Raw genomic sequence first — 144179 nt, 5'->3', positions numbered from 1 at the left:
TTGGGATCACTCTGCCAAAGAAAAAATGACATTTTGTTTAAACAACAGAAATAGTCCTCATACGGGCCTCTGTTTTACTTTAAAGTTGTTTTCCAAGGAACTCTTAAGAACCTTTTCTAAGTGTGACATTTCAAAGCCTGAGGTTTTGTGCCCATCTGCAATTTATCTCTTAGCATTTATTAAAAGGAAAGATGCTTTTGTGAAATTTCATTCGACTGTTAGCACAGTACATGTCTTTTAAAGTTTACAAATTCCAATATATACATCTGTATCCCCAGCTCCTTAGCAAGGAATATAAAATACTAGCTTAAAATACTAGCTCATTTACTAATATTTATTGAGTTATAGAATGGCAATGCTGTGCTAAACCTGGGCAGAACAAAGTTCCTGTGCTTGGAGATTGTAGATCCCAAGCAGTGAGATAAAAATAAAATAAAACAAGCTGATAATGATACAGTATAAAAATCTACTGTTCAGACTTCTATATCTGAACTGCTTGAGACCAAACCCAAACAGTAAGTCCCTGTATAATATGTGGAGTTGCTTTAGAGGAGATATGGGGGGTAGAAGCTGGAGAAATCAGGTAAAGCAAGAATGTATGCTGCTGTGCAAAGAGCCAAGTGTCATGGATGAGTTGGGGCTTGAGATCATAGTGTGAAGTGGTCAGATAGGAGTTCAGATGCTCCTTAATTCCCCAATCAAATCATAAAGAAGGAAGCTCATGCATTCCTTCAGAGTGGGGGGATGGAAGGAAAGATTTTGGGAGATGAGAGGTCAGTGTAAACACTACTGGAGGAATGCACTGCAAGCTATGAGTCAGTGTGGTCAGCATGGCACCCAGAACAGATCATCATCATCCTCTGGGGGCATGGCACTGTCTTTGTTTAGATCCTTGAGCAATCCACACAGAAGGCTGGAAGGGGACAGGCTAAAAGCTGATGGGTTAGACAGGAATCCAGGGTGCTGAGAAAGACCCTGCCAAAGTGATAAACTATTGGTGTGTAGCTTCCATGGTAACATCAATACCCATTGTCTGAGAGTCTTTCCTCTCCTGCTGCTGCTCAAGTAGGACTACTACCTACCTCTGCCTGGGCCACTGTACTAGACCCCTATTTGGCAACCCTTTCAAGGCCTGCCCTCCTCTTGCCTAACTGTTCTTTATACTAATGATCAATCTTTTCAAAACCCCACTTGCAGCTTGTCTGATCCTGCAAACTTGACGTTCCTGCTTCAAGTTCATACTTTACTAATCATTTTTCAAGTATTTCCATAAACTGTTATGAATCTTATTTCACAGGTTTTTTTTTCCTCCAGATATTTAGCCCTTGCCTCACCTAAGTCAGAATTTTTATTTTTGCTTCTGTGCTTTTGCTCAGCTATTTCCTTGGCCCCACTCCCCTTGGTTTATATTCTATTGACCCTTCAAGGTCCAGTCTAAATCCTAATTTTAACTTAAAACTGTAGGCTACATACTTCAGTTCATGAATGTTTGTTTTCTTTTCTGTTTGCCAGGGATGAGTCTATGAACTAGGATGCTGGAAAGAAATTACCTCATTTCACTTTCTGGTGAGTCCAATAGTTTCATGTATTTCCATTCTGCTTTCTGTACCATATAGTAAACAGTTTGACAATGGAAGTCATTCTGAAAATCCTATGGTACCTCAGGCAATGTTGGGCTTCAAGCAGTTAATACATAACATGTGCTTTTTAACTGAGGAAGCCGTGTTGAAAAGTGTCATAAGGATACAGAGTATAGAGAAGTGATCAAGAGTTGAAGGGTACTAGTCAGACTTTCCAAAGAAGACAATATAATTGTGCAAGGGCTTTATTTCTTTTCAAAGACTTAGAATGGGAGGGATAGAAGGGAAAAAATTCCAAATATTATATGGTCCCTTGTATTGTTTGGTATAAGCATCTAGGGAAAAATAGAACCTGGAATATTTGATGAACCCTCCAACTATGATATATTAACCTGGAATGTGCTTTATTCTTATTTTTTTATTCCTCAGAATCCCTGTGGTTTTTAACAGTTGAAATTATCCAAGGAGAATGTGTGGTCCTTTTGACCAGGGACTAGTTTCCATAAATAAAATAGCCTACTAATTATCATCTCTAATGTCTCCAGTCCATTTCTGCCACCCATAGCAATGAAGGACTCCATTAAAAAACATTACTATTTTATTAAAAATGTTAGATTGATTTAATATTCCTTTTAATTTCCCAGTAGGTTTTGAAGAGATTATGGAACCATCTGCATATGCCCAGAAGCAGTGATAATAATAGCAGGAGAACCTGCTTCAGCATTAGTGGCCCTTTCTTTTTTAAAAGTGACCTAAATGGGGTCACTGCCTTTACTGATCAGTTAAAGTTCTTTATCTTCTTTCAAACTGGTAACAAGGGAGATGATACTTTTCAATACTCATCTAGGGCATGGTAAAAATGAATGTTTGCTGAAGTAAACAATTCATGCAGACTACTTATTGGGCTTATTCAGTAATCAGAGTCCATGAAAAAGTTGAGCCCGTTCATTCTTAACTTGTTTTCATGTGCTGTATATCCTTTAGTAGTTTGGTGAAGCTTATGAACCATGTCTGTGCCAGTGATAAAGCAACAGCTTCTTAGCTGCAAGCTCACTCTTCTAAATTCCACTTTGTGATACTGTGGAAAAGACTTTGCCAACCACATTTCAGAATGGCCACCTGGCTCCCTGCAAGGCTATGCCAATGGGGGCACTAGAGATAGAGGACAAGACTGGGGGACAGAGAAGGGAGGATTTTCTTCTTCCTGTTGGTTTTGTATGGGGCTTCCTGTTTGTTTCCTGCCTGCTTCCTATTACTGTGCAATACTTATTCCCTTAGAATCAGCTGTATACTTGCACAACAACAGCTGGATTCATTCTGTAGCTTTTCAACATTTGTAGAGTTGGGTTATAGCACCACCTCAGAGACCTCAGCCCCAGCTACCGCTCCCTTCCCAGGAGTCTGCATTTCAGCTCCACGAGGTCTTTCCTCTAAGTTTAAAAAGTTCGAACCTCTTCCCTTTGTTTTCCCAGGTCAAGGAGTGTGGGTGCCTCCTGCAATTGATACCTCCATGATATTTTAGTGCAGTGGTAGGCAAATACACATACATTATCTACTGCTGTCTCGGTTCTCTCTCTCTCTCTCTCTCTCTCTCTCTCCCTCCCTCCCTCCCTCTCTCCCTCTCTCCCTCTCTCCCTCTCTCCCTCTCTCCCTCTCTCCCTCTCTCCCCCTCTCCCCCTCTCCCCCTCTCCCCCTCTCCCCCTCTCCCCCTCTCCCCCTCTCCCCCTCTCCCCCTCTCCCCCTCTCCACCTCTCCCCCTCTCCCTCCCTCCCCCTCTCCCTCCCTCCCTCTCTCCCTCTCTCCCTCTCTCCCTCCCTCCCTCTCTCCCTCTCTCTCTCCCTCTCTCCCTCTCTCCCTCTCTCTCTCTTTCTCTCTTTTCCATGCCCAGAGCAGAGCCCAATGAGGGGCTCAAGGTGGGGCTGGATCTCATGACAGTGACATCATGACCTGAGCTGAAATCAGGAGGCTGACCCTTAACCAACTGAGCCACCCAAGGGCCCCATTGCTTTAGTTCTACAACAGAAGAGATGAATTCTTGTGATGGAGACTACCTGGCTGTATTAAAATGCTGATTATGTGGTCCTTTATACAAAAAATTCTGTGAACTCTGCCTCAATGTTCTATTCTTGCCTTTTTAGTTAATAAATTTACACTGAATTTAAAAACTTCATATTAAATTTTCTCTGTTCAGGGCCGCCTGGGTGGCTCAGTCGGTTAAGCATCCGACTTCAGCTCAGGTCACGATCTAGCGGTCCGTGGGTTCGAGCCCCGCGTTGGGCTCTGGGCTGATGGCTCAGAGCCTGGAGCCTGCTTCCGGTTCTGTGTCTCCCTCTCTCTCTCTGCCCCTCCCCCGTTCATGCTCTGTCTCTCTCTGTCTCAAAAATAAATAAAGGTTAAAAAAAAATTTTTTTTTAAATTTCTCTGTTCAATAACACAAATAGGGGCACCTGGGTGGCTAAGTTGATTAAGTGTCCCAGTGTTGATTTAGGCTCAGGTCATGATCTCATGGTCATGTGATCTAGCCCCTGCTTGACATTCTCTCTCTCACTGTATCTTCCCCTTCCCCACACATGCATGCATTCTTTCTCTCTCTGTCTCTGTCTCTCTCTCTCTCTCTCTCTCAAAATCAATAAGCTTTTTTTAAAAACCCCAAGAAACAAATAACACAAAGGGTTCTGTTTTCTGCTTGGACCTTGAATGATTAAAAAAAAAAAAAAACTGGTTCCACAAGTGGTCTAAGGAAATGGACACTCCAAAATGAGGATTTGGGGATTGCTTTGGTCATATTCTTGTGCTTGAGCACAATGACGAAGTTAGATGCTAGTAGTCCACAGCATGCAGTAGCATCTTGTTTAATCAAATAATCATCTGTGATTGATTGTGATAAAGGATCTACTAAAGAAAGTGCCTAAGAAGCTGCTGAACTTGACCATTAGGACAGCAATGATGATAATAAGGACTTTGGTGTGGAATGGATTTTGGATGGCTCATACAGAAAGAAAATGACAAATCCAGACACCCAAAGACTTCTGCAGCTCTAAAAGAATATTTTATTTTTTGTAGCCACAGAGCTAACATTGCTGAACATCATATACAAAATTTCAACTGGGCAGGGTGTACAATTAAAACAAAAGTTAAATGCATAATATTTTCAAGTCTCTCATGTATGAGCATGGAGTCTGACTTGGGAAGAAATGTACCCCTATTAGTCTGGTGAAATCTATGAACCCCTCTTGGACTACTGCTTTTGGATGCACAAAATAAAATATAGAGAACCAAAAGGAAGCTAATATTGAAATACAGTAATCAAAATGTTATACATGTTTTTAAACAATGAATGCTTTAAAGAAAAAATCTAGCAGTAGGTCTTATAAATGCCATAATTTTGAACACTTTCTTGAGATATCTGCATCAACTGTAATGTAATATGAAATATCTGTTTTTTCTGTTGTTGACAAAGTAATTGATAACGGTAACACTACTGTGATTTTTTGCCCATATATATTATTGAAGGAAGTGCTAAGTTTCAGTTAGAGGTTAATAAAAATAAAGATGTGTATTTTCTTCTCTAAGTTCAATAATCTTCTGAATGACATCCATGTATCCCAAACTAAGAATCTCTGTTTTAGTCGTATACATATTCTTGAGAAGTTAACTGAATAAGTCAAAATTAATTAGATGAGGGCCAAATCTATAAGGCTCATTTAATCATCTTTTAACTCTTTCTATTTACAACTCCTCCTTGTATCATTCTCCATTTTTTACCCCAGGAATCTCTTCTCTAGGAGATGCGATGAGGTACATCTTCTGTGTGCACCTATACAGTATCCTGGACTTTTACTATAAAAAATATACTACTTATGTAATTTCCTGTACTGTACTTTCCCCATTAAAGAACTATGATACTACACTGCCTACTTATCTTTATGTATTTTCCCCACTAGATTATAAACTTTCTGTTATTAGAGACCATGTTGGACTTGTTGTATCTCTAACATAGGGCCTCCCACCCAGTAGATGCTCAGTATATATTTGTGAATAAACAAGTGAATGAATTGATGAATTCCAAGGTAGAAGTGGTTTTTGCTCTTATTGGTGGCCAAAGTTCTCACCTAGATATATTTGTTAAATGTCTATTTATTTTGAGAGAGAGAGAGAGAGAGAGAGAGAGAGAGAGAGAGAGAATGAGAGCACGAGAGTGAGCAGGGGCGAAGCAGAGAGAAAGAGAATCCCAAGCAGGCTCCATGCTGTCAGTGCAGAGCCCTATGCGGGGCTTGATCTCAGGAACCATGAGATCATGACCTGAGCCAAAATCAAGAGTTGGATGCTTAATGAACTGAGTGACCTAGGCACCACTCTCAGCTAGATATTTTATATAAATGCTGCCACAAGTGGAGATAGAAGAGAGAATGTGAGTGACATATCAGTTCAAATCTGCCCACCACTAGAAAAGGAACTCCGTGTTCAGACCCTCCCGACAGTGGTATAGTAGACATGTCATTTACTGGGGTGGACACTGTTGATTGCTTAAGCAGCAGCCACTGTTCCATTTTCTCCTTTGCAAATAGAATTATGATTTGTTTTTACAGTATCGTATGATATGTATGTCAGGGGAGACTGGGTCTCTGTTAGTGATGGGGGTGGGAGAGGAGTCTTGTTTAAGCTAATCCTGTCATGTGACTCCCTTTGACAACATTGGCATGTGATGCAATTATGGGCAATGAAATGAGATGGCAAACTGGTGAGGGGTGTCTAGGAAAAGTCAAAAAGAGATGCATGGGAGGCAACGCCCCTGTTCCTCTCCCTTGGAAGTTATTATACGAGTAAGTGATGCCTAGAGCTCATCCAACCCAAGTGTGACAATGAGGGGAGCAGCTGGCACACTGAAAGTGACAGTGTGGAAAAATGGAAAGAAAGTTCATCATTGTTGATCTCATCGTGATGCCGTATGAATCAAATGTTGTACTTGTTATACAACAGATGTCTTTATTGTTTGAGCCATTTTTTGATTGGCTTTTTTTTTTTTTTACTTGTATCCCAAGGTGTCATAACTATATCACCTTCTTAAGGGAAGCACAGCTTTACTAATGCTCACGGATGAATGTGAAAAGAATTTCTTTTTGCCTGAGATTTTGATACTTGACTGTAGCAGAAGTATGTCATAGGATGCAGGAATTTTTTTAGAGATCCAAAGCTCTAGCAGACTAATTTAGAGAGTGGGTACGATGCCAGCCATTTCTGAAGCTCATCAAATGAGAACATTTAAAGCTGGGTGATAAGCCTTTATAGGTAAACTAATGCCAAAACCTTTTTCAAACCAAGTATTCTATGGCAAGGCGTTCTGCAGCATGTTATGTGTTACCATGTTATGAAACTGGCTTTGACATTTGGATGTCTACCACTTGGTGAGTGGTTAGTTATAAAATGCTATTGGTTCAACAGATTATACTTCTGGAATAAAGCCTGGACTTCTGGGATCTTTTTAGTGGCTGGTTTATTTGTATTTCCAAGGCCATTTTTCCAATAAGCCAACACAATCAAATTACATGCAGCTTTGAAGACATTCTACCTTACAGTTTGACATTTTAATTAGGACTTTAAAGAGATAATAATCACTGCCCACAACTTCCCTAATGTTACCTAGAAATGGGTCAGTTAATTAGGATCCCAGAAAAACCACTGCATACATTTCTTTTTAATTGTTTTTCCAAACTTCCATCACCACATCTCTTGGCTTCAACTCAGACCAAATCAAACAAACAGCAGGGAAGGGTTCAATCTCTTCAGCCTTCTGAAAAATCTAAGGGTGCAAATAAGGAAGTCAGTCTCTGTCCATCATCTAAAATTGTATGCTTCACTCTGCATAAGATATTTTTCTTTCATTTCAAGATTGCTTTTGAAAGGAAAACCATGCCAGTTCATTTTATTAGATCATTCTCTATGAAAGCCATTAGGATCCTGTTCACCTGGTCCCTTTGATTCTTGTATCTATACTTCATTATTCTTTATCTCTCTAGGGTAAGTTTATTAATGGGTGGTCCCACTAAGGAATTTTTTAATGCTCTCTGGCTGCATTAAATTCCTTCTAAGTGGATTTTACAAGGTGGAAAGAAAAATGAGTCCATCTATTATTGAGAAACAAAGGGGCCTAGGGTGTGATAGCAATTCAAGAAATGAATTCTGCTCTCTTGGGCAGATTATGTGTAACAGGATGCTCACTGCCTCACCAAGACTTGCCGCTCCCTATCCCTTGGGTCAATATACAAGAATGGAAATGTGGTAAATGTCTGAGTTGTTTTCTAATGCTCTGATGTGTTTTGACACATTCAAGAGGGAGAGGTGGTTGCTGCTTCCCAGAAGAGATTTAAGGAGTGTAACAATATGCCACTCTGTCATTCTGCCAGGCAAGTACCTTTAGCCTCACTTTTGAACCTGACTGCATGTGCTTCAGTCTCCAATTGGATGATCAGTTGCAACATTTATTTCAGTTCCTCAGATCTTGCAGTTATAAAGTTCTTTTAGTTAAATACTTGGGCTGTTGGTGGTTAATTTGAAAGATACCTTCAAATTGCAACTGCATTGATGATTTAACATCCTGCTTAGTGTATTCACTTCACTCTTGTTCATTGTCATAGACAGGTGTCTCGTGAATCACGTGAAGCTCAAGCTTTAAGACCCCTGCATGATCCCCTTCCAAGTCTCTAGCAAAGAACTCTAACAACGAAATCATGTTTGTGTAAAATTTGAAAACAGAAGATTATATAATAACAATCAGTTGTAACCACTGTGTACTTTCACAATGAATTTTGTATTCTTTTTCTTAAAGAAGGGCCCCCAAATGTCATAAAGTTTAGGCTGTGTTAGGCCTCGATCTGTCTCCTTTGTTATATACTTTTTCGAAGATTGTAGGTCCTTGATTAGAAAAGTGTGATGTGTCCAGATAGCTACGTGGTTGCTTTCAAAGTAGCTATCTATGCAAAGGAATGTCTTTGAAGCAGACAAAATTAGTTTGGTATATTTTATTGTTCCTGTCTCCGTGTTTCTTTGAGATTTCTCCAAATTTGAGATCTTTATCTGATCTTGGGAGTTTAAATCAGTTAAGATATGTGTGGCACTTAGTACAGGAGATATGCATGGTAAGTCCTTGGTGAATACTAGCTATAATAATTATTACTGTATTTATTTCCTCCAAATTTTGCATCCTTGTGTATCTTTTTCTACCACTCTTCACTAGAGAGACCATTTCTATTATCACCCTGAGAAACACCCCATTGCCCAGATGAATCATTTGGTTTTCTTCCCTGCTTTTGAAAACATTTCTCTCACTATTTTCAGCCATATATAAGAATAATATAATAAAATTCTTGATGATGGGCCAAGAAAACTGATGGCTTAATACAGTGTCCCAAGGTGACATAGTGGAAGAGTGTAGGGACCAAATGCTTGCTCCACTATTTGTTAGGTGACCATCCTAACTTTACTTACTTCTGGGAGAAAAAAGATATTACTTATTTTAGAGCGCCGTTTTGGGGAATAAGTGCGTAAAGCACTTATCACAGTGTCTGGAATAGACTAAGCACTAATGAATAGGAATAATTAATGTAACCAGACCACTCTTTAGAACACAGTGTCTGAACCCAAAAGAAGGCAACTTTAATGGAGCCATTCAGATAATTTTTTGTCAGTTAGGGAGATATTCAGAAGCATGGTGATTTATCTAGGGTTTCTCAAATATGGTTCAGTTAAAATTCCTATATCTATGAACAGCTCTATGTTTCCTAAGATATAGGATGAAGAACAATGGGAAGATAATATTCTGGCATGCTTAAGAATGCTGATAAGTTATCTCATAGGCTTACTTTACATGGCTTCACAGCCCTTAAAGTCTCAAACTAACTAGTGGACTTTGAAGTCTACTAGAATTTAATAAAAATGTTATCAGAATAAAATTTGAATTTATTTGCCTAGTTGATATAACTTTATACTGGATTTATGTACAGATTCAAGTAATAATTGGTAATGGTTAAGAATTAGAAATAGCATACTAGGAAATATAGTCCTCAAATCTCATTTGAATCTCATCCCAAGTGTCTTCACAATCAGGGATTGGAAAGATTGATTTCTACCTTGCTTGGAAATTTTAGGAAAAAACATATCTATAGTATTTCTTTAATTTGTTTGGATAAACTATTGTTTTGTTTTGTACTTAATGTATAGATCATCTCTTAAGTTCTTTGTCTAATAGGGCCAAAATTGATAAAATATTTTCCTGAATTTGAAAATGTCTGTAGTCTCAACAGTGCTAGACCAAGTTGAGCAATTCTATACAGACACACAAAAAATTGATGATGTACTGTATAAGAGCATATGTAGCCTTTCAAAAAATATCTACCAAATATGAAATAAATAAAAATTTTAGACTATGATGTTCTTAAGGGCAGTGTCTAGCAGAAGCCTGGAACATAGATGTTCACTATATATTTGTTAAATGAGTAAAGGAATATATTGACCTGAATTTAATTAAGTTGCATAGTTTGGACTTGGTAGGGAAAGCCCATGAAATATACTGAAAAAATTTGAATCTTTGAGGCTCTTAGAAGGATAGTCAGAGACTTTGAGGGCTTAAAAAGGAATTTAGTGACCATACAGGCCAACCGACTCATTTTATACCAGGGAGACCAAATGACTTTATATAAACTAGAGATGGAACCAGGAGATAGTATGGAGTTTAATTAAGTGGGGTAATTTGGACTTGGTAGGGAAAGTAAATGAAATATACTGAAAAAATTTGAATCTTTGAGCCTCTTAGAAGATAGTCAAAAACTTTGAGGGCTTAAAAAGGAGTTTAGTGACTATACAGGCCAACTGCCTCATTTTATACCAGGGAGACTGAATAACTTATATAAACTAGAGATAGAACCAGGAGATACTATGGAGGGCAAATGAGTTGTACATGAAAACATTCTTGTACACTGTGTTTCCAAGTAAATCAGTAAATCATCAGATTTTGTGGAATGATATTAAGAAAACCAGTGCTCTGCCAATGGCAAGGTTTGGTTTCTTCTGTTATTTATGTTTACTTATAGTTATCAATTTCTTTCAGACTAACTCCCAAGGACAGTCTAGATAATTTTGTTATAAGGGAAAACTATAGCATTGCATAGAAAAAAAAAAAAAAGATGATCATGGCTGAGGAGTTTGGAAATGTCTGTCTTTCAAAGGTTTCTATTGTAGTGAGGTTTGACATATATCATGTACACGGTATAAGTGAAAATTTAGGGGAATGTGAAGAATAGAAAGTAAGATTTATACAATAGACGAAACCTGAGGCACAGCAATCCACATGGCTCCAATCAGTGTTAACCCCTATTTAGATGGTCATGAAAAGAAGGGAAACAAGAGAGTACTGTGCTTCTGAGGTTAAAAATACTCCACTCCAGGAATCTGGGTTCCTAAACCTGTTGGGGGGGGGGGGAGAGCGCGAGAGCTAGTGCATGTGTGGGAGGGAGGGCAAGTTTTGATACATTGGATACCTGAGTCCTTTAAGGTATTTGGCTTCCTTAACCTCATACAAAGCTGCTTGCCTAGGGAGAATAAGGAACAGATCACAGTAAAGCTGGCTATGTATCAGCTCAAATAACCGGTCAGCCTTTTAAGTCCCAAAGGAAATTTAGCCTCAGCCAAACTTTTGAATTCCTTTGAGCAACCCTCTAGGCTGGTGCTTCTAAGAGTAGTTCTTCCCATTAGTAGCCATCATGAGGTCTGAACTAGTTTCCTTTCCAACTCAGTTTTGAAGACTGTTGAACAAACCAGACTTGAGTTTGGGTTGATGATCTGTAGGATTGATAAGACTCCTCAGACTAAAATTGCATTGTCTTAAAGCAAAAGACAAACAATTAAGGCTATTCTTAGTGGCTAGTAAAAGACAGTAGGCAAAGTTATAAGATTCAGGTGTGTCAAAAGCATTACATTAGTCTTGCCAGCATGAGACCAGTAAGTACTAAAGAAGAGTTATAGCTACAGGTGGAAAATATTAAATCACTATTTTTGTACTTCCTAGTGCCCTCAAAAGTTTTGGCAGAGATATGCCTATAGGCTGCTGCTCTGGCTATGCAAAAAAAAGAGAAGAATTTAGTAGAGAAAATTGAATTCAGGATCTGTACTCATAGAGTTGGATATGAATGAGCAAATGCTAGTTTTTCAGTGAAGTAATTTCTATAAACCAAAATTAAATTGATTTGATGGCTCTGAAGCTAACACTTTTGGGTATCCTTTTTAAAGGAGCTTCTGAAATGTCAATTTGTGGTAGAGACACAAAGCTCACAATCCTATTTGAAAAAAGTTGGGCATAGCAAAAAATTTATTTTAGATAAAGTAAATGTATTTTATTATTAAATAAAATTTTATTTTATTAAATAAAATTTTAAATAAAAATAAAATTGTATTATTAAATAAAAATTTATTTTATTAGAATATTCCTAGTGTTTTCAAAATTAGTCTTGCATCACCTGTTATTATAGGGGAACACTGAATAGAATGTTTCTCAGACATGGCTGGTGTGTCCAGCTTTGAGTACTAGTTAGGACTTCTGCCAAAATACACATTTACTTTGCTAGCTTGGGGGAATGAAACTAGCAACTGGATGCTGCCTTTAAGCACATGAGTATCTTTTTGGTATATGCTAAATGAAAGAGTTTAAAAGAAAAGGAAACTTCCATTCACACAAAACTCTGGTTAATATCTCAGAGCTGAGTTCCCTGCAACATTTGAAAGGGTGAGGAGAGTAAAGAAATATCTCTGGCATTTACCTTTAGGTTGAACAAACTACATTAATTCTACACTTTTATTGTAGCACATTTTTCCTTTCCTGGATTTTTGATCCTTTCTACATTACTTTTGACAAGTGACCACTGCTAAGAATTTCCCTAGGTATATATAATAATTAAGACTCTACCGTGTAGAATAAAAAATAGTCTGTGTTTCTTATCTGTATGTCATTTGCTTGTACCAACCTAGCCATTTTATGTTTACGATAGATTGTATTTTTCCAACCTCAAAGAATGTTTTTTACTAATTCCTTTCAAATTCTTCTCACTCAGTGAACGATTCAGAAGGAAAAGCTCAGATTCAGGTGAAGGCAGTCATACCAGATACTTGCCAGACCACAAAAACTTCAGCTGCCTGGGCTTAAGGCTGATTTCAGTCACTTAAGAATCTGGGGATGAAAATACTGTTTGTAGGGAACTTGTAGGAATTCTGTGAATGTCACAGATCAGGTCTGTCACCCATTCAGTTGAAGAAGCATTTAACAGTCTTCTTTAATGACTTTCTTCATCTCTTTATCATTGTTTTGATTCTTAGACCCTCTAATAATTTCCAGACTCCAGAATTAGAGTTTCTTCCCCTGAAGACCTTGAAGTTCAGCCCTGATAATCCTCCTTTGGGGAAGGTGGTTTGCTCTGTCTTGCTTTTCTCATCCCTGTGCTTTGGTCTTCATGCCCTAACTCAGTGGTTCTCAAATGTGAACATGCATCTGGATCCCTGGGAGGCTTGCTGAACTGTGGATTGCTGAGCAAATGCCCCCACCCCAGAGTTTCTGACTCTGGAGAATTTGACTTTCTAAATAGTTCCCAGATGTGACATGCTGCTGGTCCCAGGACCATACTTAGAGAACCATTGCTCTAATTAGGCACCAATTCCCATTCTGAGAACATTCCACTTTTCTTTCCACTTTCCATCCATTTCTATCTTTTTCCTCTTTTGAGCCAATTTTTCTGCACTTGTTTTCAAATATGTTGCTAAATGTGCCAGACATGCTGAAGTCTTACTGTCTAATACAGTAGCATTCAAATTACATAGTTTTCATCTCACATTGTTCACCTGGGCATTCTAGTGTTGCAACTAGTTACCTAAGGATGATTTGACATCTCCAACTATCACAGCCCAGCTTCTGAATTATGTAACTCAAGCAGATAAGGACAAATCAAGGGTCATAGAGGAGTTTTGTGCTGGCAAGCAAGCTTATTTCTGTTGCATGATGGACTTCTTTGTCCCAGTGATATTATTTGCTCATCAACCCAGGCTCCAGCTAGTTATTTTGGAAAACAGACAGATTTATGTTTTCATACAGTGATGCATTTATCATTTTCAAAGTATTTTCAAATCAGTTATGCATACATTGTTTGGGAGATCTCAAAGTTGATTATCCAAGTTGGTTACCACCAACAGTCAAGAGGTGTAAATATAACACTTGATAAGTGTAATATAAATGCCAAGGAAGCAGCCTGTCTTGTCAAATTCCACCAAGGGCAAGCAATGCAGCAGTTGCAGACCTGTCCATAGTGGCCTGATGGATGGCTGTGCATGTTGGTACTTCAAGGATCCTGGCTCTATCCCCACCCATGGGACAACCTTACATGTGATGAGAGTTATAATTAAAATGGGACTTGACAAAATAATTGGGAGAGGCAGCTGCTTTTGCAATGTTCAGGACTAGTTCAATGGATTTTATTCCCCCTTTTCAGTAGCATTCAGCAGCTTCTTTGGTGACCAGCTACGTCGTTTGGCAGCGGGCTAAAGGGCTCACAATTGCATGGAGCAAGAAGCATGCTGAACCATGATGTTCCAGTTTAAAAGGACAGAGCTACAAACAAAGGTAGGCTTTTATTTGGGTAATATCCTTTCAATTGCACAAAATCTCATGCCCGACCACATGCCATTCACCACTGCCATGCTTATAGCTCTGTGCATATGTCTTCACTCTCTTATTCTGGAATCCTGGGTGGTGATAGTGGTGGTGGGGGGTATGTAATCAATGTCAGCATCTTGTCTTGAGTTTTCCTATTTTTCTCCAGTTCTCATTTGCCTCTTTGATTCTTTTCTTTACCAATTTCAACACCTATTCCCTCCTTCTTTTGGGGCCTATGTTTCTTATTAAGATGATTATTTTTGGCAGGTGGTTTGGGCCCCTGAATGTAATATTCAGTATTCTCTTTTGATGGGAGAAAACTCATAGTATTGCAGCCTTCACATAGAATACAGATTAAGTCTTGCTCTGCCTGTCCACAGGTCCACAGGCAAAGTGCCTGTCTACAGAATGTGGTGATGCTTCCCCTTCATTGTACTTGTCACAGTTAATAGTTCTCACATATTTGAATGACTATTCGATCAATATCTATCTTCCTCACTGAACATGGGCCACTGGGAAGACAATAGCTACCTATTTTACTGTTGAGACCATTTGGTTTCAAGTGCCCCTCAGTGTGCCTGGCAGAGCAGTCGCACAATAATATTTGTTGTTGGGAAGAAAAAAATATAGATCTCAAGTGTACCAGTCCTTAGCTGATGTTAAGTACACGCTGGGAATGCTACTCTGCTTTGGAAAGGATTATGCAGAAAGATCTAAGTTTCATTAATGAGTTCGTTTTTTAGTTTGTTTCAGTTTATTTTGAGACATTCAGATGACGGTGTTTGTTGGGTGGAAATAGAGCATGTATCATGCAATATGGAAAAATATTAACTATAGTGAATTATACCTTCTAGTCTAGCAACCTGTTGCTGGAATATATAGATTGTTAGAGTTTTATATTAAGTTTCTCACAATTTTGGAAATATGGCATGTAGCCATTTTTCTAGCATTATCCTAACAATTATCACAGACTGGGTGTGATAAATCTATTGTCTCACAGTTCTGGAGCCTTGAAGTCCAAGATCAAGGTGTTGGCAGGGTTGGTTACTTCAGAGGACTATAAAGGGAATTTATTCCATGACTCTCTCCTCACTTCTGGTGGACCTTGGCAATCTTTGGCATCCCTTGGCTTGTATAAGCATCTCCCTGAGCTCCACTTTCATGTTCAAATGGTATTATCTCTGTGAAGCTGTGTCTTCTTATAAGGACACCAGTCACTGGATTGGGGCCCACCCTACTCCAGGATGACCTCATCTGAACTAATAACATCTGTAACAACCCTATTTCCAAATAAGGGTACTCTCTGGGGTATTTGGGAGTTAAGATTTCAACATATGATTTTTGGATGGACAGAATTCAACCATAACATGATCTAGTAAGAGGTAGCTATTAAAAAGAAGATGCAGCTGCTCAGCCAGAATCTTTGTACCCAGAACCTCCTCCCCACGTTCCCTGCCACCACCTTTCAGTGGCAGGGTTTCAACCTTTTCTGATGCAGGGTCAGGACAATCTTGGCTTGGCAATTAACTTTGATTTAATGAGTTGAACCTGTTTTGGAGAGCCAGCCAGCAGGTAAGGTGCCAGCTGGCACCTGTCTCTGTACCATGTCCAGTGGCAGTTAGGGACACTGCATGAGACAGTATGAGAAGATTCCTTATGTCTGCAGAAGGTGCAAAAACTTATTTCTCCTCACTGGCATTTGAAGAGCAGTGCCCTCGGCTCCCCCTGCTATGTGCAGAAGGCTAGAGAAGCTTCTAGAACAGTATCTGGTGTTGGCTACTCAGAACCCTGACATCAGTTGATGAACACCATTGATCTGTTCTGACATAAGAGTTCCTATCAAAGGAAAACTAGGGTGATGAAATACATTGGAACCATCTGACACAAATATTTTATTTCACCATAGTAAAAGGGGAAGGTAATGTTTGACTTCTGGCTGAATGTCCATGAGAAAGACCAATATGTAATCTTGTCTTTGGCTTGTCATCAAGAGAACATGTTACATCACTTGCTTGTAGCTTCCAGGTCCTTAAAAAAGTAATTGGTTGAGATATAAAGGCTTTCCAAATTGTAAAATTCAGAGTCCATTGTCTCTGTTAATGCTGCCTGTGCTCTCAGGTGCAGTCATTGCTTTCGTTTTGGGATCAATGATAGAGAAAGAGGGAAAGAGGAGGAGAAGGAGAGAGAGATGGAAAGAGAGGTAGAGAGAAATAGAGTGTGAAGTTACAGCAATGGGCCCGCACCACGGCAAATGATTTGTCCACAGTGAGTTAGTGTAAGAGGTGGAACTTGAATGTAGATCTCTTCCTGAATGGGGCAGAAAGCTCTTCTATAAAAAATATCATTGGGTAAAGAAGGTGAGGAAAGAAGGTCAGGGATAACACTAAATAGAAAACAAAACTGCAAATGGCAAGGAAAAGTGACAAACCTGAGAAAGAACTATACAATGTGGCCCTGCTTCAGCTCCTAACTACCTATGTCATCCCAGATGAGGCACCCCAAAACTACAGGCCTTATCTTTTCTCACCTGGAAGAGAGGGCACTGGGATAGCTTATTTCTAAGGAAGTTTTAGAGTAAAACTTCCACAATATTGTTGTTTCAAGTCCATCTAGAATCTGGATTCCCTATATCTTTAGTTAGCTAGATCTGTCTCCATAGTCTTAAAGTTTTTTTGTTTTTTTGTTTTTTTTTATGTTTAGTTATTTATTTTGACAGTGAGAGAGAGAGTCCTTGCACACAAGCTGGGAAGGAGTGGGGAGAGAGGGAGAGAAAGAATCCCAAGCAGGCTCTGCACTTGATCTCATGAACCATGAGATCAGGACCTGAGTTGAAACCAAGAGTAAGACACTTAACCAACTGAGCTACCCAGTGCCCCATATAGTCTTAACGTTTTATTTATTTCGTTTAAAGTTCCCTCTAATTGATTCTTGTCCTTTTATATATGATATTTTTTTCCTTTACATCCATGATTTTAGGGTAGCTGTGCTACAAACTATACTGTAAAACTATTTTATAAGAAGCATGTGGCCAAAATTAATTATTTTGCCATTTTTGAAGTTAAATACCTTAAAAAGATAAGCCTTAATGGCAAAAAGTGAAATCAAATCCCCTCTCCTAAACGGTAACTGCAACAAAGAAATTTGTGTGTCATAAAGTAGGGTCTTTATGGTACATACACGATCCTACCTCCAGTTCTTCAAACTATAATTCTGAGTATGATTGCACACCAATAAGCGAGCATATAAGGGAAGAGGAAGATGGGCTTCAAGACATACTCTGAATTTAAATCCACTGTACAGATTTGATGATATTTGGAAGTACAGTAAGAACATCCCCAGTAAGTGTCTCGCTGAGTGAAGGCCATTTTGAACTTGTAGTCAAGGTGGCAGCAATTTAGCTCAAGCGAGAACTTACATCCACACAGATGTCCCTCACAGAAGCTCTAGTAGGTGGCACCATAAATGCTTTTATGTTGGCACAACTTTGGGATGCTGTGTTGATAGATTATATTGGGAAGGTGGGAGGCCATGTTAGGTAGTGGTCAAGAACACAGGCTTCCCAAAGCCCAGTGGTTGTTTTAAAATACTATTTTCATTTCTCACAACTGTATGATCCTGGGTAGCCATTTTATCTTTAAAAGCCTCAGTTTCCTTACCTGTAACTAGGTGATGGGTGTTAGTACGTATTTAATTTTCTTTTGTGTGTGAGGATTAATCAAGATGATAAGTGTAAGGTGGTTGGTAGAGTGGCACATAGTAAGTGCTTAATACATAGTAAGTAATAATTATTATACATGTTATGATATCCTCTTTCTTGGAGAAACTGACTCCAGTACAATAATGGATTCATAACTTAAGGACTTTTCATCAATGTGGATCACTTTGTATTATTAATCTGTGACTGGTCACAAATTTCCAAGTGTACCAGAACATAACATCACCCTATAGACCCAGAGCTGAAGAGAAAGAAAATACCCCTGAGGTAATGCCTGGGTGTGGTAGAGCTGCTGTCTGAGGAGCACCCAGTCCGTTACAAGTCTGAACAATGTGATCCTCGCTCTAGGCACAAACACTAGGCAAGGAAATGTCTGTTTTATAAGAAGACAATCCAGACTTGTTTTTCAGGGCCTTCATAATCCCAAACTTCAGCAGCAGCAGCAGCAGCAAGAATTATTGAAGATGGGGCCCAGATATTGTAAGAAAATAAAAAGGAAAAGGAAAGGGTAGTTTGCAACCTCAGGGTAAGTCAATAGAAACCAGATAGGAAAAGAATACAAAAAAGACATGAAAACCAATGTGAATGAATATAAATGTGTATCCCTAGGTATATGGAAGTACAGAAATGACCTTAAAAGGCTACCTCATTTGAGTAAATGTCTGCCCCCTCCTTAACCACCTCAAATAATAGGACCCTCCATGTCTTCTAAGCATCCCACCCACTTTCTCCAGGGACTGGCTGGATAAAACTTTGTAGAGGCAATAGTGAGTGGAAAAACCCAACTCTTTATTCAAACCTTGTTTTCAATCCATTGCTTAACATTCCTGAGTTTTGGATGTAAAATAAGGACAATGTATAAATGGGCATCATATTAGTACCTACTTCATGAGGTTGTTGTAGGGATTCAATGAGATAAAACATATAGAACTCATAAAGCATAGTGCCTGGCACATAATTAACACTAACACAATCAACCAAGTGTTCAGTTAATTGTATTATGATTGAGCAGGACTGTCTATGATTGAGCAGGACTGTTCCAACATTATAATCTTGAACAATTGACTTTATTTCTCTGTACTTCTGTTTCCTACTCTATAAATGGGGATTCTAGGAGCATCTATCCCATGAAATTTTTGAGAGAATTAGAGGAGTTGATACAGGTAAGGCTCTTAGAATAGTTCCTGGCACATAGTAGGGGTTTATTTGATGTTAGCAGAGAAAGAGAGAGTGTGCACATGCGCATGACCAGGGAAGGGGCAGGGGGTGGGGGACAGAGGATCTGAAGCAGGCTTTGTGCTGACAGCAGAGAGACCCATGTGGGGCTGGAACTCAAAAACTGTGAGATCATAACCTGAGACTAAGTCTGATACTTCACTGACTGAGCCACCCAGGTGCCCCTGATGTTAGCCATTATTGATGAAACAGTTCTTCTGACCAGTTGCTGCTTCTTTTTCCACTCTTTTTGCTTAATGAGCATTCCTCTCAAGCAGAATGCCTGTTCCCTTCCCAGCTCACTGTCTTCACGAGAACTCTTCTAGGGTAGGATCTAATTGAAGCCAACGCAGTAGGTTTAAACTTCCAGGGGCCACTGGGACTCTCACGTTGCTCATGTGCCTCCTAGGAGCAACAGTGGATGAAAATAAATTCATTTCCAGGGACAGCTGAGGGAACAAGCCCGAGGGAGAGGTAGTTTCATTGTGGCATAGAAAGAACATGGAGTACTCTGAGAGGGGGAGGCCCAGGATGGTTGCAAGACAATGTAGTTTGTTTGGGAGGCTAGCCATGTGGCAGATGTGTGAACGGCTCTGAACCTGGAGATCTTGCTCTGCCAGGTGCTGCTCCCCTTTCACAAGCATGAAATCCAGTTAGGTAATGCCTGGTACATACCCTACTGAATCCACAGTTTGTACTTCACAAGTTTTTGGCGAAAAGCATTGTTCATTGGTTACGCCCAACCTATTCTATATTTGTTTGGAGGGTACAGGACTAATGAGATAATCATACCCTGGGGCTGAACTGGTTGAAATCTGTAAATCTCCCAAAAGTGTGATTACCTATTCATAATCCTACTTTCCAATATTCTGGAAGTCTCATTAGTACATATTTTTTTATTTATATGATGGAAAAAAATTGCTTTTTGTTTGCCATTGAAAGAACAGTTGTTATGAGAGACTTAGGTGTTTTGTTTGAGCTATTTGTTTTTATCTCTGTGATCAGATCAAAGAATGTGCTTCCAAATGTAGGAGACTCTTAGCAGTGAGTTCTGTTCAGCCTCTTGCTTTTATAGCAAGGACCCTCTGTGAAGGTCTACAGGCACTGTGAGACTGGAACATTGCAGAGTGAAGACTTGGCTGAAATTGATTGTTATCTAAGAATGGTTCCTAGAAAGACATGGGCCTATGCACCAACATAGGAACAGGAACCCTGCAGAGAACAAAATTAATTCTAGTGCAGGCTCTAAGGAAAACCCCATGGCCCTCTGCCTGAAACATCTGTCTAGACTGGACAATAACAACATAAGATTTAGAGGTTCATACACTAAGAATTGCAGGTGATTGGAGATTAGAGGAATGTTGTTTTTTGTTTTTTTTTTTTGTTTTTTTTTGTTTGAATTTCCTCAATCTTGTGATTTTTCTAGGCAGAGATGACATGAACATTAATGGAATTTTCATGCCATTCCCATTTTATTTAATTGGTCATGTGCCTCACAACGCATGGTAAAACTTCATAGTATATAAAGTGGTTTTGTAAATTTCTTTGATGTTTCCAAATTACTACTTCTTTGATTGCTGCCCAACACCAAATAAAATTGCTTGAAATTGTGGTCCCAAACTACCATGTAGCATGGGGCATGGCAATGGTGTGGGTCTGTTCATGTGACCCCACACTCCTTCCTGAGCATCTTCCATTTATGATACTGTAGTCAAAAGAGTCTTATTAGAGAAGCAGAAGATCAGGATTCTCCTTCTGTGACTGCCACCAACCTGTACACTATGATAAGTGGGCCACTTCTCTAAACCTTAGAACAGAGGGGTAATAGAGCACATGACCTCTGGATCTCTGGATTATACTTTAGCTGTCTGTAAATTGCAGCAAACCATGGCCTCAGTCTTGAAAGGACTCATAAGGCCATAGCCTGTTTGGCTAAGTAGTCAAGGGGTTTGAGAAGAAGACAGTGGGGGAGGGGGACATTTTAATGGGGTAAAAGAGGAAGGAAGCTGGGGTATGGAGGCACGGTTTGTCCTTTGCTTTCTGAATGTCCTAACCTCCCCCTTCTAAGTAGCAGGGCTAAGGCTGGAGAAATTGGCTTGGTCTCTCCTATGTCTCCCCATCTCAACTCCTCCACAAAAGAGGGTGCAAACCCTCCATAATTACCTATTTGATTCTCTCTTAAAATGCATTGCTTGGGGCGCCTGGGTGGCTCAGTCAGTTGAGTGTCCAACTTTGGCTCAGGTCATGATCTTGCGGTTGTGATTTCAAACTGTTGGCTGTGCTGACAGCTCAGAGCCTAGAGCTTGCTTCAGCCTCTGTGTCTCCCCCTCTCTCTGTCCCTCCCCTGCTCATGCTCTGTCTCTCTCTGTCTGTCTCTCTCTCTCTCTTAAAAATAAACATTAAAAAAATCATTTTAAAAAGGCATTGTTCTAAGGGCTTTATATGCTAAAGGACCAAATACATTTAGACTGAGTCTGAGTCTGCATTTTTTATTCATGTCCTATCTAATATGGTAGGCATGTAGATAAAAAAGTATAGTTTCCCAAACTTCCAAACTCTTTATGTTTTTAAAACCTTGGAGTATTGCAAGCTAAATATCTGGATAATAACTTAAAATTTCACTTTTGACCACTTGGGTTTATAGATACAACCTTTTTAGATCCAGCCTTTATGCGGTGACACAAGACAATAACAAGTCTTAGGTGACTTAAAAATTTTGTCTCCCATAACACTTTATCTTCAAGTATCTTAATGAGATTTAGACTTTGTACCTTAATGTAATATAACTGCTGAATGAAGTGTGCTGATCTCCATCAGATGCAGGCAGAAGGCATCTTTATCTTCCACTCCCTAATCCTCCTTCATTTCTTTAAACTCATTGTCCCTCTAGGCAGCCTTCTTAGGTAACAGACCTTAACTGCTCTAGAACAGCTGTTTCCCACGTGCTGTGGACCACATGCGGTACTTGGAAAATATTTATGCATCCTTGTCCCTGCTATTAGGGGAAGCACAATTTGCCCTCAATACAGAGAACAAATCACATACTATAGGTAGCTTCTGGCAGCTTCTTGTCTGGAGATATTTTTCAAGAATATGTCTTCCTTTAGACCCTGTACCCCCAAAACTCTAAAGGGAAACAGACCAATCTCCCCAGGTGCTTCTCTTAACATGTCTTTCATTTGGCCTCAAGTAAGGAGGAAGTACTCCCCAACTTCTTCATTAGTAGAGTGGGGGCACGTGGAGGGGCAAATGCACAATATTCCAACAAATCCCTCCAAAAAAAAGTTTCTTTTCTTGCCTCTTTAACCATACTCCTTTTATCCCTTTAAGAAGGGTGCTGAGCTAAAATTGGAAGATTAGTTTTTGTCCATCCACTTTGCAAGTGCTGTATAGGCCTGACACCTCAGGTTGTGCATATATATTATATATGATAATGCATTCTATGTAATATATGTATTAATGTAATAATATAGATACTATATACAATGTATTATATATACTGGTTTAATTCATTAATAGGAGTAATTCAATTATAATTCTATTAATATATTATAATTATTACATAGGTCTACAGCCTCCTTAAAGGTAAAAGCTTTTATTTATAGGAGTATATTTATACTCCTTATAATACCTAGCTCCATGCCCCATATGTATATGATGAGTGAATTAGTGAATCACTGATTGTCTACTCTCCTGAAGAATGACCAGTTTCTGTTAAGCTATGCACACTTTCAAGTTACCCTCCTGCATTCTGCTTCTCATGTAAGTACTGTTATTAAACTTCTAAATACTTAACAGAAGGCTGTTTTTTGGCAGTGAATGAACTCTTTTTGTCTTCTGTCCCGTGAATATCCTAACTACTTTGTCACTTTGATCTAGAGGGCATTTCATCCTCAGAAATGCAAAGGAGTTGGCGACTGCACAAAATGTGTCCTATTTCCTATTGCCGTAAAATCCACTGCTCTTGAGCCTTTGCCCGCCCCCTTTCATGACAATGTGTAAGCCACTAAATTGCAGTTACTGGCTGTGGCCATGGCCATCAAAAAATCGTGCATGCCATGTAGATTTGAGACTTGCTCCACTAAAGAGTCCACAATGGCTTTACTGTAACTGGGTTAACTAGAACTTGGCAAAGAGCTCTCCAAGGAGGGTGATACCGAGCCCCCTCCCCCTTTCCAGGATGCTGGCCTGATCTTCTTGTATTTGTGCAACTGGCCCATCCAGAGACTCACGAAAGCTGGGAGCAGGGCCCCGGTGAGGGTAAATCTCTCTGGGTCAGGTTGCCCTTTTGCAGCTCTCTTTCACACAGCTTCTCTTCCTGCAGTGTGAAGTAGGTTAGAGGGTAGCTTGTTTTCTTTTGCTATTTGAAATACAGCATTTAGGGTCATGCTCTGAATAATTTGTGCTTGTTAGAAATGACTGTCGTCCTCTTGAAGCAATAACAAAGGACTACATTTAAATTAAATTCAGCCAAGCAAGAGCCTCTCCACAAAATCAATGGAGCCAGGCCTTTTTCAAAGAGTTATTTTAATTTTTTTTATCTGTAATATTCTAGGGCATAAATCAGCAAAGATATCCTAGAATCTAGAAAGAGTTCATAAGTCTTTAAAAGTATTTGGTAATATTTGGGATGGGATTGAAAAAGTAAGATAAAGTATTAGATACAATCATCTTTAATACCACTTATTTTTATATTTGGCAAACTTTATTCTTCAACTTCCTAGTATAAAATTTTAAGTATGGATTTTTTGAAAGAGGCCTTCATTTATTTATTAAATCTGTAAAATCTTAAGAAATCAAAGCCATGTCAGATGTAGTTTTAAAAAGTCAATTTACATATGTGTATTCCTACCTAGACACACTGCTGTGGTCTTCTTACCAAACACGGCATCAGTAATGACCAGCAATATGGTGGCCTCATGTGCTGGAGAAGACTTGCTATGTCAATACACAGAAACATACCTATTTTTTAAAGGCTTTATTAGTTTGTTTGTTTGTTTGTTTTTTAGAGCAGTTTTAGGCTCACAGAAAAACTGGGAGGAAAGTACAAAGATTTCCCATATATTCCCACTGTCACACATGCATAGCTCCTTCATTGTCAACATCCCCTCCTACCAGAGAAACACTAGATATCTAGGCTTAAAATTCTCTTTCCACAGTATCTGTATTAAACCATACTTGAGTACTCAAAGAGTCCACTTTGGACCTGAATGCATCACAGCTGGCACACTTTACAGTTCTTTAAGACCAAAACCTCTCCATTCTTCTCTCATATTGAGCATATAAATATTTGGAGCTGCCAACTTTATCTTTTAAAGTCAAGAAAGAAAGTTCCATCAATTATTTTAATAATTTGCCTCGCGGTTGCTCTTCTCCAATTAGGGACTAATCCTGTCTAATAAACCTAATGAGCAGGTTAATTATTAATACACGCTGAAAAATTAAACTCCTCATATACATTCACCTTGTCTGTATGATAGGTAGTAACATTGTTATATAGAAACATGTGCTTCTCTGCTATAGTTTCTGCTTTTAAAACAAAGAGAAGATTTTTAATTTTAGTCCATATGACTATTCTGAACAAAATTATTTTACCAGGTTTTTGCCTTGGCAAGAGCAGAGTTGCTTTTTTTCTTTGTTTTTTTTGTTTTGTTTTGTTTTGTTTTGTTTTGATGCTTGCTATTTATTGCAGAACTCTTTCTCTGTGGCTTTTTGCATTAGTGCCACATAAACCCAGTACACATCTACTCTTTAGATATTCACTTTATGGGGCCACAAAGGCAATGGATCTTATTTTCTATCAGCCTAACCCTTTTCCCCTTCTTCCCTTCTACCTCATTATGCCCTCTCCTAGCCCATGTGTCCTTTGACTACTTTGACCTTAAGAAGACTTGCACAAAGTCAAGGGTGATATCTCTAATAACTTACACATTGCCTTTTCAGGCTCTGAAGCATGTGTGAGGAAAGACCCCTTTTCCTGACTAAAAATGATATCCGCTATTATTGTTTCTTCTCAGTTCAAACATCAAATTCTTCCTGAATCCCTTCTCCCTGCCAAGGCCAGTTAAATACTCTCAATACCAGCTCCACCAAAGGGGCTTCCTTCTCCCTTTGGTAAAGTGTCTATTCTTAATACTTTTCAGACTTTAGTATCATTAGACTCAGCAAGATTAACTTCCTGAAGCCCATTTTCTAAAAATATAGCTATCATGAATCCCTCCTCAGAAATTCTGATTGACTCAGTTGATTTCAGATGGTACTTGAAAACCATTTCATAAACATGATTCTGAAGTGGTCACATTTTGACAAACACTGTCTCAATTAACTTTGTGGTTTCAGTCTGCTTTCTCTCTGTCAATGCTTTATTTGTTACCTTGGTATGACTTAAGGAACACTTCCTGTTGCTGCTTCAGCAAATCTATGAAGGGGGAGGGGAACGTGCATATGGGAAAGTAACTGAAAAACAAATGCTTTTATTATCTGATAAACATTTGGATGACAGAGAAGTTTCCCATCTTACCATCTTTCAGAAGATGACTAAATCATTCCTTTTTACTAAAAAGACACACTGGTGATAAGACAAAGCTGATTAGCTCATTCTAGAGCCATGATTAGACACCTGTCCCCATTCCCATCCCCTTCCCCATTCTTTTAATAATCTATCTAGAGTGACTCTAGCATCATCAGGAAGTTATGATCTGTGGACCCATGTGCATGTCATTTGCTGCCAAAATACCTCAGTCTTGACCTCAAAGAACCCTGATTTTGATTGATGAGGCTACTGCTATTGAATTATTACTCTGACATTTGTTAGAAAACTGAATTTAGGAACAACTTCTCTTTGAGTACTATGAAGTTTATTGAATAAAATGCTATTTTTCCATGTTTGGATATTCAAATTTAATCCAATGGAGTAATTCAAATATTGCCATTAGTTCTGTGTCATGACAGTAGAAAGTTCTAATAACCATCTACTTAGATAATGCTGAACTTACAGGGCAAAATGTTATAAACTTTGGAAAAGGATCAGTAACTGAGATTATCTAGGGAATTCTTGAGTTTGGAATGGTAATCCCATCAGATTTTCTGCCTGTGAATGTAGCTATAGATCGTATTTGAGAAGGAAGTTTTGGGCTCAGGAGACAGCCTGACAGCCAGACCAGGACGGTTAAGCACCAGGTAAATGGACTCAACTCTAAAGTCCCAACCTCTTGACCTGCCCACTCAGGTCGATGGATGGAGAATTAGGGAGATAGTATTTTAAAAACTATTCTAAACAGTTGGAAAAGATGTCCAGACAAGCAGGGAACATGCTATTTATAGAACTAAATAATTCAGCTGCTGGTCAGTGTCAAAGTGGTCCAGTGAGGTGTGATCTTGGCAACAGGTATGGGGCACCAGCTGAATAATAAGGATTTAGTTAGCATGACTGCAGCCTTGAATGAGCGAGAAAAATTAAGGAAGGATGCCATATTTAAAAGCATTGCCTGCAGGATCTGAGAATCATATCTTTCTTTCTTTGGCCTCCTAATGATCTCTAGACAAATAGCAGATTAGTGTCTCCACTGACTCAATAAATTTTAGACTCTTTTTCCAAGCAAGGTAATGGTAAGATTCATAAATTCTACAAAAGTGAGGTTAAACATTTTCTGTTATATATATACCACTTTGCACTTAAGAATGGAATGGGCATTAAATCAGTATGACTTTGAACTTATTCTAAATTTCTTTATACTATTAAGATTTAATATCACATACATATTTTGTGAGTGATTCTTTGAACTTTCATATTATCCCCTCCATCATGTTTTTGGAATATCAAGTCACAAAGACAAACTAGTCTGGCAGGATGTAAAATATGAGCCTCTATTAGGGTATAAGATAAAAGCTTGTGAACCAAATATTGGATATAAGGTCACAATAGAGCTAACTGGAAGGCTAAATTAGTGCTGAGTTAAATGAGTTGTTGAAGTAAGATTCCTTATATTTCCCTAAAGATTCAGGAAGTTCCATGTGTGCAGGTGCCTTTTAAATTTTTTGTTTTGTTGTTGTTGTTCACTGCTATATCCATATAACACAAATGATGTCTAGTGCTTTGTAGGTACCCAATAAAAATTTGCTAAATGATTAATTGAAAGCGATCCAGGGGTGCCTGGGTGAATCAGTTGGTTAAATGTCCAATTTGATCTTGGCTTCAGTCATGATTTCATGATTTGGGAGATCGAACTCCAAGTCGGCTATATACTGATGGCATGGAACCTGCTTGGGGCTCTCTCTTCTCTCTCTCTCTCTCTGTCTCCCCCCTCCTGCTCCCTCCCCCAATTGCATGCAAACACACATGCATCTCTCTGTGCACATGCAAGTTCTCTCTCTCTCCCCCACCACCCCCCCCCCAAATAAATAAATAAACTTAAGAAAGAAGGAAAGTGATCCAAAACCTAGTAAAGGAGAATAGTCTGGAAGTGGTGCATGGGGATAGGAAAACAGAGGAAGTTGAGGAAAGCAGCTCATTAAAATTTTCAATAATCCAGAATTCTCAACTATAATTCATGTGTTACAATGAATCCATTTTGCAGGATTATGCTGAGGAATCACTTTTTCAAAAATAAGCACTTTGTAAATTCAAAATCCCTTTGTAAAGATTTATACAACCTGATATCCAAAAAAGGTGATAAAGGGGATAATTTGAAAGTTCAGAGTACCATCCAAAAATATATAACTAATACTAATGTTAAACATATAAACTTAAGACAAGTTCAAAGTTGTAATGGTTTAATGCCTATTCCATTCTTGAATACAAGTGATACTTTATATATATATATATATATATATATATATATATATATATATATATATATACACATATATATATTTATACACACACATATATATACACATAATAATACATATATATTAATATATATATATAATATGTTATTTTTACAGAATTTATAGATCTTACCATTACCTTGCTTGGATAAACGGTCCAAAATTTATTGAGTCAGTGGAGACACCAATTTGCTATTTGTCTAGAGATCATTTAGAAACCAAAGAAAAGTTCAATTTCTTTTTTCTATCTTTGATTTGGAAATTATAATTGTTTTCCTCAAAATATTTATGAAATCAATTGTATGTTTTCTAATGAAAAGAGTTCTAGTACATTGAATCTTATAAATGAATGATGTCTCTTGCTAGACTTTATACTTTGTACGTTACTAGAATTCTATTAATTTTCAATTAAAGACACAGACTTAAAACTTACTATACAATGCATTTGAACCCATGAATAATTTCAATAATAAAAATAAATAAGAAACCTCAAAAAAGGTTATAACAGTTTTCCTTCTCACTTTCCTCTTGTCTCACAGTTATTTTGATTTAGTCTGAGGTCATGAGTGTTTCATGAAAAATTTATTGAGAATAAAGCTGGAGCTTCCCTTAGTGTCCTATAGTGCAATACTCTCTCATTCATTGGAAGCTTGGTCTCAACAGGATTCTACCTGAGACTATTTAGTTCTTACCACCATGTTATTCTTTGTGTTTGTCAAACAAGTAGACTGAATCATAAACCTGAGCTTTTATGGAGAATTCCTCAGAATTGTAATCAGATTCAGTGTTTCCTAAGAATCAGACCAGGGACCATTCCAAATCCATGGCCAGATGAAAAATGTAAGGACAAGTCAATGAGATTTTATGAAGCTATTTTTCCCCCAAATTAAGAAATCCCCTTTATATAAAGGTGGTATTGTTCCTATTATTTTTATAGCGATCTTTCATTATAGTTATAATAATAGATCATTTTATAATTATTATAGTTTTTAAAAATGTTTTTACATGGCTACCTAAAATATTGGCAATCCTGATTATGTTATTTCTTTAATTAATATATAACATATATGCATACATATATACATATATATATATATTTTTTTAAGTAGTTATAACAAATCCAGGTGTATTCTGCAATTAGCAATTCATGGTCAATCCTACTTTGACTATATCACTGCTCATCTCCTCTTTTCTTCTTTCTTTGTGTCTGGGTATCTTTCTCATTTTTTAGCAAATCCATCTTATATTTTCATCCATAAATATTTCAGCATTTAATTGCACAAAATAAGGATGAATTCCTTAAATGTATCTTGAAAATTGAAGCAAGTTCCAGGGAAGATATTTAATTCCCTCCAATACTGGTGAGAACTGGATCCCAGAAAAGGAAAATGCCTCACACTAGTAGCTGGTAGAACTGATATTTCAGGTTTGGAATTTTGATTCTAAGACCAATAATTATTCATAATAATACATAAAGAAAAATATATTGTAGAGGACCCCTACTTACTATCATATAGAAAAATAAATTCAAAATGGATCAGAGATCTAAATGTTAGTGCTTGAACCATGGAAGTCTTAGAAAATATAGATGTTTGCCTATTGGGGTAGGCAGTAATTTCTTAGAGATGACACCAAAAGTGCCAACAATCAAAGAATAAATAAATGAAATAAACTTCATCAAAATTAACTTTTGTACATCAAAGGACACTATCAAGTAAGTGAAAAGTTGGCCCACAGAATGGGAGAAAGTATTTGCAAATCATATATCTGATAAGGGTCTATTATCCTAGGCAATAAACAGTTATTATAACTCAGCAATAAAAAGAAAAATAACTTGATTTAAATGGGGAAAGGATTTGAAAAGACATTTCTCCAAAGAAGATCTAAGAATGTCCAATAAACACAAAGATGTTCAACATTATTAGCCATCAAGAGATGCAAATCAAAGCCACATTGTGAAATCAAATCAAAGCCATCATTAGGGTGGTTATAATAAAAAAGACAATAACAAGTATTGGTTAGAATTGTAAAAAAAAAAAAAAAATGGAATTCGCATGCATGGCTGATGTGAATGAAAGGCACAGCCAAGCCATTTTGAAAAACAGTGGCATTTCCTCATAAGGTTAAATATAGAGTTATCATATAAAACAGCATTTCCACTCCTTGGTGTGTACCTTAGAGAAAGGAAAGCATATGTTCACACACACACACACACACACACACACACACACACACAAAACTTGTACAAGAATATTCATAGAAGGGCTACTCATTCTAAACAAAACATGAAAAGCAAAATGCTCATCAGCTGATGAGTGAATAAACAAAATGTGAACTATCAGTACAATGAAATATTATAAAGCCATACAAAGGAATGAAGTGCTGATACATACTATACTACAACATGGATGAATCTTAAAAACATGATGCTAAGTGAGAGACGATGGACATAAAAGGACAAATATTGTAGAATTTCGGTCATATGAAATGCCCAGAAATAGGCAAATCCATACATACACAAAATAGATTAGTGGTTGCCAGAGGCTATGGGGAGGGAGGAATGGGAATGACTGGTTTCCCAAAAGAGAATGGGGTTTCTTTTTGAGGTAATAAATGAATGTTCTGGAATTGGATGGTAGTGATAGTTGCACAACTTTGTGAATATACTAAAAACCAATGTACAGTACACGTTAAAAGAGTCAACTTTATGGTATGTGAATCATGTTTCAAATAGGTGGAGGTGAGCATGCTTCTATCCCCCAGGGTTATTGCTATCTTCATTTGAGTAATCTTTATCTTTTTACTGCCCTTTACTAAAGGAAGATTCTGTAGTGGCAAACTAAAGTTGTACATGAACAACATGTGAAAGAGCAAGAATTATTTTTGCATTTTAATTTTTATTTTAGTTTTTATTTATTTGGAGAGGGAAAGAGCATGCATGTGAGTGGGGGAGGGGCGGGGGGGTGGCAGGGAATCCCAAGCAGGCTCTGCACTGTCAGCATGGAGCCCCATGAGGGACTTGAACTCACAAACCATGAGATCATGACCTGAGCCACAATCAAGAGTCAGACACTTGACTGAGCCACTCAGGTGCCCTGCATTTTAATTTTTTAAACAATCTTTTCAGTTTAGAGTGATTTTAGATTTGCAGAAAAGTTGCAAAGATGATAGAGAAATCCTGTATGTCCTTCACCCGGTTTCCCCTAAGGTCAACATCTTATACAAGTGTAGGACCAAGACCAAAAAGGAAGACAGTTACATTGCTACATTACCATTATATAAACTCCAGCTTTATTCAGATTTTACCAGTTTTTCCACTAATGTCCTTTTTCTGTGCCAGAATCCCATCCAGGACACCAATTTGTATTTAGTTGTCACATCTTTTTAGCCTCCTCTGATCTGTGATTATCTCATTCTTTGTCTTGTTTTATTTTTTGACCTTGACAGTGTTGAGGGGAATTGTTGAGGTATTGTATAAAATGTTCCTCAGTTTTGGTTTGTCTGATGTTTTTCTCATGATTATATTGGATCCCATGGGTTCTGGGGACAAATGTTGCAAATATGCCCCTCATTACATCATATGAGGGAGTACATGGTATTAACATGACTTAGCACTAGAGATACTAAGCTTAATTACCTCCTTAAATTAGTGTTTACCAAGTTTCTCCACTATGAGTTTATGACTTTTCCTTTCCATACTGTGTTCTTTGGAAGTGAGTCATAAATCCAGCTCACATGAAGAACAGGGTGTGGGGAGATTAAGCCCTATCTTCTGGAAAAGTGTTTTAGTCTGTTCAGGCAGCTATAACAAAATACCATAGACCAGGTGGCTTATAAACAACAGAAATTTATTTCTCACAGTTCTCGAGGCTTGGAAGTCCAAGATCAAGATGCTGGCAGATTAGATGTCTAGTGAGACTTCCCTTCCTATTTCATACACAGCTGCTTTCATATTGTATCCTCAGAAGGTGGAGAAAAGAGAGTTCTCTCAATCTCTTTTATAAGGACACTCTCCCATTCATGAAGGCTCTACTTGATCACCCCCTAATGACTTGACCCCATCTCCTAATACCATCACACTGGGAGCTAAGATTTCAAGATATGATTTTTGGAGGGGTCACGAACATTCAGTCCATAGCATGGGGGAGTGTCTACATAAATTACTTGTAACATTTCTGTATGAAAGATTTGTCTCTTCTCTTCCATATATTTATTCAATCATTTATATCAGTATGGACTAGCATATATTTATTTTATATTGTGTTATAATTCAGCTCCATGTTATTTATTTTGTTCATATTGTCCCAGCTTTGGCCATTGGAACTCTTTCAGGTAGGTCTTTTTTTTTTCTTTGACTTGCTCCATCCTTTTTAAAAATTAAAAAAATATATATATTTTTTTCATTGAGCACCTTCTTACTTTCTGGCACTACCAGATACTCTGGGCCCATCTTGTATATCCCCTTGAACCAGTCCCAGTTTATTGGAGAATAGTAGTAGAAACCAAGATATAGGTGCTGGGTATAGAAACAGTAATGTTCATATGTCAGCTTAAGGGAAAGGAAGGGAGCAGCTGTCAAATGGAAAAGAGAAAGAGCTAAGAATGCAGGTAGTAGGTTAGATGATAGCTGAGGATTGAATGATGTGTTGAAGCTGGAGATAAATCATGGCATCCACTGGCTCACCCACATGAAACACCAGGCATTAATAGGCATGGTGACCTACTCAGGCATTTAAATTTGATGATGAGGGGCACCTGGGTGGCTCAGTTGGTTAAGCCTCTGACTCTTGATTTCGGCTCAGGTCATCATCTCGTGGTTTGTGGGTTCAAGCCCCATGTCAGGCTCTGCTCTGACAGCATGGAGTCTGCTTGGGCTTGTCTCTCTCCCTCTATCTCTGCCCCTCCCCTGCTTATGCTCGCTCAGTCGCTCTTGCTCTCTCTCTCTCTAAAATAAATAAGCTTAAAAAATAACATTGATGATGAGACCATGAGGTAAATATATAAAAAGCCACCTTCGAAATTGAGTAGGATATGCAATTCTAGAAGAAAAATTCATAGCTGACCTCTTAGACCCAATTTCATTTGTATTCTCAAAACTGAGTACTGCTTGATATTGCTCTCTTTGCACAGTGCTTTCTCTCTTTTTATGAGGTAGACTCAAATAGCCACTTAAAATATAAATGGTATAATAATGATAATGATAACTAGAGAGTGCAGTTGTTTGGGATTCTGAAGCTCCTGTTTGTGTTTTATTATTATGACTTCTTATTTTGTCCCAGGCAGAGAAAAACTGGATACCAGACACGCAAATAGCTGTGGTGGAGAGATTGGAAGGGAAAAACGGTGTAAAAGTCATGGTACAGCAGGCAGGGAAAGCATTGCAATTCTGTTCTCTCTAAACCTGAAGTGCAGAGGCTGGCTATGTGGGAGATTGTAAAAGGAAATCTGCTTAATAGGAGAGCAACGAGGTGGACAATCTTTGCTATACTTATATTAACATATGTGCACCTCACAAAATACATTTTGAAAATGCTGGCAGACACATTTTTTTTTTTAAGAATAGAAACTGGAGAGTGCAGTTTTTTTTAGCAGCTGAAGATTTTGAATTGTACTATAGATTAGCTAGAAGTTACAATAAGCCCTTCCTGAGTCAGCTAAATAGTGAAATGAAGTTTCCTAAAGTTGGTTTAGCACTGGTGGGTAACATAATAACTCAGGAATCACTGATTCAGTCCATTTAGGGGACAGAACAAATGTTTTGATTTCCCCTTCTTATTTGCCCAGGGCACCCTAGGGGGCTGTTATAATTAACAATACATTGTTGTACTTGTAGAGTCCTTTTTATCTCAGAAGCCTATGATCCTGGAGGAAAAAGATCTTACAGCTTGCCTTAAACAAAAGTAAATGGTATGTTTCATTTGATCTGCAAAACTGTATTTTCCTACTTACCTGTCTCTGGAGGCAGCATGGCTAAGTCACACTAGTCTAGGGCTGGGGATTTGTCCTGCCTCTACTATTTACTTGCTATGGGCTAAATTGTGCTCCCTTCACAAACTGATACATTGATGTCCTAGCCCCTACTGCTTCTGAATGCAACTGTGTTGGGAGATAGGATCTTTAAAGAATTAGTTGAATTAAAATGAAGTCATTAGGATGGTCCCTAATCCAATATGACTGCTGTCCTTCTAAGAAGTGGAAATTTGGACACAGTCACGTACAGAGGAAAGATAGGAAATACACAAGGTTAAGCAGAGGGAGGCCTGAGACAGATCTTTTGCTTATGTCCTCAGAAGGAACCAACCCTGCTACACCTTAATTTCAAATTTCCCTTCAGAAGTATGAGAAGACAAATTCTGTTTAAGCCGGTCTTTGATACTTTGTTAGAGTATCCTTAAAAAGCCAATGTTGTGCTCTATGGAAATATCACAGAAATCTTTTTGGGGAAAGAGAAAACTAATATTTCTTGACAGTCACTGTATAAACAAATAGGAATAAACTAAGATCTCCCTTAAGCATCAGAACTACCCTTCAGATGAACATTAACCTCACGGTACTGGTGAAGAAATGGGCCCTGGGAGACACTGGGTAATTTATGGAAAGTCGAAGAGCTGGTGGTGGAATGTATTTAAACCACTATCTCTTCTACTCCCAGCCCTTGCCATTTTTACTTTGTGTCATTGGAGGTAAACTACAACATATAACCCAAGCCCAACCCTTGGTGTACTTCTACAATGATTTCAATAAAAGATATACTTGCTTATTTAGGAGTAAGCCCAAGGAAGCTTTAATCTGGAAATAATCCAAACCTCTTGATAAAAGGAGCCCCCAGAATGACAAACAACCCTCTTAATAATCCGTGAGTTACTTTGGTCTCCCACTAGATGGTGCTAGAGCCTATTTCTAGGTCATGAGGCAGTATGGTCTGGGGATCTTCATCTAGTACAACTTTTGGTGCTTCGGCCATAACCTATTTTGTTTTAACATTTCTCTCCTATTGTTGTTCATGTTTTTCTACTTATAATTGATAAGGGAGTCCTTAAAAGTGCCAAAATGAGAGAGTCTTCCACCATATTGGCATAGCAGGAAATACACACGTGATCTTGACGAGTGATACCTTATCTAATAAGCACAGAAGACTTTATTTATGGAGAGGTCTTCAAGACACGAAACTGTGGTTGAATGCATAGAAAACAAAAGATTTAAAATTCTTCTATCTTTAGTTCTTCTAGTGATGGATTCACTGTGGGGAGAGGCACATAACTGCTCACTGCCCTAGTTTTTCCATTTATAAAATAGAAATAAAATATGGGACACTTACTTCAAAGGGCACTCAGGAGATGAATGAGGTAGTGTCTCTTAAAATACTCTGTGGTTGTTAGAGAAATAGTTATATCCTCTTTGCAAACAGTGCAAGAATGATGAAGCCTACATACAACCTGACTTTGACCCATCAATGCTTATTTGAATTTTTTAACCCCACTTGGTCACAGGTTATCCTCAAGTACTTTCACTGCTCTTTTCCTCAGTAAGATAAAAGGGCATCCACATGATGGAAACTACCATTTGGTGAATGAATTAATAGGTGCCTTTCAGTTTCTCAGTGGAGGAATTTGTTCTGCCCTCCAGAAGTCATTTCATCTCTATTTTTCTCTAAGCTCAAATGCTTTGCTAAGGGTAACACTAGGGATAAATTTATGGATAGTCTCTTTATTCTTAGTCAGCAGGAGAGGTTTCTACTGTACTTTGCTTTCTTTTCTTTCTTTTTTTTTTAATGTTTATTTATTTTGAGAAAGAGAAAGGGTGTGTGTGTGCACACACATGCAAGAGAGGGGGAGAGAGAGAGAGAGAGAGAGAGGGAGGGAGGGAGGGAGATAGAGAATCTCAAGCAGTCTCCACACTCAGCATGGAGCCCAACAAAGGGCTCAATCTCATGAACTGTGAGATCATGACCTGAGCCAAAATCAAGAGTCAGATGCTTAACCAACTGAGTCACCCAAGCGCCCCTATTGTACTTTGTTTTCAACCTGTTTTCTAGATGTGTTTAGAAAGGCACATTGGAAGGTACATTTAGAAAGAATGATCATGGATATTTAAGACCAAATCATATTTTTTAGGTTTGAAGAATGCTATAGGTTGAATTGTGTCTCACAAAAATTCATATGTTGAAACCATAACACCCATGGTGGCTGTGTTTGAAGATAGGGTTGAAAGGAGGTAATGAAAGTTAAATAAGGTGATAAGGTGGGGCCCTGATAGGTTAGGATTAGTGTCCTTAAAGGAAGAGTTATCAAAGAATTTCTGTTCTTTCTTCATGCTCACGTCCAACCCCCCTAGTCATGTTAGCACACAATGAGATGGTGGCTACTTATAAGCCAAGAAGGAAGCTCTCACCAAAACACAGCTGTGTTGGCACCCTGACTTACAACCCTCAGAACTGTGAGAAGATAAATGTCTATTGTTTTAGCTATCCAGTGTGGGGTATTTTATTATGGCAGCCCAAGATGACTAAGACAAAATACTTGCCTCTTCCCTCTAACAAAGAGGTTAGCGCACTGTGACTGTAAAGGGCCATACAGTAAATATTTTAGGTTTCACAGGTCATAGAGTCTTTTGCAACTATTCAGCTCTGCCATTGTGGCACAGAAGCAGCTATAAGCAGTATGTAAAAGAGCAAATGAGGCTGTGGTCTCATAAAATTCTATTTATAAAAACAGACAATGGGCCATATTTGGTCACAAGCTGTAGTTTGCTGGCCTTTAGGAAAACACCAAAATAACAAAGTAGATATATTCAGTTTTTTTCTCAAAGGCATATTTTCATCGTTACTAAACAAACACAAAATAATGACAATTAATCATCTCTTCCACTTTTTAAAAGTTCCAATATATGATTCTCACTAGTAATAATAGAGTTACTTTTAGACCAGAGGCACATGGGCTAACGCGTACTTCTATGGCTAAACCATAGAAATTCTGAATCTCCTAATTTTTTATTTCTCCTGATCCAATGAAAATAATCTCCTTAATGTCTTAAGGAGACATTTCATACCACCTTTTCCTGTAGGAAACATTCAAGTGGGAGATCATTTATGGCTATAAATGTAAGTAGCCTTTCTTAGTTATACATGCCATGCTTGTTACTGAGCCCTGTTGTGTTTTTTATGTGCTGGTTCTGATGGTCACCTTTCCCCCCTCTTCTTTCCAGTGCTGTCCAGCACTTAGCTACATTTCTCCTTTTCCTATTCAAGGGCTATAATTGTTTGAAAATGCCTCACTGGCCTCCATGACTTTACTATGACTGCCAAACTTTTCTGCTTGATGGTTTAGCTACAACCACAACCACCATTCCCAGGATGTTATTTTGTCCCAGGAACTAGGGCAACTATTTTCTAAATATAAACTCATTTAATTGTTATATTTGTAAGATAGGTATTATTATGTCCATTTCATAGATGAGGACAATGAGGTACAGAGTAGTTAAGCAAAGAGCCCATAATTGAGTAATTGGTAAGTTAGCAGAAGAACTTGGTTTGAAACTCAAAAGTGTCAGAATCCAGAATATGAATTTTTATTCACTATTGCCTGGTGGCTCTCTGATGCATACACTTTGAAAATGTTCTTTCTCTTTTCTTATACCCTCATAATACCAAAAAATATGATCTCCATATAATTAACAACCCTTCAAAAAAGCTGTGAGTACTAGAGATTGAATATATTATACATCACCTTAACAAGGACAGTCTGAGTATTTTATTTTTTGTGAATTTTACAATTTAATTTCTTGTAAAGATGGATTTTTTAGATCCATGCATGTACCATTTTAGTGCATTATTCTCCACTGAGTTAAATATGGGTTAGTCAACTCCATGTCAATATGCTTTTTTGTCTGTCTACATGTATTAAGACTATCAACTCATAGAAAACAGGGATGATTTAGCTTTTTTTATCTGTAAGGGAACATGCTACCTTCTGGAAAAGTGGAGACTGTGGGCTTATGTGTTAGGCAGAAGTTGTATGAGCCTTTTATTTGCTTCACATGTTATGTAACCTCTTGAAGCTTTAATATTTTTATCCATTAAGTAAATTAATAATGCATCCCTTCCAGGGTGATCAAGGTTAGAACTAACATTTGTAAAGTATATAGTCTGGTACCTGGCACATAACAGGTTCTTAATAAATATTAAGCTTTTGATGAATTGATCAAATGACAAGTTTTTTCAGAAATGATATAGGTTGATCAACTGAAAATATTATTGTATTTCATGAGGCATGAGTTAGCACAATATCTATTTTTGAGATTGAATGTTGTTGTGTGTTTAGGAAAAATGCGATTTTCTCATTTGGAATAAAAATGACATTTTGGAAGTCCTTGATATGACAGTGAGCTCCTTCAGTGCAGTTTGCTGTTAAAGGGAAGGAGTGAGACACATGGCTTAGATTTACCTTTGAAATACATGATTTAACTTTTAAATGAAGGGGAAAAACGCTTGGGGCCAAATGTGTTTTTGGGTTTTTTTACAGACTACACACCATGAACTTCTACCATTCTTTCTCATATGCACTAAGTATATACTTAGGTTAACAGATCAGGGCAGGATTGCATAAATGAACTGAGCCTTTATTTCGTTGCATTTATTATTTAAGCCATCATGTTGGGTCAGCCTCTGTGAGTGCCAGGAGTTGCTGACCTCCAGGCAGTCCTCTGAGATAAGATGAAGAGGATACAGCTCTGACTTTCTTACCGAAATTGCCCCTTATGTATCAACCAACCAGCAGGGATTAAATGCGATTATTGCTCCTTATCTGCTTTGTGGATTATTAGAGGAAAAACAAACAAAAAAAAGGAGACAGTTTCCTTTCTTTTTTTTTTTTTTTTTTAAGTTTATTTATTTATTCTGAGAGGGACAGCATGAGTGTGCAAACTGGGGAGGGGTAGAGAGAGAGGGGGAGAGAGGATCCCAAGCAGGCTCTACACTGTCAATGCAGAGCCTGATCTGGGGCTCAGTCACATGAACCATGAGATCATGACGTGAATAGAAATCCACAGTCGGATGCTTAACCAGTTGAGCCACCCAAGTGTCCCTTGGCAGTTTCCTTTCTTCTGTCTCATTTCTGTTGACTTTATATGCCATGAATTAGTGTCTGTCTTAGTTAGAATACTAAGACCTTTTGATCCTTATTCGAACTACACATGATTAAGGAAGCAAATCAAGAAAAAAAAATCATAGACTTCATTGTTAAGACAAATATATATGATTCAGGGTTTTTCAGATATTTGGGCAACTCTTATACCAGCAGAGCATATAAATATTTCTCAATGTGAACCTCAAGTGGTGGTGACTGGAGAACAGAGTTATGATCTGTCTGCTACACAATGCAAGGTATGAGTTTTGGGGAAGAGAGTCAATCAGGCTCTCTGGCCCCTCGGGTAGGGTTCAGATTTAGCAAAAAACAAATAAACAAAAATATAGGATGCCCAGTTAAAACTGAATATCAGATAAACATGAATGACTTTTTAGCATAAGTATGTTACAAATATTGAATGGGACATATCTACACTAAGTGAAAATATTGTTTATTAGAAATTCACATTTATTGTTTTTAATTCTAGTAGTTTTAATATAAGAAATTCACATTTAACTGGGCATCCTGAATTTTATCTTGCAACCCTACCATGGGAGTTTGACAAAGACAGATGTCAAGGCAGAGCCATGGGTCCAAGTCAGGCAAATTGAGAGGAAAGCAGAAATACACACAATGAATTGGGGCAAGGGGATCTTGAAAATCGGGAGAAACCTGTTTCAGTATAGGGAAAGCCGTTAGATCTCCTGGTTGTAACAGGAGCTAGGAATTTTGGCTTTCTAGAATGTGTCCTCCTCAGATCTTAATGACATTACTGAATTTACCACCTCACCACATGAAGCACACCCTGGCAGATCCTTAGGATTGAAAAGCCTGCTCTGTGGTACGGTGGAGAGAGCCCTGGGTTGTAAAATGCTATACTTGTGATGGAACCTTTTTTCTGCCACTTACTGGTAGCACAGCTAGTCAAGTAAGCTAATCTCTGTAAACTCCTGGATCCTTGTATCTGAAACAGAGAGGTTTGAAGTGAATCACTCATTCTTAAGTTTGTTATTGGCTGAGTATCTAAAATTAATCAAAATCCCTCTTTTTGTGTCTTCCATCTTTCCCTCTCTACTTTTTTTTAAAATTTTTACTTATTTTTGAGACTGAGAGAGAACATGAATGGGGGGAGGGTCAGAGAGAGAGGGAGACACAGAATCAGAAGCAGGCTCCAGGCTCTGAGCTGTCAGCACAGAACCCGACTCGGGGCTTGAACTCACGGACCGCTTGAACTCACTGACCGCGAGATCACGACCTGAGCCAAAGTCGGACGCTTAACCAACTGAGCCACCAAGGCACCCCATCTATTTCTTTCTCATTAGTGCCCAAACCTCTTTTAGTCTATTGGGTTACCCAAATAAGTGTCTTCACCAAATAAGTGTCTTCAATTTCACATCCTCTGTTCCTCCCACTGGTGACATATCTCTTTCCTTCTTTTCAGCCAAACATCTTGAAAGAATAATCCCCGCTTGTTGTATCTTTGTTCTCTTTGTTCTCTCTACTTCCCAGTCTGCTGTGGTCTGGTTAAGGTTTTGAACAACCTCATAACTATGAAATCAAATGGATGCTTTTCAGGATTTTTCATCCATGACTTTTCTGTAGCATTTCTCATGGCTAGTATACCGGGCCTCACCCATGCACTCCATACGCTCATTTCCTCTGGCTTCTGAGACTGCCTGCCAGCGTTTGCAGACTCCTCCTCCTTTGCATGTTCCTTGTATGTGGACACTTAGGAAGATTTTCTCCTCTCTACTCAGTCTGCAAATTGTCCTTTTACTGGTTTAGGCATTGCCATGGCTTCAATTTGCATCCATATGTTGATGAACTACCATTGAAAATCTCCAGCTAGACTTCTCTTCTGAGCTCCATACTGATATTTCCAACTATAGGATACCTAGAGTTGATATCCTGTGGCCACCTCACTTTTAGTATGGCCTAAGCATCTGCTGCTCCTATACAAGCAGAGTATAAAGAGAACACCATTTATTTTTTTCTGACAACCGAGAAGATGGTAAAGGAAGCAAGATTTAACTTCTGTTTAAACTCCTATTACTCAGATAAATGTTTTCTGAGTGCTGACAGTAGCGTTTTGTAATTATAATGACTTGTTTTTTGATAGGTAAATGTGCTGATTATGGCTGAAGTTTTGTCTGGCCATGTGCCTTTACAAGAGGTATTCCCATAGACTCTACCTGTTTATTGATTGTCCCAGAGACATATCCTGTTGATAATATTCTGTTTGCTTTTTTTGGTTGTACAGAATTTTGTACATATCTATTTTATCATGCACAAAGTCATTGCTGTGGTTACTGTGTTATTAATGCCAAGCATAGTTTGGGTTCACGAGGCAGAGTGTCCCAAGAGGCATTTGGTGATGGTACATTCTTCCCTCATACACCTTCTGCCAACTAAACAAGGGACATTTATTAGAGAGCTCAGCTAAAACTACGTGCACTGGAGTAATTATGCACATTTTGGGCACACATCAATTTACCAAGGGTTGTGCTTCTAAAGAATTATTCTGGACACATTTTATAAAGAAAAGCACATTTTATAGTGATTTACATTATAATTTCAGGGATGTGTGCCCTCATTAAAAATGTTGGCACTAAGGCAAATTAAAATCATTTTTTAGTGTAAAAACTCTGCAATAACATATTTATTTTGAAAGAATGGTTTCTGAAAAATTATCCACAAGATATCAGAAATAAGTGAAATGGCCTTGTTGTATCTTCTAAATTTCACAAAATTTTAAGATGAGAAGTTAACCTTGAAATACACAACAAAATGATATTCATTTTAGTTTCCATGGTATCATTTGTATTTTTTTTTTTTTTTTTGAGAAAGGAAGAGGTTTTCTTGGGGTGGGATGAAGGTGATAGCAAGGGATTGTCTTAGTCTGCTCAGACTGTAATAACAAAATATCATAGACTGGGTGGCTTATTTCTCACAGTTCTCGTCTAAAAGTCTGAAATCAGGATATCAGTGTAGTCAGATTCTGGTGAGGGTCTTCTTCCAAGTTTGTAGATGTCTGCCTCTTGCTGTATCCTCATGGCAGACAGAGCAAGAGGAAGCTCTCTGGTCTTATAAGGGTACTAACCCCATCAGGAGAACCCCACTCTCATGACTTCATCTAAAGCTAATTACCTCCCCAAAGCTCCATTTCCTAATACCATCACGTTGGGGGTTAGAACCTCAACATATGAATTTTAGAGGGACACAATTCAGTCTGTAAGAGAGATAGTCTCTCTGCCAGGAAAATACTCTGCATATTTATAAGTTGGTAGCAATTTTTTTCTGTTTTGAGGTAAAGAGTACATAGCTAAATACATCTTAGAATAAACATTATTTAAACTGATTACCAAGTCTTAATAGATTATTACTCTCTTTGTCTCAAGAAATCTATGATATAGAATAAGTTGGTGCCAATAAGTTTTATTGTGTTCTTTAGACTATTGTACACCTGGAAGAAAAAAGTTTATAACCCCTGATAAAGTCTACCTTATCTAGCATTTTGAGTTGACCTTATGTCATTTCTCTGTATATACTTACTTGGGCACAGAATAAAATTTAGAAAGGGTCAGATAAAGAATTCAGTAGATTTAAGTGGATCATGTCTAGCTTTTCATTCTTTTAAAATATTGCTGGTGTTAGTATTTTCTGTAGAGTTTGACCATTTCAATAGAGTTTTTGAGGAAATTAAGGCATTGAGGATAAAGAACTAGTTTTGAGGAAGACAGGATTACTTTAATTTTTAGTGAAAGCTTACATCCACACAGAGACAAGACATGTACATGAATATTTGTAGCAACAGTATTCATCATAGTCCCAAACTGGAAATAATCCAAACGACCATCAGTGGGTGAATGGACAAACATACAATAGAATACCACTCAGCAATAGAAAATTGTCCACAAGATGTCAGAAATAAGTGAAATGGCCTTGTTGGATCTTCTAAATGTAATTATAAGCTAAAATGTAATTGAACCTCAAAAACATTTGGCTTAGTGAAAAAATACCAATGCATAAGACTATGTATTACATAATTTCATGTATATAAAATACTGAGAAAAGACAAATTTATAGAGACACTAAGTAGTTCAGTGGTTGCTGGGGGTTGGGATGGAATAAAGATCAACTGCAAGTAAGGGACACAAGGGGACTTTTGGAAGTAATGGAAATGTTCTAAAACTGTATTGTGGTGATGGGTGAACAAGTCTATGGATATTCTAAAAAGCATGGAATTAAATACTTACAAGGGGTAAATTCATGCTATATCAATTATACTTCAAGAAAGCTGTTAAAAAATAACTTCTAATAAAGCTTCCTAATCTTCCTTCAGGTAAAACTGTTGAAAACTCATATCCTAGGGAATTGCCTTTGCTCTGGTCCAGCCTAGATTTCTCTTCTTTTAGATTACACTGATCTTAACACCATGATCTTTTCACAAATCCTTTGGAGTCTGTTCAGAAGCATTACTAGCCAAGTGGACACTTATTTTCCTTGGAAAGAGGTGAGGAGGGAGATGGGGCTACTCTGACCACAGAATTATCTATGACTTTCAGGCACAAGCCGCTTAGTAGAATGACAGGAATTGTAAACACATTAATTGGGAGGCACTGGGTGAGGGCCTCTGTCTTTTCTGGCACTGTCAGCCAAAGTGGTGTGGCCTTGGCAAATAAATCTAATAGCTGCGCTTGATTCCCATTATGAGCCACAGGGGTGCAGTTCCTGACATCTCGAAATTCTTGAATAATGTCCGTCAGCACTTTGCTATCAATGTGCTGCACATTGAGCATGTGCTCGCTTGAGGAACACTCTGCTCATCTCTACATCAGAATCTTTGGAGAAAATGCAGAGCACTGTTGAAAAGCAGATAATAAACAGTAATGGAGCAAGAACGGGGCCATGTTAGTGCTGTTAGTCACAGTAAATGCATCTGGTATTTTCCCCGTCATCTCTCACCATTACTCCTTTGTGCAGAGAGCAAATGATGTTTATAAACTTGTCTGGATAGCCAGTCTTTCACAAGGTTTTCTACATACTAATTCAGTTAATAGAATCAGATGCCCAAGTTTCGTTCGCAGAACATAAAATCAAAATGCAATTCTTGCCACTTGTTCTGCTGTCACGTAAAAGATGGGAAATGATGTTTAATTTTCTACAATGACACAAAAGCCCAGCTGATTGGATCATCGTGAATGGTACCCATGGAGGCACTGAGTTATTCCTTGGTTTGAGACCTTATATAAACAGAAGGAACATTGTCATGCAGGAGATCTCATTAAAACATTGCTATAAGGGGATGCAACTGTGCTCTTCATAAAAAGCTAGATATCTTACATGATATTTCACATGTGCATGCTTTTACGGGACATGATTAGACTGTGGAACATCTAAATCTGTAAAAGTCCAAGTCATTCTATAATGTAAACCTTTAGACAAATAGAGTCACAACATTAAGAGTTGTAAAAGTAAAAAATGAAGGTCCAAACCTTAAGGAAATTGAATTTGATATGAGAGATAAAATGTATTTATTCTTTAAAGCTAAATCATCCAAACATGAGGAGTGACAAGATAAACCAAATATAGTCCGTGCTTTCTGAGAGAGTTGAATGTTGGTTGGAAGAGAAGGAAATATTTCAGGAGGAGATGGTACTTACAGGTCTATCTTCTATTGGGTAAAATCTAGCCACTAGGGAAGAAAGTGGGTATGGGAGTTGAGGGAAGCATTCCAGGATTTATTGAATATGGAGGTGAAAATGCTAAAGTATGGTTTGTGAACAGTGAGGAGAATGGTCTGGCTCTAGCAGAAAATATATATTGGGGAGTTATGGGAGACAAAGCTGGAAAGTGTCTTATACTTTGTGGATTGTCTTGAATGTTAGAATTACAGGTTTAGATAGTATTATGTAGATAGTGGTAAACCAAAGGTAGTTTTGAACGAAGAAGTCACATTATGCAGATGATATTCTAAAGATAATGTGCCACCTTTTTAGAGAAGGAATTGGAATAGAAAGACCCTGAATTCTGAGGGGTTCATTAGAACATGATAGGAAAGAACAGATGTGAAATAAAAGTAGATAGTTGTGGAGTGGAAGCAAAAATATGTCCTCTCTTCTCCTTCCTTCCAATATTCAAGTTAACCCCACGATTACACATCTGGATTAAAAAGAAAATGATTGTAGCCTTGACAAAAAATATTAATCAAGAAAGATAGCTAGTGGAAAGGAAAATGATGAATCTTAAGCAATGTGTGTTGAATGCAACATTTGAGCACACATCTAAGGAGATCACTGGCAGGCAGTTCCAAAGTCAGCTACATTGACTGCTTTGTGTTCTATCATACTGTTGTACTCCAGGTTCCTGTGACAGGATTTGTATGGAGTAAGTGCCCTGTGCATATTAGGTGAATGACTTGAAAGAAGTAAATATTATGATGATGGTGATTTGGTTAAATGTCAAGAACACAGATTTGGAAGTCCTCTGCACAGAGATCATAGTTCAGATTGTGAGAAATGATCAGGTTGAATGCATGTCAGGAAGGAAGGAAGGAAGGAAGGAAGGAAGGAAGGAAGGAAGGAAGGAAGGAAGGAAGGAAGGAAGGAAGGAAGGAAGGAAGATAAAGGCAGGAAGGGTAGGAGGGAGGACAGCGAGAGAAGAAAGAAAATGATCAGAACCCAAGTCTTGGGAAGGTCTTCTAGTGAGGAAGTATAACAAGACAAGGAATCCACCAAAGAAACTGTGTAGATCAGAAAGACAGTAGCTTTAATGTAAAAAATTTTTACAGTTTAAAATTGGGAGGCACCTGGGTGGCTCAGTTGGTTAAACTTGATTGCAGCTCAGGTCATGATCTCATGGTCATGGGATTGAGCCCTGCACTAGGCTCTGTGCTGACAGTGAGATCCTTCTTGAGATTCTCTCTCCCTCTCTCTCTGATTCTCCCTCACTTGAGCTCGCTCTCTCTCTCTTTCTCAAAATAAACAAACACTTAAAATTGGTAGATAAAAACAGTACTTCAGTGGTAGTTTTAGAAAAAAAAACTACCCTTTATCCTACATTCATTTTTTAAAAAGTTGATTATGTGAGGGGGACCTGGGTGGCTCAGTCAGTTGAGCATCTGACTCTTAGTTTTGGCTCAGGTCATGTTCCCAGGGTCATGGGATTGAGCCCCGCATAGGGGCTCAGCATAGAGCCTGCTTGGGATTCTCTTTCTCCCTCTATTCCTCCCCTGCTCGCATGCGTTCTCCCCGCACCTGCCACCAAAAATGCATTATGTGAGAAGTGAATATGCTTGGTTACTATAAAATGTTCTCTGGTAAGTTATGTGGGAAATAGGCATAATAGTGTGCCTTCTGTTGTATGGTTATTTTTCTTGTTTGCTGAAGGTGAAGAAAACAGGTGTCACATGTGTATGTTGATGAATATCGATTCGTGACAAGCAAAACCTGTTTATTTCCTCTGGCGTGATATTTTACTCCATTTATGATTATATAAAAATTAACTTTGGAAGCTGAATTAAGCATATTTTAAAACTTCTCCATCAAGTGAGTTGTGGATAGTCCCATCCTAGAAAATATTTGTGAGTTTCCAAAAGGGGTTTTTAGCCACATCATCAAGAAAATACCATCCACATTTTTCTTTTTGTAGGAGTAGATGAGACTCATTTTTTTTCCTCCTTAAAATCATTTTCAAGACATGATCCTTGAAATCTTCACCAACTTGAGACAATACTTAGATTTTTTAGCATTAATATACTATATCCATAACTGGTTTGGGCTATAAATGTGTAAAATTTATTATAATGAGAAAGGTTGGAAATTTTCTCTTGAAATTTCACATTCAGTATACTCAATGCTTAAAGTATATCTGCCAAACAGCCAAGATCCACTGACAGTTATAATTTTTTCAAGTTTGACACAGTTGGTCTTTTCTCTGGTGTTCCAAAAATAGGTCACTTGGTCTTTCAGCTCATAAATTTAGCCAAGAATATTTTCTTTTGAGAATCAAAGGACCTCAACATGGAACACAAGTATTTTTTGATCCATATAACATATATTCACAAAGCAAAGGAAAAAAACTGGTGTTTCATGTAATGTTATTCTCATATTGATCATCTTAGTAGTGAGATGAGTTCTTCTATAAAAGAACTTGGCAGCATTTGGAAATTCATTGCTTGTGGACAAATGGCACAAGACACCTAAACTGATGATTTTTCTTCCTATTCAATTTTTTTTTTTTTTTTGGTAGCAATCTAGATTACCAAGCCCAATGTTTCTAGAATAGGAAGAGCATATACCACAATCTTTCTCCTCCCTAATTCTGCTCCTTTGTTTAGAAAAACTTTCATGAAGATAATACATCTTTGTGATGGTTGCCAAGGTTTGAAAAAAGAACAGTTTTATTCCACAGAATCTTTAAACATTCAGAATGAATACTTAAATAGACTCTCCCAGTGATAGAATCATCCCAAGTGAACCAAAGAAAATAAAAGGTAAGGATTGATTTTTTTTTTCATCAAACTTGCATTATGGTATTTTCTGCTGAGTTATCTGTCTGAAGATTGACTACAGAAATTACACAAAGAAACACCATAATGTTCTTTAATCAAGAACTTTACTTCTACCATAAAGAAACACCATAGTATCTTGGAAACATTTGGAATACAAGGTTTAATACAAGTCACCAAAGAAGTCAAGGTTTTCTTTTTGCAGTTGAAGGGATTATTTCACATAAAATTTTCATAGTCTTTGAGGATTCTTGGTTATAGGTTTTAGTAACTGCCAACTTCAAGTGTGTGCCAAATAATAGTTTGGATTTTTTTTTTTTTTTTTTTAGGACTAGAAGGAATTTTACTTAAATTTTTTTTATTCAAGTACCATTCAAGAATGTCATTTGGTACCATTACTCTGTATATTTAGATCTAGACCATACTGAGAATTTTGGACATCATCTTTTTACATTTGTGAGTCTTGGTATCAGTCTTATAATATTTTGGAGTTTTATTTTTGCTAACATTGACAGTTACCCTACTCACAACAAAAACACTTACCCCCCATCACTCAAAGAACTTAGAAAAACAGGAGATGCTGATCAGAGCCTGGTATTACTTTTATAGAGGTCTAAAATCTAAGTTGTGTGAAGGAAGAGCCTTTCTTATTCATCACTCAATCCCTTCACCTAGAAGAGCTGATGAGTCATTGCTCAGAAAATATCTGTTGAGTAAACTTCTTAAATGAATATTTGTTTAATATCATTAGGGATATCAAGGGTGGGCAATGGATGGTGGGGCTGGCTGCTTATATATATATATATATATATATATATATATATATATATATATAGGCTCCAATAAGTAGTATTTTTGGTAATTTTCCATGTATAGCTATTCATTTAGACCCATTTAAAGGTTCCTGGGGCCAGTTTCAAATGATCTTATTTTTAACGTTTATTTATTTTTGGGACAGAGAGAGACAGAGCATGAACGGGGAAGGGGCAGAGAGAGAGGGAGACACAGAATCAGAAACAGGCTCCAGGCTCTGAGCCATCAGCCCAGAGCCCGACGCGGGGCTCGAACTCACAGACCGCGAGATCGTGACCTGGCTGAAGTCGGACGCTTAACCGACTGCGCCACCCAGGCGCCCCTCAAATGATCTTATTTTTAAATCTGTGTTCTAACTTCCTTAGAATGAACCATAGCTCATGGAAAAGGAAATGGAAGATGCATCATCATAAATAGCTTTCATGACACCCACCACCCCCTTTTTGATATTATAGTAATATATTATGTTAATTTTTAAAACATAAAACATTACATTTCAATAAGCATTTGGTTTATCAATATAAAATACATCACACACATAAATTATATTAAACATAATTTAGAAATAATTATTAAATGTTGCATTAAATGTAGTGCTTATTATGAATGTGTTCTCATACTGTTTCTTGTACAACCCCCAAACTTAGGAGTATTTTTGTTTGGAAACTAATTTAAGTGTTTCATATTATGAAAGCTATGTATTTTTTCAAATTTCCCAAGTTCTATTATTAAATTATATTTCTTTGAAGAGTACATTCCCTGATTTATCTACCAGATTTACACATGAACTTCTACGGGAACATCTTGCTATCTGCTTCCTCTCCCCCAGAATGCTTTTAAATGTAAGCAAAGTGAGAAGAGAGTTTGGACTTGGTGTTTACCAGTATGCCAAATGCGATTGAGGTCAAGCAGAATGATGAGTACAAGTGAAGTCTTTGAGATTTGGCAAGAAGGTGATTATTAGATGTTCATGGGAAGAGCAGTTTTATAGCTAAACAATGATGGAAACCAAATTGGAAAGCAATGGTAAGATACATTTAAACCCATCAGACAGTATAAAATGTAAAATCTGACAACACAGATTGCTGCAAGGCTGTGGGGAAGCCTCAAACCTTAACAGTGAAAGAACACATTGAAACAACTATTTTGGAGATGCAATTGGTGAAAACACACACTTCCTGAGGCCCAGATATTGCACATCTGGCTAATTACTTTAAAGAAACTTTTACCCATGCCCAGAAAAAGACATGAACTAAAGTGTCCATTTTGACATTATATTTGGTAGTGAACAATTAGAAGCCATGTAAATGTCCATCATAAGGGAAAGATAAATGACTTGTGTCTTATTTATATGATGAATATTACTCATCAGGTTAAAATGAATAAATTGAAGTCATGTATCAATATTGATAAATCTCAAATATATACAGTATAAAATATATTTAATGAACAAATTTCAGAATGGAACATATAGTATGATATGTACTTAAACACTCAAAGGAACACTATTTTAAAAACTACATAGACCCATAAATATGTAGCAAAAGAATAAAATACTAAATGAGAAGGATTCAGAATGGTTACTTAGTGGGAGAAGGAGTTGACAGAGGTGTTAGGTGGGAATGGGGCCAACCAGAGCTACAAGGATACTGCAAATGCACTTGATATGCTTTATTTATTTTTATTTTTTTAAGTTCAAATTAAATAAGACAAAACTCTAACATGGGTTCATTTAAGTGGTAGATGACTTCTTATTTTACTCTAGATATGTTTGAAATATTTTATTAAAACATGAAAGTAAAGATTGGTTTTCAATTTGGGGAGGCATAATTGTATTTTAAGATAGAGGATGCTAAGAAAGAAGGAGAATTTTAAGACTCTGAAGAGACTGGGGATAAAGCATGGACCTCTTAAAAATGAAATGCACAGGGTCTCAGGATTAGAGAGGAGTGGACTCTGAGATCCATGCCACATCTTTCTCTTCGCACATCAAAGAAGACTTGAAGGAGAGAATAAATCAGAGCTAAATTAAAGAAAGGACAAAAGCTGTGGCATTTATTCTGTGTAACCAAGAAGAAAGATATTTTCCTGTTGAGAATGGAGGGGCTTAAAACACTAAGATTTATTTTCTTTTTCAAACACTTGAATCATGTTCTCTTGGTAGTGGAGCCTAACTAGGTCCCCAAAACTTAAATTCAATTATATTGTGAGGGAAAATGATAATTTGGGAAAAGCAATTGCCAGATCTACTGAACTGTAAGAGATAACTTGCATTGGTATATTAAGGGGAAGCAGACATAAAGGGAATTTTGTGAAGCTTTGGATAAGTCAGAGAGTTGGTAAAAGGTGGTTGATTTACTGACTGAATTGAACTGGGTTAGAAAACTCTGTAGCAGTAACCTTATTTTGTATTAATATGAAGACTATGCAGGCATATGCATTGGACAACTCACATACTAACAGTGCTGTACCAACAATGGGTAGTGTTGCTTTGAACTATGAATCACACTGTGTGCATAATAGCAACAGCTACATTAAAACTCTCACTAGGGCTGTCCCCAAGATCTGCAATTAGAATCAACCTTAACTTGATTCTTTGGTTTCATTCATTTAATACTATCACTGATGTCAGAGGACTAAGGACAGGGCAGATGTTGACTATAGGTCATTTGTAATTGTGCTATTGCACGTGATAAATCATCAAATAATTCTGAGATAATTGCTTGGCCAAATAAATAACACCAAATAATTCTGAGATAGTTTCTGTCTTCTGGAAAACAAATCTCAGGGTTTTATGACATTATACAGAATTTCAGTGTCAAAAAATTGCAATTGATAGGTAGTCAAATTAGTTGGGGCTTTCAGATTTTCTGCATTATATTTTCTTTATGACTAGAAACTCTAAAAGCACCAACTAAATAGAATTACAGTAAATTAGAAAAGGTGAGCGTCTATTAATATTTCACAAAATACAGTAGTGAGTGGGCATCTGGTAACCATTGTGTATAACTTTAACCAAATTTTATTATGTTTTTATCAGGTGTTAAATCTAAGAGTATAATCATGTGATGGATTCTGAAAACACATAAAATAGTATAAATATGGAAAGGGTAACTATGGGCCTACTGGCAATTCCAGTCCACCACCTGTTTTTGTATGGATGTGTGCTAAGGATAGTTTTTACATTTTTAAGTGGTTGAAGGAGATCTAAATAAGAATAGTATTTTATTACATAAGAAAATTGTAATAAATTCAAATTTTTGTTCATAAATAAAGTTTGATTGGAACATAGCCACACTCATTCATTTCTGTATCATCTGTGGCTGCTTTCACACTACAGGCAGAGTTGAGTACTTGTGACAAAGACCACATGGTCCACAAATTCTAAAATATTTACTCTATGGGCCTTTACAGAAGAAGTTTGCTGACCCCTGGTCTAAATATGTTATTTTGTAATTATGTAGTACTTTTCCTTCCTGAGATTGGCATAAACAACTCTTTGGGTCACTTGACAGTTTTGGGGTTTGGCCGGTCATCAACCATCACATTAATCGTCCTCCGAAGGCCACAAGACAGAGAATAGACAATTATATAACAGTCATCCATGTAGGAAATAATGGCAATAATCATGTAGAATTTCCTGAGCACTGCAAGAGGAGCTATTGAAAGCATACTTCCGTTAGAGGCCTTTCAGCTCTTGCTGGAAAAAAAAAGATCTTATTTAACCAACTTGTTGAGAATGCTTTACAAGTAATATTGGTAGTCATAGACAAAGAAAATAGAGTTGTTATTTCTTAGAACCCTGAACAGAAGTTGCTAGATGAATATCTGCTTCCTTATTCCTTATTTGGAAAGGCCAGCTTGTATAGCCGAACTTTGTCCTGCGTATTCAGCTCTTGTTTTTTAGTGTTTAATAGCTCAATTAAAAAAAAAAAAAAAAAAAAAAAAAGGAATTCTTCCATGAAACTAGCTGTCTGTGCACAGAACTTGCTCATTTTTTGGTGCTTGTTGTTTTAATTGCCTGGCCCCTTTGGCTCTCTAATGCCCTTTTACTGTAAATTCTACACCAACTTGGTCTTTGTGTTTTTGTTTCAATGTGCTGGGCATTGAACGTGGAAGTACAATGTCCCCACATACTATAAAGGAGCCATAGAACCTTAAGAACACAGGAAAAAATTCTCTTTGGTATTTGACCATGTCAGAGTAGTTTCTCTGCCTTGCTGAGGAAAAATCCAGAAATGATGTTTTCCTAATAAAACTTCTTTTCAATTACTGAATTTTATTGGAAATGTCTAACATTGCTATTGGCTTACCTGTCTCTTTCAAACAGATGTGATTTTGTGTTTTCATAGTTGTTGGATTCAGAAATACCTACATGAGGTAAAGACTTTTTTTTTCTTTTTCCTTTTCTTTCTTTCTTTCTTTCTTTCTTTCTTTCTTTCTTTCTTTCTTTCTTTCTTTCTTTCTTTCTTTCTTTCTTTCTTTCTTTCTTTCTTTCTTTCTTTCTTTCTTTCTTTCTTTCTTTCTTTCTTTCTTTCTTTCTTTCTTTCTTTCTTTCTTTCTTTCTTTCTTTCTTTCTTTCTTAATGTCATGGCTGTGGAGCTTTTTCTTCCTTTGATGGCATTGAAGGCTGTTTAAGCAGCCAGGCAACTAGTGAAGCTCATAAAGGCTGAAAAGGCAGAATGGAAATGGCAATTTCTCTATTGCTTCTGGAGAACTTTGAGAGAAGTTTGATACCACCATGCTTGTCTTTGACACACTTTCATTCAATTTTCAATACAGAATTTTATATTCCTCTAAAAAACTTTTTTTTGCAGTTTCCTTCTCTTCTTCCCTTCTTTCTTTTCCCTCCCCTATCCTTTCTCTCTTTCCTTTATCTTCTTTTCTTTCCTCATCCTTTTTTTTCCCCTCTATTCTTTTCCTCATGTGCGGAAAGGAGTTTCCTTTCTATTTTTTTATTGGATTATCATTTCTTAGATAATACGGATCATGATTTCAGTTTAATTGTCCAATTTAATTATGTGTGTCAGATGTACTATCACCACTCCATGCAAACAGGGGAACAGTCAAAGAAACAAACCTAAGCATGTTTTATCTCTAACTAGAAATATTTAGGGGCACCTGGGTGGCTCAGTCAGTAAAGCGTCCGACTTCGGCTCAGGTCATGCTCTTGGTTTGTGAGTTCAGGCCCTGGGCTGACTGCTCAGAGCCTGGAACCTGCTTTGGATTCTGTGTCTCCCCCTTTCTCTGCTCCTCCCATGCTCATGCTCTGTCTCTCTCTGTCTCTCATTAGTAAATAAATGTTAAAAATTTTTTTAAAAAAGAAAAAGAAATTTTTAGGGCAAGGGCGCCTGGGTGGCTCAGTTGGTTAAGTGTTGGACTGTTGATTTTGGCTCAGGTCAGGATCTCTTGCTTGGTGGAATTGAGCCCTGTGTTAGGCTCCATGCTGACACTGTGGAGCCTGCTTGAGATTCTCTCTCTCTCCCTCTGCCCTTCCCTGCTCACTCTTTCTCTCAAAATACATAAACATTGGAGAAAAAAAAAAAGAAATATTTAGGGCAAACTTCATATATCTTATCTCTTTCCACCTTTATGTCTTTCCTCATTTCTTTCCTTTGATGGTGCTCCGTCCTACTCAGTTTTCACCTGGTTTCTTTCTCACTCCATTCTTTCTTCCAGGTTTCTCTCTTCGTTTTCTCACTGTAATGTAATAATATGTTTTCTGTTGCTGTGTATTACTGCAAACTTACTGGCTTAAAACAATACCCGTTTGTATCTCACAGTTCTACAGGTCAGTGCCCAGGTGGACCTGATTGGATTCTTGGCTTAGGGTCTTGAAAGTTTAGTTAATCTGGAGTCTCCAGAGAAGAACCCGTTTCTAAGCTCATTCAAGTTGTTGGCAGAATTTAGTGCTTTGAAGTTTTAGGACTGAGGCCCCTACTTTCTCACTAGTGGTTGGCTGCTATCTTTCTCAGCTCTTTGAGGCTGCTTGCCTCAGGGGCAAGGACCGCCCCCCCCCCCCATCTTTGCAATGGAGAACCTCACTTATAACAATCTCTCTTGTACTTTGAATTTCTCTGACTTTCTCTTCTGCTACCAGTTGGAGAAAACTTTGCTTTTAGAGGGATCAAGTGATTAGGGTGGGTCCCTGTGGATAATCTCCCTGTGATAAAGTCAACAGATTGGTCATCTTGATTACAACCAAAAAATCCCTTTTGCCACATGAGGTAGCAATCACTAGGGCTAACACTAGGAGGTACAGGTCATGGGGGTCATGTTAGAATTTTGCCCACCACAAATAATAGCATTTATTTCTTCTTCCTGGGATAGGTTGAGACATTGGTAATGATGAAAGTTGACCCTGCCTTTTATATATGAGGAAACTCACTGATAGCCTCAATAAAGTTAGTTGAATCAGATGTTATCAGATATGTGAGACTAAAAAAGGGCTTTATGACTCCTGCTAAAGTGTTTTCTTGGCTATACCTTGGTGCTTTTCTTATAAAAGTTGTAGAATGTGAATTCCACTTTTTCCCTCCAACTTTGAATACCAACACTTATCAAAAGACAAGTAGTTACTAAGGGCTGAAAGGTGGAGGAGTCTTTGAGAAGAGCTTTTATTTATTCCTTCATTAAGAGTTGTTATGAGTTGAATTGTGTTTTCCCAAAATTCATACGCTAAATTCCTAATCCCCAATACATCAGAATGTGACCTTATTTGGAAAGAGTGACTTTGTAGATATACTTGTTAAAATGGGGTCATACAGAAGTGAGATAGGCCCCTAATCCAACATGACTGATGTTCCTATAAAAAGGGGAAATTAGAACACGGGCATACACAGAAGAATGCCACTTGAAGATGAAGGAAGAGATTGTGGTGACGCTTCCACAAGCCAAGGAATGACAAAGGTTGACAGTAAACCTCTAGGAACTACGGGAGAGGCATGGAGCAGATTCTCCCCCCACAGAACTCAGAGGGAACCAGCTTTACTGACACATTGATTTTGAACTTCTAGCTCCAGAACTATGGGACAATAAATTTCTGTTATTTAAGCTCCCCAGTTTATGGTACTTGGTTACGGCAGCCCTAAGAAACTAATAAAGTTTTTTACAGTGATCCAAATTTTAAAACTGTAGTCTATCATATATAAGTTACATTTTGAACAGGTATCATGTGAGTTCTAATAGATAACTACTAAGCAGTCCAGTAAAAAACATTATAGAAATTAAAGACACCTGACTCATGAAAACACATATTTCTTTTTGTTTTGATTATTGAACTCTTACTAAAACTATGATATTCAATAAGGAAAACCTAAAAACCTGTCAACGTTTGAAGTAAGCAGCGAGGGTTCATCTTTGTATCCCAGCCCTGGTTATTTATAGCAGGTGTTGAATAAATGGTCGTGGAATCAAAGAATGCAAAAGAGGAAAGTTGATACCCCAGTATCAGTTCAGAGAAGGCTCTAAAGAAATAAACAAGAACAAACTATTTTTAATTCAAAAACAAAGATCTTAAATGTATGGGACCTTCTTAGGAGAAATCCTAAGTTCATCATAGCACTCATTCAGTAAATATTTATTCTGCACACATGACCTGTGAGGTACAGTACTGGGCCGTGGGGGTAGACACCCAGAGCCGAGCCTCTTGGAGATGACAGTGAGTGGAGAAGATCTGAAACAAACACCCACTGGCAGATCTTTTAAATTACAAGTTCTCTTAAATGTGATGAAGGAGACAAAGTCTTCCATTCTCACTCCCTGTCTTTGGGAAAAAAAAAAAAAAAGATAAAAATATAACACAGATCTAGCTGCAATAATAAAATATACAGTGGGTGGCTTAAATAATAATCTATTTGCTTACAGGTTACAGGATGTCTGAAATCAGGGCTCCAGGATAGTCCAGTTCTGGCCTCCTTTTCAGAATGTGTTCATATGACATTTCTTTGCTGCCTGTATGCAAAGAGAGAAAGCTCTGGTGTATCTTCCTTTTTTAAACGTATCAGCCTTGTCAGATTAGGGATTTACCCTTATGACCTCATTCAACTTTTTTCACCTCCTCACAGGCCCTATCTCCAAGTGTACACACAATTGGGCCTTAGGGCTTCAACATATGAGTTTTGGCGGGGTGGGGTGGGGGGAACACAAACATTCATTGCATAAGTCCTTCAAATTATTCCCCCAAGGAGCAAACAGGATGATGGATTATATAATGCAAAGCAGATCATATCACCCTTCACTCAAAAACTTCCAAGGGCTTCCGATTTCAATGAGGGTAAAAGCCAAGGAATCTGCTATGATGTCCAAGGTCCTGCTCCATATGACCCTACCATTACTTCTCCAGCATCATCTCTTACAGCTGTCCGCTACTTCAGCCAGCACAGTCCCTTGTCTCCCTCAAATATTCCAGGCACTTTCTTGCCTCAGGACCTTTGTGCTTGATACTCCCTCTGCCTGGAACACTTTCTCCTTGGATAGTCACAAGGAAACTTGCCGGTCCCCTTTGGCAGTCTCTTCTCACCTGCTAGCCTCTCAGTAAAACATTCCCTAGCTCCAGTATCTAAAATAAAGTATCTAGATGTTTTTGATACTCATTTATTTTTCTCACCATATGCTTTTCTGACTAAAATGTTCATCAATGCACGCATCTTTTTGTGTGTTTTGTTAACTGTTGTATCCACAATGCTTCACACAGCTACTGGCACATAATAAGTATACAAATACATTTGTTAAGTGAATGAAAAAATAAACAGGGTGTTTTGTGATAGGAAAGAGTGGGGGATATCTGTCTAGGTCAAGAAAGGCCTGTCTGAGGGGCAATAAAGTGCAAACCTGAAAAATAAGATGCCATCATGAGAAGAATCTAGGGGAGGGCAGTCATTTGGGAGAGGAGAACAGGTGGGGAGGGATGTGCTACACAAAGAGAGAAAAGTATATGCTGTGGGTTGGGAAAGGGTCTGGCATGGTTTAGGAAGTTAAAGGAGAGGAGTATTGATGGAACAAATGAGAAAGGGAGAAGGGGTTTATGATGAGGTTGCAGAGGTAGGCAGGGGCCAGCTTATAAAGCACTTTGAAGGCCATGCTAAAGAATTTGCACTTTTTTTCTTTGTGCAATGGGAAGCTGTTGAAAGTTTTAAGTGGGGGAAGGGTATGACCTGATAGAGTATTTGTAAAAATCATTGTAGGCTACATGAAGAGAAAGGATTGGGGTGGGCAAGAAGGGTGGTAGAGCAGATGTTACAGCTAAGTAAGATACAATGGTTATTTGGATTTAGTGGTATCTTCCCGTAGCTTTATTTGCCCCATGCCAGTTACCTTGCTGGTTCCTGTTATCGGCATATAGCTATAAGAGGGGCAGCAGGCTGTGGACATTTCTCTTGACCAGTTACCATTACTTGGGTGCAGTATATTCAAAGCTTAATGACAAACATAGAGTTCTACAGTCTTTATCTTACTGGAAATACTGTTATCAACCTATTTGTTACCTCAGTGGGATCTAAGGGTGAGGATTACTTTTGAATTGGCACTCTCCTATCATGATAAGGATTCTATCTATGCTGTATGACTTTATGGAATATTGATTATGTGAGCAGAGCACAACCAATCAAATGCCCATTTTTTCCATCTGCCAAGTGGGAATGCTCCTTGTTTTTAAGGGCATGTCTCTCTTGAGGTAGAGACAATAGAGAAGATGAATAAGTCAGCAGGGACAGCTCTAGAGATGAAAGGTGATATGCAAAATTAAAAGTATTCTAAGGACTCTTTAAGAACTTTTCAACTGAGACTCTCAAAGGCGTTTACCAGCTCTTTATTATTGGTCATGACTGTTCCAGCTGAGGAGAGAGGTAGCTTGCAGTGGTAAAGATCCCAGGAGTAACAAAGTTGAGTTCCCCAAAGTCCTTGGCCTATTTTACAAATTTTAATAAATATGCAATCCAATATGCCTGTTCTAGGACAGAACTAACATTTTATTTGGATGCAATACAGCGTACAATTGCAATGGTTTTGACACATTCAGTTAGACAAGAGTTACTGAATCCTGCTATTGTACAGAAAATTAACAATGGATGCTATTGCTGAATCTTAGTATCTAGATATAATCAATCCAAGGGCAACAAATCAAAGTGGGGAGGTCTGTTAACCACCTCATGCACAGATATAAAAATATGTGTGAGTGAAGTTTCTAAGGGCAAGTAACTTTGTGTATGGCAACATTGCTAAGACCTGTAGGTACACAGGCACATAGGCATGGGCCCAGAGCACAAACTGAAAGGAAGAGTCTGTATTCCCCTGCTGGTTACTATATTCAGTAACTGTTATCCTTTCTTTTGGTGATGGTCATGCTCAAATTTATTTTTAAGCAAGATTATCACGAGAGAGGAATTGCTAATGATTTGTAAGTTTAGCTAGGAGGCTTTAGGGAGCTCTGCCTATGCCTCTTGATTGCCCAGCTGCTTTCTGCAGGTCTACTCCATTGGTAGAAAATTTGGAAAGTGGTTTGAAGAGGACTTTGACAGCATCCTGGTAGAAATAGGGATTATTGCTGCGATCTCATGACAGGCCATGATTCCATTGGGAATTACATGCTTGAAAATACGCTCAAGTTTTGCCCCACTTCCTCAGCTTGGCATATTGGTCCTTGGCATATTTGTGACTTAAGCAGAATTTGCAATGACACTGTGCATCTGCCAAAAGACCTCATGTTGTATATAATGAGCTTCCTCAGGTATACAGCCTTAATTCCCCCAATATGAAACATTTATTTAGCTACAGTGTAATTTACAAATAATGTCCTGATAGTGCCTGTGTTAGGCAGCTGGAGCTACTGTATCTTGTGCAGCATATGCCCTAGTGGTTAAGAACTCTAGTGTCTACCTGTCTGGCTTCAAATATACACTGTGACTCCTGCTACCTCTGTGACCTTTGCCAAGTTATTGATTCCATGTGCCTCAGTTTCCTTACCTGTAAAAATTGATAATGGTAATTTCCACATAGGTAGTACTAACACCATAGAGTTGAGGATTAAGTACATTGATTCATGTAAAGTACTGAGAAATGTGCTGAGTGCCTAGTAAGCTCTCTATAATGTTACTTTTTATGATGTAGTATGAGGCAGAGCATGACTAGAATGAGAGCAAAAGCCCAATAAACATCATGTCAGCAGGAAAGAGTACATATTTACTAGAACATGTGGTGGCTTTGCTCTATAAGAATTTAAAAGAGCACATACACAGTTTTACTTAAATAGCTACACAGGGCTGAAAGATTGCCAGTGCATGGTGTTGACATTGTGAAACACTGTTATTTCTAAATTATTGCTACTTTAGTGCTATTTGGGGACTTTTATCCTATTCAAGTGTCCCACCAAATGTGATGAGTTTTTGTGCTGAGAACTAAGATGGATGTTAATTGCCTCGTGCTTTCTTTAGGAACCCCCACCCCAACCCTTAAATGTCTTCCTATGACCGAGCACTCATATACTCCTGCTGCCCCCTTGTTAATTCTTAACTTAGGGCTGATCCATTGATTGAACCGTTCATTCATTCATTCATTCAACAAATTTTTTGAATGCATAGTAATAATTATGGTTTCTATTAAGTGCAAACTCTGTCAAGCATTGTGAGAAGTACTTAAAAGTATATCTTTATCCTCAGAAGAATATTTGAAGGAAGGAATTACTATGCTTGTTTTATAGATTAGGATTTATGAGGTGCAGGATCTTATCCAAAGTCACAGAACTTGTAATTGGCAAAATTTGAACTCAAGCCCAGGACTGTAAAGTCAAAGCACTACGTTAAACTGCTTCCATGTGATCAGGCACCATGCCAGGTGCTGGTAAAACAAAAATAAACGAGCCAAGGATCCCAATTTTAAGATCAGTTTAGGTCAGGGACTAGTTACTATACAAAGAATGACAACACAGTGGGATAAGTGTTTATGTAATGCACCAAGAGCTTTGCTCCAAATCTTTCCTTCCTCCATTATCACATCTATCCTTCCTCTTTCTTATTGAAATGTGCCTGCGTCATGTCCCATTAAGTCAGGGCTCTAATCTCAGATAGGGAATTGCTAAATAATTGAGTATATGGTTACAATGCGTTAGAGTCCTCTATGTCGGATATTTTACAGAGTGCTTCTAGAGGAGGCAGGAGGCATCTTATTGTAAAAGGCTGACATCAGTAGGCATCTCAAGGGAAAAGCTGTGAGGTTTAGTCTTTGTCATTACATCAGATCATGAGGGCCTGTCATTTATGTGACAACCATGCCTGTGTCCCCTTTATTTGTGCAAAGGAGAATTCCTCACCTCCATCCCTCATCTATTTCCTCAAGCAAAGCTTTCTTGCCTTTGCTTCTTCACTACCTGAGTTCACCTTTGAAGGAAGGGAAGACAAAAAGTCTCAATATTTCACAAAATTGGATGATTTACTTTTGGAGTCAAATTTGGCAATGTGACCAGGAAATCTTTTGGAAAAAAAAAAAAAAGTTCTTGGTATTTCCTGCTTCTTTGCAGATAATGAATTCAGAAAGGATGACCTCCCCCCAACAAGCTTAAAAAAATGTTTACCTACCCTTCTGTTTTCCAATCCAAACTGGTATGATAACATTCAGGAGGTCAACATTTGAAAATGGGTTTTGAAAAAGAAAACCACCCACACTCAAAAAAAACTATTTTCCTTCCTAGTAAATGTAATTTTAAATTTCAAAGACAGGATTTAGGTCAGTGGTTTGGGTCATTTTTTATTTTACCCAAACTGGGCCACCCTTCCCTTATTGTGCAATCTAGAGGAATCAGAAAGATGTCAGGTAATAAAAATCCAGCAAGGGAAAAAAGTTGGAATACATTCTGCCCAAAGTTGCATGCCCTTAAGTGCTGCTGACTTCAGCAGGATTTGTACATAAGTAACAAAGGGCACAATCTGGTCCACTGATTTTATTATCATTGAAGAGGAGATTTTTCTGACTGTAAAATGAAAAAAAAGATAATTTATGATTCAGACCCAGGCTGACAGGCTGAACAAGAGATGGCAACTTACCTGGTTGTGGCTTTAAATACAAATATATGCAAGTCAGTGGCAAACAGGAGCACCCACACGTGACCGAGAGGCACTCAGGTCCAACGTGACCTTTCCATTCCCAGAGCATCCAAAGCATATGGATGTGCTTTCAGACAGGGTCTGCAAGTGAAGTTTATTATGACATGGAAGCAAGATGAGGTATGCCAGGCTGACTGGACAAGTGACCTTTTCAAGCTGTCAATCTCTGTTATTCTCATATATCATTTTAGTGCAAGGCAAGAGCCAAGAAGACTGCTTCTCACCTCATACATAAAGCTTTAGCTTGCTAGTGCTGATGCTTAACCTGGACTAATCACCTTTGATGGATGGTAAAAATATGGCCAAGGTGCAAAAATGATGTTCCTTTGAAAATCCTTTTCTGTTTTTCTTCTTTTTTACCCCAACCTGCTATACTCCTATCTGAACTTGTTCACTTCTTACCTCCTGCATTTGCTTGACCTTCTGATTTCATACGAATGTGCTTCTTTCTTGTACTAAATGCTCCAGTGTTATGGTCCTTCAGCTGACTGGTGACTCCATTTCAGAGATGATTCCAAACAATTGATGTATGCAGTTTTGCTGTTTGTGATGATATTAACATATAGACTCTCTAACAAGTTCAAATTTAATGAACATGTTTTTCTTAATCATGCCCCCTTCTCTTTATGTAACACTTTTTAGAAGCTCATATGTTTTTTCAACAAACATAACCCAGTACTTGGTACATAGTAGATATTTAATTAATGTTTGCTGAATAGATGAATGGCTTCTTATTTATAGAAGATGTATTTGAACTGGAATTTGAAGGATAGATAGAATTAAATAAGTGAGCAGGGCTGGGGGAAGGTTAAAGCCATAGGTAGGGAAGTACAAGGTATGTATGTGGAATGGGCTTAATGTCTGGTATGAGGTCAGTAATCAACAAGTATATGTTGAATGGGTGGATGGATGAATGATTAATGGTGTTAGACACCAAACAAATAGAAGGATAAGTTATACTCTCTTCAAAGAGCTCAGAGTCTAAGCTGTAAATAACTAATGATAAACCATTTACTTATTCAACAAATATTTACTGAGTGCCTACTATATTAGAGTTCCCCAGAAAGAGAGAATCAGTAGTATCTCTCTTTTGATAGATAAGTAGGCAAATAGATAGATAGATAGATAGATAGATAGATAGATAGATAGATAGATGATAGATAGATAGATAGATAGATGATAGAGACACAGATGGATATAAATTTCTATATCCATATATAAATATATATATACATATATATATATATATATATATATATATATATATATATATAGAGAGAGAGAGAGAGAGAGAGAGAGAGAGAGAGAGATTTAAGGAATTGGCTAAGAAGATTGTGGGTTCTGGCAAGTTTAGTTGTCATAGTAGGAGAGCAGGCTGGATATTCAGAAAAGAGTTGTACCATAGCTTGAATGCTGTCTGAAGGCAGAATTCCCTCTTCCTTGGAGGGAGCTGAGGTTTTTTTTCTCTTATGGCCTTTAGCTGATTGAGTGATGCCCACCCACATTATGAAGGTTCGTCTACTTTACTCAAAATCTACTGATGTAAATGTTATTCTCATCTAGAAATGCCTTCACAGTGACATCTATACTGGAGTTTGACCAAATATCTGGTTACCATGGTGTAGCCAAGCTGACACATAAAATTAGCCATCATACCTACTGAGTAGTGAGCCCTGTTCTTGTTACTAAGCATACAGCAGTGAATGAGATAGGTAAAGATCCCTGTGATTATGGACTTTACAGCACACCCGTATGCAAAATTTGTATTACAATATATGGTAAATACTATGTGAAAAATATAGTAAAATAAAAAAGAGAGAGGGGAAGCTACAGTATTAAAGAATGGTGAGAGAGGCCTCATGGAGAAACTCCCATTTGTATCAAAACCTTAAAGAAGTAAGGAAGTGGCCATACAGTAGTCCAGGAGAGGGAGTAGCAATTGTAAACCTTAGGAGGAGAGTGCCTAGTGTGCTTGAGGATCAGCTTTTGATAAGTGTTTTAATATATGTAAAATGTAAGCAAAGATGTAATATAGGCAGAGCTTGATGTTGAATTACTGTGGAAAGAGAGATTATTGTCTGCCGGAGCTTTCTTGGAATAGACCCCAGTACCTAGTACGTAGTAGATAACATTTTCTGAATAAATGAATGATATCTCATCATAGATGATGCTATATTTGGGCTGGATATGGAAGGATAGGTGGAATTAGGTAGGAAACACAGGGAGAAAGAACAAGATGAGCAGGAAGAAAGTACAAGGTATTTTTGAGTCATGGACACTAGTCCAGAATTGCTGAGGCATGAACAGTTTGGGGGAACTGAGCATGGGGTGTATAAGGAAGACTGGCTCAAAAGAAGGTTGAAGCCTGACCATGAAAGGCTTTGTAGGTAGGCAACAGAACTTGGGTGTCATTTCATAACCACTTCTAACCATCAGATTTTTAAGGGAGGAGAAAAATGAAGTTATGTTGTGATTTAGGAAAGTATTTGCTGAAGGACATTCTTTAAACACTTATTCTTAGATTATTGGTAGGTATTATATGAAGAAAACCAACAGCAATGTAATTTTCAAACAAATTTGGGACACGGTAGATTAAGCAAAGTTAAAGAGTTCTTTTTTTGTTCTGCAATACTTCAAATAATCTTAATATGCCAAGAGACATTTTAAGGCTCAGAGAGATGGATGTAATAAGCTATGTTTTCCTAATATTTTTGGTCACAGAAATGCTTTTATGATAGTATATCTAAAAGGATTAACAGATCATTGTGCACACTTCATTGGAAACCCTGTTTTAGGAAGATAACACTTGTTGTAAGACTGGATTGAAGGAGTAACTGACATAAGGAAGATTGTTTGGAAAGCTGATAGAATAGCCACAGGGGAGGTAATAAGAACCTGAACTGGGGCTAAGTGGGATTGTGAAATTTTTCAGAGGCAGTATCACAAATCTGTCAACAGATTATTCTATGTTTGATAGAGGGGTTTGGGGGGTTATTAAAAGAAAAAACTTGAAAAGTTTAATGTCTTAGAGCAAGGGAAGCTGCTGATGTCCTCTGAGGCAAAACCCCAAAAATAGATTTAGGTTTAAGGAGAAAAAAAATACATTTGAGAGACTTAAAGAGAAAACAATTTTATAATTCCTAAATATTGGGGTATTTTCTAGGTATCTTTTTGTTATTGATCTAGTTTAATTTCATTGTGGTCAGAAATTATATTTTGTATGACTTAAAATTTTAAAAATTTGGGGTGCTTGAGTGGCTCAGTCAGTTAAGCATCCAATTTTGGCTCACGTCATGATCTCATGGCCTGTGAGTTCCAGCCCCGTGTCAGGCTCTGCACTGGCAGCTCAGAGCCTGGACCCTGCTTTGGATCTTTGGATTCTGTCTCTCTCTCTCTCTCTCTCTCTCTCTCTCTCTCTCTCTCTCCCCCCCTCCCCACTCATGCTCTCTCTCTACCCCTCTCCACTCATGCTCTCTCTCTGTCTCTCAAAAATGAATAAACGTTAAACAAAAATAAATTAAATAAAATAAAATTTTAAAAATTTGTTGAAATTCATTTTCAGATACAGAATATAGCCTATCATGGTGAATGTTCCATATTACTAGAAAATAATGTGTGCTATTCTGTTGTGGAATGAAAGATCCTATAAATATCAATTTGATGAATTTAGTTGATAGTGTTGTTCAGGTCTTCTATATCCTCACTGATTTTCTATTGTTTTATGAATTACTAAGAGAAGAGCTTGGAAATATCCAACAAGAATTGTAGATTTGACATTTTCTTTTAGTTTTGTTTTATGTATTTTAAAGTTCTGCTTTTGGGTGCAATAATATTTACAGTTGTTGTTTCATTATGAAATGTCCTTGTATATACCTAGGAGCATTCTCTGTGCTGAGGTCTTTCTGATATGACAGCCACTCTCGCTTTTATTTTAAGTTTATTTACTTATTTATTATGAGAGAGGAGGTGGGGCAGAGAGAGAGAGAGGGAGAAAGAGAATCCCAGGGAGGCTCTGTGCTATTAGTATGGAGCCCAAAGTAGGGCTTGAACCCATGAGCTGTGATATCATGACCTGAGCCAAAACCAAGAGTTGGACACTTAACTGACTGAGCCACCCAGGTGCCCCACTCTCAGTTTCTTCTGACTTCTGTCTGCATGGCATATCTTTCCTCAACCTTTTACTATTCGCCTGTCTATATCATTATAGGTAAAGTGGATTCTTACAGATAAAATATAGTTGTGTCTTGCTTTTTAAAAAAATTCAGTCTAACAATCTTTGCCTTTTAATTGGGGTGTTAGACAATATATTAATGCAACTACTGACATGCTTAGATTTGACATGCTGCTTCTCCTCCACTTGCCTCGTGTATTCTTAGTTCCCCCTTTCCTCTTTTTCTACGTTTGTTGATTCAATTTTATTTTCATGATGGGCTGATTAGCTATACCTCTTTTACAGTTTTTCAAAAGTGCTCCAGGGTTGGAATACATAACTTTCGTTTAAAATAGTTGATATTATATTAAACTATTTCACATATCGCATAAGAAACTTTCAATCATATATTTTAATTTCCTCTCATACTTTGTGATATTGTTTCATACAGTTTATTTCTACATGTTATAAATCCAGCAAGACATTATTTTTGGTTTAGACAGTTAATTGTTGTTAAAGCAATTAAAATAAGAACAATGTACCTTTCTTATAGAGCCTCCGTTTAAAAAGCTATTTCTCTTGCTCTTAATTTGTCTTTGTAAGATCCTTATTTCTAAATGGTATCATACTTCTTTCATGAAAGATTTTTCTTTAAAACTTTTTGAGTACACATCTAACGATGAAACAATGAAAAACAATGAAAAAGACTTTAAATTCCTTTCATCATTGAAAGATATTTTTGCTAAATACACAATTCTGGGCCTGCAGTTTTTTGTTTGTTTTCTTACTGTTTTTTTTCCCCTTCCATCCTTTAAGTATGTAAGTCTAATACCTTTAGGCTTGTATAATTTCTGACAAAATATCTGGCGTAATTCATATCTTTGTTTCTCCTTATGCATATTCCTTTTGTCTATCTTCAAGATTTTCTCTTTACCTTGCTTTTCATCAGTTTGACTATGGTGTGTCTAGGTGTGTCTTTTCATGTCTATCCAGTGTGGAATTCTCTGAGCTTATCAGATCTGTGGTATGTTGTTTTTCATTAGTTTTAGAAAACTGTTAGCCATTGTCTCAATGTTTTTGATGTTTTATTCTTTCTCTCTTGGACTTCCGTAATCTTTATGTTAAACCATTGCTATTATCCCACAGTTTTTGAATGCTTTGTTTTAATCCTCCACTCTTTTGTTTTCTGTCTTTATATTGAAGTGTTTGAGAAGGATGGTGTTCTTTTCATATGATGACATGGTCTGAATCTGTTCGTCACCTTAGTCTTGGTTCCACATGCCCATCTGCAAAGGGCCATAATAAGAAGGGAAACCCCTTATCACCCTGAACACTAGGTCTACATGCCACAAAAAATTTTATAATACAATCAAATTAAATTTTTTTTAGAATCTAATAAAGGAGAGACTGAACTAGCATATATTAAAGGGATTTTACCAGGCTGGTTTCCTTTGCTTGTGGGGACTCACAGGCTGTTTGGTTCTTTCTTCAGAGTGACATAGTCTTGGGACAATTTAATCGTGGGGTAATCAGCAGATATAGAAAGTGGCACACAAATCTCAATCTCAGTAAAATCTGATACATATATTTTGAGCTACTGCTATGGTGCTTATAGTTCGTGCTTGATTGAAACACCCTGTTAAATGAAGTAGAAATCCATCTGAAGTTGGTACTTCATAGGGATATTCCTAATTAACTCAAAGCTGCCATAATAAACATAGAAGACAAACTGGAAAACACATGGATGAATCTATTATGACTATCTTCAACTATCTTTGAGAAATTATCACAAAACTCTTGCAAAAGTTTAACAATTATAAGAGAAAATGTAAGAAATATGAAGAGTAGCCCCAGGCTATTCAATCTAGTAATATGAGAAAAAAAAAAAAAGGACAGATAAATAATAAAAAGCATATGAAAAGGAGGAAATTTCCCACAGGTGAACACTTGAGTTTTTACCTTGCAAGCAATCATCAAATTCAGGCAAAATAAAAAGAAACTGCACCTATACTTAAACTCAACATATTTTAAATTTGGGGAAAAAAGGAAAAATTCTTGCAAACATTCAGGCAGAAGAAATAAGTTGTTTATGAATTAAATTTCTTTTAAAATATTAAATGCTATGAGACAGTCTTCACATTTTGAGGGGGAAAATTTGACTTAAAGATTTTATACTCAGTCAACGTATTTTTCACAATCACGGCATCAAAAATAAATTTTCAGAAATTTAATTTTGTTTTTTAAAGGTAAATTCTTTAAAATCTTTGAAGAAAAGATAAATCTATTCTCTGAAACAAAGCTTAGTACAAGATGGACCTCTTCTCAATTTGTTTTACAAAGCCAGACTAAGCTGATAAGAAAATATATATATATTGTTTTCTTGGTAGATGCAAAAAATTTGGTAAAATGCAACACCTCTTGACCTGAAAAATAAGAGCCTTAGTAACCTATGACAGGGGAAAACTTGCTTAAAATACTAAAATTATCAGTCTGAAATAAATAGAAAATGTAATATTTAAAGGTGAAAGACTAGAATAATGTCAAAATCAGGAATAAAGTAAATATATCAGTTATTACCACTTATTATTGCTTTTTAACAGATGGAATAATATAAGTCAATGAGTTATAAATATTAGAAAGGAGGAGACAATTACTATTTGAAGATCATATAGAAAGCTAAATCAACTTAAGTGCTAATTAGAACTAGCAAGACAATGAAATAAGGTATCCTTCTAAAACTTAAACAATAAGAATTGGTAGATTTCCTACATGTTTATATTTTAAAATGTGAAAACAATAGAAACGATTTCTCAATAGTCACAAAATTTGAAAATACCTAAGAATAAGGTTATCACGAAGTATATATAGTTGACAGAAAATTCATAAGCTTTACTAAGCAACCTAAAAGAAGACTAATAAAAATCGAATCCGTTTTTGAAGGATTTAATTACATAAGTAATTGCTTATAATATTTCCTTGAAATTGGCAATACCCAGAGCTTTTTTTTTTTTTAAGTTTGTTTATTTATTTTGAGATATAGAGAGAGAACCAGCAGAGAAGGGGCAGAGAGAAAGGGAGACAGAGGATCTGACGCGGACCCTGTGCTGACAGCAAGGAGCCCAATATGGGGCTCAAACTCATGAACCATGAGATCATGACTAGAGCTGAGTCAGATGCTTAATTGACTGAGTCACCCAGGGGCCTCAACCCAGAGCTTGACATACAGCATAAATTCAATTTTTTTTTTTTAAATTCACTTAGGAAATAAATTGAAGAAGACCTACCAAATGTTAACAGTGGCTATCTCTGTATAATAGAAGGTGGACTGATTTATTGTTTGTGTGATTTTTTTTCTTCAACATGAAGAAATGAATAAACATTTTTAAAATTCAGAATAAATCAAAAATTATATACTTTTAAAAGGTAATAACATCATAGCGTTATGGATATGAAACATGTAGGAGTTAAATCAGTATTTGTCAAAGTATAATCTGCAGTCATCTCATCAGATTTCACCTGGACTATTTGTTTAAAAATTCTGACTCTTGGATCACATGTCACACCCACCTAATTAGGCTACCTTGGTGAGAGCTCAGGAACTTATATTGTAAACAAGCACTCTAAGTGGTTCTTTTGCACACTAGAATTTGAGAACAACCAGGGTAAAGGGCTTGCTCAGCTTATGCAGAGGGAAAACATTTTGTAGAGCAGAGGATAGAATAAAGTTGTAAGACTTCTGCGGTCTGGAATGAGTTTAGATGCAACGCTGGAAGTCACCTGGAGGGTGAAGTGAGTCTCACTAGTTACTAAGTCATTTCTCTTCATACTTGGCAAAATTCTCGCCCAGGTGCTCATGAGCTGGAGAGAAATTCTTACAGTCTTATTGGCTCTCATTGTTCTCTAAACTCAGTAAATTCCACTTTCTGGGATGGAAGCACAGCCTGTCATCTTCACCACTCTATCCCCAGCACCTAGAATGGTGCCAGGAAATTATAGATGCACAGTCAATACAGTAAAACCTTGGTTTGTAAGCATAATTCATTCCAGAAACATGCTTGTAATCCAAAACGCTCGTACATCAAAGTGAATTTCAAGAACCATTGGCTCAGTTGTGATCATGTGACATTCAGCATCACATACTACTTGTATTGCAAGACATTGCTCATTTATCAAGTTAAAATGTATTAGAAATGTTTGCTTGTCTTATAGAACACTCACAGAACAAGTTACTCACAATCCAAGGGTTTACTTTTGTTTAAGCAATGAAAATTGGTCTGCCAGGTGTATTTGAAACCTGGTGCTCTAAGGAAACCACCCAGGACTCAGGCCTATGTCATTTACTTCTCCTCCCCTACCCACCTCTTATCCTTACAACCTGATGGCAAACCCAAGATTTGAGAAGTCAAAGCTGCTCATTGTTAGGAAATTCTGGGGCTCTTATATCTTAGAGATATGTGAGAAATTGTTGAAGTTTGAGGTTTACAGTTCTCTGGTTTTGGTTTCAGTACCTAAGAACACTCTTTATTTCCTGGAAAACAGGAGATTAATGAATTCTTTATGTCCTAATAGCATACATGGTTCTGTGTAAAGAGAAGAAAGTTCTTGTATTAGTGCTCTTCAGAGAAACAGAACCAGTAAGATACATGTATAGCTGTATGTATATAGATAAACATATTTATTTTGACGAGATGGCTTGGCTCACAGATTATGGAGGTGAAAAAGTCCCATAGTGTACCATCTACAAGCTGGAGACACAAGAAAACCCGTAGTATAATTTAATTTGAGGCCTGAGAACTGGGGAAGCTAAGGGTATAAATCCTAGTCAGAGTGGCAGAAAATAGGAGATGAGATGTCCCAATTTAGGCTGGCAGAAAGCAAAAAGGGAATATTACCTCTTCCTTCACCTTTTTTTTTTTTTTTTTTTTTTTTTTTAACCCAGGCCCTTGATGGTTTGGATGATGCCTATTTGAGAGGGTAATCTGCTTTACTGAGTCTATGATTCAAATGCTAATCTCCTCAGGAAACACCCTCACAGACACACCCAGAAATAAAGTTTATTTTGGGAACCTCATGACTAGTTGATCTGACACATAAAATTAACCATTACAATGCATTTCTTTTGGTAGGAATAGATGCTAAAAATACCTGTTGTAAAGGTGCAGTGATTATTCCTTGTGAAGTGCCTGAGTTGCCTCTTAACTTGAATATATTTTGTCTTAGTTTCCTACAGCTGCTGTAACAAATTACTACAAATTTAGTGGCTTAAAACACATATTTCTTATAGTTCTGCAGGTTCGAAGTATGACACGGGTGTGATTGGGCTAAAATCAAGATGTTGCCATAACCGTATTTCTTTTGGGCTCTAAGGGGCAGTCTGTTTCTTGACTTTTTCAGCTTCTAGAGAGTGTTTCATGTTCCTTAGCTTGTGGTCCCTTCCTCTATCTTCAGAGCTGTTACTGACTCCAGTCCCTGGGCTCTCCAAGTAATGGAGCCAAATGGGGCTAAATGAGAGTTTCCATGCAAGGCTTATGCTCCATCACAAGGGAAACAGCACAAGGAAAGGGTCCTTCATGCTGATTCTCAGAACAAAGTCCAGGAAACATTTTTTTAAAGAGCCTAAAGCAGGAAAGGAGTGACATCTAAACATGTAGGGGTTGGGAGAGATACAGGAAGTTGGGCCCACAGTCAGAGTGGATAGAACATGTGCATGTCTCTTTAGCATGTTAAATCTCCACCCTGGGGTATGAATTTTAGTGTTATAATGAGAGAACAAGTGGGTGAAAGGTCAGCACTGGGGTCTACTTTGGTGTAGACAGGTTAGGTTTGGTCTTCACCAGTCTTTGTAGTGAATCCTTCCTTTGGTAAACATCCTGCTTCTGCATCCTGTAAGACATGCTACTCAACAGGAATAGGGTTTCAGCCAACAAGTAAAGCTGGATTTCATGGTCACAGTTGAGGGAACCCAAGTGCAGTCCCTGCTCTGTCTCAAAGCCAGCAAACTGCATCTCTCTGGCCATTCTTCTGTATTCGTATCTCTCTTTCTGATTCTAAACCCAATTGACAAAGGTTTTCCTGTTTTAAATACCCAGGTGATTAATTGGGCCCACCTGAATAACCTAGGATAATTTTATCATCCAAAGGTCCTTAACCTTAATCACATCTGAAGGTCCCTTTTGCTATGTAATTTACAAATTCACAGGTTCTAGGGATGAATATGTGGACATATATTGCGGATTCATTATTCCACATACCACAGACCCCGTAAGACACCTACGTTTTAGGAATGTTTGGGGATATGGGTGAGTGAAGAAATGCTTCTTTTTCCATAACAGAGTACCTTTGTCCTGCAACTAAATCAGACAAATGTTCATACTGCAAATGCCAGAGGTTGCAAAGAATTTACTGCATAGAGAGGAAAAGGACTGAAGGCTTTATTTATAAACATGATGCTTCATTTGGCCTAAAAAAGTTGAACTGAGATTCTGTTCTTGCTGTGAGGATTTGACAGAGAAATAACTGTTTTAATGTAAACCAGTGTGCTCTTTACTTCAGTTGCAGAATCTGTACCTAATTCTCAACTAGGGTTATGGTATTTGAGTTGATTTTATTTGAAGTTTATGGACATTTGGACCATCAGGGATTGGAAACTTGAGATTCTGGAGTTAGACATTATCTATCATTGGAAATAAATTACTTCTGGCTGTATTTGTTTTTTAAAAAAGAAGGCAAGAAAAGATCTCTGACTGCAATATTATTGATATATATTAATGATGATCCTAAGATAAACCAAATATATAAGACTCTGAACAAGATTGCTGAAATTTAATTAAGACACAGTAAGGGGTTCAGTTGGTATATTTATACACTGTCAGTTATTTGCAGAAGAACATTAATAATCTGAGAAGAGTGTGACCTATATTTGTCTGAGTATGTAAATAATAAAGTCCTTTTGCCAAAAGTTAAAGCTGTTTATAGCCTGTGGAGAATTTCATAGTAACTATTTTTATCCTGTCATTTCTGTGTATCTTATGTAAACATCACTCGAAGAGGATTATCTGCAAGCAGGAATTAGTTAGCATTAAAAATAAGATGTACTCATCAAGCTTTCAACACAGATACCATTTTCCAAATTGACATGCTGTCAGAGGACTTCATGACTGCAAAGATATCATAATGAGAAAAAGGGGGCACATGCCTAAGTGATCCAAGTGTTCTTGCTTTCTCCACAAATCTCTCTTGACAAGTGGAATGAATTCCCATGTATACTCCCAGGATGTGTCTGTGTGTGTGTGTTGTGTGTCTCTTTCTACCAATGATCAGCCGGTTTAACTATAAATCACTGAGAATGTTCTTTTATGTTCCTGAATCTTTAGATAGTGGAGCCAGCTGTTGATATGATTACCCATCCATGATACTAGTCAATATCCGGGAACATAAAAAGCAGGAACAAAGGGGTCCTGGATGTGTTTGTTGCCTACCAACATCCTGATTTCTGCCTCCTAAATTTGGGAGTGAAAGGCCATCTAGTGTGGTGGTTAAGAGTGAGGTTCCAGATTAAGAAACCTAGTTGAAGATCCAGACTGCCACTTTTCAGTTGTGTGATATTGGGAAAGTCATGTAATTTTAAAGGACCTCAGTTTCCTCATCTATAAATACAGAGATAAAAATGCTACCTATTGGGGCGCCTGGGTGGCGCAGTCGGTTAAACGGCCAACTTCAGCCAGGTCACGATCTCGCGGTCCGGGAGTTCAAGCCCCGCGTCGGGCTCTGGGCTGATGGCTCAGAGCCTGGAGCCTGTTTCCGATTCTGTGTCTCCCTCTCTCTCTGCCCCTCCCCCGTTCATGCTCTGTCTCTCTCTGACCCAAAAATAAATAAACGTTGAAAAAAAAAGATTAAAAAAAAATGCTACCTATTTCATAAGACTGTTCAGAGAAGTCACTTTACATATGTAGAATTCTCAGAACAATACCTGACAAACTGAACACTGAGTATTGCCAAATTGCTATTCTTGTTTGAGGTCATTTTGCCAGCAAAACATTTTTATGAAGAGTTGTGCAAGTAACTTTTAAGGAAACTGAATTTTTTCCAGAAACATTTTTAGGACAGCAGCGTATTTGAAAGAAGGTATAGGATATGCTTTGAATAGTGAAAAAACGCTTCACTCTCAAGACACTAACATTTCCCATTCTTTCAGAGCAGGCCTGTATCTCCACAATATTTTATCAGTGGTTTATGTAATCAAGGAATATTCCTAACTTCTTTTATTTACATAAGTGATATAGGACTGGGACTAGGGTGAGGCTCTAGATTTAGGCATCAACCCCTTCCCAATTAGTGATATGTTAACACAATATTTCAGAAAAATAAAAATTAATGCAAGACGTCCATGATGAACACAAAATCAAAATTTAAATAACAGGATCAGCATTTCTGATTTTTCCTTTTGCCTCAACCTCAGTATGGCTTGTCATGGCACTGAGTAATGTACTCATACGTTCCATATAAAACTATTCAGGAATATATGTAAGATCAATGGTTAACATTAATGAATGACTCTGCTCTAGACATTATGCTAAGTGATTTGTGTTTTTCTTTTTTTCTTTTCAAAGTTTTTATTTATTCTGAGAGAGAAATAAGGTGAGCAAGGGAAGGAGCAGAGAGAGAGGAGAAAGAGAATTCCAAGCAGGCTCTGTGCTGTCAGGTCTCAAATTCATGAACCTTGAGATCATGACCTGAACCAAAATTAAGAGTTGGACACTTGGGGTGCCTGGGTGACTCAGTCAGTTGAGCCTCCAACTCTTGATTTAGACTTGGGTCATGATCTCACAACTTCTTGAGCTCGAGCCCCACATCTGGCTCTGCACTGACAACATGGAGCCTGCTTAGGATTCTGTGTCCCCTTTTCTCTGCACGTCCCCCACTCTTGCTGTCTCTTTCTCTCTCTAAATAAATAAAGTAATTAAAAAATAAAATAATTGGATGCTTAACTGACTGAGCCACCCAGGTGGCCTATGCTAAGTGCTTTCAATGAAGTGATTGAATTAGTATAAATACTCCCATTTGTACATCATTAAATTCAAATTAAGTGACTCCTGCCAAGTCAAATCCTTTGTTAGTATCATATGTTTTACTTCTACATACATTGTAAAGTCCATTTTATATTATTATTAATTTTACTTTAAGCAATTATCTTCCAAAGAAAGGAATTTAAAAAATGCAAAAAATAATTTTTGTATTTAGTCACATATTACCATTTCTGGTACTCTTTGTTTTTGTGTAGGTTCATATTTCTGTCTGGTATCATTTTCCCTCTGTCTGAAAGATTACTAGTGATAGATCCTTAAAATTTTTGTGTGTCTGAAAAAGTTTTAAATTCACTTTCTTTTTTGATATATATTTTTCCTGAGTATAGAAATGTAGAATTCTTGGTTGAAAGTGTTTGGTTTTTGTTTGTTTGTTTATTTATTAATTTGTTTCAGTACTTTTAAAGCTGTCACTACATTGTCTTCTTGCTTCCATAGTTTCTCAAAGGAAGTCTGCTGTAATTATTATCTTCAGTTTTCTATATGTAATGTGTTTTCCAGTGAATGTTTTTAAGATTTTCTCTTTATTACTGGTTTCAGCAATTTAAATGTGATTTGCATTGGATTGGTTTTCTTCATGTTGGGGTGTGGTGAACTTATTGGATCTGTGGGTTTAAGTTTTTATTAAATCCAGAAAATTTTTGCCAATATTTTTTTCAAATATTTCCCCTCTCCATTTGCATGTTAGATCATTTGATATTGCCCCACATTTATGGTATGTTCATATTTTAGTCTTTTTTTTCTCTTTGTTTTATTTTGGATATTTTCTAGTGCTCTATCTCCAAGTTTACTGATCTTTTCTTCTTCAATGTCTAATCTATTTTCAATTCCATTCAGTGCATTTTTTTCATGTCAGATATGGTTTGATTTGTGTTTTTTGCATACTCCACTTCTCTCTTTATCATGATCTTATTTTGTCCCTCTACCTTCTTGAAAACTTTTTTAGTTTTAATATCCTTGTCTACAAGTGTTGTCATATTTTAATTTCTGGACCTATTTCTATAGATTGATTTTTCTCTTAAAAATGTGTCAGAGTTTCCCCTTTATTTGCATGCCTGTAATTTTTGATTGGATGCTAACATTGTGAACCATATGTACTTGAATGATGAATTTTGTTTTATTTGTTAAGTACTATTTGGCTTTATTCTAGGTTACAATTAAATTTATTGTTTCAGTTTGATCCTCTTAAGCCTTGTTTTTAAGTTTCATTAGGACAGATCCAAAGGCAGCCTTCATTCTAAGACTAATTTAGCCCAACTTCTAAGGAAATGCCATACTGAGGACTCTACTCAATACCCCAGGTATAAGGAGATTTTCCTACTCAGTATGGTTGGAACAGAACTATTCTCAGTCCTGTGTGAGTTTCAGGAATTGTTCACTTCTTCTTCTCTTACCCTTGGATAGTTTCCTCTCACACACATGATCATCAGTATTTAGCCAAAAACTGAGGTCATCCCCTCTTCAGATTTCTGGGTGCTGCTCTCTGGGTAACCCCCTCTCTAGTACTCTGCCCTACTAATTCTAGCTTTTTTAGCCTCCTTGAGTTCCAGTCTCTTGTCTCCTCAATTCAGAAAGACTTCCGGTTCTATTTGGGATCCCTTTTCTGTATTGCAACCTGGAAACACTGCACACAGTAGGCAGGGGCAATCATAGGGATCATTTTATTTGTCTCATTTTTCTCAAGGATCACTGGCCTGAGTTGCCAGTTGTCAAATATTTGAATAGCATTGTTTCATTACCCCCCCCCACCCCACCCCCCACCCCCCACTCTGACCTCCCTGGTTTTCTTATTTGAGGTAGGAGGATAAATCTGGTCTGTTACTTCCACATGACTGGCTGGGATTAGAAGTCCTCTGAAGGATAACTATTTAAAAGTTAAGGACATTTCGTGTATTATGTAATCATCACAATCCTTACATTCTCATAGATTAAAAGACTGAGGGTCAAACAAGTGAAATTATGCTGAAGAATGATATAGCATAGAGGTTAAGAACATGGCTGAACAGCTAGCACCCTGAGTTCAAGTATTAGCTTTTCACTAACTAGCCATTTGAAACTCTTTCTGTTTCAACATCAATAAAATAATAATATCATCTAATTCATACAGCTATTATATAGACTATACTTAACATGTCAGGTGCTAATATCTGTTCCTGGAAAATACTAATTTCTCAGTAAATGTTATTATTTTCAAAGTCACATGGCCTGTGGTGGAGCTGGGTCTAAAATGGGGCCTCTAGGGGTGCCTGGGTGGCTCAGTCGGTTGAGCGTCCGACTTCGGCTCAGGTCATGATCTCACGGTCTGTGAGTTCGAGCCCCGCATCGGGCTCTGTGCTGACAGCTCAGAGCCTGAAGCCTGTTTTGGATTCTGTGTCTCCTTCTCTCTTTGACCCTCCCCCATTCATGCTCTGTCTCTCTCTGTCTCAAAAATAAATAAACGTTAAAAAAAATTTTTTTAAATAAATAAAATGGGGTCTCTATTGCTCATTCAATTCTTGTGATTTCCTCTATTTCATGCTACTTCTGAAGAGTGAGGCTTATGAATGTGCTGTTATCAAAACAACTGGTGGAATCTGGTAAGCAAGTCTTAATAGACTTTCATTAACATCTGTGCATTGAAGATAGGTTCCCAAGTATTCAAACACTAGAACTAGTCATTTATAATGTAAAGTTACCCCCAGTGACACAAGTCAATTTAGGGTCAGTGACTTCAGTATGGGAATATAAAAATTAAAGCTGGAGGGTCCTAGCTATCCCTGCTGCCAAGAGGAGGCCAGTATTTTGGTAACCTGCAAGCAAATGGTACAAATATCTTTGATGCATCATTTTCTTCTTTCCTTTTCCCTATCAGGCCACTCTTTTGCCATATACCCACACTGTACTAATTCAACTAATGTCACACAGAAATATTTTGGATGGTGCCCTTGCCTGTATGGCAATGCCTATGGGGCTAGGTTGCTTCTGTAATTTCCTTTCAGGTTCAAAAATGTATGAAGGACTATTTCAATGGAAAAATTAATCTCTTTCATCATCACAGAGGTGTGTTTCTGCTTTGACATCTTGAGAACACAGAGATAAAGACATTGGATCTTTTTCTTCTATGAAAAGAAGAGAGGGGCACCTGGGTGGCTCAGTTGGTTAAGCATCAGACTTGGCTCAGGTCATGATCTCTTAGTGAGTTCGAGCCCAATGTCAGGCTCTGTGCTGACAGCTCAGAGCCTGGAGCCTGCTTCAGATTCTGTGTCTCCCTCTCTCTCTCTGCCTCTCCCCCATTCACGTTCTGTCTCTCTCTGTTTCAAAAATAAATAAACATTAAAAAAATACAAAGAGAGAAGGAGAGAAAGAAGACAGAAGATGTAGGAGAGAGAAAGAGCAGATAAGCCATGGAATAAAATGACATATTGAATAGAAACTTCCATTATATCTAAATGTTTATGAGAAACAGAAAATATTTAGGGTATCTCAAAGTTATTTTACCTTAAACTTATTGGATAAGACTAAGCTTACTAGTAAACTCAGTGTTGGAAACTCCTGTAAAAGCCTCCAATGTCCTAAAGAAGATAAATAATTAGAGGACTGATGAGCTGCCACCCTTCCCTTTTCACCAGCTGATCTGTATTGTTAATCTATTAAAAAGATATCTGTTGGGGCACCTGGGTGTCTCAGTCGGTTAAATGTCGAACTTTGGCTCATGTCATGATTTCCTGGTTCATGAGTTTGAGCCCCATGTCAGGCTCTGTGCTGACATTTCAGAGTCTGGAGACTCCTTTGGATTCTCATTCATTCTCTCTCTCTCTCTCTCTCTCTCTCTCTCTCTCTCTCTCTCTCTGCCGCACTCCCACTTGAGCTGTCTCTCTCTCAAAAATAAACATTTTTTAAAATTTAAAGAAAGATATTTGTTCTTTTCTGACCAACTCAGCCTTCTTTCCTCAAAATTCGTCTCAATTGATGTGGTTTCCTATCAAAAGGATTATTCTTTTAAGGCTAATCTGTGTGGTTTTTTTTGTTTTTTTACAATCTGGGGTCACTTCAGGCCTTTAAGGTTTTAGTGGGTTTAATTTTTTTTTTAATTTATGCATTTCTTTTGTGTCTCTGTCACTTCCCTTTATGAGTACATCTGAATGGAATTTCTTCACTTTAATTATAAGTCACTAGTGTCCTTCACAACTTGCTCCCCAAGCGATGAGAAGCAGCTGGTCCTTCCATGAGGTAGGGAAGCACCGAGATGGCCTCTTCCCTCTATGCTGAGAAGTCCTGTTAGGAATGTACCATGTTTAAATGTAAGTTCCTTTGTTTGTTTATCTACAATTTCATGACTGACCTTAGCTAAGTGGAACCTGATGAAAGAGAAGGGAAACTCTCATCACCATCCATTCTTTTGTTTTCTTGGCCCACTGAGTACATTTTCCCAAGTTTCTGGCATTTCATTTTAAAATTTATTTGGAACAATTTTTCTGTTGCATATTTAAAAACAAATGCATTATAAGTTCATTTGGGTTTTGCAAACAAACTTTGCAAAATGGTTAACTTTATAAGAAAAAGCACTTTGTGTTCTTAAAACTATTTTTTTCTTTTAGAATGGTGGAAATGGTGGTTTTGTAAGCAATCAAATCTGTAATCTTGAATGAAAATTGTACTCCACAAGGAGCAGTGGACAATGAGGGGTCTTCTACTGGAACCTGGTACTTTATTAGCCTTTTAGCCTTGATTGTTTTAATTCCCTGGTGACCCATTTGGAAGTGAAGTAATTCATTTTCCATGCACCAATCTATTCTTGAGCAGATGGAGGCCACCAAACAAATTGAAGCAAAATGTCAAGTTATGTAGTGTTACCCCCATCACTTCTGAGAACATGACATGCTGCATCCAGTCGTTGCCCCAATCTCAAGGGTGTGCTTCTCTACACATTTGAAGTAGTTGTCATTAAATGATAAATATCATTATATAGACCCATGACTGGTTAAAGCTTGGAGTACATTCTAGAGGAAGGGTTTACTGCGTTTCCACAGTTTTCCTTATAGGGCACATCTTGGTTTTATAGAAGGGTATAACACAGAGGAAGTTTGGGTAAATAGATGCAGAAAATAAAATCTCTTAAAATTGTAGGTTTTAATCTGATAAAGAAAGTTGCAATGTTGAATGTCTATTTATTTCCTACTGATGTTTTGCATTGATTTAGGATAGTGGTAGGAGGAGCCTCACAGTACCCAAATGCCCAACTTTATGTAGTGTTTACAACAGCAATGTACAATCTTGTTTGGGAATTGGAATGCATGTGTGGACCTGAAAAAAAAAAAGTGAAAATGTCTAAGCTCTGCCCAAGACCTACTGAAAACAAATTAGGTGGAGGTCAGACCTGAATATCTGATTTCGTTCAAAAGTTCCACAAGTGTTTCTGATTGAGAACAGTGCACTCAAAAAATTTTTTTTTCAGTTGTTATCTTGGGAAGCTTTACCTTTCTATCCATACACTACAGAATTATCAGAAAAGTTCAAATAACAGTCCATTTCAAAGATTCTGGACAGCTTTTTAGAAATAGAAAGTTCTTAAAACTCTAGTTTGAGAATGACATGCTATATAGTAAGAACATCTCTTTCTTTAATCCTTTTACTCAAAACACAAACAAACAAACAAAAACCACTCACTACCATCTGTCTTTATTGAGGATCTTCTCTGTCAAGCACCCTGCTGGCTCTTTACATTTAATGTCTCATTCAATATTTACATTTATCCTAGACTAAATGTAACTGTGTCCACCATAGAGATAAGACACTTTGGGCAAAGACACATAGCAAAAGCCAGAATTTAAATTAATGATGATCTGATTTCAAAACTTGTTCTTTTTTTTTTTTTTTTTTTTTTTTTACCAGCCACCCTCTCTCCTCATTTCTTTTCACCTTCCCCACCCTTTTCCTTTCAGCTCCTATGTCCTTTAATTCTTGTTTTCTTTACCTTTCCATGCTATAATATCTGGAAAATGAGAGAGAAGGGTGCATATGTCTCACTAAAATTCTTGGTAACAGAGATTGTCTCAGTATTCTTGTAAACATTTCCACTTGGAGAAGTTCTCACAGTCACTGATTTGACAAACCTCGGTCTGGTATCCTTTGACTAATGGAAATATTTATATTTTTTGACTGCTTCATTTTAAAGAATGTACTGGGATTTGCTCAAGAGAATATAAAAACCTGCTGTCCCTGTTTCCATTTCCCGACCCAGACATGACCCCAGTACGTTAAAGCATCTGCTTTTGATTTCACATCTTTCTATCTTAAGGGCCATCTTTCTGAACTAGGGTTTAAAGTAGCTCAACAAGCAGCAAGTGTGAGATGAAGGCAATGAGGGAAGTGGTTCTGGTTGAAAAGCATAAATAACGGAACTATCTATGTAACCTGAACTTTGGTGTAGTCATCTACATTCATGGCCTCCCATTTACCCTTGCCATGGGCCCTGGTGCATCTAGCTGCTCATCTGCCTGTGTTTCTCAAGTACTGCCAAAGAATTGCAATATGACTTACCCTTTCTCCTCTAATCCACTTATGTTTCTCTCTAGGTGGGGCATGGGGAAAGGGGTCTATGGCTAAAAACTACTGTGTAAGGGGCACCTGGGTGGCTCAGTCAGTTAAGGGTCCGACTTCAGCTCAGGTCATGATCTCATAGTTCATGAGTTCGAGCCCTACCATCAGGCTCTGTGCTAACAGCTTGGATCCTGGAGCCTGCTTTGGATTCTGTGTCTCTCTCCCTGCCCCTCCCCCACTCAAGCACGTGCACGTGTTCTCTCGCTCTCTCTCTCTCTTGCTCTCAAAAATAAACATTAAAAAATTTTAAAAACTATGCAAAATAAGACAGCTTAAAAACAAATATGAGTTATGGAGAAAAGCTTTGAACCTTTCTGACGTGGAGATGTAGATATTTACTTAAGTAAGATTCTGCATGATATTTTATAGTATTCATCTAGAAATTATAGAGGAAGCTAGTTGTAGATTCAGGGAACGTGGAGGTAAACAACTTGATCAATTTGAGAACTGAAGAAATTGACCAAGCTGGCAAGAATTCAATATCTCTACCTAGTGAATATTCTGCACACAATTAGTTCATACTTAATAAATATGGGCTAGTAGAGTATGCAACCAAAGAAGACTAAAAGGAGGTAATACAGTTGATAACTCAAAGCCACAATGTGGTTATGTGGAGTCAGAAATGTCCATTTCTACCTTGGCAAGTGACACATCATTCCTGAAATTGCTGCTTTTGTAAAATGAGATTTATGATACATACAATGGAATATTATTCATCCATAAAAAAGAATGCAATCTTGCCATTTGCAATGATATGGATGGAGTTACAGAGCATTATGCTAAGTAAAATAAGTAAGAGAAAGACAAGTACCATGTTATTTCACATATGTGGAATTTAAGAAACAAAACAGATGAGCAAAAGGGAAAAAGAGAGAGAGGCAAACTAAGAAATAGACTCTTAATTACAGACAACAAAATGATAGTTACCAGAGGGGAGGTAAGTGGGGAGATGGGTTAAACAGATGGTGGAGATTAAGGAGTGCACTTGTGATGAGCACTGGGTGATTAAAATAAAAACTTAAAATAATAAAACAAAATGAGGTTTATGATACCTACCTCACAGATTGTTATGAGGATCAACTGAAGTGATACATGTGAAAGAACTTCAGAAATTATAGACTATGAATAATCAGGGAAGTATGAGAATCCCAAATCATAGATATGTAGTATGGATTCAATTAAAGCTTTGGTAGAGAGTCATGAAAGGGAAATTAATAGAAGTAAAGCTACACAGACTACATATGTTTGGACCTAAAAGTTAGTGCTGTTGTTGAAGACAAAAACTTTGGTTGAAGTAGATAATTGATTTAGAGAAAGGACCGTGTCATGTTAATACTTACAGTTCTGGTTCCAGCAGGGTCTTCCCTGGAGTAGATGTTTAGTGCATGTTAGAAAGGATAGGTGAATTGATGAACAGATGGATGTGTGACTACATAGCTCTAGTTCATTTTTAGGTTCAGAATTGGAGAAGCAGTTTTTAATATTCTCTTTAGCTCAGCCCAATATGGTTTTATAAGAAAACCAACATCATGACTTTTACTAAATATTTTTTTTTTAAGACTGCGGTGTTTACCTCATTTTCTAGAAAGACAGGTGATGACATGAAATACTGCTGAGAAAACAAGGCTTATACTTTGTGATTGTAAACCACATTTTCTGAATTAGTATTGCAGTCAGCCAATGAGACCAAGCTGACTGTTAAGTGATTTTTAAATCACATAAGAGGTATAAAGACTATGCCATCAGCCAGTTTTATCACATACCATAGAATGGTGCCTCCTGGCAATGGGAACCAATATCCTTATTGGGCATTAGGGTAGAAAGGAGGTAGCAGTCTTTGTTGGGGAGGCAGCTTTATACAGAATTGGGGCAATTATGATTGAGACATTTACACTAAGTTCCAAGACTTATTTGAACCTATCAGAATTTCAAAAGCACCAATGTGGTGTATCTCATGATTTGTGTTTTCATTTTGGTAGGCTTGAGTTTTTGTGGCCTTGCATTTTTCCCATTAACATTTTTCACAAAGAATAATTGTGTGTTTGTAGATAGGCATCCAGACTATTGGTGAATCCAACCAAGTAGCTTTTTCATTGCACAAACTTGTTTTGATAGTTTGAAATACCCCACAAGAAAGCAAGATAAAAAAAATTGACCCCTGGAGGCTAACAAGATAGACATGAAACTCTATGAAAGCAATCCAACTCCTATTATTGCTCTCATGGGGATACTTTCTTGGGATATGTGAATGCATCAAGTTTAAGCATGCTCAAAAGAAATACGAGCAGATGTAGACAAAGAAGTTTAGTTATCAGGTCTATCTATGTCCATAGGGCAACACATGTCAGTGAAAGATGCTTCCTGATGACTGGACAGTCAGTCTCCAGTAATAAAATCATAATTATAGTACCTAATGTGTAAAGGAGAGAGAGACCTGGGATTATGGGCAGTAAAGGATGAATCCAGGCACACAGATATTACTTGAAGCCTATATCCGCGTGTCTTGGTTTAACAGGTAAAAACCCATTCCCTTCCTTTTCTCATCTTGAAGACCTTAAAGAATCCCTAGGGTATAAGAGCAAATAGGTGATCCAGTTACAGTATTATTAGGTGAAATGTGGGTATAGAGACCCTTTCCACTATTTACTTATTTATCAATAAATATTTATTGATCAGATACTATGTGCAGAGAGCTTTCTAGGTGCTTGGGTTACAGCAATGAACACAACAAAATCCTTGCCCATATGCAGCTTACATTCTGGTGGGGAGGACCAATAGTGACCAATCAACCACGTGAACACATGCATTATAATGCCAAATAGGGATAAGTATGATGAAGAAATACAAAGTAGGCTAACAAGATAGAGATGACCTGGGATAGCCATGTTAGAGGATGTGGTCAAGGAAGGCTTCTCTGAGAAGTTGAGGTTGGAGGAGAGAACTGAATGAAATGAGGGAGCAAGTTGGATAATGTTATAAGAGGATGGAGCAGCAAGTGCAGAAGCCTGGAGGTGATTGAGCTTAGATTTTTAGAGAAGGAGAAGGGAAGTGAGTGTGCCTTAAGTTGGAAGGGTCACAGGAAGAAAATGAGACTAGAGAAACAGGCAGGCAGCAAGAGAATCAGGGACCTCCATGTAGGTCATGGTTCAAATTTGGGTATCATTCTAAGTGTGCTGAGAAGCTATCAAAGGGTTTTGAGCTGGTGAACAATATGATCTCATTTGTATTTTAAATTCATCTTTCTCCTCCCAAACAGAGACTAAACTTCTTGGGTCAGCCATGGTTTGAAAGCAGAACCAATTATCTCTCTCCCCTCTCATGATCTCTAGCCTAAAAGAATATGCACTCCTCATGGATGGAGACTACCTACATCTCTACTATTATTGTTCCCAGTGCTTTGCCTTATCTTGGCACTACATGGGTACTTGGCAACTACCTGAATATATTCTGGAGGGGTGGGTGAGGGAAATTTCTTAGACTGGGACCGATATATCTTCACCTATTATGAATTAGGACCCCTCTCATAGATGGGTCAGTCCCCAAGAAGCATGAATTGGGTATCTTATGTTTTCTAGAGTTTCCTAAGTGATTTCCTGGGATTGTGGGAAGATCATTATAATAGCGACCATATAGAACTTGCAGCGATATATGGAGGGAACTTTGAAAGCGTCTTATGAAATGGAGATGAGAAATTTGAGTCATACAGAAAGTTTGGCTTGAGACCGGAGACCAAGACTACATCAGTTAGCTGGTCAATTTGTTGTCATTTCTCGAAAGGCACTTTGCAGATTAAACTATGTAAGCATTAAATTTTTTCTTCCTCCTTGTCAGTATAAAATGTATTTGATAAGGTCATGAGTGTTGGGTAAGAAATAGGTCTTTCTTCTTTGATGGTCCCCTCTGGAGACTTGTCTTGACCTGTGTCCATAAAATCACCCTTTCCTAGCTAAATAAAAGAAACAAATCTGTGCAAGCCTCCTCATAATTTTGACTTGTGGGTGTCAGACAAGTCTGTGAGCTCCCGCCCTTATTATAAACACCATCTCCAGAGGAGGCAAATGTTCTTAATTTTTACAGTCACGATGCAGTCATGCTTTGAGATCATCTGAGAAGTGCTGTAGAAGCACAAAGCATTATTACTATCATTAAGGCAGTAATGACTATGATTATAATGCAGTTAGGGGAGCTGAGGAGGAATGGTAGTTAAGGGTGAGTAAGCTTTACCCCTCATATATCTAAGTAAGATTTGCAGTATCAGAAACATGTATGTGTGTGCATGTGTGTGTGTGGTGGGCACAGAGAGGCAGATGATATTGAGATATCATTACTGGAGGATATGTACTGAAATCCATTTTAGTGAAAATTTTCAGAAAACATCATTCTATTCCATTCTACTTAAAACCTAGAGCACAGCTTTGCTTTGTTTCAGTAGTAATGTGTTGGTAGAAATGTGATTTCCCTGCATATCACTTGGAATGTGATGGTGACCTCAGAAGCTCTGGATGTAGCAGAAGGTTGTGATATAAAGTATTTATTTCAGATATTACTCTAACTGCTCTGCAGAACAAAAGGAGGATGTGACAGAAAGTCTGTAGTTTGGCATTTTGTCATTTACTATGTTTTCCCACTTTCTTCCTTGATCTCCATTTAAGAGAATCTGTGACTCTGAAAAACTAACATTTACTCATTCAATAAGCATTTATGAAATATCTATTAAATGCCATGCCTGGTGTTAGCTTGTAGGATTAATAGGATGAATATGATTTGATCCTTGCCTTAAAGGTGTTACAGGTTAGTGAGAGAGTCAGACAAGAATATCAATGGGTTTGATGTGTTAAAGACAAGCTTTTCCATTGCCAGAGCACCATGATCAAATCTACATCTTGGATGTCTCCCTTTGGGGTCAGTGTGTAGGATGGATTTAAGTGAAGTGAACTGGAAGCAGGGAGAACCTGATCAAGGCCATTTCAGAAGTACAGGTGAGAGATAACTGTTAAGTTCTTGAAAGATTTTTCATCTCTGAAACCCAAATACTTGACATTATTTATTATGAGACCAAATGAAGGGAAGGACTGGTTTGTAGGATTCACATAGTTTGTGTGGTTGGTATCTTTAATTCTTTGCCCTGGCTGTGAGTGGAAGTGAAGAGTGATTGTTTCACAGGGGTGGGAAATGCCTGGATGTTTCCTCTGAGTTGGAGAAGTTCTGTGCAACTGAGAAATTGACTTAGAAATATTTTGTGAGTTCTTACAGAGGGCTAGAGTTGCATGTCACATTTTGGACATGGTCCTAAATGTTGCCTAAGAGAGCATGCACAATGATAATGACCAAAATAATTACTTATTTTCTATCAGATTGGATTGTTAATGGAGATTTTAGAGACTTTCTTTCAGAATTTGAGAATTATTTTAGTGGAGAGAAAGAAAAAGACCATGGGCATTGAAACTCTATCTGCCTTGCCTGGGGTTGATACAGTGGGTTTTGGGAGAAGACCTTGGGTCATTTATTTCAGGCAGAGGGTCCAGCAAGTAAATCAACTCATAAGGCTGTACAAGATGTACTCTATAAATTCTTCCCTATCCTGAACGAGCTATAAAGCCCATGACCTTTAAGATTTTAAAGAAGCTAATTGTTTTGAACTTATAATTTGAAAAGATGGAGTTTGCCTTTGTATCACTGGGAAAACTTTAATCCCTATGAATTAATGCTGCAGAGTATGTTTACAAGGGTCATGTTTTACCCACTTAGAGATCAAACAGCTTTGGGAGGACTTTTGAAACTTTGCTTGTATGCAAATATTTGCTGTTGATTACAAAAGAGGCTTAATTGAAGTCAGCCTAACTTTGCACCAGACCTGAGTAATAGAGTATGGGGACCAGCTATTTTCCATTCTCTCTCCAAGTGTGGAAAAGATGAATGACTTTAAATATAGCCAGGAAAGATAAAGTCAACAAGTTCTGTTCTTAATACAAGTAATATAACAAACAACAGTAGAAGACTGAGATTGAATCAAGAAAAAAATCTTGTTAGCCATTGCAAGGTGACCTGAAAGAGCCAGCCTCAGTTTTGCCAAACTCTTCCTAAGAGTTTCAATAACATAAGAGTCTGCTACCTTTTAGGGATGCTTTCATATATGGTGAAGGGACTGGGTAAGCTCTTTTAGTTCTGTATTAACAACATTATATTTAATTGGAAATTACCCTTGAAGCATTTGTGGAAGTGTGGACTATTTTTGAATTTAAAGGTAATATTTATTTATTGCCTGTAACTAAGAAAAGGCTTTCTAACTTCGTTGTCAGAAAGTACCTTTGCTAGAGCAGAAATAACATGGGTTGCATAGGGACACTCCATGATATGAAAGCACTGCCTCCTACAGCTATATAAGCATTTTTCTTTTCATATCTTCAGAAGAAACAGAAATTATTGCCCATGGAAACCTGTAAGTGTAATTTGCCTCATATTTATTAATATCTTCTGATTGTGATAGGTGCCATGCTAAATGTTCATGTGCATGATCTCATTGCATCATATTTTATTAAATGAAGAAATAGAAAAATAGTGACTTTTTTTTCAGAGACATAGAACTAAAATGAGGCAGAATAAAATTTCTGAGTTTGAGATTCAGGTTTCTTTCCTGTGCATCTGTGGTCTTCTACTCTCACTGACACACTGCTGATTACTCCCTGGCTGTCAGGCTGAGCTCCAAGCAATAGCTCTATCCCACCCACCACCTCCTTCAACACCAGCTGTATCCCCCTCAAGCTAAGCTGTCCTACACATTGAAAGTTTCCATCTCTGCTTTTAATTCCTCCCCTGTTATCTCCATCCATACCTAGTATTGAGACCAGAACTTCTGGTTCCCTGAAATTTTGGTTTCAGAGGCCTTTTTAATACATACACTGCTACAATGTAAAGAAGCATGCTATAGTTCTAACACCCAGATATATCTCAAATCTGTCAAATTTCCTCTATTAGCACACTTTTGATCCTAGATCAAGCCATCATCTTGAAAGAGACAAAAGTCTGGACTGCTGTAAAAGTTTTCTCATACTTTGCGATTCAGAGCATGGTCCTTGGACCAGTAGCATCTGCATTACTTAGGAGCTTATTAGAAATGCAGAATCTCAAAAAAAAAAAAAATGCAGAATCTCATGCCCCACCTTGGACTTGGAGACACAGAATCTGCTTTTAACCAGATCACCAGATGTTCACGTGTACTTTAAAGTTAGAGAATCAGTGTTCTAACAGACCTCCCCATACTTTTATTGCCTCCTCCATTACATTCTCCCCCTTGTATCCAGTGTGATCTTTTAAAAATATAAAAATGTTCATGCCATTTCTCTACTTAAAGTTCTTTAATGGCATCCCATCTCACTTATTATAAAGCCCAAAGTTTTTACAAGAACTTACAAAGTCCTGCAAGATCTGATTCTTACCGACTCCCAGGCACACTGACTTCCCCTTCCTTTCAGCTTTTAAAACACACCAAGCTTGGTTTTACCCACAAGACTTGCCTCATTATTTCCTTTACTTGAATACTCCCCTTCTGCTCTTGGTATAATCTTAATTTTCTTAACCTTTCATTTCCACTTAAAAGTCACCTCTTAGAGAAAATTTACCTGAATACTGTAAAGAGGTTCCTCCAGTTTTTCTTTATTATAACCATGTTGGTCTCCTTTAGAACATATATCTCAATTTGTCATTATATTATCTATTTATTTCCCTAACAACTGTCCATTTCCCTTCTTGGACCATATAATGGTAAAACCCATGACTACTTCCCTAGCCCTTAACACAGTGAATGAGAAGTGAATAAATATCTGTTCAACAAATGAATAAACCATAGTATAGTTATGCTTCTTGCTCATTGAATTTTTTTCAGGAGTATATAATCAAAAAGAAATCATTAGTGTTTATAATTCCTGCAATTGTTACTAGTTTGTTTGTTTGTTTTTTTTTTTTGTCATTTTTACCTGGATTATGCTTAGTTAGTTATACAGATTCTGAAATACCAGAATCTAATACTTAATACCAACTTTAAACATTATTGGTATAGTGATTTTTGTTTTTAAGCTATTTGCAAATGTGAGCTAGTTCTTATTTACTTTATCCAACAAATATTGTCCTTATATCAAATATCTGGCCATTTCCTTAATGGAAAACAGAAAATGTTGTCTACAAGTATAATTGTTTTGGACCAGGGTTGATCAGGAAACATATTGAACAAATATTCAAATATTGTTTTTTCTTTTCTTTTCTTTTTTAAGAGTATTGTAAAGGATGTAGGGGTAATGAGTTCAAGGGCTGATGTCTTGAAATATTAGGCTGCAACTGATGGTTAACCCAGGGTCGGAAAAAGAAAACTCCCTTGTGATGTATCATTGCACAATTGCATAAAGCACATGTGTAATAGAGACTTATATCTTCCCCTGGAACATCTGGCATTACTCATCATGAGAAGCAGGTGCCTAGGTTGGACGGACCATATGTCCTTTCCAGGATGACACATTTCTGTTGTTTCTGGGTTGCATTTGAATTTTATTTGGCTCTTGTCAACCCAAGCACATTAATGATCAGAATGATAATGTAGAGAAAGATTGCCTAAGAGAAAGATTGTAAACAAGGTAGTTGTTGCTTCTGGTATGATGAGGTTCTGGATTGCAGAAAACTTAGTAAGCCACCCTGTGATTGACAACTCATGACAGTCCAGATGTAATGCTTGTATACTTGCTCTGACAAGTTGAGTCACAGCTTCCATGGATGGAACTTGTCTCCAAATGGAGGGTTTGCCTGCTAGCTAGCCAAAGTCTTTGTTCAGTCTTAGCCAACCATGGGTCACAGTGTCATAAAAGTTTACTGAGTTGTACCCATTCCCCTCACATAAGCTGTTGTGGCTCAAAAGATGAAGGTTGGTGAAAGTACTGGAACAAAGTTTATAAATGTACAATACTTCAGCCAGGGTACATCTTGGTAAACTCATTAAGAGAACATCGTGAAGTCACCTGTCCTGTTGTGCTGTTCTCCCTTGCTTTACTCCAGCGTGGTGTTAAATCACTGACTGTTAGATTTCCACGATGAAAACCCTCTGGTTATCTGGGTCCATGCACACTGCTTGTATTGTGATCTTTCTGAATCCCGTGTGGAGTTTGGCAGGAACTTAATATTTGAAGTTCTAATGGTCATAGTGTTTCTCCAGGTGTGGTGTGCTGATTATCTGTTTTGCAATTACCTTCTGAAAAGCCTAGATTTTTGGCACTGCCCCCACAGATCTACTGAATCGAGGTCCTGACATAAAGATTCAAAGTCTGTGTTGTCAACAAATGTTCCAGATAACCCTTATGAATTCTGAAGTCTGAGAACTAGCTTCTCTTGAAATTAAGTGTGCTATTTTAAAATTATCTTCCAATAGGCTTCAAATAGAATTGGGGGTTCAAATAATCAACTTTAAAAATAAAGGTTTCATGGATTACCAATAGCTCTACAATGCATTCTTGGCTTGTCAGCTATGACACTAATAAAAATTATCCTAAAGTTAATCCATAGAAATGTAAATGTCTGAGTCCTGCTCAAAAGTGACTCTTTATAAAACAAAGACTTATTTTCAGGGATGGTATACATGATTTGGAGTGCATGCATGTGTGTGTATCTGTGTGTGGAGTCTATTTGTGCATGTTTGCATATGTGTGTAAGAAGAAAGTTAATTGGGGGCCTGTTGTTTCTGAGGATTTTGGATCACTCCTTTTTATCCCAGGTTAAATACTTATGGAATCCTAAGAGGAATTCATCTTTTTTCCTTTAGTGAAATGATTTTAAGAGATTTTCTTTTGTCATTTTCTTTTTGCAAATGAATAGATATCCACTATACCTTAGCTTTTTTCATGGCTCTTGTTTATTTTTCTTTAAAACTCTGTAGTGCAAAGACGCAAAAACCATCATTTAAAAATCAGTCAGGGTGCTTTTAGTCCTCACTGCTACAGGTCATTTCTTAGAAATGTTTATTGAACTGTGATATATACAACTGAAAATATACAAACTAAGCGTCACATTTAACCAATACTGACATCAAGCAAAAGAACCTCATTGATAACCCAGAAATCCCTTTGTCCCTTATTTCAGTCACCAAAGTTTCCAAGAAAAGTCATTTTCCTGATGGCCAGAAGTAACTTTATTTCTAAAATACATCTAATCATTTTACTTATTTTTTACTGTAAATATTAATCTTTCTTTACGTATTGGAATCTTTAGCATCTTAATGATCCATGTGAATTCAATCTGAACTTTCCTGACTACATGCTGACTTTTCAAAAACCCTTTTGTTTTGCTAATTTTATAATTCTAGAATTTTTATTTCATTGAGTGGCATTCTCTATGTTCAACTTGAATCATTTCTGGTTGCTCCATGTTTTGTTTCTAACCTGGAATGTACAACTTAAAATTTCAGGGTGGCATTAGCTATGTAGTTAATATCAATTATGGAATACTTCAGACAAGTGTTTGAACTATATTAGCTTAAAACAAGTGGTTGACTTTTTTTTTTTTTTTTTACCACTTATCTAATGGGAAAACTTGGTCAACAAACACACCAATTGGTTGGATAGAATAGATTCAGTGCAATAATTTATTAGAGCTAGGAATAATTCATTAAGAATTAATATTTGGTGTGTTAGGGAACCACAAATAAAAATAAATATGGCACTCCTAGGGACTTCCCATGATTTTCAGGGTCATAAATCACATGGGCATTCTCAGCACCAGGCAAGCCTATTGTCTCTAGGATTAAAAAGAAAAGGGATCATGGGAATGTGAAAAGAGTACTGTACTTGGGGTCTTGAAACCTTGTGCAACCAAAGGCAAGTTATATAATCTCACTGAGAGTCAGTTTCTAGATATATGAAATGAGGATGATAATATTTTCCTTGAAAAGTTGTGGTGAGAAGTAAGTAAGATTAATGTTTCTAACCATCTAAGAAAATTCCTGGACATAGACATTGCTCAATCAGTGTGGCTTTCATCTCTCAGCATAGCAGGCTTTTTCAGAGGCTTAACATGGGAGGCCTATTCTATTGGAAAACAAAAAGCACTATACCTTTTCCATACATTTTCTATTTATTTATTTCTTATTCCAAAACAAATGCATGCTAGTTACATAAACATTTGGAAATAGAGTTATACCAAAGAACTCCCATACTCTCAGAGATAGCCACAGTAAATATTGGTTGTAAGCATCGCCCTTACCATGTACTTTCTTATTTCTTAGTATTCCTCCAAATGCTCTGTACATAGTAGGTCTATCAGTGCTTCCAGAACTGAACTTTTTCCAAAAATATATGAAAGTGGTTGTAAATCCTTTATGAACATTAATTATTGGCTTAGTGTGAAACCCGGCAGACTTTCTTGTCTACCTGCTATTTTTTTCAATCCTCAAGGACAGATACTTGTCCTATTAATTTCTCAAATAGCTCTAGGGACAGAAATTATAAGAGGATAGGTCTATAGAGCAGATGTTAATAAAATAAATCACTTAAAAACTACTTTATTAGACTTTCATTGAATTTTAAAATTAAAGCTGGGTTTTATTTTCTTTTTAAAGGAGTACAGCAGGGTGGGAAGAACTGAATTAGGAATCCCATGAGCTGAGTTGTAGCCCCTGCTCATTCATTCATTCATTTCCCTGCCTTGAGATCTAGGTAAGTAACACAACTTCTGTCACCTTGTAAAAGCTGAGGCATTAATGCCTGCCTTGCTTTCCTCTTATGTGGTGAATGTAGAGCTCAATTGTGATAATGTATGTAGTAATGTTTTTTTTTGTGCACCAATGTGCTATAAACTTTTCGTGTTGATATGGTATTAATAGGAAAATTAGTATGTATAACATTAACATAAATATTTCTTTTGGGCTATATGTGCAAAACACCAGAATTTACTTTATTTTGATTTTATTTCTCAAAGTGGTTTATACCTATATCCTTAGTCATATGGATGAGTAGATAGAGGCTGAGTGCTATACCTTGCAGTACAAAATTCCCCGACTTCCTATAACTTTTGTGGATTATCATATCACTTCTTTACTATGTGCCAGTCTAAAAATTCAGAAAGCAGAATTTAAAAAAAAAAAGGATAATAATACATTTTCCAGCCCTTATCTTACCCAGGAATAGAGTTCCATTTATATTACCATTAGTCTCTTTATATACTTTGATACAACATGATGATAATAACTGTTATCCCAAGCATTAAATGGGCTACTTAGCATTTGGGGAAACAATAGCATTAACCATTTAAAATTATAATCATGCATCCCCTAGACATGTTGTAACATTTCTGTGTCTTTGTGCAGAAAGAATATACATTTTGAAATCAGAACAAACTGTTTTTGAACTTGCTACACTTCACCAGTGATGTGACTTTGGGGGTAAGTTATCATCCCCTCTGAATCTCAGCTTTAACATTAGGATTATATGAAATGGTGTATATAGTATACCTAGGACAGTGCTTGGCACATTTTTGGCATTCTGTAAGTATTAGTTCCCTTTTCCTTCTCATCATGACACCAAAATGTTTACTTATTTTAACAGATATGAATGTTTGATAACTTAGAATAACATGAAAAATTTATCTCATTTATGTTTCCAAGGCATAGTATAAAAATCCATGCTTTTATCTGCATGGATTAAGAGGCAAAGAATTATATTTTCAAACAAGACATTTTCTTGGGAATTTGTTTACCTTGCATAATGCAAACATAAGCTACAATTGGGTTAATGACCTAAATGTGAAGCTAAAGCCACAGAGGAAATAGGAGAAATATTTTAATCATAGGAGGATATTTTAATCATCTTGGATTGGAAAAAGTTTCCCTTTACATGATAGCAACTCAGGGATCATAAAAGAAACATATGTCACATTTCATTGCACTAAAATTTAAGACCCCTGTCAAAAAAAGTAACCATAAAACAAAGGGTAAACTGTGGAAATTTTTCTTACAATTTGGAAATATTGTGAAGAGTTCCCACAAGTCAATAAGAAAAGATAACTTAGTAGAGGAAGCAAGTGAATGCCATACATTTAGGTAACTACTTCTTACCACCTGAAGAAGTTACCTTGGTAGTCTTGAGTCCAAGTACTGAAAACACAGTATTCAACCATCTTTGTAAATGAATGGGAAGACAGTGGCCCTTCATTTTGGCAGTGTAATCAGCTTTGTTTTGAATGAATGAGTTTTCTTGACTGAAACCTAGAGGTTTCCTGAAAAAACATTGTTTAAAAAATTCTAGGCTTTTAAATGGATATTTTTCCTAAACATTTCTGTTTATTCCGTTGTCTTTGTCAGAGTGAAGAAACATACACCTAACCCTTTCTTGATGACTTTATTCATCATCAAGAACATTGTTTATTATATTGTGCTGTAATGCAGTACAATGAGGTTAGGAAGAACTGTTTACCTCTGGGCTAGTTAGGTTAAGATTGCTCTGCACTTTGAATTCTTAAGGAGATATTAACTAGCAATAAAAGACAATCATATAAATTACAGTTACCTTTGAAAATCCCCTAGGGAGTTTCCTCTGTGGAGATCAATGTATAATCAGTCTCTCAAGAATTCCAGAAGAGCCCATTTTTCTTTGGCATTGGAAAGGATTGTTCTTTCCCTGAGGATCAGATAGTTGGTTCACAATGTGGTACCAGATTCCATGAAACAATATCTGCATTTAAACTCAAGGGCACTTGCTTTGTGTTTATACTTTACATGAGTGTGCTGATTACATCTTCATACTTATCCTATGAAATATCCGTTTTACAGGTGAGTAAATGGAGGCTTTGAAAGGTTAAATCTCCTACTAATACATGGGAACTAATATATGGGAGAGCCTGTGATTTTGATTTAGATTAATCTATGTTTTACTAAATTTCTTAGAATTGTGTATAAAATAAAGCTAAAAAGGTTCTAAGTGAGAGTCCAATAAACTTTTTACTGAATGAAATATGGAAGTTTCAGGTATGAGCTTTGGAAGTAAATGTGTACTAGCTGTTCAGAGGTATGGCCATCTTCTGCTCATCATTAACATTCTGCCTATGTGAGCTATTACTTTGCATATCTGCAAAGGTGATAACTAAAGTATGAGGTGCCATAGTTTATAAAGAAATGTTTTTGATCATGTCTGCAGCTTGCCACACTGTATTATATAAAACACATTGTGATTGAGCAATGAATGTCATCTTCCCCTGGATATCTCGCATTTCACACCTCTACACTGCCATTGTCCTCATGAATCTTTCATTGTGGCTCAGAGTTGGGTAATAGAGTTGAGCATATCAGGGATGGAAGCTTTCCTGGAAGGGATGTCTGTAATCAGCTGATGAACTGAATACAATTGGACATGTGTGATGTAACTCCTACCATATACACCCCACAGAAAAAGCCTGAGTAAGGGCAAACAAACCCGCCATGGCATGTTTGCTTTCTATTCATGATTGCACAGTCTTGGCTTCCAGTATTCTGGGATCAAAAATGGTGATATGGGTAGCAAGAGTTAAGGGGAGGCTCTGAGAAACAGGGAATTTTATATAAACCTCTCTTCTAATGATTGTGATCAAATTACTTAATGTTCTTCTGTTCTTTCTAAGAAGACATTAAAGAATCATTTTCCAAGCCTTGCTTCAAGCAGTTAACTCAAATACTTACTTGCCCAAATGTTTGAGATTTTATGACATCAAAACTTTTTCTTATTTTCTTTTCATTGTCCTCAGTGGAATTCCTTGCATTACTCTTAGGATGTGTCCCTGGTTTCTTTTTTAGTCATTATTTCTCTTCCGCTCTCCTTCCCTCCCCCATCACACAGATTCCCCACAGGAAGAACTAGCTTGAACACATTTGTTAAATTTTACATTTTACCTACCTATACTCTATTTTATTCTTTTTATTAAGCTTCTGTTGCCACAGAACTTCCTCAGTTTCTAATGTTTGAGTTGCCATGAATTACTCCATTTGTTTTCAACTTTTGAGTTTGAAATTACTCTAATTTCTTTGTTTTGTAAATTAATGTGGATTGGGAGCTCCACATTTTGCTCTTTTGCCTGAGAGAATGCCACTGCTGGTGGCACACTTTGGAAAAGGTGGTTAAAGCCAGTCCCAAGCTGGGTGACTCAGAGCTCTTGCAACTCCTTCAGGACTTACTCTCTTGTCTACAAAATGATGATAATAATAATACCTCATGGTACAGTTGGCTCAGGTATTGTTCCTTAACAATGCCTAAGGAGATTGTCTGATTGCTTTTTTGGGTGTTTACCTTGGGACTTCAAATGGTCAACAAAACTATTAGTTTGGGAAACTAAAGGCATATAACGGAAAGAACTGCTTTTGGTTAAGTAGTAAATATATATACACATACTGAATTACAAATGGCAAAATAATAATAATAAAATAATAATAATAATAATTCATCATGGAATCAATGCAAGGATTAAGCAAAGGACACATATAATGTTATTGGCAAATTATCCTGTGTAAACAAAATGTTAATTATTGTTGTGATTGACATCATCTCATTTCTCATAAGTTATTTTTATTTTTCTATTTTTGAGAGCAAGAGAGAATGAACATGAGTCGGGGGGGGGGGGAGAGAGAGAGAGAGAGAGAGAGAGAGAGAGAGAGAGAGAATTCCAAGTAGGCTCCATGCTCAGTACAGAGCCTGATGCAGGGCTCAATCTCATGACCCTGGGATCATGACCTGAGCTGAAGTCAAGAGTCAGATATTCAACTGACTGAGCCACCCAGGTACACCTCAGAAGCTCTTTTGTATATGAAACTTGATCTGTGCTTTGCCATTCATATTCACTTGGTAATATATGTAACGTATGTTGTCTTGATTTCAGTTTACCTATGCATTCAGATGGTTCCTTACGTACATTTTTCCTTCTAGCTACCACCCTATTTTTCTCCTTTCATTAGACATGGCTTGAAGGAATGTTCTATATTATCAGCTCTGGGTTTAGAATTTTAGAAACCCTCAGCTGTGAACACATTGTGGTACCCTTACCTCCCAGTACCCATCCATATATAAATGAAAGTAAAGTTGTATTTTTTTGAAATAATGCAAAACCCTATAATAATATCTCTATAATACAATAATCTCTACAGATAAATAATATGAGACTTAAATGATGAAATTAAAGTAGATTTTTCATGTTATGGTTATAAATTTCTGAGTCAATTCACAGCACTTGACCTTTTTACTTTTTTTAGAGGGGCAAATGTTGAGTCATTAATCTCTGTATTAAATAAGTCAGTCTTGTTAAGCCAGTTGCCATTCCTTTGGCACACACAATCACACACATATACACTTTACTAGGGAGCAAGAATTCCTGTCTCCTCAAAGGTCCTTCTAGCCAGACTAGAATCAGTTTGACATGAGACCAATTAATAGGAGAACATCAAATTTAATGGCATACACATGGGGAATCCACACAGACCTGGAAATTTCAAAGACAGGTGAAATGAAGTATGTATGACATCCTGAGTTAAGGAGAAGGGGGTAAGGTATCTGAGAGTTCAGAAGAAAGGAATGCAGTTTACAGAGTAGTAAGAAAAGTTTATCTTTGATAATCAGCCTTATTCTGAGGAAGACCCCCAATTTAGATTCTTCTATGTAGTTAAGGGAAGGACAAAAGTTTTTCTTGAGGCTGTGAGGGCTTGCTTGCCTTCAGCTCAAAATAATCTTCATACCAAAGTGGTTCATCTTGTCCTTGGCCCTTATAACACATACTACTATCTGTGTGTGTAGTGTATTTTGTACTCAAGTGTATATAATATATATAGTTTTATATAGTTAATGCGATATTTATATAGTTAACTATATATAATATATATAGTTATATAGAGTCACAATATTATTTGAAGTGCTTAAGTCTGGAGGGAGAGTATAAGACAGCTGTTATATCTGCCATTTGCTAGTATGTTTTTGTGTAGATTCTTAGCATTTATGAGTATCCTTTTTTGGTTTGTGAAAATGATGCCACAACAATATTTGCTTCTCAGATTGCTGTGAAAATTGGGGAAGATTATGTAGGCAACACCATTTAAGAACTTATTAACTACTTCGGGGTGCCTGGATGGCTCATTTGGTTAAACATCTGTCTCTCGATCTTAGCTCAGGTCTTGATCTCGGAGTTGTGAGTTCAAGCTCTGCATTGGGCTCTGTTCTGGGTGTGAAAACTACTTTAAAAGAGAGAGAGGGAGAGAGAGAGAGAGGAAAGAGAAGTTATTAACCACTACATAACTTCTGTGAATTAAATTTAAATAATGGTATACTTTGTCCCATTGAATTATTAAAATGTGAGATCAAGGTCAGTATTGAATAATTGTTACCTACCCATGTCTGTTATACCTGGCTGTTACTGAGAACACTGTCTCTTTATCACTAAAGTGTGAGCACCAAGATGAAAGTCTTGTTTCATGCAAGGAAAAGGTCAAGGGGCAGATGTGAAAAGTGATATTTACTTCATAGACTTATTGGGAGGTTTAAATTACTTAAAGTATTCAGAACATTGCCAAGTGCACAGGAAATGCTAAATAAATGGGGGTGGTGCTGATTTTTATTGATGGATATCTTTGGAAGCAGGGTCCATTCTGATTTTTGACCAAAGTCAGACTTGAGGTTCAAGATTTGAAGTAACCAAGGGTGAAAGTCTGGTTGAAGTGAGGACATTCAGAATTAACATGGAGACAGGCAGTTTCTGTGGAGAATGTATCAGTTCACATCATTTTTATGGACAGCGATCTGGCTAAATTTTTATGGACAGTGATTCTGGTGAGGTAAGTTTATTTCAGAAAATATAACTTCTCATTGCCTCCTTTGGGGTAGATGGTTGATGTAAATCAGAAAGTCTTTATTTTTCTGAGTGTCAAGGGCACTGGATGCAATTTGGAGTTAGTCCCTGGGGCAGAGCTGAAATTTTCAGCATCTTGAAGGGGAGAGGTGTTTGAAGATCCTGAGAATTTGGGAGAGAGAAGAGTCAATAAGATTGGGCAGCATGTGGAAAAAGAGAAGAGGGAAAATAAGTCGTCCTGGTAGTGATTTGGAAAAGAAAAGAAATATCTAATGGAAGACTTTAAAGGTTTTGGAGATAATGTGCAATTTAAATCTCTTCCTCCATCTTCCCTACAAAATCTTCAGTAAAATCTGCCACTATTCATGAATATTTTGATGTAGATGGGTTCTTTAGAAGAACTATGAGATAGAGAAGTACCCCAACGCAGAGATAGTACAGAGTGGTGCATTTGAAAACATGTGGGCTACACTCTGCTTTTCTCTGTTCCTTTTACTCTGACTCCACTGTTCTCAGAGGCTTCTTTTATGCAGAACAAGCTTTCTTGTTTATAACTTTTTTAATATACAGATTTGAGGTCACTTTCAAGTTAGGTTCTGTTCCCTGGAATCCCCAAGTCTATCTTAAATTGTTCTAGGACATACATACTACTCTGATGTGAGGTTTTAGATGTATATAGTTCAAGAGATTAGGAGTCAAGATGTTGGTGATGGTGGTAGTGAGGATGGCAGTACCTGTCCTCGCTGTAGAGAAAAGCATAATATAATGGTTCAATGAAAAAAAGCCCATGTAATTTTTGAGTTAGACTCACTTGAACTTGAATCAAGTTTCTGTCATTGTTTACAGTGTGACCTCAATTTATTTAACTTCTCTAAAATGTAGGTGTTGTTATCCATAAACCCTTTCCTCACAGAGTTGTGAGTTTGTTACCCACAAAGACAGGTAATAGTAGTGGAAGGGCAGAAGGTTGAAAGAGTCTAGTAGATATCATCATTGCCTGTTAAAGCTAAACATCTTTTTTTCTTCGTTTTAATATTCCTCTCTACTAAATATTTTGTAGAACATGGTTAGTTCTACAACATACCAAAAGAAAGATGAACTTTGATAAATGTTTACTGTCTTTCATCAGAAAGCAATTGTAATAGTCAACCAAGTCTAGTTTTTATTTAATTGTAAATATTCTGATAAGTTTTCAAACATTCAGATTCATACTAGTAATTAGTATTGACTGCCTATGTATAAAACTCATTTTTTTAAAAATTATCATTATTAAACTACTGAGAGGATAAACAACTAGACAGTTTCTTAAGGTACTAACTTTTAGACACTGGTAAATTGAACATTTCCAAAACCAATTATATCTATCACAAAATAGCAATGGGAATATGCTACATTTGCAAATGTATTCTTATCTTAAAATTTTTATTATTCAATTAGCACTTCAATTTAAGGTATTGTCCGAGTACTAAAGGGAGGACTACTGAACCATTTACTAGACAAAAAGTATGAAATTACTTATTCTCCCAAGTCAGCTTCAAATTTCTAGTGCATCTGGAGCTAGGAAATGCCAACCAATTTGAAAAGGAAATGATCACAATCTCTTTGCCAATATTTTCTGTCTTAATAGAACCAAGGATTATGGCTAATGTTTTTCCTTTAGCTGTTGCTGGGCAAAAATTTACTTTCTATAAATCTTGCTTATATAACAGGCATAGTGGTGCTTAAGAAATATAACAGATAATAATGGCTGTTTTGTAGAAATGTCTTCATTGAAGAAGATGGTAATTCCATTATTTAAACATTTATGGAATAACTAAGGGGTTTAAAATGAGAGGTTATTTTTAAGTTTTTTAATCATGATACTTGTGTAGCAATGGGAATATTGTTTAAGTTTATTTCTATTAAAAGGGATATTCAAAGGCTAAATACAACTAGAAATCTCTTGAGCAACCAATATGCAGCTATATAGTAAATAACAGAGAAATTAGATGGCTTATACAATAAAGAGTTTTTTCCAAGCAAATTTTAAAATTATTTTAACAAGGACTAGTTGATAATTAATAGAATCCAGTACTAAGAGTGGATAGCCTGATCCAATACTTTAACAAGCATATTTATTCATCTTCAAAGCCAAGGGAAAATGCTTTTGAAACTAGGTCGAAGGGAAAAGTGGTTTTTCTTGGACTATTATATGATCTAATATTGCTTGACTTCTATATTGTAGGGTAACAGACCACCACAAAGGTATCATGTGCTTTGTTTACATTTCAAGAAACACACAAAAGACTACTTCATTCTGCAAAGTTGAGAACTTTTGTGATTCCTTTACTGTTGATTTTAGGGCTTTTTAAAGAACTTTAATAACAATAGATTTTGTGACTTTTTTTTTTTCAAGTCTTATCTCAAGCAATCTAATTTCATGATCTTTATCTCCATTTCTATCTCCATTTTTACTCCTCCCTTTTCTTATCTCTATCTCTCTCTATAATTTAATCTATAAAATTACAACACTAAAGTAAAATACATTTTAAAATTTGGGTGATAGAGTTATGTCTTCCCATGTTTTAATAAATATCAGTTAGATTATGTCAGTTTAATGTGCCTAAACTAATAAAACCACTTTCATGTTTATGCTTGATGTTAGCAGATGCACTTGGCATTTATGGATTATGGCTGATGCTGAGTAGCTGCAGATGAACTGTTGCTTTCTCAGTCTTGACACTTCTTATTAAAGTCTAAGACAATTCTGATTATTTTAGGAGATAGAATGAAAGAGATTAAAATTATTTCACCTGGAGAAAGAAAGCTTATTGACAATCTTCTAGGATAGAATCTTGAAAAATAGTGGCCAGCTGGTCTCCATCAATTCTGAGAAATAGTTTTAAAGCAAGAAGAATTTTGTTCATGTCTAAGGAAGAAATTCCTAAGAATAAAGATTTCAAATACTGACATGACTTACCCAACATAAGCTTGTCTTTTTTTTTTTTCTCTCTCTCATCCAGAGGAAAAAAACAATCCATGGGATCCACTGTGGACATAATGGTTTGAAGTAGAGGACTTCCTTGGAGTCCAAATGAACAAATCAGACACTTTTTTCCTCCCAGGAAATTTTTTTTTTTTAATTAGGAAAGTTCAGTATGGTCTAAATTTTAAATTAGCTTTAATGTGTTTTATGTTAGGGGCTCCTGGATGATTCAGTCAGCTGAGTGTGACTTTTGATTTCCCTTCAGGTCATGATCCCAGGTTCATGGGATTGAGTCCCTCTACACTCAGTGTGGAGCCTGTTTAAGATTCTCATATTCTCTCTCTCTCTCTCTCTCATAATCATTTCTCTCCCTCTCATTTCTCTCTCTCTCATTTCTCTCTCTCATAGTCATTTCATAATAAGGATCAACTTCTGCTGAAATAGATCAGTTGAATTGACAACGTATACTAGCTTTAAACAAAATTAGGAAGTTGATAAAGTTGTTCTTGGCATTCTCTTTCTTTTTCTTCTTCTTTCATGAACACTTTCTCTTCCTGGTAGGCAACATGGTTTAGTAGAAAAGTATTAGACCTTAAAATGATATCCAGTTTCCCGTAAACCAGTTGTTCATCTGGTCTTAGTTGCTGAACCTGAGTCTCTGCTTCCTCATTTTCAAGAGGAGGATTATCAGTCCTGCTTTATGGAGCGGATATGAGCATTACATGACACTTCACAATGTACTTGAAACAGAAGAAATGTTTTCTTTCTTTTCCTCTTAATATCTTTCCTGTCACAAAAGAAAGCAGTATATTTAAACCATCCTAAGGTGTTATTGTCTTGTAAGTTACTATTTTCAGGAATATTTGAGTTTAGAAATAGCTTGTATAGAATTTGCAATAACATATCGGAGTAGAAGAAGGGAGACATTTGAGAATGCAAGGGCACTCTCACTTCCCTTAAATAATATATGGAAGTGATTATGTATATCATTTACACATGATTCTGGACAACTTGCTCATGGTATTATACAAGTTATCAGCTAGTTGGCCAAGGATGTCTGGCTTCATGACTTTGATGTAATGACCATTTATGTGACATTTTAAAATAATCATGTACTATGAAATAGTATTCAGTCCTTAAAAAGAAATGGAATTATGACACATGCTACAAGATGGATGAACCTTGAAAACATTATGCTAAGTGAGGTAAGTCAGACACAAAAGGGCAAAATGATTCCATTTATATGAGATACCTAGAATAGTTAAATTCATTGAGATGGAAAGAATAGTAGTTTCCAGGGGCTGGGGGAAAAGGAGAATGAAGAGTTAATGGACAGAGAGTTTAAGTTTGAGATGGTGAAAAAGTTCTGGACATAGGTAGTGGTGATTGCATAATAATGTGAAGGTACTTAATGCCATTTAACTGTACACTTTAACATGGTTAAATTTAGTTAATTTTGCATTATGTATATATACCACAATAACAAAGGTAAACTGCTTAATACAAAATAATGATATAATGTCAATACTAAAAAGTACACATATTCAAAAACAGTGTCGCAAACTGGGAAAAAATATTTGCAAAAGACATATTTAAAAAGGACTATTACCATAATATACAAAGAACTCTTAAAAGTCAACAATAAGAGAATGTACAACTCAATTAAAAAATGGTCCAAAGGCTTTAAAAGATAGCACATTAAGTAGATATACAGATTGCAAATAGCAGATGAAAATGTGCTCCATATCATATGTCATTAGGGACATGCAAATTAAAACAAAAATGAGATAGCACTACACACCTACTCGAATGATCAAAATCCAGAACTCTGACACCAAATGCTGGCAAGGATGTGGAGCAAGAAGAGCTCTCATCTATTGCTGGTGGATATGCAAAATGGTACAGCCACTATGAAAGGCAATTTGACCATTTCTTACAAAACTAAACATACTCTTACATTACATCAGCAATCGTCAGTCTTTTTGGTATTTACTCAAATGAGTTGAAAACTTGTATCCACACAAAAACCAGCACAGGTATGTGTATAGTAGCTGTATTCATAATTGCCAGCTCATAATTGCCAAACTTAGAAGCGAGCAAGATGTCCTTCAGTAGGTGAATGGATAAACTCTACCACACCCAGACAATGGAATATTACTCAGTGCTGAAGAGAAATGAGCTGCCAGGCCATGAAAAGGCAGAGTAACCTTAACTACATATTAATAAGTGATAGAAGCCAATCTTAAAAGGCTACACATTGTAGGATTCTAACTATATGATGTTTTAGAAAAGGCAAAACTATGGAAATAGTAAAAATATCAATGGTTGCAAAGGGCTGGGGAGACAAAGAGACGAACAGGTGGAGCATAGAGGATTTTTAGGGTAGTGAAACTATTTGGTGTTATAATGATGGACACTTGTCATACATTTGTTAAAACTTCACAGAATGTCAAGAGTGAAACCTAATGTAAACTATGGACTTGGGATAACAATGTAAGTTCATCAATTATAACAGATCTACCACTCTGGTGTGGGATGTTGACAGTGGAAGAGGCTATGCAGGGAGGATATGTGGGGTCAGGGGTTATATGGTAAACCTCTGTACTTTCCCCTCAATTTTGCTGAGGAGTAGCATGAAACTGCTCTAAAAATGTCTATTTTAAAAAATGTGCACAGAGCATAATTATATAGCTTGGTGGATTTTAATAAACTTGAAGTTAACTTTTATAAACAACACTCAAGAAATAGAACAATACTTGCATAACAGAAACCCCCATGTAACTCTTTCCAGTCACTACCCACCTGTCATGACTAACCACTCTCTGAACTTCTAATAGTGGTTGAGTTAACAATCTCAACTTCTCTTTCTCTTTTTTTAAATTCAAGGGTTTTTTTTTTTGGTTTTTGGTTTTTGGTTTTTGTTTTTTTGAGAGAGAGAGTATGGAAGGGGCAGAGAGAGGGAGGGAGAGAGAATATCAAGCAGGTTACATGCTGTCAGTGTGGAGCCTGATGTGGGACTTGAACCCATGAAGTGTGAAATCCTTACCTGAGCTGAAATCAAGAGTCAGACACTTAACCAACTGAGCCATCCAGGCGCTCTAACAAAACTTCTAACAATAGATTCCACCACCCCCCCCCCACCCCTTACTTTTTTTTTTTTCTGGGTACAAATGGAAGAATACAGTACATACTCTTTTGTATCTGGCTTCTTTCACTAACCTGTTTTATTTGTGTCATCCATATTGTTGCCCATACTTGTAGATTGTTTATTTTCATTGTCACATAGTGTTTCATTGTGCAAATATCCTATAATTTCTTTGAACTTCTCCGCTATTGGTGGGCATTTGAGGCATATTTTGTTTTGGGCAATTATGAAGTGTACTTCTATGAATATTGTAGTGCATTTTTTGGTGAACATATGGTACATTTCTGTTGAGTTTATGCCTGGAGGTAGAATTGCTAAGACATAGGGTATGTAGATATTGCCAAGCAATTTTCCACAGTGGTTGTGTCCACTTATACACCAAGAGCAGCAAATGGAATTCTGGTTTGCTCTGCATCCTTACTAGTGTCACCAGTTTTGTGAGGTTTTTTTTCCCCCACATTTTAATTTTAGCTCTTCTGGTGGGTAGCCATACAAACTCATATCATTTTTAAAATGACTTCTCAATTGCCTCTATCATATGTGCCTAGATGTCTCCATTTTAGGTTAGGTTGATGCTCCAGTTAAAAACAAAACAAAACAAAAACAACTCCCTTTATTCTTTTATCTTACATCTAAATTCTTATTTCACATCATCTCTTCATAAATAAAACAGTGGATTTTTGGTCTGTGTTTCACTTTTGTTTTCTTGGCAAACACTTCAAAAGGCAACTGGTAGCATCAAGATTCCAATGTCCTGGTATGAATAAATTAACAGTTGTCTCTTCAGAGTTAAAAATCTAGCTTAATTCTTTTGAAATATTTTGACAACTGTTTTACTGATGTAAGTAATTTAGATAGCCTGTCTTTATGGAGAAGAAAAATAAAAATAGTTTGAGATCTCAAATAGGTACAGTTACTGATATTGACTAGTAGAAGTTAATTATTTAGGAATATCCAGGATATGTACAAAAATTGGGCCTTTCAGCTAGAAACCAAATAGGAATGGCATTAAATCTTAGCAACTGAGATTAATTGAGACATAGTCATAGAAATATTAAATTTGAGTTATATATATTAAAGTATATTGATATAAAATATTAGTTTCAGGTATACAACATAGTGATTTAACAGTTATAAACATTATGAAATGCTCACCATGATAATTGTGGTCAAAATCTGTCACCAAAGTTATTATAGTATTATTCGCTATATTCCCTATGCTGTACTTTTCATCTCCATGACTTACTTATTTTATAATTGCAAGTTTGTACCACTTAATCCCTCCAATTGGTAACTAAAGTGTTGGTCAAAGGCCATTGAGGAATTTGTTAAATTCCTAAAAAGTGAATGGATAAGAAGAATTTATAATAATTAAGGATTGATAAAAAAAACTTAGGTACTCAAACATTTTTCTATTCTGTTAAACTTTGCAGTACCATATTCATTTGTGATTTCAATAACACACCATTTTTCTTTTAGCCTTTTTCTGGTCTATCAAAAATTCAAAATGAGTAGATTAGGAATTAACTAATAAAGCGTTTGAGCTTCAGGGATACCCAGGATTAAAATTACATCCAAACAAAACAATTATTATATATCAAATTGTTTATATAGGTTGATAACTGGTGCATATAAGTTTCTAAAAATCATCATTACTCATTGCTATAACTGCAAAACAGTCATTATACTATTAATAATGTGTTTCTGGATACTCAACCATGTTACAAAATCCATTAATGGTTCTGTCAGTCTTGGGTCTATCTTTAGCTGTCACTTAAGGGATAAGCAGTTTAAAGGTTGAAGATGGATTTTCATGTTTACACTGGATTTCAACCCCAAGGCCATACCACTCTAGGATGGTTGAATCTCTGATTTTGAAACAAGAAGCATCATGTGTCTTATTTAACTATCCTTGAGGGGCGTATAAGGATGCCCTTGAGGTATTGAATTAGATGGATTCATCCCTATGCGAGGGTTATTGGGGATTTGCCAAAGGAATATAATACTCAGTTGGTACTTCAAAAGGCTTGTGTGCCAGTTGAAAAATTATACTTTATAGTTTTAAAATAAGCAAGTAGAGTTCCAATGTTCTGTGCTATTCTATTTACCACAAAACTGCCAGAAGTGATCTTCAGTTGCTATTTTCATTGGTTAGTAAGGTCATTTTTGTCATTCTTTACTGTGAGTTTTTGGAAACTCCTTTATATTCTTAACAAAATTCTAAAAGACATGATCTTTATTTTTTATTTCTTTCTTTGTAATTTTCTGACTTTCCTGTATATCTATTGGCTAATGTTATACTTGGAGAATGCCATTTTTCTTCCTAGAATACATGATATGCTAGGACATAATCTTCATAGGGACAGGAACTTTTGTCTATTTTATTTACTACTATATCCCCAGTGTCTAGAATCATGCTGGGCACATGGTAGGTTTCCATAAAATGTATTGAGTGCATGAATGATAAGTGGCAATTTAAGCTTCAGGTAAATTATAGCAATTAAAAAAATAGAATTGCAATAGTAATTAATTCATTTATTTATTTTTAAATAAAGGGAGAGAGAGAGATAGAGAAAATCCCAAGCAGGCTCCTCACTGCCAGCACAGAGCCTAATGTGGGGATTGATCCCACAAACCGTGAGATTGTGATCTGAGCCAAAATCAAGAGCCAGATGCCTAATGACCGAGCCACCCAGGCTCCCTTTTATTGAAATAGTAATTTAAATCAAGTTTTTCAGATACCATTAGTGAAGGAATACACTTATCTTACTTAAAATTTCCAGATGATCCCAGAAGGCAAACCTCATGAACTCCTCTCTTCTTATTTTATTTTATTTTATTTTATTTTATTTTATTTTATTTATTAACTTGCTTGCTTGCCTGCTTGCAGTAAATTGCCTTGTCCTCAAGCTGAGAGCCTACCTTTCATATCTTCTTTACTGCCAAAGCCTTTGCAAGAGCAAACTGTCTTTACTCCTTTGCTGATGGGTCATCCTCCCTACCTCCTCCTCCCATTACAGTCTGGGTTCTCTACCACTATTTTCCTGAAGTTCCTTTTACTGATGTCACAAAGGTCTTCCACTTATAAGATTGGATCATATTTTGTAGTCTCTTTCTCACTTGACTCTTTTGGAGGATTGATCCTTTTACCCTGCTCCTTTTCCTTGGTTTTTATTTTTCCCTTTCCCCTGGCTCTCTTCCTAAATTATTGCTTATTTATGAGCCCCTTTCTGACTCCTTTCTGTTTACTGTTGCAAGAAGAATTGGTCTCCCTCAGCCCCACTTCTCTTATTATATGTCTTTCCTATCATGGCTCCATTCATTTCCTTGACTACAACCCTGATCTCCATGCTGCTGACTTTCTAGTCTATATCACCAGCTCTGGCCTTACCCCAAAATCTCACACCTTTATGTCCCAAAGCTTTCTAAATTTCTCTGCCTGTATGTCTCTTAGATTGAACATATTCAAATCTAACCTATTCAAAATTTAAGTCAATGCCAACTCTTAAAATTAGTACCATCTTCTGTCTGCCTATTGCAAGTTAAAGCATTATCATCTTCTCAGATACTCAAGCAAGATAATATTTTTTTCTTGACTTCTCCTTTGTCCCCCACATCCAGGCCACAGTTGAATCTTATAAGTTCTAAAATAAAGTTGATTTTTATTTTTCACAGTGACTATGTTCTGTAAAGTCACTTTGAACAATAAATTAGGAATACTGAACCATTGCTACTAGAGGAAATACAAGGTTAGGTTCCTGTGAGCCTCTGGTCACAACATCTTTGTCAACTAAATAATGGATAACCTTGTTTATGAATTTTTGTTTAAAGAAACCATGATTATGATATATTGTTGATTTGTTAACATTGAATTCATGACCAGCAAACAGCCTTATAACTCATGCCTAAATGAAGTCACCTAGCACATGTATTTTCTCCATAAGGCATATCACAGTCATCTGGCACTTAGGAACTCTAGACAGCACTATGCTTGGGACCATTTTAAACAGTGAAATAACCAACAAAAAGCACAAAGATATAAAAAACATGGCACTAACTAGACTCAAGTGTGTTTTTTACACTATATGTTAACTAGCTAGAATTTAAATAAAAACTTGAAACATTTTTTAAAAAAAGGACATGTGTTTTCCATATGAAAACTGAAATAGGAAAGCAGAGCTTTGTCTTGTTCGATCTCAGCTGGGAATATGCACATTGGGCAACTCAAATTTTTCACCACTCCATGACTGTCCGCAAATGACTATGAAAAGAACACAAGTATTGACTTGGGAGTTACAAAAAAATTTAGTAAGTAGGAGTAATTTCAAGTACTTAGGATCAACTGTACATTTGAATCCCCCTCCTTCATTGTGCTCAGAATTTCTTTCCTGGGTTGTAATATTTGCCTAACTATTATCATTGACTCAAGTCTCTCTTCAATTCCTCCTCCTATTTTTTTTTTAGAGCTCATCACTAATCTTGTCACATTTCAGTGTTAACTCCATTGGTGAAGGGATATATTTAAATATATCAGCGCACCATATAGATTAGCCCCAACTTACTTTTCCAGTCCCATCTTTCATACCTGCACATACTACTTTCTTTTTGAACTATTCAATGTTCAACAAAAACTAGAGATTTTATGCCTCTAGACCTTTTGATATTCTTCACACTCTTCAGTAATAACCTCATCCATCTCCATTGACAGATAAAGATAGACCTCAAGGGGCACCTGAGTGGCTCAGTTAGTTAAATGTCCAACTCTTGACTTCAGCTGAGGTCATGGTCCCAGAGTCATGGGATTGAGTGCCACAATGGGCTCTATGCTGAGCATGCAGCCTGCTCGATATTCTTTCTTGATATTCTTTCTCTCTCCCTCTGCCCCACTCATGCTCTCTTACTCTCTCTCTAAAATAAGAATATTAAAAAAATATTGGTCTCAAATGTCATCACCTCAAATGTTGTCCTCTTCCCTTGTTTCCATAGATTATTGTTACATGCCTGGACTCCATTATTTACTTAGGCCACCCTGAACACTGTGCCTCCTTAAAGGTAGAATCCATATTGTATTCATATAATTCTTCTTTTTCTACTCATGTCCAATTAGCTATTAAGTTTTATGAATCAGCTTCTAAAATATTTGATAGTACCAGGCTTAGCTTCTGACCTTTGTTAGCCTAAGAAGACATGTTTGCTGAGTAAATGGATGAATGAATAATAAACTTTAGTCAATTTATGAGAGGTCTTTGATTGATCATATACTTTTATTAACAGCTCATAAGAGATCATAAAATAATAGTCCTCAACTATCTATGTATCTATGTACTAAAATTAAACTACAGTATGTAAGCATTTACCAGCATTTATTCCTATCTGTCTTCATAGTTATATCATGTTTTCTCTGGCATGGAAACAAAATGACAGCCATTTTGAAATTCACTCTGAGCTGGTGCCACCTATATTCAGTTGGTGTGGATCAATTACCGATGATTTTGTGCTAACAGGATTGTTTAGGGAAACAATGAAGGAAGAAATGTGTTCATATTTGAAGAATATTGAGTCATACACATTATTTTTTAGCTGGTTTCTCTGAGGGAAAATCATAAAACAGAAAATGATAATATCAAGAACAGTTCAGTGAAATAGTTTGTAAATGATAGTGTGAAAACTTTATTTTTCCTTGGTAAGTAATAATATTTGAAATCATGGATGTCTTTCACTGTGATCCATCTTTACATTCTAGAAAAGTCATTTATATGCTGATGAATTTAATACCTTTCGCCCTCATTTTTCGATGAACATCATTGGGTTACTTGCATGTTAGCAAGAAAAATTAAACTTCTGAAATGTTTCATTCAGGAATAGAAATTGGGTGTTTTATTATATTTCCTTCTAATGGATGAAAAACTACAAAGGATGCATTTTTATCTATGGGAATCTTGTCTTTTATATCTTAAATGTATTTTACTATTGCTTGGAAGCTATAATAAAGCTTTTATCTCTCTCTGTGTTCATAAATGCTTGGTGTGTATAAATCTGCAGCAAGATAAACACTTCACAAGGCTTATGCATGTATGTCTATTAATTTCTTTTTCTTTCTGGGATTGGGATTCACAATCAAATACTGAGAAGGAGAAGTGAAACCATGCAGTATAATGGAAAGAGCATTTGCTCTTGACTTCGGCTCTAGTCTTACCTCTGTCTTTACCAATAAAATTATGTTGCTTGGAGAAAGTCACCTAGTATCTCTGAACCTTATTTTTCTTACCTGTATAAATGATTCAGTTGAACAACACAGTTTCTAAGAAGATCACTTTAAAATTCTTTGATGAAAGATGAAAATTCATTTACTATGGGGATGTTGGTAGGAAGATTTATTCCAAGCATAGAGTAGGCATTTAACACATTGAGTATATATTTGTTACCTAAGGAAATATTGTGTGATGGGTAATTTTATGTGTCAACTTGACTGAACCAAAGAGTGCCCAGACATTTGGCCAAATATTGTTCTGAGTGTGTCTGTGAGGGTGTTTCTGGATGAGATTAACACTTGTATTGGTAGACTGAGTAAAGCAGATTGCTTTCCCTAATATGGACAGACCCGATCCAATCAGTTGAAGACTTGAATAGAACAAAAGGGCTGAGTAAGGGGGAACTCCTCCTGGCTGACTTCTTGGGCTGGACATAGGTCTTTTCTGACCTGAAACATTAACTCTTGGGTTTTCAGTCTGTCAATATTGGAATGGCACTTATACCATTCGCTCTCCTAATTCTCAGGACTTTGGACTCAGACTGGGGTCATGCATTGGCTCTCCAGGGTCCCTAGCTGCCAACTGCAAAGCTTGGGACTTAGTCTCCATAATTGCATGACCTAATTCCCCATAATATTTCTTCATCCATCCACTCATCATCTGTCCATCCAATTTGTTTTGTTTTTCTGGAGAACTCTAATATGTCCTGTATGTGTTTCCCTTAAGTCTTCCTTCTCCACCTATATCTAACTACAAATCAAGGCACATGGCCAAGACAATAGAAAATAAGAGTACTCTGCCTTCTATGAGCATGGCACAGCAAGAACAGATAAATATTTGTGAAAAAATAGAACAATCTTCTACAAGATGCAATACATGTATAGCGTTTAGCACCATGTCTGGCACAGAGTATAAGTATAATGTTTGGTAATTGTGCAATAATAGCAATAATAATGATGGTGGCTAAATTACACAGAAATAGAGGTAATGGAGTAATTTTATTCTTTCAGGGGGTTGTAGGACAGCATTGCAGAAGAGTTATTGGGTCATTAGCTCAGGAAAGAAAGAGAGGAAGGGGACTCCAGATGGAAAGAACATAATGGACAAAGACACAATGATATAGAAAAGGATTAGGCTAGAGGCTAAGTAGGTGTGCAGTTTATGACCATTTCTGGAGGTAATGTTTAATATCTAACCCATGATAACTTATGGTAACTTCAGCTGCAAGTAACAAAATATTTAATTAAAAGTAGTTTAAAGAACAAAACGAAAACATGCATTATATCATTACACAGGAAGCCATAAGGTGTTGAATTTTAGGATTCATTCATTGTTAGAAGGATGCCAGTGTGCACTGACCTCAGGTTTTACTTTTCCATCCTGCCACCCTTGGTGTGATGGTTTTGTTTCAGGTCACTCCCTTTGTGTTCAGAAGACCCTTTCAGACCTGAATTCTTATGTCTCATTGGCTAGAACTAGTTTAGATGTCTCCTGCTAAATCATCACTGATAAAAAGAAATGGAATTGCCGTGATTCATTTAGAACAATAATGTCTGAGGAGGTTCTTACTTTCTCTCAACATATTTCTTTTCCAAGACAAGAATGAAATCAGGGATTTCTTAGCAAAAAAAAAAATAAAAAATAAAAAAAATAACACCAGTGGTGTCTACTATGCACAGACACAAGATTTGTGTTTTCTATTCAAGATTAAACATTTGGAATGGTGACCATTTCAGTATATATTATCTTGATTTTAATCATTTATAGAAATTGCCTCTTTGAGTAACTTCTAGCGTGAGATTATAGTTGAGAATTGAAAAAAAATGGTTTCAAATGTGGGACAATTTTTTTTTGTAGACTATCTTGTTGTGTTGATAACATAGAGATACAGTACTGGATCCAAGGTTATAGTTTGAACTATATTTTTACCTTCAAAATCTCTGTAAGATTTGACAAGTGTATGATCTGGTTTATATGATAAATTAAAATAGACTTCATTGGGAAAATATTATGTTACCTGCTTCCATTTTCTAATAATCACATAGAATAAATCCTTTATCCTATTATTTTTTCTTTTCTTTATTGGTGTACTGTGACAAACTTCATCAGTATTGACAACTGTCTTAATCAGCTAAGTCTGCTACCACAAAAATATACACTGGGTGGTTTAAATAAGAGATGTTTCTCATAGTTCTGGAGTCTGGAAAGTCTAAGATCAAGACACCAATCAACTCAATGTCTAATGATGACCCACTTCCTGGTTCATAGATGGCTGTTTTCTTGCTCTGCACTCTTTATGTACTCACAGGACACAAATCCAACCATGAGAATTCCACCCCCCATGATCTTACCCACACTTTATTATTTCCTAATGGCCCCACTTCCCAATACCATCATCTTGGGAATTAGGCTTCAACATATAAATTGAGGGAAGGGGCATAAACATTCAGTTTATAGCAACAACTTAATAATTTCCTTTTAAAAAACCCTTATTTTATATAAACCTAATGGACAAGCATCCTCCTTTGAAATGCATTCATCTTTGTGCCATGATAGAGGCCAATATGAACATTTGGTCAGTTGTAGCTCTCGTGAATGGAATGCTGATTCCCAGGGTGAGGGAATGCAAGGGTAACTTTGCAGTGAACATTAAATGCTGACAAGATGACATGAGTCAACACATACACTCACACTCAGTATTGGAATTTTTAAAATGTTAAAACTTAATTTATTCACAATGAAAAAAACCTTCTGGAACAAAAGGTAGAAATTCATCTATTTTCCTCTCTCAATCCATATTCTCATATTCAGACAGCATGGTTCTGTGACTCATTGGGCTAATCCCCTGTTTATGACATATTTCAATGCCCACACATTTTTAATTCTCATGACTTTCTTTTGTTCATATGCTTGAGTCAATTATGTTAGCTATTCATCAGTGTATTAGACAAGTCTCTACCACTTTATCCTTCAGTGTCTCTCATTATAAGCTTTTTGGCCCCCCACCCCTCCTGCCTGATAGAATTTAAATCACAAAATGGAGCAGAAAGGAAGAAATCAGGATGCATGGGCTTTATGGGAAAGGTTAATCATTAGAGAAGATGTGAAAAATACATGAAAACAATGAGGACAAAGAGACCAAAATGGCTGTTTTAATGGGCAGATTCCCTGAGGAAAGGGTTTCAAGGGTTTAGATACCACTGCTGGTATTTTCTGTACAGATCCTGCTTTTTTTCAGTTTGAATTGGTATTTCTAATTTTTAAAACTTTGCACAAGTAAAACTTTCTCCTAAATATTTATGTGAGGATTTGTGTCCTACATTAAAAATCTTGGTTTGTGAGCATAATTCGTTCTGGAAACATGCTTATAATCCAAACACTTGTATATCCAAGTGAATTTCAAGAACCATTGGCTCAGTTGTGATCATGTGATGTTTGGTGTCACATACTACTCGTATTGTAAGATAATGCTCATTTATTAGGTTAGAAATGTTTGCTCATCTTACGGAACACTTGCAGAGCAAGTAACTCACAATCCAAAGTTTAACTGTATCTCTTAATATTGCCAGCTGAAAGAAAAACACTTAACAAAAGAATGGGCACAAAAGTTTTTAGATTCATTGCAACAACTTCCCAGCATAGTCCCATGGTATTTAAAAAATACCATGAATGGAGCACGTTTAAAAGAGATGGAAGTGGGGCGCCTGGGTGGCTCAGTTGGTTGAGCGTCCGACTTCAGCTCAGGTCACGATCTCGCGGTCCGTGAGTTCAAGCCCCGCATCAGGCTCTGGGCTGATGGCTCAGCCTGGAGCCTGCTTCCAATTCTGTGTCTCCTTATCTCTCTGCCCCTCCCCCCTTCATGCTCTGTCTCGCTCTGTCTCAAAAATAAATAAATGTTAAAAAAAATTTTTTAAAAATTAAAAAAAAAATAAAAGAGATGGAAGATTCCCTAGGAGTGAAGAAGCACTAAGAGTCAAGCACTGTGCTAGGCAATTTCCATTCATCATCTCTTGCCAACAACCAGACTCCTTTGCTTACCCTCACTTTACAAATGAAAGAATTTCACCTCATAGAGTTCCAGTAATCCACAGTATTCAAATGGAGAACTAGGACTTGAACCCACTTCTCTCTCACTCCAAAGCCTATCCAAATCATTCTCTACCATGGTCTTAAAAGATTAGATGAGATTTTTAAAAAGTTTAGAGACATAGAAATGAATGCATAAAAATGCATCAATTTTATATACTCACTAATTTAAGAAAAACTATGTTTACTCTGCCTTTACTTATAAGTTTTTGTTCGTGACATCTTCTTGGTTGGTGCTAGTTAGAAGCAGAAGTTGTTATGTAGCTTTAACTTCAGGGTTTCTAGTTTGTCTTTTAATCAATGTAGATGATTGTATATACTGTTAGCAGAAAGGCAAATTGGTACACTTTAATGGTACAAGTTACAATATATATCACATGTCTTAAAAATCTTTATATTCTTTAACCAAATAATTCTTCTTCCATGTACTTAGTATAAGTAAATAATCTGCTACATTCCCAAAATTATGTCAAGGATGCTTATTGCAATACTATAATTGCAAACAATTGAAATAACCGACAATGAGTTATTGATTGAATAATCTAGAGTATAGCTATATAAGAAGATTATATGCAATTATGAAAGATCATAATTTGGAAGAGTAAAAATTTAGGTGTTAATTAAGTGAAAGGCCAGCTTATAAAACAATGTGTAAAGATAATTCCAATTTTATTTAAGTGCATATAAATATATCTATGTAAAATATAAGCATCCATGTCAAAAGGTTAACAATTATCTAGGCAGAGATAGTATGGAAGACTTAAAATTTTTCCTTAATTTTGTCTTTGGATCCAAAGCTTATATAATAAACACATGTTGCTTTGTGGTCTAAATAAGTGATATAAAATAGTAAGTTTGCAAATTTTTAAAGAAATGTTTTGTAATTTAAAGTCAACAAATGAGTCACACAAGGAATTGAGTCCTTGGGCATTTTTCAGCTTGTCTTTTCCAACCTGTTTTTGGTTTGGGCTAGATATTGTAATACATACATTCTCATGATTTTTTTTTTTGGCTCAATTGTTTTGTCCATAACTTGTATCAGATTTCCAAATAAACCATGCAAGAAACTCATTCATTCCTTAGAAATGTTTGAAGGAAGCTGCCTAACATAAAGGCAAGAGGAGAATGAGCCAAGGATACCTTTTTTCTCTTAAGAAAACCCCAACTCCAATTTTCAAAAAGACTTTTAAAAAGGAAAAATTATAGGTACTGCTCTATTCATTGTTGATGCTGTTTGAGGCAGTCTGCAAACACTGTGCTTCTTGACTATACATTGGACCCGCCCCCCACCCCCACCCCAGCCACCGCCACGTGTTATTATTCTTGGAATTGTGAAATATCTTCTAATTGATGGGTGCATTTAATATCATAGGGATTTAATGCTTTTAAAATACTTTTTCATTAGAAAATATTTTAAATATGCAAAACTATGCACCTACCCCCTCACCTACTCTACTCATACACTGTCAATGAGAAATACACTGCACTTATCCTAAGATAGGTGCAATTCTGGCTTCAATGCCAACATTCCAAATAGGAAGGTAAATTTGTAGAGTTGGATGTCAGACTTCCAAAGTATGCAATTGAGTCTTGTAACTTTCCTTCAAGTCAGTCTGATCTCCCCCTCGTGTCATGTACACAATGGCATCAGGCTGGAGGCAGAATTGCTTCTTTCTTCTTCCCCAGCATTCTTCCCTCTTTGTTATTCCATTTTTTTCAAATTTTTTTAATGTTTATTTTTTGAGAGACAGGCAGAGTGCGAGCGGGGGGAGGAGCAGAGAGAGAAGGAGACACAGAATATGAAGTAGGCTTCAGTCTCTGAGCTGGCAGCACAGAGCCCGACATGGGGCTCGAACCCACGAACTGTGAGATCATGACCCAAACCAAAGTCGGACGCTTAACCCACTGAGTCACCCAGGCCCCCCAGCCCTCCTTATTATTCTTTAAATCAATTTTCAGTTGTAATATGTGAAAGTTGTATGTTTGTGCTTGGTTACTCATATTTTGCTCTTCCTTCCTTGCCATAGCCCCTCACATTCCCAATTAAGGTTACCCTGATTTTATCTATTGTCCCCTTCTACACTTTTTTTTCCTCTTGGTTTTGTAAATATTTTTTTAAATCTCCGTTTCTTTCCTCTCCTTACATCAATTTAGGCACGGGCAAAACATGGCAGAAATACACCAGAGTAACTCATTCCATTTAAATAACCAATGAATTCAAAGCCTTTGCATTTCTTCCCTGTTACTAATGGGATCAGGGAAGGACCCACTTCCTCCCTCCTCAGCTCTGCATTCTCTCTTGCAGGGATTATTATGTGTGGAGGCCAGTTGTAATATTATTCAAGTAATTTGTCTAGAATCTAGTTAGAATCTTTTGAGGAGTTGTCCCCTTAGTGAAGTGTTCAATCTGATATGGTTTCTAAGGTTTGTTTCTGTTCCTTATTAGTGGTTGTTGATTTGATAAGCACCAGAAACAATCTCAGAAGTTTGCTGGATAGCTTTGGATCCTGTCAGCCACTGTGTTTTCACAAGTGATGCTTTGAGGATACACCTTTCACTAGACTCCAGATGGGACAGAGCCCACTTACATGGGCTTTCCTAGTTCTCATGTAGGGACAGAAGCACCAAAGTAGTCATGAAACATCTGGCAAGCACAAGTATTACATATTGCAGTGGGGATATGAAAGAACATGTTTTTTGTTTTTTGTTTTTTGTTTTTTTTGCTTTGTATTCTCCACCTTAAAAGTCCAGTTTTATTTATAAACAATGGTTACAAATGGTTATATACATTTTTCTCCCTAAGGAACACCTTAAATTAAGAATGACTTCATAATTATTAGTAATCCTATAACCCAACCAACATGAGTTTACTCCTTGGTTAGTCACAGATACATCAGGTGGAATTGTCGCACAAAGTAAACTTTATTTGCAGCAAATAAGGAGATTATGGGGAAAAGCCATGGCTCTCTGAGCAAGGGTGGATAGGTTCCTTTTATTTAGGGTTAGGCTGAATATTTAGATAGGGAAACCTTGTCATCGTATGTAAATGTGGGCATAAGTCCACACATGCACCTTAAGGAAACATGCCTTTACATATATTATATGTTATGTAAATTAGGTTTGTGCTCCTCCTTGGTGGAGATTTTAGTATTATAATGAGGTAGAGTTGGTTTTTGGTCATTTTAGAGGTCACACTGTGTTCCATCTAGGCAGATGCGAGTCAGGGGAGGGGGGGGGAGGTTACACTCAAACTGGTCTGGGTGGACTGGGCTGGCTGGAGGTCTTATCAGGGAAGTCACTATTTCTCAAGGGGTGGTTTCAGTTTCTATTTGCCTGAGTTAAGAGATAAGCTGGAAAAAGAGCTTAAGGAAATATGTGGGGCCAAAGGTCAGTGAGTACTAGCAGGTGGGTAGTGAAGATCAGGTCTTGGGGTCTAGTTGGTGACATAACAGGTATCGCATAGGTAGCACTTATTCTGTGCTAGGTATTATTGAAGTGCTTTCTTTATATATATTAGTTCATTTAATCGTCACAAATCTATGAGTGAAGTATCATTGTTATGATGATCTCCATCCCCACCATTTCATCACAGATGAGAAAGTAGGCTCAGAGTTCTTATCCCAGGGTTATACAGCTCATGAACAGTCATGCCAGATTTGGAGCCTGGGCAATCAGTCTCCATCATCCTGTGCTTCCTTTGGCTAGCTAGCTGTATTTCTAGTAAGCCACAGCAGCACCATCCCAAACACTTTATTGGACCACAAATGTCATTCTAGGGGATTATACTGAGTGGAAAGGCACCCAAGTTTGCTTTTGCTAAAGGTTGATGCCCTTTTAAGTCACCCATCCCTTGAAAGATAGCTTTAGGGTTCCATGTGGCAAAGAGAAAGTTTACATAATTCAGGTTGTCAGCTAAGTCTTTGAGCTTGAATGAGAAGCATCAGAATCTGAATTGAGACCACCCACACCAAACCAGAAGTTCTCCTGATTCTTCTTTGTGTGCACATCACTCTGTTTTCAGTCCAAAACCCGTACCTAATTTCAGATTAGCTTTGGACTGAGATTACAAATTTCCTGCGAATGGTAGGCACCAGACCCAGCATTTAATCTTTGGCTCTACTATTTATTAACTGAATGGCTTTATTTATTTAGCTTTCCTGATTTGTTTTAAATGTTAGCCTTATGTAACTGTGCTGCTTAAAAATCCTTCAATCTCTTCTAATTGCTTGGTGAGTAAAATCTAAACTCTTGAACACAGCCTACAAGGACATGCAAAATCTTGTTCTTGCCTACTTTTTCAGTCTTACAGAGCACCTCTTTCCAGTTTGTTCCAACCCCTCCAGCCTCACTGGCCTTTCATGAGTTCCTTACACTTTCAACAGAGTCCTTCCTTTGCCTGGCACATCATTGTTCCTCCTTTCACATTGGTACTCATCATTGAAGTCTTAGCTTAAGTGTTCCTACCTTAGAAAAGAAGCCTGCTTTCCTGAATTATCTTCCCCAGCCTTCTACATTATGGCCCTTGCTCCAACTTGTTATTGTACATTATTTACATAATTATATTTTTACTATTTGTCTCTCCCACAATTGTTAGCCCTTCTTAGGGGCAACCTAGAGACTCTGTTTGATTCACCATTACTTATTAACACCTAGCACAGTGCCCAGAAAATAATAGGTATTTATTTGATAAATATTAAGTAATGAATGAGTCTCAGTATCTTCATATATAAAAGGGACTTTCTAGTGTTGCTGTGAAGATTAAATGATTTATTCACAAGCACTCACACATTCACAGACTAGCACAGTCCTAGCATATTAACAAATCCTGAATAAATATTAGTGCTCTTCCTCCTTTACCCTTTGATGTTAGTGATCTCAGTTTGGGCTCTCTTTTAGCTTCTCTTAGCCATGGGTAAACATGATGAATTAAGGCTGATGGAGATGCTGGGTGTGGGGGACGTGGTAATCCCAGGAAGAGAGAGCAGCATGAGTAGAAGCAGAGAGGCAGAGTAGTGAATGCAAAATTTGAAGAAAAGGGGTCATTTGGATTGGCTAAAAATCAGGGGCTGTGTAAAAGAGTTATGGTAGGAAAGTCTGGAGAAAATAGACCTGATTCAGATTTGGAGAGCCTTCTTAAAGAGTTTAGAAGAGAGGCTGAGTCATTGATACAGATTTTGGAGTTACTTGCAAGGTTGTTGGCAACCTTGTAGCAAGAAAGAAAACAGGGAATATGACTGCCAGTGCAGGTAGGTTTATAGAATTGGCAAGCATTTATTTTTCCTTTGCTGACTTTTCTTTTGCTTATCAGTTAAGTGCTGATAACTTCCTAGACTCTGGCTTGATAATTATTTTCTCCTTATTCTGTTCTGTCACCCTGACTGCCTCATCTATTTTCCTATTATAATCGTATGATTGAGCTCTCTTATACTTATGAATATCAAATTATCAAATTATATTCCAATTTAAAGCATAAACTCCGGACCCATCTAGCCACCACTCCCTGGATTTTCCTGAGTGTCTCAATTTCACTGTTTCTCCCAAGTCACCGTTTCTCCCACCAACATCCACTTCTCCCTATATTGCCTATCTATAAGATACAGCAGCAGCAGCAGCAGCATTCATTTAGAATCCCAGGAGTCATCTTGGTTTCCATTCTCTCTCTCCCTCCTTTTTATATGGAATCAGGATCAAATCTTGTAGATTTTCCCTTTTCTATCCTGACTCTTCTCCACTGCCTTTGCACCTGTCCTCCATCTCCCTTTTTCCATCCTCACTGATGCTGCATGAGGCCATGCCTGCACCAGTTCTCACCTGGCCAACAGTTCCGATAAGTCCCCTCAACTCTAGCTGAGTATTTTCTTCCATTGCTTTCACTGCTTTCACCAATTTTTCTAAAATGCAAATTGATGTTACTTCCTGGCTTAAAAATTCTCAGTTTCTTTTTGTCCATGGGATGAAGTCTAAGAAGTTTAATCTCTATATTATGACCTAGGAGACTTGTTCCTTCCCAGTAGAGGTCATTCCAGACCCCTCTGCAAGCAGAATCTGCCACTTTCTCCTTTGTGTGCACATCACTTTGTTTTCAGTCCAAAACCAGTGTCTAACACAATGCTATATAGAGAGCAAGTTTTTCATTAATGTTTGCTGAAATAAATGGCACAAAGACTGGAAACAGACTTGGAGAATGGCTTTCACATGGGGAGTGGAAGGAGAAAGCAAAGCCAGGAAAAGAATGAGAATGGGTGAAACAAAGAAGGAAAGAATAGCCACTGAAATCAGAGAAGACAAGAATAGCCATTGGGAATTAGAGAAGAATGACAAGAATGTTGAATAATAAAAATCAGTTTACCTGTGATTTCTAAAGAAGGAGGAGAAAGTATAAATGTGTCAAAGATAGCAGAAGGATCAAAGGAGAGAAAGAACGAACAAAAATATAAATAGGTAATTTGGAAGTCATTGGTGAGGTTTGGGAGAGGAATTTTAAGGGACTAGGGGGTGGGAAGTAGAAGCCATGTGGTAAACACTGAGATATGTGTGGCAAGGGGGTCAAGGCAAGAAGTGCCCCAGAGAATTTTAATCAAGAATGGAAGAGTGATATCATGGAATTCATGTTAGAAGTAGAAATTGTCTCCCTAAATATGTGTTAAAACCACCCTTCCATTTAATTTGAGAAAGTTAAGAAATGTGATGTAGTTACATTTTATGACTTCCTCTGTGCACCAACTACTTCTGAATCTTGAAGAGATTGTCAGGATAAATGTTGAGTGTGTAAGCAATTGGATTTGATTTGGGAAAAGTGATAAGCACGCATACGTACACACAAGTGTTGGAGAGAGAGACCTTTGTATATAAGTTAGTTACTTTTTCAATTTGTCAGGGCATTTGTACAGATTTTAAAAGTAATGCATATTCATTATCATTTAATGTAATCATATGAGAAGAAAATAAAACCATGTGTAACTCCTCTTCCCAGAAAAAACTCTGAGCATATCCATATTATATGTGTGCATATGTATACCTATTGCATAACTTAATTCTAGCATCCTAATTTTAAAGATTAGATAGGAGTGTAGGGAGGTCTTCATTGTAGCATTCGTTTGCTATTAAACTGGCTGGAACTACTTATAACTATTTTTTTTTCCAGTGGAAGCTCCAAGTATAATTTTACATTTAATGATAATGCTGTTTGAATGTAGTCTAACAACACTGAGGAATTTATGACAAAGGTTTGTGAGTAGCAAGCTAAGGGCAGAGTTTCTGAGCTTAGTGACCCAAAGAGGTATGGTCAATCGATAATATGTAGTGAAAATTCTACAGAATAAATAATTCAGGTTTTCCTCTTCCACCAACATAAACTTACCATCTCAGCAGTTTTTGTTGGGCTTTTCTTTCCCTGAACGCTACCCTCCACGATGTCATAGCTCCTTTGTGACCAAGCCAATGACTTTTGGTGATTATCCAGTGATCATAACCAGAAGTGCCCTGAAACCCCAAGGGAGAGGCTGCCTTATGGTTTTCCGAGCTGGTGCAGAAAGTGGAAAGGCTCTTGCCATTTCTTGCCATTTTTCTAGCTGACCACTATAGGATGTAGGATTTGGCTCTCTGTTGAGGCTTTGGGGGAAACTTGAACTCTGACCTTAAGAGTTCCATCGGGTGTGAAGAAGAAAGAGAGCGATGTTGTTACATCCTGCTGGTGCCTTATGGAAACTCTGGTTTCAAGGCTCTACTTCTCAGGGTTTGAAGCCTGCCCATCACATCATCTGCACAGGACACGAAGCCAGCCTGACTTCTCATGCCAGCCACACTTTGATTTTGCTCTCTTCCCTTTTACAATGTTCTTTACATGTCATGCCAGAAAAATAATAATTCTGTGAACCTTTTTACCCCTGATAAGTGCTCACACAATGAATTTAATTAAAACCCCCTTTATCTATTATGCTGAAAACAAGGAATTAACAATATCCATTAAAATGACTATTACATTCACATCAAATGGATTTCAACACCCGACTAAAATGATATGGAGGAAGCCATAATCATGTGAGGCCCAATATGGTGTATAATTTTTAAACCTTTCGAAACCCTAAATTATTTTAATCTTCAAATGTAATTATCATAAATGTCAGTCAAACTTTCTCCGGGCCTCTTTCTTTTGAACAAAAAGAAACAAATGAGACTGTGAAGGCATTAAGCTTTACAAACTCATGATTAACTCTTCCATTGCCAGTGGACTCTCATGCTCTGAAGAAACAAGACATGTTTAAGTGTGTCACAGGGCCTGAGATACAGCTGGCAGAAAGTATAATCAGCGGATTATAGTCAGTGGGTTATAGCATTCCTTGAATTAGTGTTTGTTGGCTGATAATGCCAATCACTTTTTAACAATACGTATAGATTCTGCTTTTTGCTATAAATTTGGAAATATGACTATGTAATAATTACTATACGATAATACTCAACTTTATATAATAGGTGAAGTTGTTCATCTCCTTGGCATCTTCAATGAGTGGCATTCCAGAACCACATATCAGGTTGAGACACGTAGTAAATACAGTGATTGTCTTTCTTAGGGCATTGAAGGGTATCTTTATCAAAACCAAATGCTATTGCTCAGGTAAAATTTGTCCAAGGAAAGGAAGAAGGCATATCATTACTTGGGCAGAGAGACCCTAGTTTTAATTGAGGGGGTGTATCAAAAGATGATGTCAACAGAAGAGACACAAACTTGTTTTAGTTCATTCTTTACCACCATATCCAATAATACATTTTGTCCAAATTGTACATTCTAAGGTACTTCCAGGAAAGAGGTTTTAGGTTACATTATCTGTTGGGCTCATAGGTGTCTCCTTCTAGAGAGGACCAATTGCCAATGCCATCTCCCTTCTGGCACCCATAATTACACGGTCCAAATCAAATTTCAATTAGAAACAAAACAAGTAACTCATAAACACCAGTTCAATTACACACAGGTTGTCAAATTGTCTGAAATTGCTAACCTGTTAGATATTTAGAATTAACCTCATACACTAGAAAAGTAGCCTTGTTAAAACTCTTCTCACATTTCAGCCACTTCATCAACCTAGGGTTCCAACTTTATTCTTTTTTCCCTGATTATTTTATTGCCTTATCTGGTACTTGTCCCTTCTTTATTGTTGGTAAGGTCTGAAAGCCTGTCATATCGAGCCTGCTTCTTACTCCATTATTTGCTTTGAACAAACGCTGTTATGTCACCCTAATAACCACAGCTGTGTAAGCATCTATCAGTCTTTTATTGTGGTATAATTTCTATATATGAAAGCAATTTGCCCTCAGTGTCTGCTGATGATTTCCATTGTTTGTATTGACACATTACTCAACACTCAACCCTTGGCTCTTATCTGCCCTCTCTTTCTCTCCCTCCCACTGGGAGCTATTTTAGCCTTTATCTTAAAACGCTACTTTAAAATTAATGAAAAGAAAGTGGCCTTAGCTCTTCAGTGACCGAAAGGGCAGGATAAAGAGACTGACTTGCCAAATCTTGAAAACATCTCAGTTTGATGGCTCCTTTCTGAGACATCATTATCATCTGTGTTTGTGGATTGCCATGCTGACAGTATTATTACCCTCAAGAGTGCCAAGGATTTTAATGGAAACTCGACACTGGAAGCTGTCTTTGGACTCTGTTACAGAGACAGCAAGCGGTCCCGGTGATGTCACTGTAGACGCGAGTTGTTCCAAACTAAAGGTCTTTAAAGCAGAGACAGATTCTGACCTTGGACGTGGCTGTGAATGTTGAATATGCCACTGATGTCCCTGTTGGTGGTTTTACCAGTGTTACCTTGATGCCATAACTTTCTGGGAAAGACTTTGAATGAGGTCCACAAGCACAGGACACAGGATGGGGAAGATTCTTTTCATCTCTTCAAGTTTGTTAAACATCTGCATTTCACAAATGAGTAACCTAAGTTTCAGAGAGGTTAAGTAAGTAATTCAAGTTTACTCAGCCAGCTAAGTAGCAGAGTAAAGATTCAAACTCCAGACCTCTCCTTTTTCTATCATATCTCTGGAGTGCATCTTGGGGTAGCTCAGCCTCCCTGGGCTGGCACCGAACCAGGGTTTTGTGATAGCAGAGGGGTAGAAGTAACTCCCATGGGCACACTAACATTCAGTAATGCTGAATGCACGTGTGGTAATGGGTAATGCACGTGTGAAGTGAATGCTGATGAATTATGGTTGTAGACCAACCAGCTAGGTAGAGCATCCAGAAGTGGTTCATTTGGAGCAGTTGTTCAGCAGTTATGAGATGAATCCTAAGTCACCCATAGCATCCGCAAATGGTACCTACAACCTCAGATAAGACCAAACCAACGGTTTCCTGTATTCTGTGTCATTAGCTGTATCTGTTGGGTGTACGTATATTTACACATGTGTGTCTGTGTATGTGTGTGTGTTAACACTGTAACTAGTCATATGATTAGCCTGATCCTAACTTACTCTGTAAGAAACTTATAACATAACTTCGCAATATTAAGTGCCAAATTCTATTCTCTGCCTTCAAAATTGATCTGAAATCTGACTACTTTCCACCACCTCCACTGTGATCACATTAGCTAAAATGACCATCATCACTTGCTCGGATGGCTCTAAGAACTTCCTAAAGATTTTCTGTGTGCTCATATGTTCTGATTCCTACCTAGCCGCCAGTATGTTCCCTCTAAGACATATATCAGATCACCTCATGTCCTTTATCAAAGTCTTCAAATGGGCTCCCTTCACAGCTGCATTGTATACATCTCATATAAAGTCTCTAAGAGATTCCATGGTCTGAGCTCTTTATATCTGTCTCCTTATAACCACCTTTATATCCATCTCTTCCTACTCTGCCCTCACTCTCTCTGCTCTAACCACACTGGGTCTTGTTCTCCATGCACATCGAATGTGCTTACATTTCAGAATCCATGTATCTGCTGTTCCCCTAACTGGAATGCTCATCTCTCTATAGCTAGCTTTCATTCACTCACATTATTCAGGTCTGAAAGGGCTTCCCTGAGCTCCCCACCCGCAAGATCTCCTACCCCATTCGACACATTCACTTTCTATCCCTGGCTCTGAATGCTTTTTCTTCATAGCACTTAACACTAATTGATATCATATTGTAGATTTACTTGTTTGTTTGCTTTGGTTTGCTTAATTGTATGCCTCCCCAACTAGAATACAAACTTATGAGAAGAGAGACAATTTTTTACTTGTTCATCCTCTGGCTTCTGTATTTAAAGTGCCAGACTTATAACAGCTTCTCAGTAAATACCTTTAAGGGATTAATGAATGAATGCAATCTGTTAACAACTTGAAAAGATGACCATTTGTTTTGTCCCTCTTCCAAGTGAGAGAAAAAGTAGTTTATCAGAGATTCATTAGGTACCTATTAACAAATATTTATTAAACTAGGTGCTGGGACTACAGGTACAAGTAAGGAAGTCTGGATTTAAGGAACTCCCCATGGAGGGGGAGGCACACGGAGTAGTGTTATGACAGAAAGAAGCAACAGTGACTGTGGAAGTAGGGGAAGATTCCTAACCTGGCCAAAGGAGAGGAAAGACAGAGTTTCTAAAGCTTTCTGTAAGAAGTGACAGTTCAGCTTGAATGCTAAAGTATCCTTAGGATTTAACTAAAAGAGTGTAGGAGAGGTCAACCTAGACAGCAGGAGGAACTACACATGAAAAGGCAGAGAGAGACAGAGACACAGAGATACAGAGAGAGATAATTAAAAAATTTTTTTTAACATTTATTCATTTTTTTTTTAATTTTTTTTTTCAACGTTTATTTATTTTTGGGACAGAGAGAGACAGAGCATGAACGGGGGAGGGGCAGAGAGAGAGGGAGACACAGAATCGGAAACAGGCTCCAGGTTCTGAGCCATCAGCCCAGAGCCCGACGTGGGGCTCGAACTCACGGACCCCGAGATCGTGACCTGGCTGAAGTCGGATGCTTTAACCGACTGTGCCACCCAGGCGCCCCAACATTTATTCATTTTTGAGAGGCAGAGAGAGACAGAGCGCAAGTGGGGGTGGGGCAGAGAGAGAGGGAGACACAGAATCTGAAGCAGGCTCCAGGCTCTGAGCTGTCAGCACAGAGGCCAACATGGGCCCCCAACCCATGAACCCTGAGATCATGACCTGAGCTGAAATCAGACGCTCAACTGACTGAGCCACCCAGGGGCCCTGAGACAGACTTTAGAGAAGTAGAGTTAGTCTCATTCATGCCCCTGTCATTTTTGCATGAAAAAGGGATGAGAAGAACAAGAGATGGTACTTGAAGATACAGTAGACAGCTAGCAGATTTCTCAGTGAAAGCGAAGAAAAAAATCTCTTTTTCTAAGAAGCTGTAAAGAACTTTGTATTTACTGAAATTTTTGGAAATGCTTCATGGTTCTATATAAAGTTCAGAGGTGAAAACTTGGCCAGTATAGATTCTTCTAGTTCTATTGTAGGGAGACATTTTTGAAGGACTTTATTTTCTCTAGATTTCTAATATATTTTGATATTTTAAACAAAGAAATATGTCTTTTATTATTAATCTGAGATTACATATATATAGCCAAGTTTTCAATGGCTCCAAATCTTCAGCTGAGTCCCAGAAATTTTGGCTGAGAACACTAAGACAAGCCTCTCCTGATATCAAAAATGGCTCAGAATCTTTAAAACCAGAGTCCCATGTGCTTGGCATTAATATAAAAGTCTCATCCTGGAGCCCTCCTTAGCAGACAGTATTATACTCCATAAATGTACCTTGTAGTGAGGGCCGAGTGGGCCTTGTGGGGATTTGAATTAGTGATTTCAGAATATCTAAGTATTTTACAGTTGATACTCAGACAACTAAATGATTCCCCCAGGACTCCCCTACTCTACAGTGGAGGAGGTCAACATACATAATCTATGGACAAATGCCGGCTCTTTTGGGTGGATTTGTTAGAATCCTGTTGAAACTTATACACTTCCAGAGTTGAACTCAAGCCTGCTGCACTGGCCTAAAACATTAGTGTTGACCCTTCCAAAAAGATCATATTATGTAGCAAAATCTCAGACATTTTTATTATATCCAGTTGGAAAAACAAAAAACAAAACCAAACTCACTGCAAAAAAAATTCACTGGGTTGAGTACACTTTTTTAGATTCTGGGGAGAAAGCTCTTAGAGCCTTTCCAGCTGCTTATTCCCTCAGAGTTCATTGTGACCAAATTCACAAAGCTGTGTTCTGGCATTAGTGATAATTACACAAGCAGATGTACCACTTAATGCTTTGATCTTAATAGTTGTGAATTAAACAGGGTTGAGCCTTGTCGATACTTGAAGGGGAGGTCTACAAGGAATTTGAAAGGTCTGTAGCTATAAACCTTTCTTTTTGATACAGTGATTCTCAAGAGCAACCTGGAGTACAGTGGTTGTCCAAAAAAGCTCTCCGGGCTGTCCAGAAGTTTGTTCATGAAGCCATTATCCCTGATATCAACTTTTAAAAGATGACAGTAAAAAATTACAGAAATTTTTAATCCAAAAATTTTGGCAAAAAATGATACTTGATGTTTAAAAAACAGAAATGTTTAAGAAACACAGAGCCTAATCCAAACTATCATCTCCATGCAAGTAGCCCCCTTCATCATCAGCAAACAAAACAAAACAAAACAAAAAACCTTTCATATCTGGATCTGGATTTTTTTCCTAATCCTATATTTCCACTTGTCTACTAGAAATACCAAACTCAATACATGGAGAGAAAACTCATTATTTTCTCTCTTCCTCTAGGCCAACTACTGTTTCCCAACTCTGGTTTCAAACCTAAGAAATAATGAAGCTGTCAGGGTATGACAGACATAAATGAGGTAGTATCTTTGACTCTACAATTTTATTCATCTCTAAAATCCACGAAGTCATTTTGATATGTCATTTTCTCCATAAGGTGGCTCTTGAGTCTACCTTTTCCTCTTCATTCTCACTGCCTTGATTCCAGCTCTCGTTACGTTATATGAAATTTGGAGGGCAAGGACCCTCCTAAACAGTCTCATTTCCTTCTTTCTCTCCTGGATATTGTTAAAATTATAGGCTCCCTTAAATCCTATTTTGTCATGACACCTTGTCATAAAATTCAAACTCTGCATTAACTTTAGTTGTCCCCCATTGTTCCTCTATAGCTGTGACTGCTATTCCCCATGGTTCCTTGTCACATACATTCATTCTATTCTCTCTTCTGCTCTCTTTACTCATTCTGTTGGGACACTTAGCAAGAGTACTGTACTGAGAGGCAGGCAGTCTGGGTCCTACTTCTCCTTCTGTGGATTATTTGTGTGAACTTGGGCCTGTCATTCAACTTTTCTGGATTTCAAGTCAAATGCTAACCAAAACAAGTGGCTACATCAATATCAGTATCATCCAAAGTAAACATGAAGGCAAAAAGAATTACTTGTGATTTTGAGAAACACTAAAAATGATGAAAAGGATATGTTTAGGGAAAAATTAAAACATTCTCAATTTTTATGTACACAATTACCTCAGAAGTTTGATTTAAAAACTAACAGAACTGCAGGGAAATGTATGCCAAACCATCAGCATTGGTACTATATCTCTAAGTCTTTAGCACAAGACAATTAAAATAACTTTATATCTATGTGTAGAGAGGATTTGAACAGCATAATCAGCAAAATTGGTATAATTCACCTATACGGAACATTGCAAACAACAATTAGATGACAATCATTCTTTTCAAGCACATATAAAACATTTATGAAAACTTGTCATGTGCCATCCCATAAAGTTAGCCACAACAAATTTCAAAGGGTTGATAGCATAAATACCACATTATCTAATTGCAGTGCCATAAGTCAGAGATCATAAATTCCCTAAAAATAGGGAAAAAAATTATTGAAATTTAAAATATATGTTATTAAATATGCTCATAGACCAAAAATAAATCATAAATTTAGAATATAATTATAATTTAATAATAATGAAACTACTGTCATAACCTTGTTATGTTTGAAGGAAATTATTAGCCTGAAAGAAAGGCTCAAAATTAATAAGAATCTTAAGCATTGAACTTAAAATATTAGAATAGCAAAATAATCCTAAAAAACTAGAAGAAGATATTAAGAACAGAAAGTACAAAATAGAAAATGAGGAAAAATACAACAACAAAAATCCACAAACTAGAATTTGGTTCTTTGAAAAATACTAACAGATTAGATGAAACACTGACAAGATAAATAAAAAAATTTGGTGGAAATTAAAAATAAACAATATTAGAAGTGAAAAGGAGGATATATGTTATATAAACTAGGATATTATAAAAAAACCTATGCCAAAATGTTTGAAAACCTAGGTGAAGTCAATAGATTATATAGTTTCTGAAACTGATCCAAGAAAAAATATGTAACTAACTAGATAATCATTCAGAAAGCTGAATTGGAGTTTAAAAATGTTTCCATAAAGAAAGCACCATGCTCAGATAGTTTTATGGGCCCGTTATACTAAATTGTCAGTGATAAGATAATTCTAGATTTGCACAAACTCCTGAAGAAGACAAAAAAGATTATTCCCCAGATCATCTAATAAGGTTAATATTGCCTTGATACTGAACATCAGGCAAGACCATTAAGAAGTACTAGGTCAATTTTAGTATTAAACATGGTTACAATAACAATAGCAAATAAAATAGAGTGATATATATAAAAAAGATAATCATGACTAAGGTAGGCTTATCTCAATGATAGTCTAAGATCAATTAAACAAATTATCACATTAACAGAGTAGAGGAAACCAAATGTCAAATTGCTAAATAGGTTAAAACAACCAAAAAGCGTTTGATGGAACGGAATATCCATTTTAAATAAAAACTCCTAGCAAACTCGTAATAAAAGAAATTTTCCTTAATCTAATGTAGGGATCTATAAAAATCCTATAATAAGCATCATATGTAACCATAAAATGTTGAAAGCACTCCTTTTTATCCATAATGAAGGATAGGCAGTAAAAAGAATGAACTAAAAATCATTTAGATAGAAAATTATAAAAATTCTATAGGAGTTTTATTATAATTAATATGAATTTAGCAACATTATTAGATACAAAAGTCATATGCTAAAGTTTATTGTTGGGTATAATAACATAACTGCATAATAGAGTCTGTGAGGATTAAAGTGGGTAATGTATATAAAGCAGTTATCACTTGAAACTCAAATGGTAGAATTGCTATTGATGTTGAAAAAAGTCAATTGCATCCCTGTACATCAGCAACAACTAGATAATGCCATTTCACATTACTGTCTTAGCTTAGATTTACTTAGAAGCAGAGTCTGATGCCTGGGTAGCTCAGGTAATTAAGCGTCCCACTTGGGCTCAGGTTATGATCTCACAGTTTGTGAATTTGAGCCCCACATGGAGCCCAGCATCAGGTTCTTCCCATTCAGCACAGCCTACTTCAGATCCTCTGTCCCCCTCTATCTGCCCCTCCCCTGCTCAATCACATGCACACACACTCGCTCTCAAAAGTAAATAAACACTGAAAAAAAAAAAGTAGAGCCCCAAACAAAAGTTTTTGTGTAATTAGGTAGGTAGCAAATGTGATGTCATGTAGCAGTTGTGAGAGATTAGGGAATAAATAAAGAAGAAAAGAAAGCCAAGATAAGGCTGTGTTAGTAATCTGGCCACAAGAACTTTTTTTTTTTTTAATTACTTTTTAATGTTTATTCATTTTTTTGAGAGAGAGAGAGACAGAGTGAGAGCGGGGGAGAAGCAGAGAGAGACGGGAGACACAGAATCTGAAGCAGTCTCCAGGCTCCAAGCTGTCAGAACAGAGCCTGGCACAGACCCTGCCATGGGGCTCGAACCCACCAACCTCGAGATCATGACCTGAGCCAAAGTCAAATGCTTAACCGACTGAGCCACCCAGGTACCCTTGGCCACAGGAACTTCTGAGAGCTTATGCAATACATCTCAGAAATGTCGTACTTTGGTGTGAAAGGGGGACGCATTTACCCATATGCTCCTGTCCAACCAGCACTCAAGGATGGGCCCATGAGTGCTAACTCTCTTGTACTTCCAGATTGCCTACAGATGAGTGTGATGAGTTTCCACGAGTATCTTCCACTGTGCAACAAAGAGGCTCAGGGAAGGTATTAGCCCATGTGAAATGTGAACAAAGGCTCTGTACTATATATAAGTTTGCACATGATTAAGCTGGCCAAATTTGGTTAGAAATTATATGGTCATGAGGGCTGGAATAAGAGGCATGGCCAAGAGGTCATGAAATGATGCACAAGAGGTGTTTGATCGACAAAAGGTGTGAAAGTGAATAAACCTAACAGGAGGTATTTAAAATTTCTATGAAACAATTTTTTTAAGTTATTGAAAAACAGTAAAACAAATAAACCTAGATAATGTTCTTGGATAGGAAGACTCAATGGTCTAAGTTGTCAATTCTCTCCAAGTTGATTTATAGGTTAAAAGGCATTCTCTACAAAGCCTCAGTAAGGTTTCTTATATCGTATTGTTTTGTTTTTATGGTGTTAGATAAGCTGGTTCTAAAATAGATATTGTAGAGCAATATCCAAGAAATTAAGGCCCCCATGCCCCTGAAGAAGAAAGCCAGTGTGTGTGCGTGCACGAGTGCACATGTATGTGTGTGTGTGTGTGTGTGTGTGTGTGTGTGTGTGTGTACATCTTTCCCTACCACATGTCAACACTGAAAAAGGCTATAAAATTAATAAAATATATATATGAATGTTTTCATATATATCAAATGGAACAGAAAAAAGAGTTCTCAAACTCATGCATATATAAAAATTTATTAAATGTTGACCTGTTCTATCAGTGATTATCATATGAAAATGATAAAATAAGTTGAATCCCTACCATATACCATTAATAATGATCAATTCTAGATGAAATAAAGACTTAAATGCCAAAGCGAAAATTAAAGAAAACTTTAGGATTCAATAAAGAAGAATATATTATTAATTCAGGGCAGAAAGGAATTCTTTAAAAAGTTAAATAAAGTTAAACCATAAAGGAAAAGACAGATAAATGGTGCTAAATTAACATTTAAGTCATTAAGTTAATATTTCAAAATTCCGTAACAAATGCAAAACAGCACGACACATTCCAGGAGAAGATTATTACAAAACAAACAACCAAAAAGGATTAGTATCTAGGTATCAGAAAGAAAAAGAGAAGAACCCGGAGAAATAGGAAACAAACAAACAAACAAACAAGCAAACAAAAAAACCATAAAGAGGTTTATACAGAAAATGAAGCACAAATGGTTCATAAACATATGAAAGCAATTCAACCTCATTTGCATTAAGGGAATAACAGATTAAAATCCCAATTAGATATGTTTCACACACCAGATGGGCCACTTTAAAAGTCTGAAAATACCAAGAGATGGTGATAACTTGAAGCCATAGAAACTCTTATCCGAGGCTGCAGGATGGTAAATTGGTACAGTTGCATTGGAACTGTCTGGGGTTACCAAGTGAAGGTCAACTTGTGTGTATCTTTCTTGCTCTAGAACCCCAAGAAACTCCTTACTGTGCACCACAGAATATATACAAAATAAAAAAAACCATGTTCTTAGTAGGCTCTTGCCTAAGAGTGGCTGGGAACATCTGAAATGCACATCAGTGGATGAATACATTGTGAGATATTCATACAAATGGAGTGCTATTCAGTAGTGAAAACAAACCATCACTATGCATCACCTATCAGCATGGATGCTGTTATGTGAAATGTATCTAATTGGGATTTTAATCTGTTATTCCCTCAATGCAAATGAGGTTGAATTGCTTTCTTATGTTTATGAACCATTTGTGTTTCATATTCTGTATAAACCTCTTTATGGTTTTTTGCTTGCTTATTTTTTGTTTCCTATTTCTCTGATGAGTTCTTCTCTTTTTCTTTCTGATACCTGGATACTATTTTTTGGTTGTTAAGGGGGAAAAAAACATGAAGCAGAGTAATATATACAGCATGATTAATTCCTATGTACTTTAATGCTAAAAATATATTATTTAGGGAAACCTACATAGGTGGTAAAACTCTAAAGAAAACACAGGATAAATATGAAGTCAAGATAGAAATATCTTCTAAAATACTATATTTTTCCTTAACCTTAGGGCAAAATACATGGTTTTTTTATATTATTATTGTTTAAACTGTTGAAATTTGTTTAACGTACCACTTTATGAAATGTTTCAACACAGTAAAAAAAAAAGTTTCAGTGACACAGCGATCTCATGAATAACCATTTCTGGTTTTGGACATGTCTACCTTATAATCTCTTTCTTTACATTAAGCCAAAGTATTCAGCACTAACTCTTTATTTGGTCTATAAAGTCTCATAGAAAATCACATCCTTCTTACCCATGACAGCTTTTTAAGTACTCAGAGACAGCTGCCTTGTCCCTTTTAGGTTTCTTCTTTTCCAAAAATCAACCATCCTTAAATCAGGTTTCCAGATACCTCACCATGTTGGCTACCTTCCTCTGGACATGCAGCCAGAGCAGAGTGCAACATTCCAGTTTGTTCTGGCCAGCGAAATGTCTGATGGGACTATTAACTTTCTTGTTTGGTACGCTACATTTATTGGTATAGCCTAAAACTGACCTAGGTTTTCATAGCCTTGTACACCTCATGAATTTATCTTGGGCTCTGTGTCACTTAAAACCTTAAGTCTTTTCACATTAAGGTCTATGTGATACATTTTTTTTCTCATCCTATACTTGTGAAGTGATTTTTTTTTTAACTATATTCGGGACTTCACACAATAGTTATTCTTATTGTGTAATCTTGAAATTTGGTTACATTGTTCTAGCCTATTGAGATATTTTCAGTCCTGATTCTGATACCTGGGTGTTTACTTTTCTTCCTAGATTTGAATTATCAGCAAATTTGGTAAACATTTATTTCATTAATCAAACATTCACTTTAAAACTACTGTGTATGAGGTAATGTGCTAGGTAATGCAATATTCATCCCAGTAGTAAATAAAAATAATAAAATAGAGATATCCAAGAGTAAAGACTTCCCTCCAAGTGGATAACCAACACACTCATAATCAAAAACTTTTGATATTTGATAAAAATTGGCACACAGATTTACGATCCACATTTCCCTTTAAAATTTTGCCCATTCTCTCCGGGAAATGTCACATTTTGTTGACAAGACCTAAATCTATACCTTCATCCTTGACTCAATTTTTATCTGTGATTGACTCCTCTATTTTGCTACTTCAACCTCCAGGAAACTAAGCTCTCTGCAGGATTTTCTTTTTGCCAAAACTTGCCCCTTTCCCTTTATTGTTATCCATATTGGTGAATGACTCTCACATCCTCTCAGACATTCAGTCCTGACAAACTTGAAGTAATTGTTTTTAATTTAAAAAATCATATTGTTTTTTTTCTTAATATAGAAGAATGTAGGATCCTGTTATTTTAAATTTATTTATTTATTTTGAGGGGTAGAGGAGCAGAGAGAGAGGGAGGGGGCTGAATCTCATGAACCCTGAGATCATGACCTGAGCCAAAACCAAGAGTTGGACACTTTGGTTACAGTGAGCCACCCAGGCACGCTTGATCCTATTTTTTTATTATTAAAAAAAAATTAACGTTTATTTATTTTTGAGACAGAGAGAGACAGAGCATGAATGGGGGAGGGTCAGAGAGGGAGCACAGAATCTGAAACAGACTCCAGGCTCTGAGCTGTCAGCACAGAGCCCGACGCGGGGCTCGAACTCACGGACCGCGCGAGATCATGACCTGAGCTGAAGTCGGACGCTCAACCGACTGAGCCACCCAGGCGCCCCAAGATCCTATTTTTTAAAAAGAGGAAAATTAGTAGTATAATGATCCAAATAAGAATTAAAATAAGTATGCAAAACCTCCATCTAGAAATGAGCATTTAAAATTGATGTTTATCCTTCTGGTCATTGTTCCATGCATTAGAAAAAAACAATCCTTATTCATTTACCTGATTAAGCAAATGTTGTAACATAATGTGAATGCATATAATTAAAAGAATAATTTAAAAGTATGTAATTATCACCTATCACTTATGTTATACCTAAGAGATAAGTATAGCAAATCCCCCAGATAACTCTTATATGCTCTTTCTGTGACTACTTTTTCCTTCTTTCTCAAAATTTCTATTGTGACTTAGAATATTATAGTTCGTTTTGCTTATTTTTATTTTTATTTTTTTAAACTTTTTCTTCATTAATCGTTATTTATTTTTTGTGAGAGAGACAGAGCACTAGCAGGGGAGGAGCAGAGAGAGAGGGAGACACAGAACCTGAAGCAGGTTCCAGGCTCTGAGCTGTCAGCACAGAGCCCAACACGGGGCTTGAACTCACAATCCATGAAATCATGACCTGAGCCAAAGTAGGACTTAACCAACTGAGTCACCCAGGCACCCCTTGTTTTACTTATTTTTAAACACTTATTTGAATGAAATAATATGTCTGGCAAATTATTTTCTATGTTATGTTGGTGAGATCTATCCACGTCGTGTTTGGGACAGGTTATTCATTTTTATTATTGTGTAATATTCCACTGACGGACTATGCCACAAAATATTTATCCACTCTAGTATTGATTAACATCTGGGTTGTTTCCAGTGTGAGATTATCATTAATAGTGCTGCTATGAACATTCTCGTGTATGCATACATGTGTGCATACATTTCTCTTTGAAATATGCTTAAAAATGGAATTGTTAATAGTACATATATATATTTAATATTAGCATAGAATTTATATTTCCAGAGTGGTTCTACTAATTAGAATCTATCTACTCTCTATGAGAATTTTAGATGTCCCATATTCTCATCAACATTTAGGATTACTAGTCTTATTTTAGCCATTCCAACTGGTATGTGTTGATGTCTTTTTGTGGTTTTTAAAAAATGTTTATTTATTTATTTTGAGAGATCATGAGCAGGGGAGGGGCAGAGAGGGAGACTGAGAATCCTAAGCAGACTCCATGCTGTCAGTGCAGAGCCTGACATGGGGCTTGATCCCACAAAGCGTGAGATCATGACCTGAGCTGAAATCAAGAATCGGTCCCTTAATCCACTGAGACACCCAGATGCCCCTCTTCTTGTGGTTTTGATTTACATTTTCCTAAAGTGTCAAAATTTTGAGCATCTTTTCATTTGAGATCTTCTTTTATGTACTGAGTCTATAAATATCTTCTCCCAATCAATAGCTTACCTTTTTGCTGTCTTGAAATATCCTTTGATAAATGGAAGTTCTAACCTTTAGTGTCTTTTCCTTTAGCATTAGTACTTTATATGTCCTGGATTAAGACATTTTGACTTACTTCAAAGTACTGAGGATATTCTTTGGTAGTTTCTTCTGGAGGCTTCATTGTTTTATCTTTCTTATTAAGATCTATGATATACCTATGATTGATTTTTATACATAATATCAGAAATATTTTCTTTCATAATATGCCTATCTAGACGACGTAGAATAATTTATTAGAATGACCGTTCTTTCTCCATGCTTTGTCACCACCTTTGTCATGAATCTACTGTATGTATATGTAAGTAATTGATGGACTGTTATGTTCTGTTGATCTTGGCATCTTTTCTGTTGGCAATACGATGCTGTCTTAATTACTGAAGCTTTAAAATAAGTCTCAACATCTGTTAAAGTGTTTTAGCTCTGTTCTTCAGGATTGGCAAACTTTTGCCATGGGTAAATTTACTTCATTTAGAATTGGTTTGTCAATGTCTACAAAGCAGCAAAGACAAAAACCCACTTCCTGAATTTTGCCTGCAAGAGATTTGAATTGAAAGGTCAATTTGGGGAGAATAGATATGTTTATTATGCCTTCATTATACCTTAATATATTTTATTCCTCCGACTATTTAAATCAGGGACAGGCAAACTATAGTCCATTGTCTAAACACGGTCTCCTGTCTGTCTGAAAATAGTTTTGCTGGAACACATTGGCGTTATAGTGCAGAGTTGGGTGGTGGAGGTGGCAGAGACCATCTAGCCTGCAAAGTTAAACATGTTTTTTATCTAACTCTTTACAGAAAATATTGGCTCACTTCTCACTTGAATATTGCTTATTTCTTCTCATAATATTTTATATTTTTCTGTGTGGGACTTCTTACATATTTCCTTAGATTATTTACTAAAAATGTAATGTATTTGGATGCTGTTATAGGTGATAAAATTAAATTTTTTATTTTCTATTTATTGATGCTTAAAAAAACTATTAATTTTTATTTACTGACTTTGTACCCAATCTTTAGATTCTTTTCCCTTTTCTGTGTATTAAATCTTATCCTTTTTATTTCTTCTTTGCTACTTCTCAAATATCTTTATTAAATTTGTGGTAATGGAAATATTTTTTTGTTGCTGATAGTAGAGGCAGAGCTTTCAAAATATCACTATTATGTAGGGCATTGCTACAATTTTACTGAAATAATTTTCATCAGATTAAAAAGGTTGTCTTCTACTCCTGGTTTTCAGTGAGCTTCTATTATGAACTATTGTTGAATTTTATTAAGTATTTTCTCTGAATATATTGAGATATTAAATATGATTTTACTTCTTTCTCTGTTAATATGGGAAGTTATGTTAAGTTTTCAAATAATAAACCTCACATTACCGAAGTAAACTCAACTGGTTGTGATGTATTATTCTTTTGGTGTTTGTTTGCAAATAAATTTAGATTAGAGTTAAATCTCACAATTTTTGTTGCTTTGTTTTTGCAATTATACTCATGAGAGAGATTTGGCTGTGATTTCCCTTTCTTATAAGGCTTGATATCAAGGTTATGCTGCCTAAAAATATAAGAGTGTGTTTCTTCTTCTTCAGTTCTCTTGAAGAGCTTATGTGAGATTAGTATTGCTTCTTTAAAAATTTGGTATAATTTACCTATGAAGTCAGGCAGGCATGGAGTTTTCTGGATGGAAAATTTTTAATTGAATTAAATTATTTTATAGTTACAGGAACTTCTACATTCCTTTAGGATATATAAAATAGTGGCAGAACATTGCTTCTTCTGTAAAAACTAGAAGACCTGGATGAATTTAGAAATTATATATACATATTATTTATATCTCTATATCTATGTCTATGAAAGTCAGGAGGTCTAGAGGAATTAATGTCCAGAAACTGAAGACATGTACTGTGTTGACAGAGTTTGGCAACCATGTCCCTCTGGGGTTTTACCAAGTCCAGTCTTAGGCTGTGGTTTTGAGACAGACATTGCTGAGGGAAAGAGAGATCAGAGGAGCTTTGAATGGAGGGATGGCATAGCCACTTGGAAACTGGATAAGTCCTAAATGTATAGCTGTTTCCCCAACCATATTTCTCCACAAGACTCTTTTCTAGGGTTCTGCAGGAGGGAGACTGGACTGAAACACTCAATAAAAACTATTTCTAGGTCCTAATACTTAGAAGCCAAAGTTCTGTGTGCTGGAAAGTTTATAATAAACAGAACAGCTCACACCTTTGTGACTTAGTCTAACTAAAGTGGCAACCCAACACTTACCCAGCTCAATTTCTAATTAGTTCAAAAGACCCAGTCACCCTGTCTGCCTGACAGAGGAAAGGTATGCCCTCTGAGGGAAAATAGCATCAAGTTCAGTCTCTATTGTCTGTTTGGCATACATAAAACAATTATGCAACATGAAGAAGGAGAAAAATGTGATCCACAATCAAAGAGAAATACACATCCCAGACCCTCAGGTGATCCAGATGTTGGAATTAGTAGACAAGGGCATTGAAATGACTATTTAAATTTGTTATGGAAAATAGAAAAAAAATGGATAAATTTGATAAAAAGGTGGAGAATTTCTATAGATAAATATAATTTTTTTTCTAGGCAGATACTATGGATCTGAAAATAAAAACAATATCTGAAGTTAGGATTTCATGGGAATGGCTTAGTATTAGATTGCACATGCTAGATAAGATTAGTGAATTCAAAGGCCAGGTGATACAAATTTAAATGAATATTAGTTTAAGAGACTTGCAGGACTTTGTCCAATATATAAGTAGGGTCTAAAAAAAAAGCAGAAGAATGATACTTAAGCAATGTTTGAAGATATAATGGACAAGAATACTTTAAAACAGATGAAAGGCACCACCCCAGAGATTTAAGAAGTTCAGTGCTCTCCAGTCAAGATAATATGAGAAAAATTATGAACTTAATAAACTATGCCGTTTTCATCATTTTTGGAATGTTCTCAGCTCTTTGTTTCTCTTCTTCTTCTAGTAGTCCTAAAGGTACATTTAGACTTCTTAATGGTCTAAATCTCTTTAGTCTCTTATTCTCTTAGTGTTTTTTGTATTTTTCGTGCTCTTAAAACTATGTGCTTTATTCTGAACCCTTTCCTTCTACCCAATTGTCTTTGAATTCACTAACTCTCTCTTCAACTGCAATTTAGTTCTTCTTATCTATTGAGTTCTTAATTTTGGTTATTGTGTTTTTGCTTTCTGAAATTTTGATTTGATTCAAAATTTCTAGTTTTTTTAAAAATCCTTCCAGGCTTGAATTCTGCTTCCTCACACATATTCACACATGTTTAATGTCTATTATTGATGTTTGATTCAGCATTTTTTTTGATAACTCCACTATCTAGATATTTGACTGCTTTGTTTCTTTGACTATCATACTATCCCCCCATCACAGTTTTTGGTGTGTGTGTGTGTGTGTGTGTGTGTGTGTGTGTGCGCGCGCGCATTTTTTTTTAAATTTTTTTTTCAACGTTTATTTATTTTTGGGACAGAGAGAGACAGAGCATGAACGGGGGAGGGGCAGAGAGAGAGGGAGACACAGAATCGGAAACAGGCTCCAGGCTCTGAGCCATCAGCCCAGAGCCCGACGCGGGGCTCGAACTGACGGACCGCGAGATCGTGACCTGGCTGAAGTCGGACGCTTAACCGACTGCGCCACCCAGGCGCCCCAATGCATTTTTGATTGAGTGTAATGCATTATATATAAATAATTTGTAAACTAGTATAATGTAACTTTTCCTCAGCAAGGCTTTACATTTGTTTGACAAGTGGCTAAGGAACATCTTTAATCTAATTTCAGGGTTTGGGATTATTGTTTTTATTCCCTGTGAGGGTTGATATAGTTCAGATTTATTCTTTCTGTTATGGCACAGCTTTTTGAGGTCTTAATATAAAGCATTGGGGTCTTGAATTTTAATTTTTGTCTCTCTATCCTAAAGTTTTTCAAAAGCTCTGCTTAGGTTCTTAGCCTCTTGGCTGCTTTTCTAGAATTTACAAACACTCTCACAATTAAAGTGGCCTCAAATGCCAGATGCACCTCTCTGGGACCTTTTCTTTTAAATCTTTGAAATCCTATAATTTTTTATTGTCTCCTTAGGTCTCATAGCTTCAAGAAATCTTAAAAAAAATTTTTTTTGCCTAACTTTTCTATTTGTTTTCAGTGGGGGGCTTTTGCTTGAATTACCTATTTTGACAGTATAGTCAAACACAATTTTAAAATATTGTGTTAGTTAAGTTTGGATGTTTCTAATAGCAAAATGCCAGAGGGGTTTATATCTCTCTCACATTAAACACCAGAAATAATCCGTCCTGTGCTTGTTTGGGATATCTATGGTCATTAGGGACCCAGGACATTTTTATATTTCTGTTCTACTAGACTTAGCATGTGGTTTCCATCTTCAAGATTGTCACAGAATCCGAGATGGCTGCCAGGACTCTAGCCACCATGTCCTCATTAGAAGCATAAATGCGAGAATGGGAAAAAGAAAACCTACCAGTTATCTAACCTTTAAGGGAGTATTTTCAGAAGTTCCACCCAATAAATTTTGCTTTTATCTCACTGGCTAGGATGTAGTGTCACGATTACCTGGATGTAAAGGAAGTTGGTAAATGCAGAATTTTATCTGGTAGGTAGTCTCAAATAGAATGGGGTTATGTTACTAAGAAATAAAAATAAGGTAGAATGGGTATTAGGCAAGCAACTTGTAGTCCCTGGTATAGCTCCACAATATCCTATCATGTGGTGGACTATAATTTATTTATTGTTGCACATTCATATTTTCCCCATATTTTCCATCACTACAAGCATACTGTGATCAATCTGTAAAACTTTTCATACACATACATTCTTTTTTTTTTTTAATTTTTTAATGTTTATTTTTTCCTTTTTTAAAAATTTAATTTATTTTCTTAATTTACATCCCAGTTAGCATATAGTGCAACAATGATTTCAGGAGTAGATTCCTTAATGCCCTTACCTTTTTAGACCATCCCCCCTCCCACAACCCTTCCAGTAACCCTCTGTTTGTTCTCTATGTTTAAGAGTCTCTTATGTTTTGTCCCCCTTCCTGTTTTTATATTATTTTTTCTTCCTCCCTTATGTTCATCTGTTTTATATCTTAAAGTCCTCATATGAGTGAAATCATAACATACATATACATTCTTATGATCTACTTTAAAATATCTTCATATTATACCTCTGGCATAGTTTTAATATTGAATTTTCCTAAACAAATCCATGATTGTAAAATACTTATTTATATACGTACATTATAACTTACCTTGTTATTCCCTGTTAGTGGGCAGGTGGTTTTTATCTACTATTTTGCCATTAGAAGTAATGCTACTATGCATAACATTTCTCCATTTAAAAAAATTTTTAATTATTTCTTAGAATGGTTTTAAAGGTTGAAGTATTTGTTCATTTTTGGCCTAGTTTTCTTTGGGGGCCATTATTCAATCTACCACAATATTAATACTAATTGACACTCTTTTAATAATATGTTAGAGTTGTGATATCGATATATGCTCATCAGGGTTAATTTCTGTCTTTAAAACAAACTATATTTATAATTTTATAAGTGAAAAACATATCATGAATTGCTTTAATTTGTATGTTTTTGATTACTTTTTGTTTTAAATATATATTCATATATGGTTTTGGCTATATTTTTTTCTATATTGCCTATCATGTCTCTTGCCTATTTTTCTATTGGGTTGATAGATCTTTTTTCAAGTAATTTAAATAACTCTTTGCAGAAAAATTATATTTACCTTCCATTTGTAATAAATATGTTGGACTTTTTTTCCAGTTTATTCTTTGTCCTTTAATTTGGTTGATAATAGTTTGTAAATAGAGTAGTATTTTAATGTAATATCTATAGATTTTCCTTTGTGATTTCTTCCATTATATACTTTAATTATCCATCCTCCAAAAGAGATGAGTTAAATATTTACCTATGTTTTCTCATAGTTTGTTTTCATGATTTTATGTGTTTTTATAAAGGAACGTATTTCACACGTGTGAATTTGATTACACACATTATCTTTAAAATGAGGACCCCTCATGGGGCAAGGTTCCAATTGCAGTCATATTTTTATTTCTAACACTAAGTATAGTACTTAATACTGTACAGGTACACAATACCTGTAGTGTAGTGAATGTGTATGGGATGAAGTTGACTTCATGTACTTATTTCTTCAACTATGCCATCTCCATGTCTTTGCTTTACCCTGTTCCTCAGATCCTG

The 144179-nt window shown here is 36.8% G+C and overlaps 2 long non-coding RNA genes across 7 annotated transcripts in view; one reads left to right on the top strand and one right to left on the bottom strand.

Moving 5' to 3' along the window:
- Positions 1–5643, top strand: part of LOC123386158 — an 11490-nt gene extending 5847 nt beyond the window's left edge. Inside the window, exons 2-3 of the long non-coding RNA XR_006599858.1 lie at positions 1513–1566; positions 5351–5643. This is a non-coding gene — a long non-coding RNA (uncharacterized LOC123386158). The remainder of the gene's footprint in view (positions 1–1512; positions 1567–5350) is intronic.
- A 48294-nt stretch (positions 5644–53937) lies between these two features.
- Positions 53938–108337, bottom strand: LOC109500951. Of its 6 annotated transcripts, XR_006599855.1 has the most exons (6): positions 108234–108335; positions 102161–102953; positions 94914–95024; positions 61507–61647; positions 56337–56425; positions 56037–56237 (listed from the first exon to the last, which is right to left on the bottom strand). It is a non-coding gene; the product is annotated as an uncharacterized LOC109500951 (long non-coding RNA). The 6 variants fall into 6 exon arrangements; XR_006599857.1 differs by lacking the exons at positions 56037–56237; positions 102161–102953 and adding an exon at positions 53938–54172 and having other exon boundaries at positions 108234–108337; XR_006599854.1 differs by lacking the exon at positions 102161–102953 and having other exon boundaries at positions 108234–108337.
- Positions 108338–144179: the final 35842 nt, after the last annotated feature.

This window comes from Felis catus, chromosome B3 (genome assembly GCF_018350175.1).
Source record: "Felis catus isolate Fca126 chromosome B3, F.catus_Fca126_mat1.0, whole genome shotgun sequence".
Lineage (NCBI taxonomy): Eukaryota > Metazoa > Chordata > Mammalia > Carnivora > Felidae > Felis > Felis catus.
Note: the sequence above shows the minus strand (reverse complement) of the source record. Positions and strands in the feature narration are given on the sequence as shown.